The sequence below is a fragment of the Phaenicophaeus curvirostris genome, chromosome 1 (genome assembly GCF_032191515.1).
Source record: "Phaenicophaeus curvirostris isolate KB17595 chromosome 1, BPBGC_Pcur_1.0, whole genome shotgun sequence".
Taxonomy (NCBI): domain Eukaryota; kingdom Metazoa; phylum Chordata; class Aves; order Cuculiformes; family Cuculidae; genus Phaenicophaeus; species Phaenicophaeus curvirostris.
Window position 1 is genome coordinate 98662331 of NC_091392.1, and position 141195 is coordinate 98803525.

The 141195-nt window shown below is 46.3% G+C and overlaps 4 protein-coding genes across 13 annotated transcripts; 3 read left to right on the forward strand and 1 right to left on the reverse strand.

Annotated features, from left to right (window-relative positions):
• The first annotated feature begins 4383 nt into the window (after window positions 1-4383).
• ILDR2 (immunoglobulin like domain containing receptor 2) lies at window positions 4384-44773 on the forward strand. 4 transcript variants are annotated; one of them, XM_069869543.1, is made up of 10 exons: window positions 4384-4487; window positions 14380-14712; window positions 15783-15902; window positions 25941-25997; window positions 30871-31017; window positions 31765-31941; window positions 38054-38170; window positions 39959-40166; window positions 41080-41770; window positions 42758-44773. In XM_069869543.1, the coding sequence occupies exons 1-10, from the start codon at window positions 4442-4444 to the stop codon at window positions 42791-42793; spliced, it is 1932 nt and encodes a 643-aa protein (XP_069725644.1). In that variant the 5' UTR covers window positions 4384-4441; the 3' UTR covers window positions 42794-44773. The 4 variants fall into 4 exon arrangements, with proteins under 4 accessions (XP_069725644.1, XP_069725653.1, XP_069725661.1 ...); XM_069869552.1 differs by having other exon boundaries at window positions 38057-38170; XM_069869560.1 differs by lacking the exon at window positions 25941-25997.
• A 14523-nt stretch (window positions 44774-59296) lies between these two features.
• On the reverse strand, window positions 59297-65586 carry LOC138727279 (zinc finger protein 3-like). Of its 7 annotated transcripts, XM_069869607.1 has the most exons (5): window positions 65511-65586; window positions 63967-64187; window positions 62011-62085; window positions 61535-61624; window positions 59297-61079 (listed from the first exon to the last, which is right to left on the reverse strand). In XM_069869607.1, the coding sequence occupies exons 4-5, from the start codon at window positions 61584-61586 to the stop codon at window positions 60160-60162; spliced, it is 972 nt and encodes a 323-aa protein (XP_069725708.1). In that variant the 5' UTR covers window positions 61587-61624; window positions 62011-62085; window positions 63967-64187; window positions 65511-65586; the 3' UTR covers window positions 59297-60159. The 7 variants fall into 7 exon arrangements, with proteins under 7 accessions (XP_069725708.1, XP_069725718.1, XP_069725698.1 ...); XM_069869617.1 differs by lacking the exon at window positions 62011-62085 and having other exon boundaries at window positions 61535-61621; XM_069869597.1 differs by lacking the exon at window positions 62011-62085.
• A 31546-nt stretch (window positions 65587-97132) lies between these two features.
• Window positions 97133-108815, forward strand: LOC138727297 (uncharacterized). The gene is made up of 6 exons (XM_069869652.1): window positions 97133-97259; window positions 98055-98333; window positions 100305-100553; window positions 103762-103899; window positions 104509-104628; window positions 106521-108815. Exons 1-6 carry the CDS (start codon window positions 97199-97201, stop codon window positions 106679-106681), a joined length of 1008 nt encoding a protein of 335 aa, XP_069725753.1. The 5' UTR covers window positions 97133-97198; the 3' UTR covers window positions 106682-108815.
• An 11371-nt stretch (window positions 108816-120186) lies between these two features.
• On the forward strand, window positions 120187-133015 carry CD2 (CD2 molecule). The gene is made up of 5 exons (XM_069869665.1): window positions 120187-120373; window positions 123095-123394; window positions 125824-126066; window positions 129461-129580; window positions 131051-133015. The coding sequence occupies exons 1-5, from the start codon at window positions 120313-120315 to the stop codon at window positions 131257-131259; spliced, it is 933 nt and encodes a 310-aa protein (XP_069725766.1). The 5' UTR covers window positions 120187-120312; the 3' UTR covers window positions 131260-133015.
• Window positions 133016-141195: the final 8180 nt, after the last annotated feature.

Genomic DNA, 141195 nt, shown 5'->3' on the forward strand with positions numbered 1-141195 from the left:
AAATGAGGCTAACTGCAGACCAGCAGCTTTCTGTCTCCAAGAATTGACTAGAAAGAAAGACAACATCCCAACATTAACTATTAAGCCAGCTCTCATGTTGCAATACTCAGATCAAAGGTCTACAGAGATCTGGAACATCTATTCAGGGCTCGGGCATCCATCATACGTGCATGTATACAAACGACAGCCCACATTTAATACAAAAGAACCATGCAGTGTGTTTGAGTGTATGAAAATTTCAAAGCAGCTATAAATCCAACGTTACGTGCAAAACAATGGTGTTTCCTTGTATTGAAAATCTTTCCTTCCTATGCCGTGAGTCAAAAGTTTAGCAAAGCTGATGTATGCCAATTTTGTTTGCAAAAGCTGGAGTAGATAAAAGAACACCCCAAGCTAGGAGTAGCTAACAATGGTGACACATAAGGGACTGTACTGCTCCAAATGTTAAACATATGAGATAATATCAACATCAACATTGTCTCAGGAAACTCTGGATCAGTCTCCTGGCCAATTAAGTTACAGAAAGGCACAGCAGTAGGATTTCACTTGAAATTTGGAGGGTTATCAAGAAATATGGTTAAAGGAAGGAGAGAAAAAAATAGCTTTGAGTTCATCTTTTAGGAGTCTGAATTCAGACGTTGAGGTTGTTCAGCCTGGAGAAAAGATGGCTCCAAGGAGACCTTATAGTGACCTTCCAGTACCTGAAGGGGCTACAGGAAAGCTGGGGAAGGACTTTTTACAAAGATGTGTAGTGATAGGACAAGGCGGAATGGCTTTAAACTGAAGGGGGGAGATTTTGATTAGGCATTAGGAAGAAATTCTTTATAATGAGGACGGTGAGGTACTGGCATGGGTTGTCCAGGGAAGTTGTGGCTGCCCTATCCCTGGAAAGCCAGGCTGGATGGGGCCTTGGGCAGCCTGGTCTGGTGGGAGGTGCTCCAGCCCATGGCAGAAGCGTTGGAACTGGATATCTTTAAGGTCCCTTCCAACTCAAACCATTCTATGATTCTATGAAACCTTTGTGGATTATGTCTTACAGATATGTAACAATGGTGAAGCAGGCCCTCAGGTGATGCAAGGATGTACAGCTCCATATGAGTTTTCCAGAACTACCCTTGAGGCTGAAGTTGTGCCCTTAATGTGAGTTTCTACTTTGCCTTCCACCTGCAAAGAAGCACAAAGGCAGCGGGGTGTCAGATCGCTGCGTGCTGTTGTGTATGTACATTATTCAGCATAACAGGGTCTCAGCTCTTAACGGTGGCTCTTGGCTCCTACTGCAAAACTGTGATGTTCATAATGCATCGGGTCAGAGGAACACCAGGACTCTGATTGTGTGGGTGTGTGTATTTTTTTAAAGCAATGCTGAATAAAAATAACTTTCTATGAGAGATTTATTTTTAAATAACATTGAGTAGCTCCGAATAAAACACTTTAAGCCAGATTGGTTGCCTAGGAATTGTCTCCTTGCTTAATTCCACTTTAACTATGTTAAAAGAGGGACTACAACTGTTCGAAAACAACCAACATGTTTCAACACATCTTTTATCACGGCAAACACACCGTTTTGCTTTTTCACTCAGAAATTATTGATCTATTTTTATTCACGCTTTTGGAAGAAGCTTATCTTGCCTGTAGAGAAGTTCAGTCTGAAAGGCGAAATGGTAAGGAATATACAGGCAATTGGAAAAAAAAAACCTGGTAGAATGCAAATGGCTTGTACAGCTTTACTGCAGGCGTCTCTGTGCACCCTGCCTTCAGCAGCAGGACACACCTAGTGCAGGTCCCTTTGGGGGCCCAGAATCGTTTATGTTCTTTGGCAGATTCTGGATGAGAAGTTGTTGAAGACTCCTCCCATCTCTCATGTGGATCACTGACATCTACCAAGCCCCTGAAAGAAAAATGCCTGAAGATGAACAATGCACAAAGGAAGGCTGCGCTGGATGCTGTGAGTGGTGAGTGCTGTGTTGGAAGGTGCTTCTCTTCAGTGCTGAGCCACCAAGGAAAGCATGTTGGTCTCTATCCAGCTCTAGGTCCTGTGAATAATTCCAGTGACTCACTTGGTTTTCACAGAAAGTGTAGAAGCTTTAAGCACAGTACATATGTATATATGTGGGTCCACTGTGGCCAGGGCATTTGAAATGGTTCTTCACCCAGAGGGTGGTGGAGCACCGGAATGGGATCTCCAGGGGAGCAGTCATCGTGCCAAGCCTGACAATATCCAAGAAGCATTTGGATCACGCCCTTAGCCCCACAGTGTGCATGTTGAGGTTGGCCAATGCAGGGACAGGAGTTGGACTTGATCCTTGCGGGTCCCTTCCAACTCAAGACATTCTGTGATTTTATGAATTTCAGAGCAACGTCCACCTTTTTAGAAGTGATCTGGATGTCTATTCAGCTGTCCCCTTCTGGCCAGAAAACTCCTATCCCTTTCCAGTACTTTGTTGGCATGAAAACACCTCAAAACTCAGCTGCCCATCATTGAAATCCAGAACACCTCCCCTCATCTAAAGTTATATCCTCTCTCCGTCTAAAATGACAGTAATTAGTCGCAGTGCCCATGCTGGAAGTGGAAACCCCGGGGGAAATCAGAACTGGAGCAAACTACATTTGTTTGTACATTTGGGGGTGATGAAGAGCTCCCTCTCTTTGGTGTTGCAGCAGTAAGTGTCACGCTAGAAAGGAACAGAGGATGGGGTTGGTCATGGTCTGGTCTGGGGAGGGGTGGAAGAAGTGCCCAAGTCCTTCTAGAAAGAAATCCTTGCAGCTCCCCAGGGTGAGGTGGAACTGCATAGCTCACCTCCGCTGCTGAGAATGTGTCTCCTGGGTGTCCCAACTGCCTGAAGCTCACAGGGCCAGGGAAGATGTCTTGATGGCTGTGGTGTCGGGTACAGAGTCCTGTAAGGAGCTCTCGTGGCCCACTTGAAAAGAGAGTGAGTGCTTTTTCCTGGAGCAGTGTGAAGAGTAATTCAAAATCACTCGAGGTACAGATGTATGCTATTTCTTTTACTAAATAAGATCTGTGTCCTAAAAACACTGGATTCAAATGAACAAATAACCCACACAGGACATGGTGCTCACCTCAGCAGTGCTGTGGCCCCAGCACATGTATTTGGAGTTGCCACAATGTCATTTCTCCATCTGTTGTCTTCCGTATCTGTGTTTTCCCCAGGTATACATTTAGTTAATTTGGGGCCGATCGGAGTGGATATTTTCACTAGAGGAGCCATAAGGTGGGATGGTGGCCAGGGAAATGTGCTGGGATACCCGCAGGCTGGGAAGAGCTCTGGCACCCTCCTCCCAGTGGCACCCGGTAACTGAAATGCGGCTTTGCCGGAGGGAAGGCAGCAGCTTTAGGAAGCAGCTTCCAGAAGCAGTTTAGGAAAGCAACTTTAGGTAGCAGTTATGGAAGCAGCTTTGGAAGCAGCCTCAGGAAGCAGCTTTGGAAAGTAGCTTTGGAAGCAGCTTCAAGAAGCAGTTTTGGGAAGCAGCTTCAGGAAAGCAGTTTTGAGAAGCAGGTTTGGGAAGCAGGTTTGAAAAGAAGTTTTGAAAAGCAGATTTGGAAGCAGCTTTAAGCAGCAGTTTTGAGAAGCAGTTTTGGGAAGCAGCTTTAGGAAGCAGTTTGGGCAAGCAGTTTTGGGAAGCAGCTTTGGGAAGCAGCTTTGGGAAGTAGTTTTGGGAAGCAGCTTTGGGAAGCAGCTTTGGGAAGCAGCTTTGGGAAGTAGTTTTGGGAAGCAGCTTTGGGAAGCAGCTTTGGGAAGCAGCTTTGGGAAGTAGTTTTGGGAAGCAGCTTTGGGAAGCAGCTTTGGGAAGCAGTTTTGGCAAGCAGCTTTGGGAAGCAGCTTTGGGAAGCAGCTTTGGGAAGCAGTTTTGGCAAGCAGTTTTGGGAAGCAGTTTGGGGAAGTAGTTTTGGGAAGCAGCTTTGGGAAGCAGTTTTGGAAGCAGCTTTGAGAAGTGGTTTTGGAGGTGGTTTTGGGAAGTAGTTTCAGGAAGCACCCTTGGGAAGCAGTTTTGGGCAGCAGTTTTGGGAAGCAGTTTTGAAGTAGTTTTGGGAAGCAGCTTTGAGAAGTGATTTTGGGCAGTAGTTTTGGAAGCAGGTCCGAGAAGCAGCTTTGAGAATCAACTCTGAGAAGCAGTTTTGGGAAGCAGGTCCAAGAAGCAGTTTCAGAAACAGCTTCGAGAAGGAGCTTTGAGAGGCAGTTTGGGAAGAAGCTTTGGGAACAGCTTCGGGAAGCAGCTTCGAGAAACAGTTTCGGAAGCAGTTTCGGGAAGGAGCTTCGGGAAGGAGCTTCGAGAAGCAGCTTGGGAAACAGTTTCGGGCAGCAGTTTCGAGAGGCAGTTTCGGGAGGCAGCGCGGTGCCCCCGCCGCCCCGCCCGCCGCCGGGGGAGGAGAAGGGAAGGGGCCGCCCCCGACTCCCCCCGCGCCGCCGGGGCCAGCGCCGAGATGGATGGGCACGTCCTGGGCTGGATCGTCCTCCTGTGGCTCGCAGGTAGAGGGCTGCGGGCTCCCCGCCGCCTCCGGGTGCCCGTGCCCGTGCCCTCCTTGGGGGAGAAAACGGGATGCTTTGGGGAGATGCCCTGCTGGGATGCAGGAGGGAGCCAGTCTGGGATGGGGGGGGACTGGGATGCTTTGGGGAGATGCCCCGGTGGGATGCAGGAGGGAGCCAGCGTGGGCTGGGGGGGACTGGGATGCTTTGGGGAGATGCCCCGGTGGGATGCAGGAGGGAGCCAGTCTGGGGTGCTGGCCGAGGGTCCTTTCGCGGCCGTCCCACGGTGCGGTTTGCGGAGTCTTGGGAACGGGGGGAGGCATCCAGCGGCTCCCGCCTGCCCTTCCCGGCTGCGGGGGGCGCTCGGGACGGTGGCGGTGCCCGGGCAGGGAGTGCGGAGCGGGAGAAAGCCGAGTGTCCTTGGCCACCGTGCAGGGGGGGATGGCGACAACCTTCAGCCCCCTCCCGCCGGGCCGGGAACAATCGCAGGAACTTCTTCCCCGGTGTCCCGGCCGCGCACACCCGTTTAAAAGGTGTGGGAGGAGAGGGGCTTCCAGCGGGGCAGGATCCAGCCTTCCCGGTGATGGAGAGGGTGGTGGAGCACTGGCAAAGGTTGCCAGGGAAGTTGTGGGTGCCCCATGCCGGAGGTGTTCAAGCCCCATCCCTGGAGGTGTTCAAGGCCAGGTTGGATGGGGCTTGGAGCAGCCTGACCCAGTGGGAGGTGTCCCTGCCCATGGCTGGGGGGTTGGAACTGGATGAGCTTCAAGGTCCCTCCCAACCCAACCCGTTCCATGTTGCAGCTGTTCCCAGGCCTTTGTGAGTTTAGGATGGGGCTGCCTCCCCCAGCACAGCTTCACAGCCACCTCAAAGGAGGGCGTGCAAGCCCTCCCTAAGCAATGGGGAGGAGGGCAGAGAGGGCTTGGTGATGGGGAGACAGAGGGCAGGGAGCACGAGCTGGAAAGAGGCAGGAAAGGAGAGGGTAGGGATTTACAGTGGAATGAGAGCAGCAGGGCAGCCGGGAATCGGGGAGAAAGAGGGGTCCCTGTACAATCAGCGGCAGAATTTGCCTTCTCTGAGCCAGTGCAGCAGTCAGGAGGCTTTTGGAAAAGCTGCAGCAGGCTGACTTAGCCAGGCAGGCTGGTTACAGGCTGGAAGAAGGAACAGACACACTTGGATTAAGTGGCATATATTTCCCACCACTACCATCATATCCCACAAAAAAGACCTCAGGCTCTTCCTATTCAGACTTAGGATTCACAAGCAGTAAATTTGGCTTTTAGTCATAACACCTCTCTCCCACCACCCACCCACCCCTTTCCTTGCTTTTTCACTCTGAGTCATCTTCAACACCGGTGCCTGCCTACTGCTCCCTTCCAGGGTTTCACAGCCTCATCTGGGGCTTCTGCAGCTTCCAGCTCATCCTCCCTCCTTTCCTCCCTCCCAGCCTCTCTCCCTGCCATTTGGCTGCTTCCAAACATATCCCACTTCATAGAGTTGGTCTGGAGTGCCAGCGTACCCACACCTACCACTCCTTTCCTACTAGCCATAGTAGTGTGCTGATAAATAGCACCGAGAGACTGGTAAAGGAGTGCACTGCGTAGATAGACATGACATTACATTCCTCCCTACACGGCATTACATTCCTCCCTCTTTTAAAAGAGCTTCATTATCTGGACATGTCTGGCTGGATCAGGACTTTTCCATCAAGCTAAAAAGCTGGGCTGTTGACACCTTTCTCCTTCCATTAAAGATAGTTCATGATTGCTGGCAGCAACCGCCGTTTGAAGCATGCAAGGTCTATGCAGACAGAGAGAGAGATACTGCTGCAATAGGAAGACCTTCCAGTCTCCTCTAGTCCTGGGCTTTTGAGGCAGGACTGTCTGCTGCTGGTGCTGTTGACCGCGGCAGGCAACAGGTTAGCTGTAGCCGTGTGCTGAGAGATGGAGGCAGCCAGCGTCAGCTTGCTTCCCTCCAACCTCCCAGTCGCTGCCGCCAAGTGATAGAGTAGGCGCTGCTGTCCTTTTTCACGGATGAGGGAAAGCAAATAAGCCAAGGTTTGTGTATGAGTGAGAAAGTGCGTACGTGTGTGCACAGATAAAGGAGAGAGGCTAGCAAACATGGACTCAAGATTTGCCTCTCCCCAGTAGCTGAGCAAAGGAATGAAAGGTCTGCATCAAGGTAAGGAGCCCTAATCCAGTTAGAGTGCTGCCCTCCACTCTGGGAAAGAGAAGTGGGGGTTGGGAGGTGTAGGGGCCGGAGTTAAGAGACAGAATGCAAGATGGGTTGGAAGCAGGGAGACAAAAGGGAGCAAGAAAGAGCGAGAGGCTCTCGCCCCCTTCTCTCCCCTCCTCCCTTCTCGAGGTGGGCTGAGAAATTTCTAATCGGTGCTCGTAGTTCCTTTCCTCCCAGCAGTAATTTCTCTCTGTCCTTTGCCTTTTTTTTTCCTTTCCCCCCGTGCATTTATCTTTTGCTTGGTTTTGTGCATTGTGACTTTTTAGTGCAATTTCAAAAAATCCTACGTGAGCTGCAGTGGAATTTGTTTGGCTTCTCTTCCTCCTGCTCTGCTTTCCCACGTGCCTAAAGCCAGTGTTTTAATAACAACAGCAAAAAGAATGAAGAGGAGGTCATCCTTTATTCCTTCCTGTGAAGTGACACAAGTCAAGATATGTGTGGAACTGTGTTCTCATTTCAGAAAAAGAAGATACAGTTCTCCAAGGATTCTTGAGCCCCTATGTAAAGCTGTTTCTTGTAAACTACAAAATGCAGCTCGATTCTGGAATGAATCCTTCTCTCTTGTTTACCATTATTCGTAATGCTGTAATTCCTAATGTGTTTGAAACCAGAGAGAAGAGTTGCACTGGAGACGGAACTCCAGTTTTACCTATGGAACAAGCAAAGCGCATTTACTTCCACCTCACGAGTCAGGCTAAGCTTAGAAAGATTACAGTTAGAAGACTGCCCACATTAAAATGTGATCTTCTCTCTGTGTTAAGTAATTTTTCACCAATAATTTAGCAGTTGGTACCTGTTTACTCTCTTTGTGCAGAAGAGCCACTGCAATGCAATGGTGTAGTACAAAGGTGGTAGATTTACTACCTCTGCTTTCTCAGCCACGGTTTGCAAGAACAGTCAGAGAAGGCATGCTGGAAGCTTTGCTGTTTCCTGGCCAACTGTGCAGGTTTTCTTGGGAAGGCATGAAAATAGATAGATTGTTTTATCTGCCTTGATTTAACGTATTCATATAATCATAGTGTAGCTAGGAAGAAATCTCACATTTTTCATACTTTTTATTCCTATGAGTTCACCTCACTGGGACTGGCACCAGTGGAAATTGCAGTGCTGTCCCAAGGACAGTAGTTACAGCTTGGTGTTGTAGGGCTTGGAGAGACTCTTTCAGTTTCTTGTTTTCAGGCTTCTGGTGGTGACCAGTTGCTGAGTGATAGCGCTGGGAATGATTTCTGGAATGCTGAACCACGACTGTAAACCAGTGGACATATGACAATTGTAACAGCTTCCTGATAGTAGTAAGAAAGAGTGGATTTGATCTGGTAGCCAAAGCTGAAATAATTCACCTGAAAACAAACTTCCAGGGCGACTTTGGTGAATGTGTGAAAGGGGCAGGTTGTAAGAGATTGTAACAAATGCGGAAAGCTAGTAAAGAGAGATCAGCAACTAGAAAAGCCCATGAGATGTCCTGAACTCTTTTGAAAGTCCTTATGCAGACTTTTCAGGGCCGTGTACATCCATAGTGAAGTCAGGAGCATGGGGCATCTGTGGGGCAGCATCACAAAGAATTGGGAAGAGCAAGGAATATTCTGATGCCTACTGCAGTCAGTTTGCGGAGTCTGGGCTTTGTCCTACATGGAGTGGTTTTGTATTGAGGTTCTGTGCTGTGAGTGCTGGGTGTACAGGGCCATGCTTTTCTCTGACTGCTTTGGTTTTGCCTCTTTTCAGGTTAAGCAGTTAGTGAGCTGAAATTCTCAATTTTGCAGTGAAGCTATAGAAAGCAGTATCACTCTTTCAGTTCAGCTGCAGCTGACCTATTTAGGCATCGGTTTCTTGCTGACCAAAAAAGTTGACAATTAGTGGCCATGGAGGTAAGAACACAAGTGTGATAGGAACCAGACCAAGATATCCAATTCATTTCCCATCAACACAGTCTGATGGCTTTTGCTGATAAATTGCATGGATTGGATTTAGTCAGCATGAGCAGGTAAGAATCTGTACAACACAATCTCAGTGATCCCACTGGCTCTCTGTTCACCTATTTACACATCTCTTTATCATCTCTGACTTTTCAGTCTTGAAGCCCAGATCTTGCACTTTGTGCTTCAAGTCTTGATCCACATTTGCAGATGTGGATGGTGTGCCTGTATTCAGTGGAGGCGTTGGGAAAGAACTTGATGCATAGTAGCCAAGGCGCACAAAAAGAAAGACACAGCATCCTTTTGCCCAACAGTTTATTTTGTTTGGGGAAGTTATATAAACTACCCTAGGGCAGTCTCCTGCCAATGAACCTATGCTTTTCTGCCAAAGCCCTTAGGTATAGGTGAGGAGTAGTTTTCCTGAGGTGCCTGGTTCAGGACCCAAGGACTTAGGTCCTTCTGTGTGCACAACTGCCCCTTCTATCAATAAAGGTGTGTGAAACTGGGGGATGTAATTTTTGTAGTTTCATAGCATCAGCTGTGCTGCCTCAGGCAAGCGGCAGGGTGAGCCAGGTAATTGCAAAGAAAGATGTGATGCACGCACAGATAGGGAGACCCATGCTGACCTGAAGAACAGTGTGTGCTGCCTTCTTTTGGACTCAGATCTTATGTGCTAGGAGGATGCAGTCTGAGAACTATTACACTGAACTGCAGTATTTGGCTTTGCTGTTATACAGGCATTAGTGATTCAGATCAATGTTATTTGAATTAGATGATATTTAAGGCCCCTTCCAACCCAAACCATTCTATGATTCTATTCATAAAGGCTAACTTAAGGCTGTTTAGTGAAGCTAAATCTTCCTGGGATTCATCTAGCCTCAGGGAGGCACAGGCTTCTCCAGAGGGCAATGGAAAAGCAAGAGGCTATATTATCACCTCTCAGTTGCTTTCTCTCTTTTACTTATAAAAGGCGCTTATGAAGATCAGGCTCACAGAGCTCTAATGCGCCCTTACAAATATCCCCTTTATAATCACATCCTGGAATGTTCTTTAATCACCACTGAAATGTATTAGTGATAGCTTGTGTGTAATGTTGATTGCATAGTTTGGATGCATAATGTGAGGACAGTTTAGGAAAAAAGATGGAGAAAGGAGACAAATGCACATTGCTGATGAGAAACAGACAAACCTCATACAATTACATTTCTGAAAAGTGATTATTTTTAAGCTCTGTGAGTATGTATACACACATATTTCTCTCACACAACCATGGTTTCTCTTATTTTCTGAGAGTAAGGGTATCTGTGCTTTTAAGATGCAGTTAATTAATATTTGCAAACCCTTTTCTGGAGATTTAGGAGAAGAAGAAGGAAGGAAAGTAAAATTGTCACGTAGCCATGAGACTCCCACGAACTAGATTTTTTCTTGTGAAAGTTCTGAGATTGTGAAATTCACAATGAACAGGTTGCTTATCTAGAGTGCAGGAATTAAATTTCCCTGATGATTTTTTAAATAAAGGCTAATCTTGCTCTGTCTGCATTAGTCAAAACATAGCAGAGCATGCTTCAATTTCTTTTTAGTCCTACTTGTATTAAACTAGACAAAAAGCTGCCATGGTGCTGTCACTTAAGCTTGTCATCCTTTTTCATGCTTTTATACTCTTTTTTGCTTTGCTATATGATCAGCCCATAGTTTTGTCCTGTGATATATCTGAAGCTTTTCTTATCTTGGTTATCTCTTTGAAGAATTGAGGTCAGTAGTTTCTTCATGAGGTTGAGGAAGGCCTAAGCAGACCTATATAATACATGTGCATGGACATAACTGTCCATGACAGGCTGAGAGAGTTGGGGTTGTTCAGCCTGGAGAAGAGGATGCTCCAAAGAGACCTTATAGTGACCTTCTAGTACCTGAAAGAGGCTACAAGAAAGCTGGGGAGGGACTGTTTACAAAGGCTTGTAGTGATAGGACTAGGGGCAATGGGTATAAACTAGAGAGGGGAAGATTTAGACTAGACATAAGGAGGAATTTTTCCACGCTGAGAGTGGTGAGGCACTGGCACAGGTTGCCCAGGGAAGCTGTGGCTGCCCCATCCCTGGAGGTGTTCAAGGCCAGGTTGGATGGGGCCTTGGGCAGCCTGGGCTGGTGGGAGGTGTCCCTGCCCATGGCAGGGGGGTTAGAACTTGATAGGCGTGAGGGTCCCTTCCAACCCAAACTGTTCTATGATTCTGTGATAACTGATAAGGGTAGAGCCACCATCTTGCTTTCACACAGTCGAACATCCTTTTGGCCTTTTTGATGGACCCTGTTTCAGCAGTGACGCACTAAGTGAATCCAGTCTGAGCATTTTTTTTTGGCAGAGGAAATAACAGGTGTATAATTTTGCAGTTCAGCCATATATAATTATATATAATTTGACTTAAATAGATTTAGTTTCCACTCCTCCAGTCTCTCAGTCTAAGGTAGTGTGTTGCTCTTAAATGCTATTTCTAGAAAGGATCCTAAAATAATACTTCAAAAGTTAATAAAGAGCTTGGGATAGGATATGAAGATGCCAGATAATTTATTGCACATCTCCCAAATGCTTTTGAGTAGAAAGAGAATTTCTGTGTTTTCACAAAAGCTTCTTTTTCTTTTCTCTTTTCTTTTCTTTTCTTTTCTTTTCTTTTCTTTTCTTTTCTTTTCTTTTCTTTTCTTTTCTTTTCTTTTCTTTTCTTTTCTTTTCTTTTCTTTTCTTTTCTTTTCTTTTCTTTTCTTTTCTTTTCTTTTCTTTTCTTTTCTTTTCTTTTCTTTTCTTTTCTTTTCTTTTCTTTTCTTTTCTTTTCTTTTCTTTTCTTTTCTTTTCTTTTCTTTTCTCATGGGAGTAGAGGGAGGAAAGTTAGTCAGATGAGAATTTGCTAAAGCTCAGCTAATCATTTATTAAAGCAGTCCCTGGCTTGCCAAACTCATTAATCTCATTAACAGGAAAGGAGGGCTATGGTGCACGGTTAGCTGAAAGCACTGTGTTTACTAAGCAGTGTACTTCGTTCACAAGGGAAAGATTTAAATATTCACTGTGTCACTGTTTTATCCCTGAAGCTGAAGTAACGTGATGAGTCACTTGATCAGCTCATGTCACATGCTGGTTTTGCCCACAGAATGTGTGGGGTCAGGCGTAGTGTTGCCAGATGCAGGTCTGACCTGGACCAATTCATTTTTCAAGGCGTTCATCATGTCTTTGCATTCAGATGCAAGCAGGGAAACACGCGTCTCTGGATAAGAGACAATAACACAGCATCACCATTTGGTTTGCCTTGAGACACCAGTGGTGATGTTCTCCTAGTGCTACGCGACCCTCATGTTTCTGCCTCTCTAGTCCATGGGAAAAGGAGGTCTGGAAGGAACATCCCAGCTGCCACTTCTTGAGTTATATCTCTGCCTATGCCTCGGGAAGGTGGAGGAGGTGCTTTATGCTCTCTGTCTTTCCTGTGGGAGCATCCTGTTGGGACCTTGTCTGTGTTGTGTGGTGCTCTGGAGAACACCCATGCTTCAGCGTTTGCATTTAGGTCCAGGCAATTCTGGCAAAGCTAGTCACATCTCCTGTGCAACTTCCACATGGCACAAGTATGGTATGCATAATGTCACACATTTATTATATGCATAGTATATTGTTTCTTTGCCATTGTACCCTTGTGCACTGCAAGCCTTCACATAGTTCCCAGGGTCAAATCCTACCTAGATTGATAACTCTTTGTTAGCATCAGTGACTATCTTGCCTCTCTGAAAGATGCTTTCTCTGAGATTCTATCCATATTGTGGTTTTGTCCCGTAACTGGTATTTGTAGGCTTTGTTATGATTTATAGTTTGGACATTGATAACTTGTTGAAATGAATGTTCAGTGTTGGTCCAGCATCTTCAGTTCTGACTGAACTGGATTCTGATTCCTGATCATGAGGTCTCTGCTTCCTTTTGCTTTTAAGGTCTGCAGCTGTCTTCAACTTGACCTCGTCCTTTTATGCCTGCTGTTGTCATACTGTTGACGCATTTATTGCTCCCAGTCTGTTTTAAGCTCCAGTGCTTTAGTCTATGCCTTTTTTTCTCCATCCTAAAGATATCTCCTGTCATTTCACTTTCTTTTGCCAACTTCCATCTCCTTTTCATCTCTAGTTTCTGGAGTGGATGGTTTATTTTTGCTGTCTCCATTTCCTCTCTTCTCTACATCATTTCTTAATCTCCTGCAACCTGGCTCCAGCCCTTTGTAGTTATTTTGACCTAGGCTGAGACACCTTCAGCATCTTCTAGCCGACTGTAAGCTTCCTGGTTCCATGATTGTCATCCTACTTATCCTTGTAATTCCTATACTTACCCTGGTACTTTATCCTTACTCTCTCTTTTCATCTTTTTTAGCATTTGCCCTTCTCTCATATTGCTTCCTGACACCAGGAAGCCGTTCTTTGTTCTCAGTCTTTCATTCCTTCCTAAGAGTCTCCTAAGACCGTCCATGTTGTGTAAAGATCATCTGCTTTTTCCTCTTGGATGTTTCCTTGTGTCTTGTTCTCTTTTTCACTTTGCAGTGCACCGAGCCTTGGCTTTTATGGTAACTGGATGTAGGGAGCTGCCATCATCAGCATTTCCTATACTGAAACTGGTTCCCTTCTCTTGTATGAACCACCACTGCCAGGTTCTGCTGCTCCTCAGCTGCAGAGAATGCTCTGCTTACCAACTCCCTCTTTCTTAGATGCCTCATCCTTGCTTCTGGTCTGTTTCTGTGCCTCCACAGGCCAACACATCCCTGCTTGGGAAGGTGTCAGTGTATGTTTCCAGTGTTGTGTAAGCGATCTCAGTCATTGCTGCCTGCAGCACAAGGAGGATGGAAGCAATGAAGGGCATGCGTGGGAGACCTTGGTCATTCCCCTGCAGGTGGATGGAGTACCTCACTCTCTTGAGGGCTCTGTGCCGGCATTGCTCACTGACTCTCGGCTTCTCCCTAAGCTATACAAGGATGTGGCGGCAGTCCCATGCATCTTCTCTGGGACCTTAATAAACCAACTTCAGGTTGCAGCTCTCCTGTCAGCTGGTAGATAAACATTATGAGTTGAAATCTACCATATCTCTGAGAATGTGAAAAACTGGAGTGTTTGGGCCATTTTTCTCCACACCTCCTACATGGAGCAATTTCTCTCAGTGCTACATGCCAGCCCTGGCAGGAGCTGTGTGATTTGGATCCACTCCTTCATGCATCTCTAGAGTTTGGCAGAGCGAGCAGCACTAACTGGGCACCAGTGCACAACAGGCTGGGCCAGGCACTGTGTGCTGCCTGGCTTCCAAAGAGAAGGCATAATGCCACTGAAACTGGGAGGGGTGTGGCTTATTCTGCATCGGGATTGTTGTGAACTCAGAATCTGGCCCCTTGGCTGACCTGCTCTAGAAGTGGAGTATGGCAGTCCCTAAAATATCTCTTCCTTATCTGTGAACCTGCCACAGAAGCTGTGACTCATCACCCCGCTGTGTTATGGTCTCTACAGAACGTAAGGATGCTACGTCTGAGCATTCAGTGCTATGGTGCTGTGTTTTTCCTTGTGGCTGTGGGCTATGAGAAAAAGCAAACTTCTGCTGCCAGTATCTCTGCACTGAGGAGTATTGCACCCTAGCACCTGAAACAGATGGACATTTTAATTTTGTGTATGTGGGGAGAACGATGCTGTGATAAAGTGCAGTAGCTTCCTCCTCAAGCACTGCTAAAGCATTTGACACTCATGTTTTTGTCTTTTAGCTGAGGTGGAAGGGTTGCAGGTCACTGTGCCCGAGAAGAAGAAGGTGGCCATGTTGTTTCAGCCTGCTCTGCTTCGCTGCCATTTCTCTACATCTTCCACCCAACCGGCTGTGGTACAGTGGAGGTATAAATCTTACTGCCAGGACCGGATGGGAGAAGCTTTGGGTATGGTGACTTCTGGTTTACAAACGATGAGCAAGAGGAACCTGGACTGGGATCCCTACCTGGACTGTGTGGACAGCAGGCGGACAGTCCGTGTTGTGGCCTCCAAACAAGGATCTGCCGTCACTATAGGGGACTTCTATAAGGAAAGAGATGTCAGCATTGTCCATGGTAACTGTCTGCTCCAGTGGTGTTTGGTGGGGTTGGAATGGACCCTTAGCAATTTCTGATACTGGAAGTTGGCAGTAATTGTTCAGATAACTCCCGTAGTAAAAGCTGCTGGAAGGGGATTGTTGTATATCAGACATTTAGGATTCAACCACCAAACCTAGACCTTAAGGTCATTTCCTTTGGTAATTCCCTTCATCTGACTAAAAGTAAGTCTGCAACCCTGATATGGTATTCTTTTCCCTTTCATGGAGTGGAAGGGTTTTATTCTTGGCTTCTGCATACTGCACTTTATATAGATATTCCTTAACAAAGGGCTGCCAGCAAGGAAGGTATGAATTCAGTCTCTGTGGGCTATGTTTTTTTTCCTTCCAAACTCTACTGAATTTTTTTTCCCAGTTCTGAAATACCAAAATTATCTTACACCTCATGTTTGCTCAGCTGTGGACTTCACCAGCTTCACCGTTATGAACCTAAACCCACACAGCCTTGGGCAGCATGAAAGGAAGAGATTTCCATGGGGTAAAATCGAGTTGGGTGGAGATGGGCGGTGGCAGAGTCCTTAAACATTTGATCTGGAAGGCTGTGAGAAACACAGTCCCTCAAAAGTACAAGGCTTCAGCTTGACTCAGGAGACCACCTAGCCAAAAGTGGAGGCTCCTTGGTGAGGAGAGCACGTGCTGGGCCTTGGCAAGGGGTAGTGTTTTACTTTGTCTCCATGTAACCTCTCGTGGATGACTGATGTGCTGTAGAGGAGACACTAAGCCCTTCTTGCATGGCATGAACCGTTGGGACCCCAGGCCTTAGATGGTAGGAAGGACAGAGAGTGACATCAGTTAACCCTTCTGCTGTTGGCACTTCCAGAATGAATTGCCTCTGCAGCAGTACTTGTCTTCCCACTTACAGCCAGAGAGTCCTGAGCATGTTGTTTGTTTCCTGAGTGCTGTGATATTCATCTTCTTAGCAAGGAAATGAAATGGATTGGGACATGGAGATAGACCCAGTGCTTTCAACACTTCACTTTTCCCATACGTATTGGAGGTAAAGCCTGACTTTTCTTTTTTCCTTTTCAGATGCAGATCTTCAGATTGGGAAGCTGATGTGGGGAGACAGTGGGCTCTATTACTGCCTTATTATCACACCAGATGATGTGGAGGGCAAGAACGAAGAATCAGTGGAGCTGCTTGTACTTGGTGAGCCCTCTTGCCAGATTGCTTTTTCAGCAGATAGCTGATGTATCTTTCCTTCTGCTCCCTCGCTCTCTCTATATGCCCGTGCACCATATTACTATGGGTGTAAGGTCTATGTAAAACAGTCCCTGCGGTACCTTCGCCGTTGCGTTGCACCTTGTGCATCATTCACACCTAGGCAAAGTGGGTGGCAAATGCTACCAAACCAGAATAGTAATGTTTACACCCACACTGCTCACACGTTGCACAGGCATAAATGACTGCAGAAAGTGCAGGGCTGTGAAAAGTCAGAACCCTTGTTTTTAAGGCATAAAACAATAAACTTACAGTGAAGTGAACACTTGAGACAGAGCCTTTTAAAAATAAAACACCCAGAAGCCATAAAATTGTATGCTATGTGCAGTCTTTTAACGTTCCCTTCGTCCCACTCTTCTGACCTGTGAGGATGTCAAGAAGCAACTGTGTTTATCTGCCTGACTGTGTCAGTTAGGGAGATTTTTCTGTCTGCCTAATTATACTTGTCCAGTTAGAGGTGCAGTTTCACAGTCACCCTAATGAAGTTGAAGCTGGTGCTGCCACTAAAAGGACCTGTCCTCTCTGCGGTACGTATGCTTGACTCTGTGTTTCTGTTAAGCTCCCTTTAGTGGCGTGGTGAGCGGGATCAGTTTCTTTTGTATTTGCAGGGTCAGCTTTCAGTGCTGGCTTCCACAATCCAGCTCACTGTAAAGGTTAAGAAAGCACCCATCCCAGCTCGGGGAGAAAAGCAGAGTGAAATGGGCCTTTCAGAGAATTTTGTTGACGCTGCCTTGAGCCAGCAGTAGTACTTCACCCCTAGACTGCCCCAGGAGAGTGAGATGAGTTTTTCCCAACTTACCTTAAGACATGCTGATACCAGTATTTGTCTCGTCAGCATGTTTGCATGCTTTTTGGATGTGCAGATTCTGTACATCCTTCTGTGGAGGAAATGTTAAATGTCTTGGTTCTGTAGTGTTTAAGTGATACATAGAGGCATGGTAGAGCATGTCTGTCAAGTGCCCTTAGTCTAATGGCTAAGGTCAGAATTTAATTGGCATTTGTATTTGGAAATGTAGTTGTTGTCACAAAATAAACCAGATTGAATGGGTGAGTGACTTTAACAGTGCCATCACCTCCCCTCACTCCTTCAGAGACAGTCAAACAATGGACAACTGGAGGATGGGTCCCTCCAGAAAGCAGTGTCATACTCCAGTCTAAATCCACAGAGTGGCTGCGGATCAGATGCTGGTTAATAAGAGGCCCAAGACTGACCTCTTAGTTTGGGTGAGGTTACTGCCAGCTGGCAGTTGTAGCTGTTACGTAGCCTCTTCAGAGGCGCTGTCAGTGGCTGTTTGGTGACGGGCTGCTGAATTTTGTCCTTTCTTCAGCTTCCTGTCCAGGATTTGGTGTCTTGCTCTTATGTCCGTCTACAACTGTGCTTAGACACCAGTGAGGAAGCAGTGCCATGGTAACAGGAAGAATCTGTTTTTCCGTGTGTATAGAGACTATGTGAGGGAAAAAACAAAGAAATACCTTCCTCTGAAGCTGGCTTAATGATGTCCCGGGCCCCAGTTCATTGTGGTTACATTGGGACAAAACTCATAGCTTAGGCTGTGTTATCTTGACTGTTTCTGCTCTTCTATTCACTACAGCCTGTGGGTCTGACCTTGCACTTCATGCAGCACTCCACTAAGTTTGGCAGCAGCAGGAAAGCATACTTGTCGTGGGCATACTTTGTTCTGTCTCATGCTGTTTGGTGCAGCTTGTGCGTATTTCTTTTCCTGAGTATTGTGTACGGAGGCAACATTCCAGCTTTCGGAGCGATTCCAGGTTACCTACCCATTTTCCCTCTCTTCCTTCCTCCTTTTTTCCCTTTTCCTTTTCTTTTCCCCATTGATGGCTAAAGGAGGAATCAACCAGTGGGGAAAATACCATTTCTTAATATTTTGGCATCTTCTGGGACAATTTTTATTCCAACCCGCTGCTTGGAGAGAGGCGTGAGTACAGATGTAGATTGGAGCGATTCTGCAGTCCTAGGAGACATGCAGTAAAAGGGTTTGGTTTGCTGGTTTGCTGTTTGATGCTCTTTGGTCGGAAAACAGGTTCCTTCTTAGAGTGGTTCGAACACTGGAGGGATTGTGTCTGCAAGAGACACTGTGGTTCCTGCAATACGTTGCTGCTTGCTCACTGCTGGTGGTGGTCTTTCAAATATAATTAACATTGCTTATTTTGGGGCTGCTTCATGATTTAAGCACGGGTTAGAGCTTTGAATAGAGTACAGATTCTACCCACTCATGTTATCTGTGGGGAAAGAGATAAATCAGAATGGAATAGGAAAGAGGAAATATCCCTTCTAGTCCTTTGATATTATGCCAAGATGAAAGGTGTGTTTGGGTTTGAGAAAGGTAATGCTGGACAGGGCAGTCTAATGTCATGTAGAAACCTTGAAAGTTCTGAGAGGCAAAAATGGCAGGTATCTAATAGCATCGATAAATGGATGGACATTTGCTCAGCTCAAAGTGGAGGATCCTGCTTTTATACAGTGAATTACACTGTTAAAAATTGGTCAAAAGCTGCTTTATCACAACTTGGAGCAAAATCCAAAACCTGAGTGAAGTACTGTTCCTTCTTTCCTTAGGGAAGTAATCACAGAGACTTCCAGTGAATTCTAAGGAACCAGTCTGCCTGTGTCATGATTGGATTGCATGTTGAGTTTTGTCATCTGGATCGGCCACATTGACATCCAGAGCAGCTGGACAGCCCTAAGTTGCGCCAAAGAATCCCATGTGCTGTCTTCATTTCAGGCCTATTTCAGAAAAGCACGTAAGCACTTACTTATACCCATTTGTACTTGGCAAAGCTGATAGGATTTATAAGCATACCTGATGTTAAGCATGTGCTTATGTGCTTTGCTGAAAAGACCATTCAGTAGGTTTTGCTCAGTCAGGGACTTTAACCCTCTAATGGAATCAGTGCAGGCAAGGGAAACAGGGATAGTAACCTCTGTGCCTCAGAAACACAGAAGGAGGTTGGCTGGTGGTGAACCTCCTGTAGAGTAAGGAAAGAATTTAAATTAAAAAGTACTATTATGCTTTTATTAAGTATTTGTACTTTGGTGGCATTTGGAATCTCCAAACAGGTTCTGGCAGGCTGGAAATTGTATGAACTCTGCTTCTGTTGGAGCAGGACTAAGCTACTACAGAGCTTAGCAATTCCACAACAGGAGTCAAGTGGTGCTGTCTGCGCTCACGAGAAATGTAAACTCCTTTGGTGACCTTACAGGTGGGGTGGTGAATCCATTTATAACTTTATACATTTTAATTTTTTTAGAACTAACATGGTTGAATCAAAAAGGCTGAATCCTAAGTTTAAGAAAGCCTACTTAGCAGCTAGCAGCTGAACATCCTGCTTCTAGAAACACAGTCAGTGCTATTAATAAAATTATTATTCATAGCCCCTATGCACTGCTTTTTATACAAGAATGTCAATGGACTTCAGTAAAGTCATTCATTGCAGCCTTTGTCAAACTGCAGGTGCACCAGCGCAGTCGATGCAGGGTGCTTGGAGTAACCTTTGGTTCGGAAATGCAGGGCTTCATGTGACCCGGCACACATCAAGAAGCAGTCTAGCTTCATTGTGTGTGATTGCCTGTAACTCAGTAAACCTTTCTGAGAGCCAGAATGTACTAATTAGGTGCAGGGTCCTGTGGAAACAGCTCTACTGCTCCCTTCCTAAGCTGTACAGCTGTAGAGCAATGGCTGCAGGTATAGCTGGCACAGCTGGCTACCCTGAAAACCATAGGTCTGTGCAAGCTCGGCAATGTTTGCATGACAAGATTTTACATAGCTTAGACATGCTTCATTCGCAAGGACATATCAGGTTCCTGGAAGAGGCAGGGAAGTGATTCAGTAATCCTAGTTGCTGGTTTGATACTTTGGTTAGCGACTCGTGTGCTTTGCTAGACAGCTATTGCCTGCTTTTTCTTTTGTCCAATTTGGCAGCTAATGCTACATAAATTATAGATTAGTGAAATATTATTTTGTAATTAATCTTTTAGAAGCTTCAGCTTCTACCGTTGTTATGCTTTAGATGACAACAATTAGCACTTATTTTTTTGCTAATTTCTGAAGTGAGCAAGCACTTAACATTGGTAAACAGACATCTTTGGTAGTTTGTATTACCAGCTGGTGTCAATATAGGCTAAACTCGAAATTTATCAAGTCAAAAACCGATAGGTAGGAGAGAATGTAGATACTTATACACACACAGCACATTGCACAGTAATTAATGTAGTAATAGAGACATGCGTTGGCTTTCAGAGAGGATAAATCTACTGGGATATGTGTGTATGGTGTGCAATGCTAATAAGACGGTTCTTACTCAGCGAAGTGACTCAATAGCTGGTATAAATATAGCCAGGTTTGGAGTATCTTGTGTGCCGGGAGGGACTGTGTTATGAAAGTTGATGTGGTTTGAGGGACGGAAAAGTTTGTGGCAGAATTTTCCCTTACAAGGTGATGGTTAAAGGATTTCGTTCTGTTTTGCTGAAAAGCTGTCAGTAGCATCCGAGCCAGTATTTGGTCACAGCAGTTGGCAGAGATGGCAGCACTATTGGCCATGTGCTAGGGATTAGAGGGCCAGATCTTGCCCAGAGAGATGTCTGTAAGTAAATTCACAACGAGGGCTCTTGGACTTTGAGCTGTGCTTTCCTGCCGAAGGCTGGTAGTGTCCACAGGCAAAGGAAATGATCAGCACAGAAGCCCTCCACTTAAAAACCCAGGGAAGATGTTGATGCCCAGAAGGCTGCTGGTGTCTTCTCACCGTGTCCTCATGAGGTGCTACTGCCCTGCCCCAGACCACTTTGCTGCCACCTTTGCAATTGGGTCTGATCCCCCTTGTCCTAGCCTGGGCTACTCCTAGTCATTTATTTCTCACCATTTAGAAGTGCTACTTGTTGCCAAGGTTTTTTTACCCCTCTTTTCCTCCTTATTTGCCAGTGACAGCCACACGCTGCTCACGAGGAGACTGGCATGATTAAAAGACCTCCCTTACTAAGGTAGTCATGGCAACAGCCTCCTTGGAGGTCTTTGTTGCCTGCTAAAACTTTGATCTCCAAGAAGGGCTGCTGCTGTTTCTCCCTCCAATTGAAGGGAAGGACAGAAAGGAAGGATAAAGTTTACTCCAAGTGGAGGGAGCACGGAGGAACTCATTGCAGAGGCAAACTCTCCCAATAAATCTCACAGCAGCTTCTGTAGAAGAATATGTGATTTACAAGGGCCACACTTCCTCTCCTGTCCTTTCCAGCCTCCTCTCAGGGCAGTGTCCTGTGCCAGGGGCCTCTTGCCATGCTGTGGTTGGCGAATTTTTCATCCACAGAGGAAGAAATCGCTCCCCCTGTAGTTGCTGCCGGTTGGGCTGCAGAGGCAGCCCCCAACAGGGAAACCAGTTCAAATTCACATATTTACCCAATATTTGTCACGTTGATGCAACTGCCAGTATTTACCATGTTCCCGTGTTTACCCAATTGCCACGTTCCTGGCTGCATCTGCGCCTGTTTTGTTCGTGCCATCATTTCTTTTCAGCTGCACCACTTACCCTAATTATTTTTGTGTCTCTTCTCTGCAGACTCTCTGCTAATAGTCTGCTTGACTCCAGGTCCTCCCTGATCTGCTGCTATTTGCTCTCCTGCTCTATCACCTGCCCTCCTCCTGTCCTCGATTCACTTCTTCGATATCTCTGCACCCCTTCAGCTTTTCCCTCTCCCATTCCTCCTCCCTGCCCTCGCCTGCTGCCGACTCAGGGCACGGAGGCTCCATTGCAGGTTGGAGCTGGCTGGGGCCCAGGGTGCATGGCGAGAGGCTGCTGCAGGTGGGTGAAGCCCTGCAGCAGCACGGTGGGAGTAGAGACAGGAGCGTGTCCCAGATCCGTACTGGAACAAGGACGAGCTCCTACCTCCCCCAGAGTCACCTGGGACAACCCTGGTAAACGGGGCCATTGTCTATTCCCTCTTTCCCCCAGGGTTGTCTGCTGGGGCTGGGTGGTGAGAGCTTGCACAGAGGATGTGGAGCCCTTTGCAGGAGTGCAGAGCTGCAGCTCGGCGGCTGCGCCCAGCCGTGTCTCGGAGCGCCTGTGGTCCTGAGCCTCACAGCTGCCAGGCAGAGGTGGCATCATCAGATGGTCTCTTGGCAGGATGTTTTACCAGATTGTTTTCTCCCCACCAACTGTTTTGTAGCTCCAGCCCTCTGCCTTCAAGTTTCCATAACAAAAAACAAGTGAAGGGCAAAGTGAGGTGAGGTTTATGCCCGCAGAAGGAGCAGCGTGGTCACAGAGAGCCAGGAGGCTGCTGGCCGTGACCACTGTGACCTCCTCCTGGCTGGTGTTCCAGCTGCGGCTCCAAAGGGAGGTCCTGCTCTCAGAATCCCTGCGGTCTCTACCCTGGCTTCAGGCACCGTGCCGGCATGGTGTCCCCTCTGCCAGCTGCCACCTGGCTTTGGGACATGCCTGTGCCCTGGCCAGGCTCGCACGGGGCAGGCGGATGAGAGCTGGCAGCAGCCCCGAGAGCCGCCCTGTCCCTGTGCTGCTGGCTGGACGGGTGCTTTTGCTCCACTTGTTGCTGGTAGTGGCGATGGAGGAAAGTCTTCAATGAGGGCACTGCTGGGGAGCCTCCCGTCGCCTTGGGAACCACGGGTGACCATGGCAGCCGGCAGACCCGGCCTCTTGGCGTTGCCTGTGGAGTGGGAAGTTCGCATGGCGGTGGGGGAAGGGTTATCCATGAATTAATTCAGCCCAGAGTGGGAGGGAGGGGGGGCTGGGGTGCATTGAAAGCTGCTGGGGCCATGGCAGCCCAGAGGCGGGCTTTGTGCTTGCTGGTGGTCAGCTGGGCTAGTCAAGGCGGCAGAGTTCAGGCTGAGATGCGGTGGGCTTTGCCGCCTCCTCGAACCCTTCCAGGCTTTGTGCAAACCTCTGCCGGTGGTTCTGGGGCCCACGGGGCTGTGCAAGCCCCACTGGCAGGGCAAGGAGAGTAAATTCCCCAGGCAGACAAATGCACAGAGGATCTTCTTTGGCTGTTGTTGTAACAAGTTACCGAGTTCTCAAGGATGGTTATTTTTGAGTGATGCTTCTTCCCCCTTGAATATGTGGTTCCTCCTGTGGCTCAGGGGGCATCATAAGACCTAGCACTGGCAGGGACTGAGGCTCTTTAGGTAGGTTCAAAATAAAGCAGGTGCTTATTTGGACTTGTGTAATGGAGCTTCCGCTCTTTATAGGTGTCACGCCCTTACCTCTGGTACCATAAATCCCAGACCTAAATTAGCTATATAACTATAGCTATATATTAGCTATTTGTCCACTAGTGTCTGCTTTCAGACTAGGGGCTGCATGTGAGCTTGTGCAGAGATAATAAATGACACATGGGAGGCAAGCTGCATGCCTGTGTCTGCCAGCATGTTCTGTGTACACATCGTTCACATGTACATGGTTCACAAACACACAGACCTATGCAAGAATTGTGGGGGTTTTTTTGTGCATGCTGGGAAAATAAGGAATGTATTTAATATGCATGTGGAACATAATGTAAATCTAACATAATGTTACACAAGGCATACATTTGTTGCATGGGTTTCACAGAATCACAGAATCACTAGATTGGAAAAGACCACTAGGATCATCGAGTCCAACCATTCCTATCAACCACTAACCCATGTCCCTGGGCACCTCATCCACCTGTCTTTTAAACACCTCTAGGGATGGTGATTCAACCACCTCCCTGGACAGCCTATTCCAGTGCCTGAAGACCCTTTCTGTGAAAAATTTTCTTCTGATGTCCAGCCTGAACCTCCCCTGGTGGAGCTTGAGGCCATTTCCTCTTGTCCTGTCCCCTGTCACTTGGGAGAATAGGCCAGCAATCTCCTCTCTGCAACCTTCTTTTAGGCAGTTGTAGAGAGCAATAAGGTTTCCCCTCAGCCTCCTCTTCTCCAGGCTAAACAACCCCAGTTTCCTCAGCCGCTCCTCATAAGACCTGTGGGTTTGGAGCCCACTTGTAGCACCCAAGCCAAGCCACATGTATACGCGCCTATATCTTAGGGCTGGAGCACCTCCCATATGAGGACAGGCTGAGAGAGTTGGAGTTGTTCAGCCTGGAGAAGAGAAGGCTCTGAGGAGACTTTATATTGACCTTCCAGTATCTGAAGGTGCTACAAGAAAGCTGGGGAGGGATTTTTTACAAAGGCATGAAGTGACAGGGCTGGGGGAATGGCTTTAAATTGGAGAGGGGAGCATTTAGACTAGGCGTTGGGAGGAAATTCTTCACAAGGAGTGTGGTGAGGCTCTGGAACATAAAAGCTGTTGCCCATAAAAGCTGTGGATGCCCCATCCCTGGAAGTGTTCGAGGGCAGGTTGGATGGGGCCTTGAGCAGCCTTATCTGGTGGGAGGTGTCCCTGCCCATGCAAGAGGGATTGGAATTAGATAATCTTTAAGGTCCCTTCCAACTCAAACCATTCTATGATTTTCTGATTCTATATCTGGTGAGCAGAAAGCATACATGAGCATTTTCCTGTAACAAGCTAACTGTGTGCAGTTTGGACACCTGGTCCTTCCAGAAAATGGGCTGCAAAGAATGTCATCAAACTCTTTGTGTATGTAGATGAAAGTGTTGCAGTAGCCTGATGGCAAGAATCCTCCTTCAAAGCAGTAAATTATCTCAAGGATCAGCATTGTTTCTTTTGCTGAGGCTTCAGGAGCATCTCATCATGATGGCATCACTGTGAGTAGTAGACAGCTTTGATGAGTTGTGACTGGTTGCAAAGCACAGCCTGCATTCAGAGTATCTTTGTTATGGCTCCAGCAAGCATCCATGTGGATTTTTGGTCTCTACTGAACCTCTGCTGAAGCACTGAGAAGAAACGGACAGTGGGTATTTGACTGCAACACTTCAAGGACAGACTAGAGACCAGGAAACTAGGGGTCCAGTTCATACCTGCTTAGTACAGGACCTGAAAGGCATGTGGGGAGGTTGAAGGTGGCTCTCTACCACTTTTGTACTGGCTTACCCTCAGCTCCTTCTGTTATGTTATATCAACAATGTATGTCTCTCTTTGGAGTGCAATTTGCATGTCTTCAAAAACCCTAGCATGGTCCCGGTGCCATATAAAAGAATACGTAGCACAGCTGCACACAGGGCTGTTCTGCCGATGAACAGGTGTATGTAAATGACAGGTGAACTCTGTGCAGGGTGTTTGCTGTGCACTAGAAATATCTCAGGCATTCAGTGCCAAAACAAATAGGTACCAAGCTGCCTTTGGGCTTGGATTTTGTTTGTGTTTAGTTATAAATGAGAAAGGTTTTTTGCATGCTTTTTTTTTTTTTCTTTTGTAAAGTGATTCCACAAATTTCTACACAAATCTTTCCCTGGTTGGTTTGCTTCACTTGAGAGTTTGCCTTATGTCACAAGATCTCACAGATTTGCTTGTGCATCTTGAAATAAGTAGCATATACCCACTTCAAGACTCCTTTCCTGGAACTGCCTCTGCAGTTGCAGAGCCCCACATGGAGAGCACCATCTATGGGTGTTGGATGCACGTGGCTGACTTGCCAAGGGCCTTGGGTTAAAGATGTTTCACGTGCATCCAAACTACTTCAGTACATTTTTAAAGTAAACTAAATCCTTCCGTTTGAGGGCTGTTGTGTGCATTGCCAGGAGCTTTTGGCACGTGTAGAGCATAAGTCCAGAAAGATGTTACTGTCTAAGCATGCTTATGGGACCTCTCTCTTCTTGACATTTTGTGCCTAGATTGGAGAAGCTTTGTTCCATATTCTTGCCCCTGAGCTCTGCTGATAAAGATAAAATGCAAGGACAGAGAATTGATTGAGGTGCAGAGGCGGACACTGGGTGTCTATGGTTAATAGGAATTCACTTAATGGAGTGCAAGTGGGCTGATGAGGGGGACTGGAGGCTAAGGCAGGGTCTGGGAAGTGTGTTTTTCTTGCAGTAACCTCTTTCCTTGTTCTCCTCCTTCTGTCTTTTCTAGGCAGGACAGGGCTGCTTGCTGATCTCTTGCCCAGTTTTGCTGTGGAGATTATGCCAGGTATTCAGTCATTCCACCCTTCAATCACCCAGTCCTCTGTTGTCTTGTCTGTTTATCCTTCTACAGCATCTGTATGTGGTGTACGTTTCACTCTTGCCTGTGTTTTATCTGGGGATAAAAGTGGAAAAACCTATTGTTTACTGGGAAAGTATATTGGGTTGGGGTCTGAGAGAGCTGGTGCTGGGACTTGGGGGAGGAATGGCCATGTTAAGAGCCAACGTAATGGTGATTGAGGTCATGCCAGGATCAGTGTGAGAGCAGAAATGCCAGTGCTGTTCAGGGGAGGTTTTATATCAAGCTGTCTGCTCTCCGCCTGCTAGCACAAAGGCAATGCTGCTCTAGCCTGTGAGATCTCGGCAGCCTCGTGTGCCCGTGTGGCTTTGTACGTCAGCTGCTCTTGTACAGTAGTAACTTCCGCTCCCTGGACCCTATCCTGAGGGTACCCTTATAGCCATCACTGCAGATGGTAGCACAAGAGGTGCTAGAAATAGAGCCCTGGTTAGCAGCCCAGCAGTGGCACAGCTCCTCGCATGCGTCATGGCCAGGGCATTGTCTAGGTAACACCAGGTGGCTGGACCAGGCATGAAAGCTTTCTGCCCATGATAAACTCCCTTGCTAGCCAAACTAATGAGAGCCACCACTTCTGGCACTCCTTGCAGGGGAAACAGAGACTGTGCAACAGATTGTCCTTGAAAGGGAGAAGCTGTGAGAACATTTAGCCCTTGAGTCATCTGATCATCCCCTGACAGTGCCCAAGGAGTGTTTCTTTCACACGTTTGTGCAAAAATGCAACTGCACATAAATGTGTGAAGCTATTTTCAAATCTGTCCCAGAGATGCAAACGGAGAGAAGACAGACACTCGCCCGCCTCCAGTGTAAGCCAAAGCTCCCTGGAAGTTCAGCATGGCAGGAGAGGGATTGTTTTTTTCAGCATAGACAACAGTTGATTCTCTGTTGCCTATTTCCGCCCCCCTCCCCCAAATATTTACAGTTTTATTGAATGGAAATAAAATTCTTGTGTGTTGGCAGGTAGCTTTCTGTTACCCTCACTGCATGTGTGTAAATAGCAGGAAAACATTAAAGGCAGTGGAAAACCACACTTCAGCTCTTAGCATTGTCTGTTACCTGAATAAACAAAAGCAGACATTCCTGTAAGCACAGAACAGTAGTTTCCAGAGAGTGAGGACACACGGCGTTTCAGCTTAGTAGTCATTTGAATCTCAGGGTTACACAGTTGTATCTGGAAGGGCTATGACAGAGGAAAACGGTTGTACTGGAGGAAAGGTTATGGAATTGAAGGTGAAGTAGGGAATTGGAGGTGAAAGTGGTTGAATCCGAATTTTGTGCATAAAGGAGGAGCCAGCAGGCTGCTTTGCTGGTTTTTTTAACCTCATCAAGAACACAGTCTAACTTACTGTGGAGTGAAATCCTTCATCATTCATAGGTCCCTGTGAGTGGGACACTGATTTTAAACATCCACTTCCAATGCTGAGTATCTTGCAATGTGCAGTGTACAGACTCACGTGACCTTGTTTTATAGTCCTACAATGTTTTCAGAAAGACCACAGATATGTTCACAATGGACTCGCTGTTTGATTTTTTTCCTCTACCAGGCTTTTATTCTTTATGGAGTGACTGTGAGCTGGTCACTAATAGCTCTGGAGATCTGACACCTGAGCTTCATTGTGTAGCTGTGGCTGGCCGCTTCTGTCGTGCACGTGATACACCTCCTGTGTATCAGTGATGGTTGTAAAGAACAAGATGAGAACATGACAAAAGAAAAAGCCACTAAGCTGTTGCTCTGCTTGGATTGGCATAGATTAGGAAGTACAGGTCTGGAAAGGATAGTCTGGCTCTCTGTCTTCCTTGCTGTCCCTAGGGTTGTGTAATTTCATCGTTTCCATGAGCTTAGTGAGCTTAAGTCTGGATTTGGCCATTCTTTCTCCCATTGGAACGCTTTCTTTGATGTGCATCTTCTAGCTTCCGTCTACATTACTCACATAGGCCTGTTTATGCCCGTTTATGTAAGACTTTTAACTATAACACCTGCTTTTCTTCCTAGCATTCATCCTTCCTCCTAGCATATTGACAGGCAGCAACTATGTTGGCTTTCAGCTCTCAGCCTTCTTTTTAATAGACTAATGCAGCGAGCTTCACCTCTCCTGCTGCAAGGCAGGCCATCGAATGCCTTCATCTCCTCAAATCCCTGCTTTGCATCTGCTCTAACCTGAATTCATTTTCATTCAGATGAAGTTACCTGGAGGCCTTGTATGATGGCATTAGTATTTCCTTAACACTACTGGAAATTTCTCCTCTACTGGCCATGGAATTTGTATTTTTGTGGCTGTATGGCATAAGTGATTACAGTTGTCCTATGATGGCATAGTATGCTGGATCATTTATCTTGTTTTTCAGTTGTTTTCAACTACTGAAGTCCTGTTCAGAAGTGCCTGTAACTCTTTATTTATTTAACAAATTAAGTAAATAAACTGTGATCACCTTCAAAACAGTTCCCTGTTAAGTTGGCACACAGCTGCATATGGACAGAGAGCCAGGTCTGGTGTGTAGGGTGGGTGCTCAAGCAGTTTTAGCTGAAAACTGCTTCACAGACAAAGCATTGGTGCGTTGTCTTGATGTGAACTCCCTGTTCACTCTTACACACCAGCATTTTCCAGCTGAGGGTAAGAAAACCTCTATTTGAACATGTAACAGCTTGTACTGAGTGGAGTGATTGAGTTGAGCCTTGTCTCACTGTTACAAGGTAGAACATGTTCTATAACCATCTCTTTGTCTCCCTTCTCCCACTCTTGGTTCCTGAGCTATAGGGTTAGTCTCGTTCTTTTTTGTGTTGGACTGTGTAAATTGTTCTTAATCCTTGAATATGTGACCTTGAAAGTATTACTGTGCACCTTGAAATTCAATTTATTGCTGCATTTCATGTTTCTTATTGTAGTCCCAAGGATGACTGGCCCTTTCTTTAACCTATCCCAGTCTTCGTCTTTAGTGACAATGCTTCCCTAGCTTTTACCTTCAAGATACATTCACACATTCTTATTTTCTGTGTAAAGGTCATTTGTGAAAATAATAAATAAGATGGTTCCTAGAACCAGCACTTGAGGAGCTGTATTAGTAATTTCTTCTCAGCTCTTACTTTTCCATTCATGAACGCTTCCTTCCAGCCATTTCCTTATTCATCAGCTGAATTTTTCTCAGCATATAGTAACTTCACCAAAAAAAAAATATTCCACAAGGACCAAAATTATCTGCAAATTTAAATGAAAGTCATCTGTTTCAGCCGAAAAAGAAATAAAATATTCAAAATATATAAAACATTTTGCTTGACACTTCTGAAGTGAAGTGTTTTGATCTGTAAATGCCAAGATCTTTCACCGACTTTTTTTAAAGAAAATTGTAAGTTCTAAATTTAAAATGGCATTGAAAAAAGGGAAGAGTTAAGGAAAACTGCATCCAACAAAGCAGGGAATTTTACCTTTGTTCAGACAAAATGCGGGTAAATCAAAAATGACACTTCTTATTTTTGCATTTTATTAAAAACTAGTAAAAACTTCTGGTTTGATTGTTCCAAGCTGAACATTTTTCCTTGACTTTTCAGCTTAGCAACGCAAGTGAGATGTGCACTATTTTTCCAGTGTGATTCCGCAGTCACGTAACAATACTACTTCCTCCTAAGTAATAATGTACCAGGAGACCCCTTAGTGAACCCTGGAAACAGTGATCTGCTGGTTTTTTTCTCTCTGCAAAGCAGCCCCACCACTTTTTTCTTTTCTTTCTTACCACTTTTCTAGGGTGGTTGAATAACCACCTGGGTACACGTGGAGTCTTTGCCACCAGATTTTCCCTCGCCAGCGCTCTGATTTCTAGATAGGTTGATGCATCTCTCTTGACGCCAAGACAACTCCAGGCCTTCTGTACATTCAAAGTCTTGAAATGTCTTGATCCGGATGTGTTCACTGACCATTCCCTTAATATGGGGGATTGCGATGTGGCAGTAGGCACAGTCCTGTGCGTGCAACCCGCTGCAAAGTGCAGAGTGGCCAGATGCAGAGCTGAGAGCTGCCCCAGCACGGGCTGGTCACCTGCACCCACCACAACTGTTGCTGCTGCTGAAGTGTGAGAAAGCTTTTCTCACTCCCCTTCCCACTCATACCCCATCGTGGTTTTTGTGGACCAACTTTTCTGTGCTTTCACTTGTAGGGTGTTTTTCAGCCGTTCCCTTTCGCTGCCTGGCAGACATCATCTGAGGCTTCAGCGAGGGGGAAAAAAAAGGCGGTTGTTAGGTTTCCTGGCTGTCTGCAGCGCCTGAATAGGATGTTCGTTCGGCACATTCAAAAGAATAATTGCATGCGTGGGCCTAGCTGCGAAGGGGCAGGCCTGGCTCATTTACTGGTCTATTTATAGCGTACTTTTCACCATCGTTTGTCCCATTAAAACTAGCATGTGGGTAACGGAACAAACACACAAGCAGAGCATGAACATGGCTGGGAAGAATGAGTCTTTGATGAGATCCAAATACTAATAGAGTATGTCCTGCCGCATTTGTACGGGTCTGCTGTGGTGTGAAGGGTTTCTATGTGGGGGAATCAGAGCTCCTGCTGCCATGCTGCTTGCCTGTCATCCAGCCAGAGTCATTGCAGGAAGGGACTGTGTTTCTGTAGATGCATTTCTCACTGTCATGTTCCATTTGTGCTTTGACACAGAGAGGGATATGGTCCTAGACCAGCAGGAAGTCCAGTTCTATTATTCAGCTATCTATTTTGTCCTTGTGCTCTCCCCTGGGAGGATGTTGCTGACATTCCCTTCCACAGCAAGGTGCAATCCTGCAAGTATCTCTCTTTCTCCCTTTATTTTCCAGAGTGGGTCTTTGTGGGCCTAGTGATCCTAGGAGCATTCCTGTTCTTCCTCCTGGTGGGGATCTGCTGGTGCCAGTGCTGCCCACACAGCTGCTGCTGTTACGTCCGCTGCCCCTGCTGTCCCGAGTCCTGCTGCTGTCCCCGGGCACGTGAGTGACCTTGTGCAACCCTAATACAAACCTCCTCCTGCACTACTTCTGCTCCCTGGCAGAACAGGAGGAGAATCTGTTAATATCGTTTCCTTTGCCCTGAGCACTTTGCTTGACTAAGGAGCTGATTTTTTGGGAATGAAGCATCTGACCTATTGCTCAATGGTTGAGCGCTCAAAGTTAATTACAAATGTAATTCCCTGAGCCCTCCCTGCCTTGGCAGCTGTGCCTCCTCCAAAGTGTCATGCTCCCCTTCCAAAGTTGTTGTCGTGTCAGTGAATGTTGCGGGTCAGAGCTAAGAGCATCCTGCGAGCTTTCTTCCCGGCAATGCAAAGCAGCTGCCCTCTACAACAGTGCAAAATCCTTGCAACCCAGCAAGGTTCCTGATCAGGTTCAGACAGATCTGTCAAGTTTCATGAGCCTCATCCCTGCTGTTAGAGTCATCGGTTGTTTTTAAAGCTGAACTGCCTCTAAATCAAGGCAGTAGCAATGCCGGGTGTAACACTCTGAATGTCTTTCAGTTGCTGGGCATCTCACATGGCTCACATGACCTGCTGTATGCATTTTTTAAAGTCCCCTCAGTGCCCTTTGAGGCTCAGAGAAATTCAGATTGGTCCTTGCCATTTCATTTGTCCAGTTGTCTGCTGCTTGGTTGTCACTGGTGTTGGTTATGTGCAGGTTTTGGCCATGCGCCGTATGGGTCTGTGGGAGGCTGATGTGATGCTGACTGCTGTTCTTCTTTTTCAGTGTATGTAGCAGGCAAAGCAGCAAAAGCTGGGTACCCTCCTGCAGTCTCTTCCATGCCAGGTCCATACTACATCCCCAGTGTTCCTGTAACTGGTGTCCCGTCTCCTGCCGTGCTGATGGATAAGTCGCATCCCCCTCCCTTAGCCCCAAGTGATGCCAGCGGAGGAAGCCAAAACGGTAATTCAGTGTGCCAGGCACAACATTCAGTCCTCTTACTGGGAGCAGGGCTGGGAAAAGGAGGAATAATTGTCACTGGTAGAGCATCACGTACAGAAGAAATGCAGAGAAATTGCATTTTAATCCTGGTTCTGACAAGAGCATTTGCATCTCTTAGGGCCACATGGTCCAACTTTTCTAATGCTACGAGAACAGTGTTGGTTGGTGGGTACCTAATTAGTCAGCAGGGAACAAGAGGCCAAGTTCATGCCCTGGACTTCTGTCATTACTGCTGCAAGTGTTTACTTGTGGAGAGCAAAAGGATGAAGATGATTTCAGGGAAGCAGAGGCAGTGGCCACTTTCCCCTTAGAACTGATGCCTTGCAAGCTGGTCTGTCTTGGTGAACTGTTCTTCCTTTGGTCTGCAGGGCACTGCTTGCCCTCTGGCAGCAGTCTTTGCTGCAACATATTTTACTGTCCACATGGCATTTTGGGCACAGGGACATGCTCCTTTGCTGTTCCTGCCCAAGAGCCTTTGGGGCAGGACTCCCTCCCCTGCCTTACAGAAGTCAGTAGCTCGCTTTTTTTTCAGCCTTTGTGTTTGTGAAATGTGAGGAATAAAAGGCCGCTTACTAGAAAGGAGTTGTGGATCAATGTCAGACATAGAGTATCAGTATGATGAGTCTGTCTTGGTGAGGATCGTTTCTCCTGCTGCAAAGGAAGCAACCATCAAGGCAAAAGGGGGTAGCTATTTAGGCACATGCTATCATTTTAGGATCAGAGCAGCTGTCTAAATTCAAACATGCTGCAGCAGAAGTGGCCCTCACCAATATAGAGTCACCATACTGAAGCAGTGTGTTTGCCATTGATCCAGCCATGTATCTGACTTCAGAACACCACATTAATTATCAATTGTTAAATTTGCTTGTGAAATGTGTTCATAAGATCATAGAATCATAGAGTAGTTTGGGTTGGAAGGGACCTTAAAGATCATCCAATTCCAACCCCCTGGGATGGGCAGGGGCACCTCCCACTAGATCATGTTACCCAAGGCCCCATCCAACCTGGCCTTGAACACCTCTAGGGGTGGGGCAGCCACAGCTTCCCTGGGCAACCTGTGCCAGGACCTTGGCGCTCTCATTGTGAAGAAATTCCTCCTTATGTCTAGTCTAAATCTGCCTCTCTCCAGTTTATAACCATTGCCCCTAGTCCTGTCACCCAGATGCTTCTGAAAAGACAAGATCGAGTAGCATATTCAAATAATTAATCTTTTCCAGCAACCCTACACATCCTTCTGCTGCCCCAGTAAGTATATTAACTTTTCTGGAATTACAGAAAGTATTTTCCTCCAACAGTCATACTTCTCCCCCACCCAAAACCCAAACAGAGCTCTGGAATGGAGCTTTTTGAAATAGGAAATAAATCAATCACTGACCCAAAGCAGAACGTATCCAACTCAAAAACCTTTGTCAGAGAATGATGAATGACAGCCCAGTGCTTTTTTTTTTTCTCCTGTGAAGCATGTCACTGCATGTAGACTGTAGTCTTGGCTGTGGGAACTCCAGAGACTTTTTAAGAGTCAGATCACAGCCCCAGTCTCGTCTCTGCTATATATTACTCACAGAGCACAAACGCAGAATGAAAACTGTGGATTTGTTTGGTAACAAAATGGAGGCGCCCTTAGCATCACAGCTTCATTACACAGAAAGATGCTTTTATTGTACTGGCTGGACTTAATCTCTCAACTCGGGACTTGACAGGAAATACTACGTATTAAATAGGTGCAATTAAATATGTGTAAAACTCTGTAATAAAAACATTATTACAGAGTTTTAACTGTTGTGGCAAGACAACAGAAGTTCTTAAGCTTCTTTTTTCTTTTTAATTATTTTTTTTTTTGATAATATGTACAAACCCTTAATCTGGATCATGCACCTGCTGTTCAAGGTGTTCTTGAACTGTGGAGCTAAGGAAGGGCGATACCCTGCAACTTGTTCCTTTTCTCTTAAGGTTCTCCACAATGCCACAATATCCCCTAATTACAGGCTGTAGAAGAGAAAGTATTATGTGGCTGTTCCAAGCCAGGTATTTGCTTTTTGGACAGACATCAAGGTAAACAAAACAGGTAGTGGTTGAGTTTATGGTATATGTACTGTGTGTATATATAGTATATATAGTATATATAGCTCTTTTTCTCAGAAGGAGGACTGTTTGTGGTCTGTGTCCTCCACGCAGCCAGCAAGACCGCTCCTTGAATACTGTGTTCAGTTCTGGGCCCCTCACCACAAGAAGGATGTTGAGGCTCTGGAGCGAGTCCAGAGAAGAGCAACAAAGCTGGTGAAGGGGCTGGAGAACAGGCCTTACGAGGAGCGGCTGAGAGAGCTGGGGTTGTTTAGCCTGGAGAAGAGGAGGCTGAGGGGAGACCTCATTGCTCTCTACAGATACCTGAAAGGAGGTTGTGGAGAGGAGGGTGCTGGCCTCTTCTCTCAAGTGACAGGGGACAGGATGAGAGGGAATGGCCTCAAGCTCCGCCAGGGGAGGTTTAGGCTGGACATTAGGAAAAAATTTTTCAAAGAAGGGGTCATTGGGCACTGGCAGAGGCTGCCCAGGGAGGTGGTTGAGTCACCTTCCCTGGAGGCGTTTAAGACACGGGTAGACAAGGTGCTAAGGGGCATGGTTTAGTGATTGATAGGAATGGTTGGACTTGATGATCCGGTGGGTCTCTTCCAACCTGGTTATTCTATGATTCTATGATTCTATGATCTGAAACTTTGCAGCTTCAACATTTCTGTCAAGTTCTGGGATCAGAAGTGCTAGGAGACAGAGACTGGAGGGTACTATAATCCTGGATACCAGGATAAAACAGACAGCCTATGCCTTAGATAATTTCTGTGCTTACAACCGACCCCTGTGAAATGATCTAGTGAGCAAATTCAGGCATGAGGATATTTAGAAAGTTTGTCAGGGTTACATAAAAGCTATGTGACAAAGCTTCGGTGAAGTCTAGGAACTCCATCCTAAACTTAGGGCTGAACAGTGGGGAAAAAACCCAAACATTTCAACTCTCTTGCTTAGAAGAGTGTTGCAACACTTAAGTTAGGATGTATGCTCTATCTGTTTTCAATGCAGTAACTCCCTGAAGGCTCTTGCATAGATTCCTTAAACCATGCACACAGGGAAGCTTTTGATCTGAGAGCTGGACTCCAGATTTTTAATACGGAAGGTGTAAAAGGATGAGACATCATTTACTTCCTAACCCTGCTTGTCTGAAAAAAAATAGTAGTGCTGTCCTTTCTGGGGAGGGAAACAGCTTACAGTTTTGGCTGACTTGATTCCACCCACAAAGAAAAAAAGAGTGTCTAGTTAAATGCAAATTAAACATTAGAAATGTATTAACTGTTCAGGAGAAGAAAATGTGGTCTAACAGGGATGAATGTTCCATTCCCTTTGGCTTCAGTGAATGGTCCTGGACAAGTGGTTAACATCTCTGCATCTTTATTCCTTTATAATTAAGATCAACCTAAAAATATTCAGACCTTATTAAAGGGTTATGGCAATTTACAGATGAAGAAGGGTGTGAGGAGGAAGCAATAATATCTTTGGTTCTCACACAGAGGCATAATAAAGAGATTTAATAAGCTGAATGTTCAGTATCATTGCGGGAAGTGTTTAATAAATAAATGTAGAGACAAAATATGCTTTATCTGTAATGGAAAATACTTTTTATGAGCTGTTCGTGGTCATCTTTGCAGATTTAAATCCAAAGTCAATTTCTAGATTCTTAGAGAATTAATCAAGAAATTTATTTGCCTTTTGATACACAGCTGCAATAGCAAGCCTAGCGTGAAGCTAGCATGAAGTCTAGCTAATTCCTCATCAGTTCCAGGAGCTATAGATGTTGCCCAAGTAGATATTTGGCACTGCCTTAGGATGAGTAGTGGCTCTAGGGAGACAGAGTCTGGAAGCTGCCTGTTCAAGTTCCTCAGAGGTTGTGTGCAGGTCAGAGTAATTTCCAGCTGATGGTTGATTGCTGCCCTGCGTGTTAGTGGGGTGGCAGCTCAGCTGAGCTCCTGGTAGCCGCATTAGAAGAAAGAACAGCGAGACGCCTTTTTCCTGACAAGGTACCAGACAGGGATCAGTCACGATGGTGAGGAACAGTGGAGAACTGGTCTTGCTGTTGCTTGTGTAGTGCAGCAGGAGTCATCACTTCTGAGGCCAGTCAGTCCAGCCCCTTGTCATAGCAGCAACCTCACTTCAAGAGACGTGATGGTCTTCCACTTCGGAAGGCAGAGGCAGGGTTCCTTGTGTTCTGTAAATCACTGTGTGCATTTGTAGTCATTGTGCACCCATCTGTGGGGATAATAAAACACAGTGAAACTCCAGATTGCTGTCACCTATCTGGAGACACATTGAAAGCACCCTGATAAACCCATACTATGTTTTAACATCTAATACCTTTCCCAAGTGCAGGTACACAAGGTAATATTTCAAGATGTAGTTATTTGCCTTACACATGCACGCTCAAAAGCCATGGTAAATCACTTTCCTCTTGAAGGAATTTGCACGTTTATTACAGGAATCATTCTACCGATTTCTGTGGAGCAGCCATTTCTGAAGCAGAGCGTGGCTATTTAATAGCGCACAGACACAAACGCAGCACTTCAGGACAGAAGGTGCCTAGGAATACCTCTGCCAAGTCCTTGTTCAGCCCACACAGTGCATACTATGCAACCTACTACCAAACCCATATGTTAGTAGCTCGATGTATCAGGGTGTGGGATAAACCAGAAAGAACAGGTTGGCTCAAAACCACCGTCCAAGTGTTTAAATCATGCCATGATTGCAGCACTCATGCAACACTGCAGTATTTGCACAAGGGAAGATATTAACCCCATGCAAGGCAGAGAGGTTCCATTTTGCAGTGCTAAGTGAATTGTCCTCATGACAGTTCTCTAATGAGGCTCAGCTGGAGGGTTATAATTCTCTTTTGGGGTTAGACCTGTGTTTCTGTCCATATTGAAATAGCCCCAGGCTGAGACTTTTCTTAAATTATCTGTTATAAAAGCATTATTTTATTCAAAGCCCTGATAGGTAGAGTTCACAGAATCATAGAATGGTAGGAGTTGGGAGGGACCTCTGGAGATCACCTGGTCCAAACCCCCTGCTAAAGCAGGTTCGCCTACAGCAGGTTGCACAGGAGAACATCCAGGCAGGTTTTGAATTTGGAGATCTCTGCTTGCTGGCTATAGACATGCCTTGAGGTAGCCAGGCTGCTCATAGAGTTAGGAGGTGAAGTCTACATGGAGACAGTCTACCAGAATTAGAGCTGCTGTGGCTCCAGGTGTGTAGGGGCTTCTTTTTTATTCACAGGAATGTGGAAAAGCCAAAATTGTCATGTGTTCCCCTGCACATGGAACAATCCCAGGAGTCAAGCATTTCCTGTGTGTGTGAGGGGTATTTTTTCTGTAAAATAAAGCATGTAAAGAATGCCAGAGCAGGCAGTTATGCAGTTACCCAGTGACCTGATTGGCCCCATCATTGAATTTGGTATAGATCTCAAAGCAGTGTGATGTGCGTTGTGGGACTTCCTGTGTTTCCTTCTGTATTCTCTGGAATACCACATGCTCTTCAACCTGTGTGAGCAGAATTCATAGGGATGGGATGGTGGAGTGGTCCTGCAGAGTGACAGCTCCCAAATGCTCAGCCACCTGCTTCCCCTGCAAACTGGGAGCTTACAGCCTCTGCTGCATAGAAGCAGCCCGATCTTCTGGGACTGCTTCTTCCATACCATGACAAATCCTTTCAGTAGTGCTGAGGAAGGGGAAATGAGTGATACTTTTCTCTCTGCCATCCTCTGTGGGAGGTGGAATTACTCTGCAGCAATGACACCACTTGATGCATTTGGTTGTACAGATGGGGCATTTCCAAACCATTTTTTGCCGTTGCTGCTGTTACTTTGTAAATGGTGCAGCTGCTCACAACTTCACATCCCACATTGCAGACAATTTTTTTCTGAAGCAAGGACTGACTCACTCTGTTTTGGAAGACGCAGCCTACCTGCCTAAGAAATGTCGTCAGAAAGTCTCCTTGGACTTAAATGTGTTTTCCTCTAATGCTTTTCTTTTCTCCCTAGCAGTGCGCAAAGGGTACAGGATCCAGACTGACAAGGAAAGGGACTCCATGAAGGTGCTGTACTATGTTGAGAAAGAACTGGCTCAGTTTGATCCAGCTCGGAGGATGCGAGAACGATGTGAGTAGCAGGCACGGTTTGATTTTTTTTTTCCACTGACCTGAAAAATTCCCTGTATGTACATATTTAAAGGTCCGCTAGTTTCACCTTAAAGCCAGGCTCTGGGATATGATGTCCAGGATATGGTACTTGAGGCAGGTTAAGTCTAGGTTTTAGGCATCTACAAGTATGTTCTGATTTTAAAGATCTGCTGCTTACCTAATCGTCCTTCATTAAAACAAGCAAAGTGCAGGAGACTCAAATGCTCATGGAAATTGTTCATTGAGGTAATTAAACTTTTGGATCATCATCATCTGAAAAGCCAAGTCTGTACTCATGCCTTATATAGCTTGTGGTGTTGTAATAGCTGGGATGTTGTCCTCACAATTTCTATATGTCTTACAGCGTGGTGCCTGTGAATTCCCAGTATGGCAAAATAGGAGAGGGATGATTATACTGAAAGTGAGTTTTGTGGGGTACAATGACCACAGTGTGGTTTGAAGGATGCAGAAAAGTGGTTTAGGGTGGCTCTTGCCCTGCAGAAGGAGCAAGGACTTCAAGAAAGGTTTGAGAAACCAACGGCTTGTCATGTTGTTTGACACTAGTCAACGTAAGATCAGAGGTGGTGCGTGCATCATTATGGACAGCTTGGCATTCAGACAACTGCAGATGAAGGGGAGGATGGTGGTGAATAGGGAAATGATGCAAACTCAGAACTGAGCTTCGTGGAACTCCTCACTGTCTTCTGATGGCATCTTGCAAGCTTTATTTCCCTAAATAAAGGCTGAGGCTGCACTTAACAGGTGTCAGAATACAAACCCAAGCAAGGATTTTTCCACATTAGGTGGCAAAGGTGCAGTGGCAGGAGAGAGTGTGTGCATGAGGAGGGCTTCCAGTACTGCACTTTGTCCTCTGGCTGCTCTGTGCAGAGGACAGCAGCAGACTGGGGGCTCTGTTCCTCCAGGCGGCATCTGACTTGCACAGAGCTAACCCACATAGGGCACTGGTAGAGGCTCATTTAAAACAGACGTGTGAGATCCTGCAAATGAGTGAAGGTAAGGGCTTTAGGGAATGACACCTTATCAAAGCTCTGTACAGATTAGGCATAACTAACAAATTATATGTACTTCTAAAACAGTCATTGCTGAGCACACTGTCTTCTCCACCCACAAGATTTACTATAAAAAGACCTCTCCAGATTGGTATGTCAGGCCTCCAGATGTCAACGTGCTTCACGAGGTAGAGACTGACAGTGATTCAGTCTCTTACTTTTTTCTTAATGCTTTTTGAGGGGGTTGTTTTTGTTTTAGCTGGGCAAGTCAGGCCAAATCCAGAGCCAGTCTGTCTCACACCAGGAAAGGGGGAGGTGGCACAACTGCTGTGATGGTGTTTCACCAAGTGCAGTGCCCACCTCACAAGGACAGACATCTCACATGTGTTACTGAAGCAGGGCTGAGGGGGATTTCTGCACAAAGACTGAACTCAGTTATTGGGAACACAGGCATCTGATGCCATTTGTGGTACCTTTCAAATATCCCACCTGGCTACCAGCTACCAATTCAGAAGATCTGTAGGTCTAACAGCAGTTCTGTGTCTAAACTGAGCCCCAGGACTCCTGCGCAGGATTGGTCAAGGGTTTGGAGAAGGATCTTGGATTCCATTTTGATTTTTTTCTAACGGAGTGCAGCTCAGCTTGGTTCTGAAAAAGCTGCAGCTGGGCCCACCACAGCCTTCCTGTCCTTTCCTTCCCTCTCACACATGCTATCAGGTGATGCCTCTCTCATTTCTTTTCTGCAACTTCCCCTGCAGATAACAACATCTCTGAACTCAGCTCTTTGCATGATGACGACTTGAACTTCCGTCAACCCTACCGCCAGATGCGAAGGAAACCTCTGCCACCCTCGGGGGACCTGGATGACGATGCTGAATACTGGGCAGGAGTGATGGGTGGGGGCAGCACGTCAAGATCACAGGCTGCTTCTGATTATAGGGATGAACGGGACAGTTTCCGGCACAGGTAAGGAGTGCTGTGTCATTAGGCAGCTATAACTGGCAAAGCAGTAAGGAACGGAGAAGAGACAGATGGTCTGGTAGCTCTTCTCCATTTCCTGCTGCTCTGCTTCCACTCAGCAGGACAGAAGGGTTAGAAACGAGAAATCTGGAGATGTCATTAGATGAGGTCAGAATTAACCTGGTTCCCACAAGCCTGTTGAGGTCTGCCCAGCTGGGCACAGTTAAGTACCAGCCTCATTCCAGGTGGGGTTGGAAAAGTGAGATCAGTAGGAAACCGAGCCACCCTTCGCTAAGTGCCCTTTTGAGATTTGTACTCGCTTCCTCCAGCACTTGCACTTTATTAGGAATCACTCCCCAATGCTTTGGTGCAGCAAGAACTCTACTCCAGGCCTCAAAGACTGGCATTTTGGTGCCTAGAAGAGAAATACTGCGTCCTTCCCTTACACAGCAGCAGCCCAGTATCCCAAAAGCAATGCCAGAGATTTCCTTCCCTCAGTACTAGGCTATTGTGCTGGCTCACTCCATTTAAACCTTCTTTGAAATTGCCCTGCTGTGAGCTTCTGTAGCTGGGTTCTTGGGTTTTCCCAGCAGGACATAACACCTACAGGCTTTGGGGCCAAGGAAAAGTCAGTCCAACCCTGCCTACTGGAGGGCAAGGAAGGTGCGGTCTGAGGTTAATCTCAGGTAATGTTAGATGTTTAGAGTCCAAGATATCTGCACTGAGCTGCCTTTAGAGTCAGCAGAGAGAAGCAGGGATATCTAGGATGTGATACGTCTCTTCCTGCAGAAGATGATGAAAACAGGTCAGATGATTCATACCCCAGGAGTGCCTGTTCCCCTCCATTGTCTGTGAAGGCAGCTGAGGGGATAAGCACAGATGAATCCTGCCTTCTAACACTACCTCTTCCCTTCTCCAGCCAGCAGAGATCCAAGTCTGAGATGTTGTCCCGTAAGAGTTTCTCTGTGGGAGTGCCGGCTGTTTCTATGGATGAACTGGCAGCCTTTGCGGAGTCCTACAGCCAGCGGACCCGGCGGGCGGACAGCCAGGAAACACGGCGTTTTGAGCGGTCAGAGTCACATGGCGGCCGCATTGGTGGGCTGCCCCACCAGGATAGCTCCATGGATGAGTACTACACCAAACGCAGCAGAGGGAACCGAGAGCCGCTGACGGACTCGGATCGGGGTTGGTCATACAGCCCACCCCGGAGACGGGCCCATGAGGAGAAGCACTTGCCTAGGCTGGTGAGCCGGACGCCTGGAGGGAGCCAGAAATACGATCACTCCTACCTCAGCAGTGTCTTGGAGAGGAAATCCCGGAGCTATGATGAGAATGGTGACCATAGTGAAACCCCCTCAAAGCTGAGCTCACAGCCCAGCCAGAGAGGAGGGGGAACTTACTATGCCTGGTCACCACCCTCTGCCTACAAAGCTGAGAAGTCACAGCAGCAACCGCAGCAGCCACCACCGTCGTCTGATCAGGAGGAAGAGGAGGACACCCTGCCCCCGTACAGCGAGAGGGAGCTGAGCCGAGGCCCTTCGTACAGGGCTAGGGAGCAGGCTTACCTCAACGCCTCTGATAAGAAGAGGAAAAAGGACCCCAAGAAAACAGTGAGGCCATGTCTGTTGCTCCCGATTAGGAAAACATTTTTCATGGAAAGGGTCATTGGGCACTGGAACAGACTGCCCAGGGAGGTGGTTGATTCACCTTCCCTGGAGGTGTTTAAGGGATGGGTGGACGAGGCGCAGAGGGTCATGGTTTAGTGTTTGATAGGAATGGTTGGACTCGATGATCCGGTGGGTCTTTTCCAACCTGGTGATTCTATGATTCTGTGAAATAGGCTGAGTGAGGAGCCACCTGTCGGGGGTTACTGACCAGAATTTAGGGGCAAGGGGGCTCCCCAGGAGAGCGGAGCCTGGAGTGCGAGTGTGGGGAACCACAGATAAGGGGAGTCAGTGTGGGTGTAGGAAGGATGAAGAGAAATAGCTCCTACGTAGGACTGCGTGATGGAGGAGATGTGCCTGGAACTGGGGTAAGGGATCTTTTTAGCATCTGTGGCCTGGAGATCCAAGGAAGTGGGAGCTGTGCAAAGGTTTAGTAGGCTCGTGGTGGGGAAGAGAACTTGCTCAGGGCTTAAATTAATTACAGGGCATTGTTTGGCCTTGATTCTGGTTAAGGGAGTGTTGAGAGACTCTTGTTCTGGACTGGGACAGGGTTAGTAGCAGGGCACAGCGTAAGAGACCTCAGGTCTTTCTGTAAGCAGTGAGATGACGGACTCCTGCGGGCGCATGCCCATGGGCACGTGTACAGGCCAAAGGCGTTCGTCTCTCAGCATCCCAGCAGGTGCAAAGCAATTCTGCCACAGTTCCGGCTAGTGAGGACTGATGAGTTCATGGTTGATGGGAAAGGGAGCTGGCTGAAGTCTGCTCCATGAGGGAGAAGTTGTCACTGGAGCTTAAGTGGCATGTGTGAGAGAGGAGAGGGGTGTGACTGGACAAAGCTGTTGCTGTTTGGTTTTGTCTCTGTCAAAGCTGTGCCTGTCTCTTTGTCCATTCCACGGGTGCTTTCCTGTTGACTTTTCTTCTCTCTCTTCTTAGAATGATTTCCCGACGAGGATGTCCCTTGTGGTTTGAAGTTGTTCTGGACGTGTCATGCTGATGCACTGGATACCCTGAGGTGACTGCAGTGGAAAAGATACAGAGCAACAAGCAAGTGAGGCCTCTGTGAACCTTCGCAGCCACCAGCCGTGGACTCTTTGTTTCAACTGTTTGTTTCATCAGGGCAGCGGAGGCTTTTGTATGAGACAGGCTCCCATGAGCAGCATTGGATCTCAGAGGCTCTGGGAATCTGCCAGGAAAATGAGGCCAAGGCTTTCTCTGGCACCCTGCTTTCCAGTGCCCTTCGTTCTGTGCTGGAAGGCAGCCACGTCCCTACTGTCCCTGCAGCCCTGAACTACAAGCGAGGCTGCCTTTGTGCCTCTTACACTGTCCTGTGTGCAGGGAGTGGCCTGTGTGCATACCTCTTGGTCTCCTCAGTTCTCTGGATAAAAAATGTCTCCATACGTATGCTTAGGGCCTTTTCTGTGTCATCCTCATGCTGAGAGGAGGCCTTGTTCTTACAGCTGTGGACTGCCTCCAGCTGATCGGGCCCTGCGTCTTGAAAGAAAATCTGCATCCTCTCAGACACTGTAGAAAAGGACTGATGAGGTGTTACTTTGGCAAGGGCTGAACACAGACAATTATGGGCTGGTTTGTTCAATATATTTAGTTTTGTTCGTTGTGTGATGGAAGTTGCAGGTGAGATTGATGTATTGTTTTGAAAGTGGATCAAAGTATCTTTTATTGTGATGAGAGCATGATGTGTTTTTTCCCCATCCCCAACTGTGATTTGTTTTGATACACTTGCATTTTCTTGGAGCTGAGCTATGACCCCATAGAGCTTCAAGCTAGAACATCTACTCCACTGTATGATAAGCAGTGCTGCAGCCCTGCTGGCACTCTGCTTCCAGCACCACCTGACATTCTGCATAGTGAGAAGCCTTTTTGTTTTAAAGAAGCAAGGAGGGGAAAGTCTCAGTGAGAAGACAGCCGCAGATCTTATTCTGTGATACTGGTATTACTCCTTTCTGGGCATTGTTCCCAGACATTGAAGAGAGCAGTAACAGCAGTGGAAAACTGGATGAACACAAGCTTTGAAAGTCACCTTTTTCACTTAAAACCATTTAATTCTCTTCAGTTGTGACATGGTTTTAGTGGCAGTTGTCTCAGGAACAGCTGAATTTAGAAGTGAGTCCTTCACACCATCTGGAAGCCTGACATTCTGGTTTTCATAGGGTATAATGCAGCCATTTCTTTAATTTTTAGCTTCTTAAATCATAATGTGAAGGAAGATGATGGGAACATTTAAAGGTCCAGTATCTTGATCTCTGTTGCGCCAAGAAACAACCTAGTGCTGTATTGTTATGGACCTTGTCTGCCACTGAAATGCTGTCTCTGTTAAGTCTGGAAATTTGAGGAGCTGTCTGGCCTCAGGTGCTTACTCACTATACTGTTTCAAACACAAAATTTATTAACATCATTGCAGTTCTCCATAAAAAATGATAGATTAATTTCTGTATCACTCCTTTGGCAGATCAGTTCACCAGGAATGATCAGTAGAGGAAGAATAATCTCCATAGATTTGATGACATTGCAGTTTTCATGCTAGAAGGTGAATTGATGGCTTTCTTCTCCCACGCTCCTCTAGCAATAGCTAATCTTGGAAATCCTAGTCCTGGATCTTACTGTCCGGAGAAGGATTGGCCTGCAGGGGCATACAATCATGGAATCACAGAATGGTTTGTGCAGGAAAGAGTCTTTAAAAATCATCCAGTTCTAACCCTCATGCCATAGGCAGGGACACCTTCCACTAGGTCAGGTTGCTCAAAGCCCCATCCAACCTGGCCTTGAACACTTCCAGGGATGGGGCATCTACAACCTCTCTGGGCAACCTGCGCCAGTGCCTGACCACCCTCATAGTAAAGAAGTTCTTCCTTATACCTAAATCTAAATCTCCCCTCTTTCATCTTAAAACCATTGCCCCAGGTAAAAAGTGTCCTTGTCTTTCTTGTAAGACCCTTTAGGTATTGGAAAGGCCACAACAGGGTCTCCTCGGAGCCTTCTCTTCTCCAGGCTGAACAACTACAACTGTCTCAGCCTTTCCTCATAGGAGAGCTAGTCCAGCCCATTGACTGTTTTCACAGCTCTCCACTGGGCCTGCTCCAACAGATCCATGGCTTTCTTGTGCTGGGGACTCCAAAGCTGGATGCAGCGCTACAGGTGGGTCTCACCAGAGAAGGGCAGTGTGGCAGAATCACCTTCCTTGACCTGCTGGCTACAATCCTTCTGATGCAGCCCAGGATGCAGTTGGATTTATGGTTTGCAAGTGCACATGGCAGGCTTATGTCCAGCTTCTCATTCACCACTGTCCCCAAGTCCTTCTCTGCAGGGCTACTCTCAATCCATTCACTCCCCAGCCTGTATTCATATTGGAGATTGCCCCATTTCAGGTGTAGGGCTGTGTGCTTGGCCTTGTTGAACCTCGTAAGGTTCACATGGGTCCACTCCTCAAGCCCATCAGGTCCCTGTGGATGGCATCCTTTCCCTCTAGCAAATGAACTACGCTACTCAGCTTGATGTTGCCCACAGGCTTGCTCTGGGTGCACTTGGTCCCACTATCTATGTTGTTCATGAAGATATTGAACAGCACTAGTGTTAGTACAGACCCTTGATGAACACCACTTGTTACTGATGCCTATTTGGACACCAAGCAATTGATTGCAGCTTTCTGAAGTCCAGCCAGTTCCATATCCATGAAATAGTCCATCAGACCCATATCTCTCCAATTTAGTGACAAGGATGATGCGTAAGGCTGTGTCAAAGGCTTTACAGAAGCCAAGGTAGATGGCATAACTTGCTCTTCCCCTTATCCACCAATGCAGTCACTCTATTGTAGAAGGCACAATTTACCCTTTGTGAAGCCGTGCTGTCTGTCTCTAATCACCACCATGCTATCCATATGCATTGACATGGCTTCCAGGAGGATTTGTTCCATGATCTTAGTGGGCACAGAGGTGAGACTGAGAGGTCAGTAGTTCCCAGGGTCCTTCTTTTTACCCTTTTTAAAAACGAGTGTGATGTTTCCCTTTTTTTCCTAGTCACTGGGGACTTTGCCTGACTGCGATGACTTTTCAGATAGAGAGAGTAGCTTATCAACTATATTTGCCAGCTACATGCCAGCCACATCCACTTGTATCGTGTCTGGGGAAACGAAATTCTAAATATTTTCATCTTTTCTCATCTTTAATGTATATTCCTAGGAAAATCAGCACAGTTAACAAGAGGTAGGCAGGTACTTGCTATCTGAAGTCTCCATGGCCTTGAAAGGCATACAGAGCTACACTACACGTTATTTTAAATTTAACATTTCATCCCTGATGTATGATACTAGCAGCAAGAAATGTTGATGTTTTGTTAGTCTGAAAACCTTTGGAACCATATGCCAGGGATTTCAAGGGAGTTGAGCTTGCTGTCTCTTGCATCAGACAGCCAGCAGCCCCAGGAAGCATTTTACATGGAAATTTGAAAGTGCCTCTGCAACATAGACTATGTCGGAAAGGGGCCGAACAGTGATTTAACAGTCTCTGAATACCTTTATCTTTTAAATCATGTTGGAAGCTAAAGCGTCACAATCTCTTCCTCATTTCAGTTGTGTCTGTCCCTTGTCTCAGTCACTGGAGTTTATTTGATCAAGCCCTCAGGAATGAGTCGTGTGTGTTAAAAATACAAGCCTTCTCATTTATTTGAATCATTTCTATTTGCTTGATGCTGGTACTTTAAGGCACTTGTTCACTGTGCGTGGGAAGTTGCCATTTTATATATCTAGCTTATAAAGAAGTAGTTGTAAGCTAATTCTCTTAAGAAAACTAATTCAGTTGTAGAAACAATTGTTCATAATAGCTACCCAACATTTCTTTTAATCCAAATACCTGGAAAAGTATTGAAGATTTTACGAGTAGAGATTCAATGAGTTTTACCAGATGATAAAAATTTCAGCCTCAAAAAAAAGAACAGGTCTTAATTCCTTGAAGTCAGATCCGGGCAGCACCCATCAGTTGGCTCTGCCTTTGCTTTAAAATTTTAGACTTCATATCTCCTTATACAAACCTGAATGACTTTTCGGTTGCTGATAGTGTCTGTCCTCAGGCCATCTTTATTTTTTCCATTAGAAATGCGTCTGCAGCAGCACCAAATGGAACAAATTGAAAAGTCAGGAGCGATGTAGAGAAGGGCTTCCTTTCTCTACAGCTGCACAACCCTAGTGACCCATGACTCTTGCAACAGAGGGGAGTAGGGGGCCAGAAGCTGAAGGAGGGGCTGAGAAGGAACCGCTTATTTTAGAGAAGAAGCAGTGGTTTGTGTCTGTGCCATCTTTCAGAACACCTGCACTGGGAAATAATGAGCCTGATTACTATTGGGTCTCAAATTATAAATTCTCCAGTGATCTATTTTTATTGTTGGCATAAAATTAAAATCCTTTTCATAAAGGATATAGGTGTCTGGGTCATGTCAAGGACATGGATGGTTTTATGGCCTTAAAAATGAAGCATCACAGCAGTGACTTGCTAATAAGGTAACTGAGATGATGAGTGAATCCTGTAAAAAAAATAAAAACCCTTGGAACAACAGGAGGACCAAGCACCAGCGGTAAAGTTGGCTGTGCTGTCAAAAATGTCATCTCAGCTACTGAAAAAGTTTTGACATAACGGAACATGAGTATAACTACTAATCATAATGACTTCTCAATAATCCCATTATTCCTTCTTTAGAGTACACTGTAAAAATTCTAGGGGGAGGCTTCAGTGTGAACATCCCCAGACTGCTTCATTTCCACTGAAATGGAAATGTAACAAAAATAGCACTTTGAATACCTAAAAATTTTGAGAAACTCCAACATATGTCACCTGAGCCAGCCAGCCAGAATGTGCAGAGCTGGAAGGGACCCACAAGAATCATCGAGTCCAACTCCTGTCCCTGCACAGAACAATCCCAACATTCACACCGGGTGTCTGAGGGCGTTGAACAAATGCTTCTTGAGTATTGTCAGGCTTGGTGCTGTGACTACTTCCCTGGGGAGCTGTTCCAGTGCTCCACCACCCTCTGAGTGAAGAACCTTTGCCTATTATCCAGCCTAAACCTTCAGGTACCCCAGGACACGTTTGCCCCCTTGGCTGCCAGGGCTCACTGTTGGCTCATGTTCAACTTGCCATCAGCCAGAACCCCCGGATCCCTTTCTAGAGGGCTGCCCTCCAGCCTCTCCCTCCCCAGTCTGTATAGATATCTGGGGTAGCTGTGTCCCAGGTGCAAAAACGTGACACTTGCCCTCATAGAATCACAGAATAATAGAATCACCAGGTTGGAAAAGACCTCTTGGATCATTGAGTACAACTATTCCTATGTGCCACTAAACCATGTCCCTGAGCACCTTGTCTACCTCTCTTTTAAATACCTCCAGGGATGGTGACTCAACCACCTCCCTGGGCAGCCTCTGCCAGTGCCCAATGACCCTTTCTTTGAAAAATTTCTTTCTGATGTCTGTAGATATCTAATCTGAACCTCCCCTGGCGCAGCTTGAGGCCATTGCCCCCTATCCTGTCCCCTGTAACTTGGGAGAAGAGGCCAGCACCCTCCTCTCTACAACCTCCTTTCAGGTAGTTGCAGAGAGCAATAAAGTTGCCCCTCGGCCTTGTTAAAATTCATGTGGTTATTGATTGCCCAGCTCCCCAATTTGTCCAGATCCCTCTGCAGTGGAGGTCTTTGTGCTGGTGTATAATACGGGGACTGCAATTGCGAGCATCCCAGCCTTGGTTACTCTTACCAGTTCAGAGATGGCCATCAGCTGCGTGCCCCAGGCCCAACTCGCCTTCCCCACACCCAGCACTGGTAGCTCTGTGTGGTGAGTTTTCCCAAGAGGTCCCCGCTCCAGCTGCGATGTTTGGGTCCTGAATGAATTATGGTTTTCCTTTTGGTTTGCGACTCAGGGTACCTGCTGCTTGTGGATCAGCAGTTACATTGCTTTTCCAGCCTCTAGGCAGGCTGTACCAGTTCACCTGTAACATAAAACAAATGGTTTTGCCATTACCAAAGAGACTTTTACATGCTAGTCCTCTCCAGAGTTACCTTAAACTGGCTGGAGAAATTTGTGGAAGGGAATAAAAAAGAGAGTATTGAGCATTGTAACATGCACTGGCCTTTTGCAGGGAGGAGAGAAGGGACATTCTGAGTTCTGAGTGGTTTTTTTCAGGGGATTTGTCCACACGTGGATGCTGCCACTGAGCTGTGCCCAGCTTCCTCCAGTAACAGTCTTTTGACGTGGCACAAAAAAATCTTTGTTTGGTCAAGTTGCTGGCCTGCTCCTGTAGTTTCAGGTTATCTTGAGAAAGGTAACTTCTAACTTTCCATATACTTGAAAAGGACTATATCTTTTTGACCTGAGGTCCCTCCCAAAGTGGCTTCTCTGAAGAGATGCTCCAGGGCATACGAGTATAAATCCCTGAGAAAGAGCAATCACAAACAGTTTAGAAGGGAGTTGGAACTGGATAATCGTAGAATTATAAAATAGTTTGTGTTGGAAGGGACCTTAAAGATCATCCAGTTCCGACCCCCCTGCCATGGGCAGGGACACCTCCCACTAGATCAGGTTGCTCAAAGCCCCATCCAACCTGGCCTTGAACACCTCCACAACTTCCCTGGGCAACCTGTACCTCACCACTCTCATAGTGAAGGAATTCTTCCTTCTGTCTAGTCTAAATCTGCCCTTCTCCAGTTTATACCCATATAAATGATCTTCTAGGTCCCTTCCAACCCAAACTATTCTATAATTCTGTGAAGTCAAACTTTCACCACAGAATTTTACAGGTACATAAAGACAACACCACAGTGTTTATTGTGCCTGGGCTATTCTGAAAATAATTTTAATGTCATAGAGACTGTTTTGCTGAGAAACTGCTTGGAGCTATCTTCCTTTTTCTCCAGGGAGCTGTCACGTGAAGATATGGGTGAGGATCTGTTCTGTGTCACTAAGTACAGGGTTTGGGACATGTGAAAAGAGAAGCTAATGGGGCTTTAGCTCATTTCTTGTCTGGGTCCAGGAGAAAAGAGATCTTTGGCATAAGCCAGGTAGTGCAGCTCTGACTCTGTGACTCCATAAATCTCTGCAGTACGGCATCTCCATTGGGCTATATGCTGGCCATAGGTGCTTTCCACAACAGCTGTAGAGCCGAAACCACCCTTGTTGTCACCTGGGGCTCCTAAAGGCCTTTTCTCATTGCCTGGGGGATCAGAAAAGAGATTCATTACATAAAGTGACAGGGCAGCTATCATTTTGATGTCATCTTCAAAATGCCAGGTGGTTTACCAGCATTAGAAACAGAAAAATCTCAAGAACAAAGTTAGCTAACACTAAAGGAATGAATCTGCCATGATTCCCCTATGAACCCTCTTGTGACCTTCATAACTGCTTTTTGACATTCGTCCCTGCCTGCACGAGGAGGGGGAGCTTGGCCAGGAGAAACCTTCACCTCCTCTCCCTTTCTCCCTGTCGTTTTTGTCATGCTTCTAATCCCTTTCTGACCCTCTCTGCTTTCCTTGGCTATTTCCAGTTAACCTACGGCGTTGTGCCTAGGGGTTCCTGTCAATTTAGATGTAGAGTGAGTGACATTTTGTAAAAAGACATTTTTACCCCTATAAAAGCAAAAATTACAGAATACACAAAGCAAAACTCCAAGCCCTCCAGAAATTCTCTCAAGCCCACGCAGGGATGTTACTGGGAGCATTTTAAAAATTAAAGCTGAACATAATTTCAAAACGAGGAAGTATTGTTTTCAACCCCAGGGCAGCTGCAGTCAGCTCTGAAGTGCAAAACAACAGGAGTAAACACATTCAGCTTACATTGTCCTTGGCAGAGCAGTGGCAGAGAAAAGCAGCATTTCATGAGTCACGGAAAGCAAATGGGAATCCAAGATGCTATTAGTTACGTTTAGGATTAAAAATATAGATTAGAAGTTCACAAGCTCATTTTAAAAGCAAAATTCAATTAAATGGCAAGGTTTTAATCTCTAATGCCTGGTGCTGGCTTTCCACCACACTTGCTCACTTTATATAGAAAAACGTATTTTTTTTTTCTGCAAAGCCTCTACTAGTGCTCTGAGAACAACATGCCCTCTGTGCCCAGAGGTGAAAGGAGCCTCTTTTGAACCCCTGTCCCAGGCAGACAGTCTGCAGAGCAGCAATGCTGTCCCCATCCTGCATCCCAACAGACTCACCTTTAGTTCTGTTTGTACAAGCTACACAGTGCAGAGACTCGGCTGGGAGCTAGGTGCCTGCTCCTGCTGGCTTTTCCTAGACTCTTTTGAAAGCCCCAGTCGAGGGCTATAGCCCACTTGCTGTTAATCAATAATCTGGGTTGTTCTCTTTTTTTGCAGCTGTTACTCACCTAGAACAGCCATTTGCCTCCCACAATGCAGAGAGTGGCTTTCTTTACTCCTTATTTTACTTAGATTGTCCTCTCCTGTAGTGAGCCTGTTTTCAAACGAGGGGGTGTAGAAGGACATAATAATACTCTGTATAATGAAAAAACAACACTCTAATAGCTTTTTGGGATACATCCTCATCCCCAGTTACAAAGCATTATGCATTTGCCATGCCTGCAGTTTCAAAGTTGTTGCTTTTGAGTTGTCACCATGGAGAATAAAAGCAGGAAAAGCTACTGCCAATCTGCCTTTTTATTATCCTGCAGGCAAACAATTTGCCCACGGTTTGCTAAGAAATTAGCAGTTTACATGAGCATTTTTCAACCCCTTTTTTCTGATTAATGGATGACAAACCAAACATTTTCCAGTTGAGCCACAGATCCATTCATAAATTTCATCCCTAACTCACAAGATAACACATACAGACACATTCTGCCCAGCTTCCTTTCATACAAGAAACCCCTACAAGTACCCCATGGAGCCACACTACTTCACAGAAGTGGAGAAACTCTCCCCTGGCTTTGCAGACCTAAAAACTAACCCCCTCTGTGGATTTTATTGGGAAACTATCTCCTGCCCACAGGCACGTTCTTTCCTTTTGGCAGCGTAACCCCTTTGTGCTAATGTCTGAAGTACTCCAGACTGATGGTTTTTGTCTCTCATAAACAAGTAACCTCATTTAGATCCTGTCTCCATGTTATAAATAATGGATGTGGACTATCACACTGTTTGCAGATGTAATCTAAGCAGCATTTACATGTTCAGATCCATATCTGGTAGGTGTTATCAGCAGCCAGCTGCAAAAGAAGTGCATGCAGCTTCCAGCTCTGGTCTCTATTTCCCAGCAAGACGTCATTTCTTGGCTCTTCAGTTTGGTCCCGGTGGAAAGGGAAGCAGCCCAGGCCCACCTGTTTCCTAGGGCAATGCTGGTCAAGCCTCAGAGAGCTCAGACCCGTTCCAGAAACCTCTCCTCAATGCTGGGCTGCATCACAACACCATTTGAATTTCCTGGCTCTGCACTGAACAAATGCCACAGGTTTGTAGCCTTGGAAAATATGGATCCAGACACAAGCATTAACAATCATAGAATGTGCGGAGCTGGAAGTGACCCACAAGAATCATCGAGTCCAACTCCTGTCCCTGCACAGGACAACCCCAACATTCACACCACGTGTCTGAGGGCGTTGAACAAATGCTTCTTGAGTATTGTCAGGCTTGGTGCTGTGACTGCTTCCCTGGGGAGCTGTTCCAGTGCTCCATCGCCCTCTGGGTGAAGAACCTTTGCCTACTGTCCAACCTAAACCTCCCCTGGTGCATCTTCCTGCCATTCCCTTGGGACATATCATTGGTTGCCAGAGAGAAGAGATCAGCAACTGCTCCTTTTCCTCCCCTTGTGAGGAAGCAGTAAAATGTGATGAGGACGCCCCTTAGTCCCTTTTCTCCAGGCTGAACAGAGCAAGTGACTTTAGCTGCTCTTAATTGGACTTCCCCTCTAAATCCTTCACCACCTTTGTGGTCCTCCTGTGGTCACTCTCCAGTAGCCTGATATCTGTTTTATAGTGTAGTACCCAAAACTGCATAAAATACTCAAGGTGAGGCCACACCAACGTGGAGTAAAGCGGGACAGTCAAATCTCTCGACCGGCCAGCAATGCTGTTCTTGAGGTACCCCAGGATGCGTTTGCCCTCTTGGCTGCCAGGGCTCACTGCCGGCTCATGTTCAACTTGCCCTCAACCAGAACCCCCAGATCCCTTTCCACGGGGCTGCCCTCCAGCCTCTCACTCCCCGGTCTATATAGATAGCCAGGGTTGTTGTATCTCAGGTGCAAAACTGACACTTGCCCTCGTTAATCTTCATGCGATTGGTGATTGCCCAGCTCTCCAATCTGTATAGATCCATCTGCAGGGCCTCTTTGCCCTTAAGAGTGTCAACAGCCTCTCCCAGTTTCATGCTATCCACAAACTTAGTCACTTTGAGTCCTGCATCCAGGTTCATGAATTTATGAAGACATTAAAAGTACTGGTCCTACGATGGATCCCTGTGGAGACCCACTGCTCCAGCCTGATGCAGCCTCATTCACTGTGACCCTTTGAGCCCGACCCTTCAGGCAATTCCTCACCCATTGCATTCTGTGTTTATCTGGCTGGATAAATAGGAGGAGACTGTGAAAGCCAGGATCGAAGGCTTCACTGAAATCCAGACAGATCACATCAGCTGGCTTCTCTTGGTCGCCCGGATGGGTGACCTTGTCATAGAAAGAAATTAAGTTTGCTAGGCAGGACCTTCCCCTTATGAACCAGTGCTGGCTGGGACCAAGGACTGTGCAGGTTTTCAGGTGTTTTTTGATGGCTTCTAGAATAATGTCTTCCATAATCTTAATGCGGGCTTAATCCTTGCATTTGCACTGAACTATAACAACAGCCGTGGCCTCTGGCCCAAAACGCCCAGGTAAGCAAGCTCCTTCCTTGGACATGCCCACTCTGCTTGGAGCACAGAACTGAGGGGAAGCGCAGGGAGTTCCACTTGAACATGTAGAAAAGCTTCTTTACATCTAGAGGGACAAAGCATTGAAACGGGCAGCCCAGGGAGGTTGTGGAGTCTGCTTCTCTGGAGATACTAAAAAACCCACCTGGACATGTTCCTGTGCAACCTGCTGTAGGCGAACCTGCTTTAGCAGCCAGGTGATCTCCAGAGGTCCCTTCTGATAAATGGCAAATGTTTAAGCTTGTGGATTGATCAGTAGAATGGCCTAAGCTTGTATATCCCATGGTGGTATGTGCCTTGAGAAATTTTTTTCTAAAGGGTGACCCATTGTGCAAGGAACAGGCATCCTTCAAGATAAGATAAGGAAGCAGGGAAGCCATTCTGCTCTGCCAGCAGAAAAGGATCGTTTTTCTCAAAGTTTGGGCTGCATCCTCCTTAAGGTTGAAAGTTTATCAACAAGGAAGACTTTGAGCCTTCATTCTTTGACCCTAGGGGTGTCCTCAACCACCAGAAAGATTAACTGCATGTGCAAACAAGCCGTGAAGGTATGTTAGTGACTCATTGAAAAAAAAAATGAATATGTAATACCTTTTCAGGAAATTAATATGCATAGATCTGTAATGTAAAAGACACACAGTTTTCTCGCTTGGTGTGTGTGTTTTTGGAGGAGCAATCCCCCACGCACCCAGCGCTGCAAATAAAGGAATTCCTGCTTAATAACAACTATCCAGTTGTTATCCAGTTATTATCTCAGAATCCTTACCCAACTGCACTTAGCCTCCCACTTCAGTGAGGAGTGTTAGAAAGCAAGGGGGGTTGGAAACTCCATCCTTTGAATCACTTCCAACCCAGCTGTTCTGTGAAACACTGATCGACTGGGCTTTGTAGCATTAAAGATCTCTAAGCTTAACACTTGCCTCTGAAAATAGTCTTTAAACCCTTTTTTTCCTCCATGTGCTGAAGGGGCTTGGTGTTTCTTTGGACCTTTTTATTCCTCCTCCTTCCCTCGCCATTGCCCTCCCCCGGTGAAGAAATCTCCAAACCCGCAGGAAGAAGGAAAGGTGACCATACCTTGAAGACAAATGGGGATGAGGAAGATGCAGCAATAGAATCATAGAATCATTAAGGCTGGAAAAGACCTTTAAGATCACCAAGTCAAACCACCAGGCCAACACCACCGTGTCTACTATACTGTGTCCCAAAGTGCCGTATCTACATGGTTTTTCAATGCCTCCAGAGACAGTGACACCACCACTTCCCCGGGCAGCCTGTTCCAATGCTTTGCCACTCTTTCAGTAAAGAAATTTTTCTAATATCCAATCTAAACCTACCCAGGTGACTTAAGGCCATTTCCTTTCACCCTCTCACTTGTTATCTGCTAGAAGAGACCAGCACCCACCTCTCTACAACCTCCTCTCAGGGAGTTGTAGGCAGTGATAAGGTCTCTCTTCAGCCTCCTCTTCTCTAATCTAAACAACCCCAGTTCCCTCAGCCGCTACTCATAACGCTTCTTCCCACTAATAAAAATACTGAGACGTCACCCAGCTCCATGGGAAGTCACTTCTGGCTGGGGAAATGTTTACACTAGCAAGGTAGAAGCCAGAGGTACCACTACTGCTCCTGCAGTAACTTCTGGTTACCCTGCATACAGGTAAGGGTCTTCCATGTCAAGACCCTGTTGGTCCAGAGCTTTTGGCTGTAGATAGAGGTTTGTGATTCAGAGCCATTTCTGAATTAGAGAAATGAGCCAGCAAAAAGGACCACTTATTACAGGAGATGTAGTGCCTTCAATTAATCCTCACTGTGAAAGCATTCCTTTCTGGTTATATCTCAAATTTGTTCCTATCAGCCTCTCTGGAGCAGGTGCTGGTGACTTTCATGTTATCACATCTTCTCTTCAAGCAACAGATTAGTCAGCACAATTGCCTCTGAATAGGTACTTCGGGGTAGTGAGAGTCTGAGCTCCAAGGGGATGCATTTTGCACTCAAGAGCCTGCTAAATGATTAATTTATTTAATCTCTCAAAGTTCCCTGCTTCCTGGCAAAGCCAGAATGTGTGTTTCTACAGGCTACAATCCTGCTTGCCTTGGAACTACAAATTTTGGCAAGGACTGTAATGTCCAGTAAGGTGGAGAAGAGGTAAAACCATGTCATAAAGAGCTACAATCTTCACCTCTTACAGATACACTTCTGTGTCCTACCTAAGGACCACTGCATCTATTTGTCATCACTAAATCTACATAGGATCACAGAAAACACACTTGTGGTCCATGTAAATAGATCTCTGATGGGAGGATGTACAGTTAACTATGGATTAAAGCAAATCAGCCAAATAAGAACTGCCAGGGGGGCTCTGGCACTGTGGGACTGCCCTGCTGGGGAGGGCATAGCCCAGCTACCAGTGTGGCTTGCTGCTGTCGGCTGTAGGCTCCGTGTCTCCCTGTAGGGAGCAGCCCTGCTGCTTTCAGCAGCCTCCCATCAGCATCCCCAACAAGGGGAACCAAAACCCCCTCTTTCACCTTCTGATCAGTAAGATTCAACAGGAAGGGCAAGGTTATGAAAACAAAGACTGTCTTAGCTATATAAGCTCTTCCTGGGTTTCTCTTTCAAGTTTTTGGCAATCTTAGGCTTTGAAGGACAAGTCTACACAGTTAAAGTTTGAGGAATACCTGCCTAAAATGCACGTCCTACAAAACTCTCTGTATCTGCTTGGCTACTACTGTTAGTGCATGCAGAAAGGATGTGTGAGCTGGTACCTGGAACGTTTGTCTTTAAAATTCAGAGCCCCAGCACCCTGAGGTGAAACTATGAGCACAGTCAAGTGCTCAGGATTTCTGAAAAAGTAAAACTACTCAAACTAGCAAAACCCCACAGTCTGCACACATCCCAGTGCAGCCAATATGCATCACCAATGTGCACCCTCCAGCAGCCAGAACCAACTGATGCAACTTGGAACCTGCATCTTTGCTGAACGGAGCTGCCAAGACCAAGAGGAAAGACACTTGGTCCCATGCACAAACAGGCCTTAGCGTGACAGAACTTGTGTGGGTGGCAGACTTGAAGCCTAAGGTATCACCGGAGGAGAGAAATGGGTTTTGTTTGTTGGTTTGTTTTTTTAAATAGAAATATATATTTATTCATAGTGATTTTCGTCTTCACTTCTGAGAAGAGAGAACTGAGACTGCCTTCTGTTCAGGTCAGTATGGTTACTGAGTGGAAAATTTTACTCCCCAGTTTCAGTAAGATGCAAGTTAGGCTGGTTCTTCTAAATAGCTGTGAGAGGAAACTTACTGCAGCACCGCTCTCTAATCAAAAGGCCTCCGTGGACAGCCTGTCATCCTGATGAGAGACACTTCTTAATTAAGCATAGATGTCACAAGGTAGCTGAAACAATTCCTAAGTGTTCCAGCTTCCCTCATCGTATCGATGAACCTGGAGTTACTGAGCTTGTGGGAAAAGTGGGAAGCATCCAAGTCTTGCTGGGGCTACCAGAAATCCATGCACTTCTCTGAAAAGCTCAACTTTACTTGCAGGGAAATCAATTAAACAGCAGCTCTTGTAGCTAAGCTTAACTGAGCTCCTGTTTGAACCTCTAAATTACACTGAATTAATGATTAAATTTGTTCCAATTAATGGGAAAACCAGAAAGAATCCATGGCCAAAATATTGGACAAACTGTTTAAGCTAATGAAGGAGGACACCGGTGATTGTGAAGCAGCTGATACTGAGAGCCTGGAGGAGGGAAAGGAAACAGCTGCCTGTGGATAAGCACTAAATTCAAGCACAGGAGCAAAATGAAGAACACACTGGTGTGCATCAACACATCAAGTGGCAACAGAGGCAACTGAGAAATGCTGCATAAATATTGATCCTCTTACTTAGCTGATTAGTATACTTAGGTTACCTCTACAGAAGTGTGTAATACGGCCCTTGGGAGTGAACCTGGGTGATCAGTCCCTGATGGTCTGCTCTGCATAAGGTATTAGTGTGCTTCTATGCTATATTCTGCAGTAAAATTGTTTGCAGTATTCCACACCCAGCGACTGATTGCTCCTGAAGGACCACCAGTTGAACACAGCTGTTCTCTAGGGCACCCCACAAGAGCTACACGTGTAGAACACTAGGACACAAGTCCACCCAAACACACAGCCTGGGCCATGTCCAGCTATAAGACAACCTGGCATTTTCAGAAGATCACCTGGGCTAATATCACTTGGCTTCTGTCCCCCCGAGCAGCTCTTACCGTGTAGATGTAACCGTTCTGCTCATCACATCGCTTTGCTCCTTCCACAAATGAACACGATAGGCTGATACATTAACTCTGGGGCAAGACATGTTATCAGCCACTTTATGGGGGAGATGTACCATTCAGAATAAACACATATTTTGGTAACACCATGTGCAGCAAGGGAAGCACAGAACTGAATTGTAGTTTCCATCATACTGTAGCAATGGGCGTATGCGTCTTCCTGATGGGGCTGGGGTAATGCAGGAACTAGGAAGGAAGTGTGCCAGGCTTTCTTGGGAGCAAACAGCAATTGTGGCCACATTACTTATCTCCTTTTTGGCCCACCGGTCCTCCTCTGGCAGCAAGCCCCTCTCTCAGTGGGATGTCCCCTACTGCTTGTGAGGCCATAGTTTAGACTGGACTAATGCAGTTTAAAATGAACTCTCTCTGAAGTCTGTCATTTAAAAACCGTGGATCTTCTTATGGATCTGACTTAGGGCACAGCCACGGGAACAGTTAATCAAGCACAGCTACATTAATTCAGGCTCTGTGGGGGAAACTGGGAGTAGCATGAGACTAAATGTCTTAAACCAGATCTACTGCCCGTGGATCATGAAGCTGTGCCCTCTGTGATAGCAAATGGTGGCTAAAGGAGGTATAGACGCATCCGCATTACTCAGCCTGTAATTCCAGTCACACTGCTACTGCTCACAGCTTGCTTGTTCTCTCAGAATCCTGTGCTCTTCATGCTGGGCGTTCTCTTTGCCCTTAGTGATATCTTCCGTTAGGGAGCTTACCTCTCTACCAAAGCTCGTTGGCAGCATTAGGCCTTTAAGTGGTGCTGAAAATAAAAATTCTACAGTACAACAGATTTGATCACTTCATTTTCTTGCCTGAAGCACACTGTGATTTCTTCCCCTGTTTGGCTCCGTGGGTGGAACAGGCATTTCAGTATACACTGCCACGTTCATTACAAGGAGTTCTCCCATGCTAGAGATATTAACATCTTTGTTATTACTGCCAGTTCTCTCCTCCCCCGTACCAAGCGGTCGCCTGAACTAGAACTCCTTTTAAGGACAGCCTCCCAGTTGTAGTATTCTCCTCAAAATTATGACGATCAGAGGTCAATTCCTTCTGCTTTCTCAGAATCTTGCCTCCCCCATTTTCCTTGGAAAGTCATTATTAAAAATGTCAAAACCGCTGGCAAAAATATCACAGAAATGCTAGAAGTCAGTGTCATAATTACCTCTTTGTAATCATTAACAACTCAAAATCACAGCATTTAAGTTAAAGAGTTTAATGCAAGAAAAAATGTTTAACATTTAATACAAAACCAAAGTTTGACGTAGCTTATTTTTCAAACATCCTATTTCTGTTCATCAACTGACAATTAAAAGATCACAATTCAAAATTTAAAAAGTCATCCTAAATACTTTTAGAAGTCTTATAAAAGCATTCATAAAGTGCCACCCACAAAAGCAGCTAAACAAGAATCCGAGAGAAATACCTATTAGGATGTTGATTTACTTAATTGCTGCTGAAGACTAAGCTGTCAAGCAGCACTGTAATTTGTGGAACAGTCAGTTTAACGACCATGCAACCCAGCATAAATATTGCTCCACAGAACAAGTCCCAACAGAACATCATCTGGGCCCACAACACATACACTGAGGCACTCAGCACAGTCTTGTGGGGTTTTAAAATAAATAAGATGTCAACACAAGACCAAGAATATCGGCAACTGGGAGATGTGGATTCCAAGGGGAGTGATCATCCCAGACTGTGGCCTTACCATGGGGGAAAACCCAGGCAGCTTGTACAGAAAACAGGTACAGATTTTAGCTGGTTTTCACTTAAATAAAAATCACCCCCCACTAGAAATAACGGAAAAAGGCACTGATCCTTGGAGCATCTCTATGTTCGCCTCTCTGGCCTTGAATGTACCATACTGTAAGCACCTATCTTTTCGCCATCCCCAAAAGAGGGGTTCAGGACCATTGCACTGCAGTGAACATGCACTAGTTTGCTTGGCAGCAGCCTCCCATTTTGCTCGAGTGTCTAGGCAGTGCTCACGAACAGATTTACCCAGAAGAAAAGGGGACAGGCTCTGAGGGCTCCCTCTCCTAGAATTCACGCCTCATATTAGATATCCAGGGAGCAGCTGTAGGTCTTCCCAGCACCAGGTATCTGTTGTCGCGTGGCATCCTTCTCTTCGCCACCTACCCTGTATGATGCTTCTGGTGGCGCACCAGCTGGGGCTGGAACCGAAAGCTTTCCCCACACTGGGAGCAGTGGTACGGCTGTTCCCCTGTGTGAATGCGCGTGTGCTTGATGAGGTTGGAGTTACCGCTAAAGCCTCGGCCGCACTGGCTGCATTTGTAAGGCTTCTCGCCAGTGTGGGTACGAGCGTGGTTGATGAGGTCAGAGCTCTGCCCAAAACACTTGCCACACTGCCCACAGGCGTAAGGCCGGATGCCGTCGTGGGCTCGCTGGTGCTGAAGGAGGTGGGAGTGTTGGCTAAAGCTTTTCCCGCAGGCTGGGCACTTGTAGGGCCGCTCGCCTGTGTGCATGCGCTGGTGTTTGATGCAGGTGGAGCTGTCGCTGAAGATCTTCCCACACTCGCTGCACACATAGGGTTTGAGCCCCGTGTGGATGCGCTGGTGCTTGAGGAGGTTGGAGCTCTGGCTGAAGCTCTTCCCGCACTCAACACAGGTGTAGGGTTTCTGGCCTGTGTGGACCCGCCGGTGCTGGATGAGATGGGAGCTCTGGCTGAAGCCCTTGCCACACTCCCCGCAAAGGAACGGGCGCTCCCCAGTGTGCATTCGCTGGTGCTGGATGAGGTGGATGCTCCGACTGAAACCCTTGCCACACTCGGAGCAGATAGTCGGTCGCTCTGCACGAGGGGCTCGTCGAGAGGCTGCTGCCATCCTTCTCTCCTGTCTTTTCACCAGGCTGATACCAGAGCAAGGCAGCTTAGCCTCCTCTTCCTCCTCATAGTCACCTTGCTGTGCCTCTGGGAAACCATGCTGACTTCCATGGCTGTCCCCAAACTGTCCCTCTCCTCCTCTGGAACCTGCTGCAAACACGTCCTGCAGATCTGCGCTTGCAAGGTAATGTGGAAGGGGACCAAGCTCACCACCTGGAAAAAAAGTACAGCTCCAATTGTGATTCCTGGTGGGAAGTGGCACAGCGCAGAATGAGCAAGCTGTTCTCCAAGGGAGCCTGGTCTGCACCATGTAGGAGAAGAACTAAAGGGAAGACTGGGAGGAAATGGAAACCTAGCTGTGAGAGAGGCTGTACGGTGTCCTCATGTGACACAAGGCAGATGTGCCATGAAAAGCAGAGCCAAGGGCAATGCTACAGGTGTTTCCTTGCCCCTTAGAAATCTTCACGTTTTGTTTTCTTAATATTCAGTCTTATACATACTCTTAACAGCAGGCTGACAAAGGCAGGCTCTCTGCCTACCCTGAGTAGGGAGGAGCAGGTCTCAATATAAGCTGCGTGGAATAAGGTGGCTTAAACAGCACTGAGGCTGCTCAAAGAGCATTTTGTTTACCCTCTGTTACCCCTGCACTTATCTAGCTTATTCCTCACCCATGTGTGTCTCCTCCAAAGCCTCATGATCTTGTTCTTCTCCTTGGTCCATGCGGGCAATTACGTCAGGTTCAGCAATCAGGAATCCTTCTTACAAAAGCAAGCAAAAGTAATCTTAATTGAATTCAGCAAAAGCTTGTCGTATGTCCCCCCGCTGAATATGGGGAACAAGCAGAGCGTCGCATAAGAGGATACAATCAACTGAACAAGCATTTATGGACATCCTGATAACTACTGAAGTATCTGGTGTCAGATACCTTTTCTTTCCTTAAAGGCAATTCAAGGTTGTCCCTCCTCTGATAAGCAATATCCACTAGGACATACACCAGACGTGCTGGACTCAGAACTGGTTGACAGCAATCATAGATAAGCAAACAGCAAAACTCAGCTATATTTACATTTCTTTAATAATGACAGCCACAAGACTAATTACTCCCCTATGATTACTTTAAATGGAAAAATGATTCTCTACTCACCAGAACCCGATTTTCTTACTTGTTACCTCATCTCTTCTTTCTCCTCTGAGACTCTCAGGCTGAGGCAGCGAAAACCTGAAAAACAGGCATTTTGATGCCTTATCTACTGCAGTTGGATTCTGGTAGTTCCCATCCTCGCCTTCCCGCTGAGCTCCAACAACTGCCACGAATGCAACTGCTGGGCAGTGTGCCCTTACAAACACAATCAGCATCAATATCAAGAATTTTTCCTTCGGTATTTACTATTTTAAGACTAAACTCAGTTAAACAGTACAGAACAGCAGTTAGCATCAAGAGGGCAGGCATAGGCATTAGCAGTGGCTGCATAAAGAAGTGCAGAAGAACAGAGAAGATACAATGGTAAGGAAAATCCCACTTTATTTGGAAGAGTAAGAATCAAAGATGGCAGGGAAAGGATACCACGTGGATGAATCTAGGACCAGAAGTGGACATGCATCACAGCTAAAGCTGAGATCACATATGGGAATATTTTTAAAGCATTTAAGACATTACTTTTTTCTCCTATTTTAATCTTTATAGTTAACATAATACTAGTTTGCATCACTCAAGAGATACACTCCCTGAGCTCTGCTTCAAGCTGCCAGTCTCTCTGGACACTCAGTACCTCTGGACAACCACTCTAGCTCCAGATGGAATTGACTAACTAGACAGATGGGCTCCGGTGCAAACACTGTAAAAAGATGGGTGCCTAGTCCTGGACTGCTTTATCCACCACTGACAGCTATTTGATGGCAGGCAACGGGTAATAAGGGATTAGATAATGTCAGAATCAAGGCTGAAGGGAACAGCTTTGGACCTCAGTTTCAGATTATATAACTGGACCTCAGATTATATAACTACCAGTCTTGAAGTCTTTGACCCTAGGTGGCAAAGCTGGACAGAAAGAAAGGGAGCAAGCGAAAGAGAAAGACTGCAATCTCAAACTGTGAAACTGCAAAGAAAAAAACAATCAGATAAGCAAAAAAGAAGCCTTATCAAAAAAAAAAAAAAGTAGCTTTGGAAGTTAATAATCTAAGTTCCTACTTTAAATATCTGCTGAACGCTGAAGCGGACCACCTCTGCAAATGGATCATTTCCAGCAGCTCCAAGATGATATATGAAGGGAGGTTGCTTTCTGCAACCCTACAACTCTCAGGGCTTCGGCGCTACCGAGAATTTCTGCTGCAACAGTTTGGCTGTACAAGCCGCCCAAGCTATTTGTATGCTGCAATATGTACCAGATGGCCCACCCCCACTCTAGAGCAGGAGGAGTCAAAACCCTGTGCACACACAGACCTTTCCCCCAGGCAGCTAACCGCAAACAGCACTGTTTTTGTCTCTGAAAGCTGTCAACAAACAGGAACTCTGGAGGAGCAAATCCTTCAGCATTTCAGAGGCGGTACCAGCATCTGACAAATGTCCAACAATCACCCTCCACGGAAACATCTAAGCAAGCAGACCCTGTGAAAATATCCTAGCTTAGGTTGCCATCGACATGTTGCTGCCACGCTCAGATTTGCTGTGGCAGCTTAGCAGAAAGCAGACAGGCTTTACACAATTAACAGGCTAGTCTGGAGAAAGAAGCGTTTCTTCCTCTCCCACAAAGACAAGTCATATTTCTGTGAAAGGATGGGACAAAACTCATCAACAGAGGAAACGTTCCTTCAGGGATTTCATCTGTGACTGGCAGGAGCATATCCTTGGGCGTACTTGGCTTATTGCTTGAATGAAGAATAGAGTGAAGAAAATGAAACTCAAACAACATCTGTGTGTGGGTGTGTGGGGTTACTGTATATGGTATCCACAGCTTTACTAAAACAAGATATGAAGGGTATCTAATTTCGACCTCCAGCAGCGGCTCTGTAAACACACCATACTGTTCCTAGGGCTGTGGCTTTAGTATTGTGATAGCATATATAGATTTTGTAGCCTGGTCCTACAATTTATGCTCTTTACCTTAGCTATTTGCATACAGCTACTTATTTTCTCTTCTGACCACTCAACTCTGTGTTCCTCCTGTGGCTGTACCAGGCTGTGGAGGCTGTGGGACTCGTCGTAGCGCAGAACGCCATGGTTTCAGCTTCTGGTGCTCCTTGGGATCCTGCAGTCTGCTCCTCAAGTGCTGTCAGAGCCTAAAGCGCTCTCTGCAGGGTCACGCCAGGCACAACAGCACAAACCTGCAATTCAGAAGGTGGCGTTCAATATCTTCTACTCCCCAGTTATTATTTGGGATGGGTAAAGCTTGCAGTAAAATCAAGGTGAAGACATTTTTTATCACAAATAAAAAAAAGCTAATTATGCAGCTGCATAAGGGGAGGGGCTCTTTACTAGGGAGTGCAGGGATAGGATGAAGTGGAACAGTTTTAAGCTGAAAGAGGGGAGATTTAGATTAGACATTAGGAAGAAATTTTTTTCCTATGAGGGCGGTGAGGTGCTGGCACAGGTTGCCCGGGGAAGCTGTGGCTGCCCCATCCCTGGAGGTGTTCAAGGCCAAGTTGAATGGGGCTCTGATCAACCTGATCCAGCGGGAGGTAGGTGTCCCTGTCCATGGCAGGGGATTGGAACTGGATCATCTTTAAGGTCCCTTTCAACCCAAACCATTCCACGGTTCTATGATATCGGCCTTGTCTTGGGCATGATGAGAATCCCCTTCCCTGTCCCATCAGACTTGTTCATGAGCTATAGCACATGCCAGTGACTGCCCTCCTGTCCAGCTTGGGGTTCCAGGGAAGCCATAAGACAGACCTGGGAGGCAGAACAGGAACGGCACCGTGGACTGTGCTGCCAGAGCACCCGCGGGCGAGGTGTGCAGGGTGAACAAGCACCTTGCGGCCAGTGGGAACAAGGACTTTCCACAGCGGCAGGGCTCCAGCCTCCTGCAACCGCGGTCATGGGCACGGACAGACATCTGCTCTGTGACAGGTGGAAAGGGGTGAGCGGGGGAACCGCAGGTAAGGGATTCATGCAGACAGGGATGTCAGATGAGAGGGAATGGCCTCAAGCTGCGCCAGGGGAGGTTCCATTTGGACATTAGGAAAAATTTCTTCACTGAAAGGGTTATCAAGCACTGGAAGAGCTGCCCAGGGAGGTGGTGGAGTCACCATCACTGGAGGTGCTTAAAAGATGGGTAGATGAAGTGTTTAGGGATGTGATTCAGCAGGGACAGTCACGACTGGGCTTGATGATCTCAAAGGTGGTTTCCAGCCCGGAGACTCTGGTTCCACAGCTCCGGGGCCGGGGTGTGCCAGGGGCCCCCTCCCCGAGCCAAGCACACACAGAGGCTCCCAGAGCGGTCCGACCGCCGCCCCGAACCCGGGTCCCCACGGCGGGAGGCACGGAGACACGGCGAGCCGCGCCACGGCGAGCCGCGCCGCGCTGAGCCGCGCCGAGCCGCGCGGCGCCGAGCCGAGCCGAGCCGAGCCCAGCCCAGCCCAGCTGCGCCGAGCCGAGCCGAGCCGAGCCGAGCCGAGCCGAGCCGAGCCGAGCCGAGCCGAGCCTACCTGCAGCGCTCCCGCCACTTCCTGCTCCGCGGGCAAAGGGCGCTTCCTGGGCGGGGCGCACCGGGAGCGGGGCCGGGGAAGCGGGATAGGAATGGGATGGGAGCGGGAGTCCCGCTGGCCGCGGGGCCTGGCCGGAGCACGGAGGGCTACAGCCAAGTGCGAGGCGCTGTCCCCGGGTCGGGGCGCTGCCCGGTGCCGGCGCGGGGCGGGGGGCGCTGTGAGGGGGTGAAGGGCTCGGGGGCCGCTCGGTGAGCAGCTCGGCCTGAGCCGCAGGGAGCGCTCGCAGCCCGGAGGGAAACGTGTCCGGGGCTGCACCGAGGGGAGCGTGGGCAGCAGGGCGAGGGAGGGGATCCTGCCCCCACCCCGCTCCTCTTGGGAGACCTCGTCTGCAGCGCTGTGGCCGGTGCTGGGATCCTCAGCGTAAGAAGGAGATGGAGCTGTGGGAGCGGGCCCAGAGGAGGCTACAGGGATGGTCCGAGGGCTGGAGCAGCTCCCGTACGAGGACAGGCTGAGAGAGTTGGGCTTGTTCAGCCTGGAGAACAGAAGGCTCCAAGGAGACCTTATAGCGACCTTCCAGCGCATGAAGGGGCTGCAGGAAAGCTGGGGAGGGACTGTTCACAAAGGCTTGTAGGGATGGGACTGGGGGCAATGGAAATAAACTGGAGGGAGGCAGATTTAGACTAGACAGAAGGAGGGATTAATCTTCACTATAAGAGTGATGAGGCACTGGCACAGGTTGCCCAGGGAAGCTGTGGCTGCCCCATCCCTGGAGGTGTTCAAGGCCAGGTTGGATGGGGCCTTGGGCAGCCTGGGCTGGTGGGAGGTGTCCCTGCCCATGGCAGGGTGGGTGGAACTAGGTGATCTTTGAGGTCCCTTCCAACACAAACCATTCTATGATTCTGTGATTGTGCTGCCAGAGCACCCACAGGCGAGGTGTGCAGGGCGGGCAAGCGCTCTGTGGCCAGCAGGAATGAGGACTTTCCACAGGGGCAGGGCTCCGAACAGCCTCCTGCAACTGTCATCAGAGGCACAGGGTGGAAACTGGGGACGGACAGGCATTTGCTCCGTGACAGGTGGAAAGGGGTGGACGGGGGAAACTTTAAGTAAGGGATTCAAGCAGTACCGCTCAGGGGGCTGTTTCTCAAATCAGGTTTTCCTGCACCCCAGGGTTTGTAAACACCAGCTTTGTTTTACAGCCTGTATTCAAGGGTGGGTATTTGTTAAAGTGCTTTCCCTTAGAGCAGTCAGGTGCTTGGGCATCAAACTGTCCAGCTTAACTCGAGGGCGGAAGGGAAGCAGCTGAAGTGGGGTACATAGTGGTTGTCTGTGGTAGGGAATGGAACACAGCCTGGCAGCTCCATGTGAGGGCTGTGCAAGGTGGGAGAGGAGATGGGAAGTCACTTTGTTCTGGAATTATTGCCTCATTTGGAGAACTTGGCCATGGGAAGGAAATGTACATGTGGTTTTACAACAGTGCCTTCTCTCCTTCATTTCTCTGTGTTGTTTGTACCTGGAGAGGAAAAGGTACGTGACTATGCTGTGTTTTTTCATGAAATGCGGTAGGAAATCTGAGAGACCAGGTGAATAAATCAGTTCTTCATTCATGCTAGGGAAGTTCTCCCTACACAGTACAGGACACAGGAAAGGATTAATTTAGCCTGCTGCAGTTCTGAACTCAAGCCCTGCCTTGAAACTCCCTTCAGTGCACTGGGATACAACTGCCCTTGCGAGAGGGCTGTTGCATTGGGGCTGCACTAACTGTCTCTCTCCCCAGGCATTTCCCAGCATGGCTGTGCACTTGGAGCAGTCCCCACAGCTTTGCTGCTCGCCAGTACGCCCCAGGCCATTCCACTTTGATGCCACTCACTGTGGCACAAGCCTCCAGCACTATCCCTGCTGGCCGCTTTCCAGCGCAGCATGGGGATGTTTGTTCCCTCTGCCTTATACGGTCAGAAATCTGGTTCTAGGGGGCTGCACCTCCAGCCTGACAGGAACCAGCCATCTGAGAGATCACAGCTTTTCTTGCTACTGTGATCTGGATGTTTGTTGTTTTCTTGCCGTGGTAAATGTGGGTTATCCTGCCACCTTACCAGGGGACTCGGAGTGGGTTTGAACATGGAGGAAAGCACCCTGTGGCCACAGGCAGGAGATGGAAGATTTGCATCACTCCCCAAGGTCATAAAAAATAAGCAGCTTCTCACCTTGGTCCCTATATCCCAACCAATAAATACACTGCTTTTTTGGGTGGCAGTTTTTGTAAACAACTGCTTGCTCCAAGGTGATAATAGAGAATATTACCCAGCCATTCTAAGAGCTAAAATACCCAAATATGTAGGATGTGCTTAGCAGTGGTACAAAACAGGCTGGCCGTAAGATGAGGACTTGAGGGCAAGAAAGGAGTGGTTTTCCAGGCATCTGGAAATCTTTCCTGCTAACAAAGAGAAAAATAATCTCAAAGCCTCCAAACTCCCTTTCCACTTCAAGCTATTGTTAGCAGGACACAAGTGGTTTGAATTAGTTAGAAACCTTAGTGATTGTGTGCCCTGAACTGTATGGGAATGGAAATAAGAGGGATGAACCAGGTTCAATATTGTTATGCTGAGGCTGTGTTAGGTTTAAGCATCAATTTGCATTAAAGACTTCTTCAGTTGGAAAAGTGATGACTGATACGGCTCATAAGACTTGCAGTCTGTAATTTCGCTGGCTGTGGACAGGTGGAGAAATGTTTGTTAAAGAAATACGATGGGAATACAGAAGTAGAAAACTTAGCCCCATCAATTTACAAAGCAGTACAACTGACATTACTGTGTCCTTGTCGTGCTTGTAGCGTACAGCACATTTGCTGAGATATGTGGAGGCTTGAGGATCAATGTGTTTACAATCAAAGTACAAATATATGCAAAAGATTGAAAGGGGGAAGTAGTCGTGGTTGCTGGATCCCTGTCCTTGGAAGGTTTTTGAGACGTGGCTGGACAAAGCTATGGCTGACCTGATCTGGTGCTGGTGACAGTTCTGCTTTGAGCAGGAGGTTGTGGGAGCAGCACCAAGTATACGGAAGATTAATTGGGACTCAGATAAAGCATGAAACTGGTACCAAGCATATTAGAATAAACATTATTAAAAAGACCAGGTGTTCCGAGCTAGATGCAGGATAACAAATCTTGAGTGTGTGAGGCCAGGCTGGAAAAAAACGCCTGGGAATAAGTGAATTGGAGTTGTGACTGAAAACAGTCATGAGAGTGTAGAATAGACAAAACCAAAACCATCCAAGTTTGGAAACAAAAGAGCTGTATAAAGATATGCCTGAATGAGAGAAGCCATAGTACTTTCTTAATTTGACTCCTGTATGCTGTGCTGATTAAAAGTATATGCTTAGAGAAGACTACAAGGTCTGTGCCTCCTTCATCATTGCAGGAGGTTGGACTCCAGAGGTCTCTTCCAATCAACATTTCTGTGATTCTGTGAGCAAGACGCAGGCACTTACGGGTTAGCATAGATGTAGCATCCTGCAGACAATTCAGTAATCAAAAGTTGGTAATTTGGGAGAAATCTTCAGAAACGCGGTCTTAGAAATGCCTGAGGCAATAAAGTGCACAAAATGTGACTGTATTTCAAGGAAAAGGGAAAGAAGCAAAGTGTCTCCAGGCTGATAAAGACAGTGAGCCAGCATTTACTAGATCACTGTTAAAATACTACTGCCTGGATCTAGACAGATGCTATTGATAAAGTTCTTGCATTTCAAAATAGCTGTATTAGTTCAGAAACACCACCATGCCAAGCCTTGGCTCCATTTTTTACTACTTCAGAGTAATTTCAGTGTTTGATGACCTCGAATTTTGGCTGGCTAGTGATTTAGATGTCCCTCTCCCTTTTGTGGGTTTTTTTTTTTGTTTTGACAAAGTCGATATATCAGTTTTAAAAGTTTCTGTGCTTTTAGTGTTGAGAGTATTTGTCTTTAAAAAGCCCACAATGCTTAAATCATTGAAATGACCAAACCACCATGTCTAATGAAGAGCTTGGTTGAGAAAAGCAATGAAAGAGCCCCAGTGAGAATGACAGTAGATAAGGAGAAGTGCTACATATGGGAGTAATTGTTTTTCCATTTTGCAGTAAGCTCTAGCAAACTGTCAACTTTACCATTCTTTTGGTATCGTAGTGGAGAAAGGAATGCCATACCTACCCAACAGCCTTTACAGTAATTCATTTACACTCATCAAAAGTGCCACCTGAATAGAAGGAAGTAAGTTTACTAAAGACTTTTGAAAGATTGTGGCTGTCCACTGAAGATTGTTTATTAAACCTAAGTATTGATCAACCATTTTCACCTGAACTGAAAGAGCTTTTATTGCAGAGTGATACATTAATCACTCATATGTAGAGCACCGACACTCTGCACGGCTGATGAAAGAGAAATAAATGAGAGCTGTTTGCTGTCTTAGTCTTCTTCAACATCATTTGACAGAAAATGGTGTTCCAAGTATTTCAGCTCCATCAACACGTGCAGTTTTTCTATAGACTAGATCAGTTTGCTTTTTAACACTGCAAAAAGTTAAGTGCAGCGCTTTCCAGGAAGGTAACGACATCCCTTATTTGGGATTTGAAGTATTTAGGTTTGGTGAGGTTTTTTCCCTCCAAATAGTTTTTAATTTCAGAATTTCGGAATCACAGAGTGGTGAGGTTGTGAAGAACCTCAGAGATCACCTAGTCCAATACCCTGCTCAAGCAGGGTGCCAGAGCAGGGTGCCCAGGACCATGTCCGGTCAGGTTCTGAGTATCTCCATGTCTCCATTCAGGGAAAACAATGACAGAAAACAAAATACTGCTACATTGATTAAAAAATTGGAAAGCAAGCAGTTGCTATATCAATGCAAAAATGCAGCTGACCCAGTCTAAGCATGTGCTTATGGGAAAAACAAGTGACCAAGCAAACTTCCAAGCAGCTTAGCAACATCACTGTGTCATGTTCCAATTTTCAGTAGTTCAGGGCAGCTTAATTGTGTTTCAGGGATATACATGCTTCAGACTACAATATGTGCTAGTACTCCAGGAGGATTCCAGCTTAAGGTATTTGTGTTGTGTCTTGGCAGTAACTGTTGCTTTGTGCATCTTGCATTGAATCAAACCTGCCAGCAGCCTTAAAAATGGATGCATAAGGAAGAGCTTTCTGCCAGGAGATTCAGGGACACCTATGACTGACTGGGACTAAAATAGCCATCAAAGCTATTACATACACACGGTCACAGCAGCTCAGGAATAGCAAGTCTTTGTTGCCACAAACTTCTTGCTAAGTTTGATTCAAACTGACCCAGACTGGATAAATTACAGGTTTTATAAATAGAAATATAAAACCCCAATGGGTACATGTCCATGGATCTGCTATTTTTAATGCTATTTTGTTTACAAATGATGATACACACTCTCTCTTTGGCCAATTACATACGAGATGCAAAATCAAAGTTACATTTTTGCACCTGATTCACCGCTTTAGCAAGTAAAGTCCAGCTGGGGAGATTTACTCTATTTGATATTTAACCTCCCCTGTAAGACAAAGCAGTCATTTGGGGGTTGCCTAGGTGCACTCTTGTAGACCAGCAGTCTGTAGCGGACATGAATGAAGGTAAGTGACCTGTGACAGATCCTTCCTTCACCCGAAGTGGAGAGTAGCTGTCGTTGTATGAATTTTGAGATTCACTAGGCAAAACAAAAAGGCATAAGGAAAAAAGCCCTTGTAGAGATAAAAGAGTGTAATGGCTGGGAGAAGAAAATCAAACACTGAGTAAGCGGAGGCATTCCCAGAATTCACTATCTGGGAAAAAAAAGAAAACCTAAGAGAGGACTAAGCAAACACACCTGCATGAATTCATTGGAGACAACTCCCAGGCTCCCGAGACAGCTGGCCAATGGACTGCTACAAGTTTGTTTACAGAGGTTATGTTTTATGTACTTACATACGTGCCCAATAAAACTTGGCAGTTGGAGGAGTGACTGCCTTTAATTCAGTTGCTGATTGCTTAATTAGCCATTACCTAGGTTTATTGCTTTGGCTACAGCCTTACAAAACCAACTAAAGGCTAAGAACTGGAGAAACCCTGAGGACTGAAAAGTGACTGGGGACCTGCATTGAGGAGTCTTTCAACAGGTGTGGAATTTTATCACATTTTTAGAAGGGAGATAGGATTTAAATAGTTTGCTAGTCACTCTAAATCCTTTTACTTCCTGATGTAGCTTGTTTCCTCATACCACAGGAAAGGGAGACTGCCTTTCCTGAGATAGTGGCAGGTAGATGCTTCTCCATGCTAGCAGAGAGGTGCCCAAGGGCTCATTTGACCCTTCAGCCCTCCTTGATTCATGGCTGTGGCCAATTCTGAGCCCTTTTAGGTCTTTCCTTTATGCTTCTGTAATTTAAGGATTAGGAATAACTGGTGACCTCTCTGCCCCCTAGTAGTAAGGAATAACCAAGAGTTTTCAAGGAGCTGTTACAGGCAGGAGCTGATGTGGAGAAGGGTGGAGAAGATCTGGAAGGCAATTAGGCAATGCAGAGTGAGGAACAGTTCAGAGAGATGGAGAGGGCAGTGCAGAAAGGGTCTGGGAGGAGGTCGCTGGCTGAGGGAGCATGGCTGTAAGGAGTGTGTGAGTTGCTGCTGGTGTGCGTGAAGCTTCATGGAGTGATAGGGGAGAGGGCAAGTTATCTCTTGCATCTGAATGGCACCGATGCGAAAGGCAAAATGTAAGCCATGAACTCCAACCTTCCTTTTGGCCTACGCTGCCTGTTTCCATCAGCAAATGACATTTGTTCCCATGGTCAGTGAAGAAGGACCACCATACTGAGTCACACTGAAGATCCACCTAAAGGCCTGCCTCTGAGAGAGACAAGCACAGATGCTTCCTCTGTGAGACCCTTCCAAGCCAAACCTCTCCGTGTCCTGACTGCTTCACCTGAAAGTTGTGTCTGCAACATTGCATTTGCATGTTTGCAGCTGTGGTTATCTCTGATCCACTTATCTTAGGAGCATAACATATGTCATCATATACATCACAGTTTTACAGATTTTTTTTTTAGTATCATGTTATACTTGCAGATGTCTGAACATGATATTCTAGTAAATGTCTTACTCTCACTCTCTTGATCTCTCTGTGTCTGTCTACCTACTGATTTATCAGTTTTAATTAAGCTGAAAATGTAATCTTACAGGTTAACATATATAGGGGAAAGTACCTCTATGTGTGGCAGTTTTGTAGTAAAGCACTGTAGTTTGTTCCTCATGTTTTACAGCAAGGTGCTTCAGCCTGCTCAAAGTATAAGGCAGTCTCACTTAATTGATACTTCTGTCTGTGGGAAGAAAAAAGACTCACTTAAGCATTGTGGTTGAAACACTCTGCAGAAAAAGGCAAATGTCAGATCGTGCCCTGCAATAGCATTTTGAATCTGGCATTGTTGAAGCTTGCAGTTGTCTCCTAGTGTAATTTTAATATTTCAACATTGTACTTGGTGACTTGTGAGTCAGTATTCCCATTCTTTTATATTTGTGTCAGAGTGAACTGAGAGATCAGTTTCATTTGGGATGCAGAGACTGTGTCAGAGCACTGCTTAGGTATTTAGAAAACATGTAGAAAAAGCATGCTGAGCAGCAGAAGTTAAGCAAGAGGAACTGACAGGTATATATATACATTTTTCTAGCATTTCTGGGGGGAAGTAGCAAGGTTGTGCTGATGTAGCTCCGTCTATGGAGGGACATCAGGCAGCTAACAGCATTGGGAAGCGAACCAGAATGGGTGAAGTGTCTTGTGCCATTGTGGGAGAACTGGAAGGGAAATCACGAATGAGGTGCTTGTTATCTATATTCGAAAGCTTGTTTTTCATCAGAGGGAACTGGCAGCTCGTTGTTTGTATAGCTTTAACTAACTCTGCTTTGTTATTTTTGTCAATTAGATAAATATCCCAGGGTGTGCTCAAAAAGTTAGATTTTGTTCTCAGATATCTGGGGAATAGGATGTTTGTGTACTGAGGGGGGCAGTCTTTCTCCATTTCTTCCCTCAAGCAGGCCAGTGTTGAATTACTTCATTTTAGGTGATGGCTGATCCAGGAACTGAGCTGTGTTAATGTGGTTATTTGTTTATATATGTATCTTTTGGCCTCATCAGGGTAATTGTGTTGTGCAAAGTAAAAGGTAGCAGCCTCAGGTCCCTTTGCAGCTTCATTTGAATTGGAACCGATCAGCTGACAAGTTCTCAGTGAAATGGCATACCTGAAATTGTATGAACGAACATGCCTTATCTGCCCAAAGGTAATGATACATGCAGATTATCTGGGCTTCAGTGGTCTGCGGATGCTGAGAAGTGATTAACAAAGGAGGCTTTTTAAACAGCTCAGGTAATTATGAGAATACTGGAGGCTAGTACTCCATGAAGATTTTGCACGGCAAGCTATCAAAGGGAGGCTGGAGTCACTCAGCTGGTTTTCTCATGAGCTTTCTCTGATTATGACAACTGCCTGAGGGTCAAACAAGCAAGACAAAGCTTAAAACAAAAAGCTCAAGTAGAGCTGCACATAAATATGTGTATAGACACATATATACCTGCACCCACACTCACATCTTCATCATAGTGTTAGAATTATTAAGGGCACACTGGTGTTAGTAAGACCAACTTAAATGATTCTGTGATTCTGTAATGATGCAAGTCAACATCTTTCCACTTTGAATCCAGGATAAAGCAATAGCTAAAACACCAACTACCATTATTCGGCTATTTTGCTCCTGTTCTGGGCTGTGCACAGTCTTGCCTGCTACCTACCTAATAAATGTGCTGCTGTTTTTCCATGTAACAAGAAGCATCACCAGTTTAGTGGGGCAAGCAGGAAGGAAGAGGACCTGTGCCATCACCAGAAAATCTGCAGTAGGTTGAATGGATGCCTTTGGGGACCTGCACTTATAGTGGAGCTCATTAAATTAGTCTAGATGTAGACTACTGTGCATAGACTGATACAGGAGAGGGGGCATCTGAGGCAGTGTGCTGTCCATCTTTGTTACAGCAAAAGATGTTAATTATTGGTGCAGTTGCTCTTCTTCAGAGATCTTTTGAAGCTGAGTGATGTTTGCTGCCGATGGCACTGACAGAGATCCAGCTATTTATCTGGCTTCATTAAATTGCCCTATTCATTTAGATCTCTACATCGCTACAGGACAGCACATGGTTTAAAATTGTATTTGCTGGTTTTTGTGCTCGTTTCTTGCTATTAATTTGAATGGTTTTGTGTTGAAAGAAGCTAGTTTGCAGTTTTCCCTCCCTTTTTCTTTTGAATGTGCAACATAAGGTGTTTGGTTTTAGGGTGCTGTGGTTTTCAGTTTCCATGTTTGCTGAAAGAAGACAGTAAAGATGACTGACAAAACTGCATTTCACGGTCAAACACATACCCTGTGAAGGCAGCAAGGAAGGTAATGGAGGATCTCTGGTAAAGTCTGTACACAAGAAGCTCTTGACTTGTTGATTGTATGGCAACACGTAATTTTCGTCAGGCTGAGGTCTTTCAGATGGTCCCATTTGAGATATCTTTCTCATTTTTATATGCATGCAAACCACAGCAGACTATTATTTTGGATAGTAAGTGTCAGTTGGCTGACATTTGTTTCATTTAAAGGCGCTTTGATACATGCTCTTCTATGACCTTATACTTGCTGAGTTTGGGTCCAAGGCATTGCTTGAGAAGCAGAGAGACAGCCTGTTCTCCTCCCCAGAAGTTCTGTCCATTTTGTTGCTCATCCTAGGTGTCAGCTCTGCCCTACATGCAGTTTTCCTTGTTCATTGTTGAAGACGAGACAGTGATCTGGGGAAAACCAGGAGGCAGCAAACTGGGGTTCAAGCAATATTTTGCTGCTCAAGTTGCAGCCTTCGTATGGTTCATGTACTGCAAAGGGGAACTTCAGCCTAGTTTATGGGCTGTCTGTCAGGCTGGGAAATCAGATTCTGTGAACTCCAGAAAGAAATTTACTCAATGAGGTGACCACTCAGCTGACAGAGATGTGTTGGAGCCACAGGCTTGTGGGAATTTACCTTCTTCCCACATGATCCTTTGGCGCATCAAGAAGTGCTTTTTGCTGCCTCCTGTGGCTTCATTTAGTTAGTCATATACAGTGGGGCAAAACTGGCAGCTGAGCCGGATGCATGGCACTGCTTTGGGTTGCTGTATGGTGTTGCACTATCTTACGTAAATTTTGTTTCCTTGGGGAAAGCTTTGATACTGCAGGTAACTGCAGTGTGGTTCTTTGTTGTAGACATCCTTACACTTTTGATGATGAGGCCATGCACCTTACCAAATGCAAATAAGAGCTGTTGCAGTGCTGGGGTATTTTTGCAAAGGGCCAGAGGTGCAGTTGTACAGATATGGAAGTCCTCCTCCAGCAACGAATTCCTTTGACCTGCAGCTACACCTTTTCTCTCGACTTCTTTTTGCTGTGAAAAGCAGTCTGACAGTGCTAACCTTCACTATCGCAATTGTGGTGTGGCAAAAAGGGAAGTTTACCCACAAGTTCATAGCTGATACTGCTCTGACAGTGGTTGAAACCGCAGGATTTTTTTTTTTTAACGCGATAGCTATTCTATCTGAGAATTCTCTGTTCAAGTTCAGTAAGGAAATTATTAGCGTGCATGAATCCTTTAAATATTTCTCCTTGTGTTCTTACTTCAAGCCATATCATTCACTAGGGATGTAACCTGGCGGGATTTAAAGGTTTCCTGGTGAACAAGCCCATAAAGAAGTGTGTACATGATAGCAAAGAAAAGGTCACTTCTGAAATATTAGCTATTTTCACCATCCAGGATGCACTGTGTGCACTTGTTATTCTTGCAGGTAAGAGAATATAGCTAATTTTTAATATTTCCCTAGTAACAGCATGCTTTTATGCTAAACAAGGATGGAAAATGTGCTTTGGTGTGGATGTGTTCTGGGAGCTTTATGCTGCTCGGTTTATTAGCTGCTGGACCAGGGCAACCTTTGAGTGTTGGGCAGAAAGAAAATTATATTCCTGAAGTGTTTTAGCTTGCTGCACTTTCTGTTCTAAGTAGCTTCTGCTTTGAAATTAATTCCACTGGGAAATAAAAAACCACAGCTAATGGAATTACATCAGTATATTTGGAATGTGAAAAAGCCAAGCAAATAAAAATAGAATATTAAATAATTAAGCTTAAAGCTTCCTTTTAAAGATTTAATGTTTGAAGGAGTGCTCTAATAAACACTGGCAAGAAAATACTAATAAAACAAATATAATTTGACAGAGCTGGCTTGTTAGATATTATTAATTGAATATGAGTTGTGGGATGTGCCTTAATATTTTCAAAGAATAAAAAAAAGGCTGATGCATTAGCTGTCAGGAAACAAGTCTGTGATTCTATGATTCTGCACAGTTGGTTCCAGAAGCTTCCAAGGCTCTCTGTCAGCTGCCTTCGGATTATCCAGCTGGCAACTGTGACCTAGGTGTTCTGGAATGTGGTGAGACACCCCTCACTCCCATTTCCTTCACAGCCTCCTGCCCGGGGTCAGTGCAGCCCAGGGAAGGGAGTGGGGTTGGAGCCGTAGCAGCGCTTGGGGGCTGCTAGGGGAGCAGGGGCCACCAAGGGGCTGCAGAGCTCCAGTCCTCCTGTGCAGGATTCCTGGGAGTGTGACACCATGGGGACCTGCAGGGCTCAGACCTCAGGGAGCCTGAGAACGTCTGGCAGGAGGATGCTGTGGTCCTGTATCCTTTGTGCACTGTATCCTTTTTACTAGTACCCTTTAATCTGCCTTTTGGCAGCTCCTGATGCTGTTAGTGCTGATGGAAGACAGGTGGTGGTCTATGTCTGTGGCTGCCTGGCTGTGGTAAGTGGCATAGGACTGTGGCTAGTGGTGTAGGCAAGTGGCTAGTGGACTGGGGAAAATGGTGTTGGCTCTGGCTGGTGCAAATGGTGTAGGGCTCTGGCAGAAGACGTTTAGCCAGCTGCCCTGAGGGTAAGAACTTTGTGCTTTCTCTGCAGTTTGTGGAGAAGAGGAAGAAGTGGGAGGTAGGTGGGTTAGATGAGTTGTCTCTGCTCTGGAATGGGCTGTGGGGCAGTATGGGTGTCTGGCTGCCTTCTGCCACCTTTGCCAGGCAGCGGCTGCTGGGGCCTGAGACCTCCCCGCCAGCTCTTAGCAGTAGGGTGGAAGGAGCATAGAGAACATATGGCTCTGTTGGGGTGCTCGTAATCCATGCAGCTCAACTCAGTGGAGCCTACAGGGCACCTCTCCCCTGTTCCCTGGGCTGGTGTTGGGCAGAGCCTGCCCTGTGCTGGGGTTCTGCTTTGACCAGGTGGTTCTGCCTCATCCCACTGGGTGCCCAAGGGAGCTGTTAACCTCTCCATGCTGTACCGTGAGCTGAAGCTGTGGTCCTAAGGTGCGATGGAGCTGTCAGCCCTGCATCCTCATCTCTGTCCTGCCCCTCTGTCTCTTCCAGGGTTGAGGTGGAACATCCAAAGTACCAGTGCCTCCAGAATCTTTTCCTCCAGCTTCCAGAAGCCTGGCCTGCTCATTGCTGCCTTCCTGGAGCTTGCTGGTGTGCTGTCCTTGCCTCCCGAGCTATCTGCTTTCTGCTTGGGGCTGGGCAGCATGTGCGCCCCAAGTCTTGTGCTGTGGGACTGTGCCGAGGCTGTCCCCTCCAGTGCTTGCTGTGTGTCTTGTGTAAGTGATACAAGAAGTAGTTACTGTTACAAAAAGTGCAACATTTTGATTTAAGCTAAAGTAGTGTTAAGTTCATCCAAGTAACTGCATTTCTTGCAAGTTAGACAGGATGTCCCTCTGCCAGCACGCTTTTTATAGCATGTTTTTTTCAAGCAGCACTTTTCCAGACACTGTTACATCTTGTATTCAGTATGACCCTCTGGCCTGGACAGGCGCACACTCTCCTGGGTGGAAAACTGGTTGGATGGCCGGGCCCAGAGAGTGGTGGGAAATGGTGTGAAATCCAGCTGGAGGCCAGTGACAAGTGGGGTTCCCCAGGGCTCAGTGCTGGGTCCAGCCCTGTTCAATGTCTTTATCAATGACCTGGATGAAGGCATTGAGAGCACCCTTAGCAAGTTTGCAGATGACACTAAGCTGGGTGGAAGTGTGGATCTGCTGGAGGGTCGGGAGGCTCTGCAAAGGGATCTGAACAGGCTGGACCGCTGGGCAGAGTCCAATGGCATGAGGTTTAACAAGGCCAAATGCCGGGTCCTGCACTTGGGGCACAACAACCCTGTGCAGTGCTACAGACTAGGAGAAGTCTGTCTAGAGAGCTGCCTGGAGGAGAGGGACCTCGGGGTGTTGGTTAACAGTGACTGAACATGAGCCAGCAGTGTGCCCAGGTGGCCAAGAAGGCCAATGGCATCTTGGCTTGTATCAGAAACGGCGTGACCAGCAGGTCCAGGGAGGTTATTCTCCCTCTGTACTCGGCACTGGTGAGACCGCTTCTAGAATCCTGTGTTCATTTCTGGGCCCCTCACCACAAGAAGGATGTTGAGGCTCTGGAGTGAGTCCAGAGAAGAGCTGGTGAAGGGGCTGGAGAACAGGCCTTATGAGGAGCGGCTGAGAGAACTGGGGTTGTTTAGCCTGGAGAAGAGGAGACTGAGGGGAGACCTCATTGCTCTCTACACCTACCTGAAAAGAGGTTGTAGAGAGGAGGGAGCTGACAGCGGACAGGACAAGAGGGAATGGCCTCAAGCTCCACCAGGGGAGGTTTAGGCTGGACATTAGGAAAAAATTTTTCACGGAAAGGGTCATTGGGCACTGGAAGAGGCTGCCCAGGGAGGTGGTTGATTCACCTTCCCTGGAGGTGTTTTAAGGCACGGGTGGACGAGGTGCTGAGGGGCATGGTTTAGTGTTTGATAGGAATGGTTGGACCCAATGATCTGGTGGGTCTTTTCCAACCTGGTTATTCTATGATTCTATGATCTGTGCTGAACAGATGTGCTTTTTTCTATGATCACCTTTGTTTGCAGCCATTCTCTATCTCAAATGCAAGGTCAGGCAGAACTGCCTCCAGAGCTCCAAATTAGCAAGAGTTTTGACTGTTGTGAAGTTCATAATAACATTAAAATTAGACCTTTGAAAGTAATAGAATATGCATAAGATTTCTGGGAATATTTATCCATCTGCATGTGAGTGGCTCCGCACACGATGGATGGAGATCGCTTCCTTGTGTTTCCCAGGCCTGATAAGGGGTGCTTGCTTTCTAAAACTCCAAAATGAGTCTTAGAGAGTTTATTTTCTGGAGTTTTCAGTATCATAAGCGTTGTAGCTGTAACCAAACCACATTCAATTGGCATGACTGCCCACATGTGTGGGCAGAGGGAAGGTGCCTGGGTTGAGCTCAGAGCAACTGGGAGCCAGAGCGCCTTCTCCCACCCAGCAGGCCAGCGAGTTCTCTTGGGGTTACTCCCAGTTGAAGATGTTTAGTGTAGGACCCTTTTGGGGTGGGCAGCAGGCAGCCCCTGTGAAGCCCCAGGTCCTATTAGCAACTTGGGCTCTTTGGGGACAACCATCCCAGATGGGTGACCTGTGCCCAGGTGGGCTGGGAAGAAATGGGAGCCTTGGTTGGGGTAGAGGGAAAGGAATGGTGTGGAGGACTCCTGCCAATCATCACATGCAAAACAAGGAGGCAGGGCCATGTAAAACAGTGCCCCGACATGGCCCCAGCCCGGTGCCTCACCACGCTAGCCACCTGCATCCACAAGCCATCCACCCACTGCCCCAGGAGCAGCAGCCGAGCCCTGGTGCCTTCAGCACTGCCCAGGCATCTGCACCTGTAGCCACAGCTGGAGCCCTGGTGTCTCCAAAGCCAGCCAGCAGCTTGGGGTCAGCCCAAGGGGCTTGGAGGACACCAGATGGCTTACAATCATAGAATGGGTTGGGTTGGAAGGGACCTTAAAGCTGATCCAGTTCCAACCCCCCTGCCATGGGCAGGGACACCTCCCACCAGACCAGGCTGCTCAAGACCCCATCCAACCTGGCCTTGAACACCTCCAGGGATGGGGCAGCCTCAGCTTCCTTGGGCAACCTGTGCCAGTGTCTCATCACCCTCATCCTGAAGAATTTCTTCCTAATCTATATCTTCCCCCTTACAAAATAAAGCCATTCCCCCTCAGCCTATCACTACATGCCTTTGTAAAAAGTCCCTTCCCAGCTTTAAAATGTCCCTTCCCGGCTTTCCTGTAGCCCCTTCTGGCACTGGATGTCTGCTCTAAGGTCTCCCAAGAGCTTTCTCTTCTCCAGGCTGAACAACGCCAAGTGTCTCAGCCTGTCCTCATAGCAGAGGTGCTATAGCCCTTACATCATCTCTGAGGCCTCTTCTGGACTCATTCCAACAGTTCCATATCCTTCCTATGTTGGGGATGACAAGCATCTTGAGTGGCTCCCTCTTTTCTTGCCAGCAGAGCTGGGGGTTGTCCTGTAAGGCTGAGGTGGCCCTCAGCACCCCAGGGATTGCTGTTGCTGGATGGCAGTGCAGAGGGTGGCTCTGTCTGGCTGTTCATGAGAAACTATCTTGCTGGCTGGTTGCAGGGTTTCAGGCTCTTGCTTGCTGAATGTCCAGGTGTGGGGTGGTTCGAGACACTTGCCTGAGTAGAGACAATCTGGCTGTTTGGCTGGGGAGAGATGCTTTTGCAGGCATTTGTTTATAGGGGTAGCTGCTGAGCTTAACGTGCCAGATGACAATTGAGAGAAGGAACGTCAACAAGTTGCCCTAAAGAGAAGAATAGTAATAAATCGTGTTCGGCAATTGAAGGGGAACATCTGGACCTCAGGAGGTCCTGTGTTAACCACCAGGTGGCAGAGGCAGCAAAATGCTGGGTGGCTGAGAATACATCAAATGTCCTGAATATGATGGGAGAGGGCAAAAGCGTGTCTGTGCTGTTGGATGACTGTGCTTAGCTTTTCTCCATGAAAAATACCCGTGGATAACTTCTCTTACTGAGGAGGGCTCTCACAGTCATGAAATAAACTTTTAGTAGTTCTTCCTGTGTGTCCCTTTCTTCCTCAGCTGACAAACATCCCAAATCACTTACTTTTGCAACAGAATTTGTAGCCCAGATAGGACCCTCTTGCCCACTGCTTGATTCTGGCGCTTCTTGGGGAGTGTACGATATGTGGACTGGGTGAGTTCATCTATTTCTTTCTGATGCAGGGAGTGCACTGGGACCAGCCAGTGAGAAGCGAGGCAGCAGTGAGTTGAATTTCTGTAATTCTACGTAATCCCTTTAATTTGGAAATGGGGCAAGGCGTAGTGATAGGCACTTCATTATTGGATATCTGGAGTATTTGGAGCAAAGTTGCTGGGTACTGCAACTTTGTCAAGAAAAAGTTTTGTGAAAATCTGTCAAGATTCCTGGCTGGCTACAACTGCTTTTGTACTGGAGAGCAAAAGTGATGGTCAGCAGGCAGCTTCAACTTTGATTGCCTAAAGTTTCTAAAGCTGGTATTGGAAGTCCATTTCCTAGTTCAAATTGATTATTGGTATGTTTGGGATAATCGGCAACATGATGGATCTAATGGTGGTTATACAAGCCAATCCTAGAAAAATAAAATAAATAATAATAACAAAACCAAGGTTTCTCCTTAGTCACTACTTTTTATGCAAGCTCAGGCAGCTGTTATATCTATCTCCTTTGCCTCCTATCAATCCTGTCACTCCTCCTGTTCCTCCTTCTGCACCTCCTGCTATCTCTCAACAGCTATGCAAGCTTTGCTGAAGAAGGTAGTTATTCTTCCTCCAGCGGCAGCTACAACCATAACAAGAGACTATGATGTAGTTGCCATCATGGAAATGTGGTGGGACAACTCATATAACTGGAGTGCAGATATGGTGGGGTATAAACTCTTCAGGTGGGACAGGAAAGGGAGGAGAGGTGGTGGAGTAGCCCTCTATATCAGAGAGTGCTTTGATACTCTCGAGCTTGATTATGGTGATGACAGGGTTGAGTGTCTGTGGGTAAAAATCAGAGGAGCCCACATCAAGGCAGATGTTGTGATGGGAGTCTGTTATAGATCACCTAGCCAAGAAGAAGCTGATGAGCTGTTCTACAAACAACTGGGAAAAGTCTCAAGATTGCTACCTCTTGTCCTTGTGGGAGATTTTAATCTACCAGAAGTCTGCTGGAAGTACAATACAGCAGAGAGAAAGCAGTCTGGGAGGTTCCTGGAGTGTGTGGAGGACAACTTCCTCACACAACTGATGAGTGAGCAGACAAGGGAAGACACCCTCCTGGACTTGCTGTTTGTGAACAAAGAAGGCCATGGCGGTGGAAGGGTGCCTGGGGCAAAGCAACCATGAAATGGTAGAATTCTCAGTTCTAGGTGAGGTGAGGAGGGAGGTTAGCAGAACGGCCACCTTGAACTTTCAGAGGGCAGACTTTGAACTGTTCAGAAGGCTGGTTGATAAAGTCCCATGGGAGACAGTCCTTAAGGGCAAAGGAGCCCAAGGGGGCTGGGAGCTCTTCAAGAAGGAAATCCTGTCATTGCAGGAGCAAACTGTCCCCATGTGCCAGAAAATGAGCCAGTGGGGACAAAAACCATGTTGAGCAGAGAGACCTGGGTGGATATCAAAACGAAGAGGAATGTCTATGAACTTTGGAAGAAGGGACAGGTGTCTTGGGTGGACTACAGGGAGGAAGTGAGATCATGCAGGGGAAAAATCAGGAGGGCTAAGGCTCAACTAGAAATCAGATTGGCCAATTCAGTGAAAAATAATAAAAAATCTTTCTATAAATACATCAGTGGTAAAAGGAGGACCAGGGAGAATATTCAGTCTTTACTGGATGCAAGGGGAACAACTGAGACAAAGGAAGAGGACAAGGATGAGGTACTAAATGCCTTCTTTGCCTCAGTCTTTAATAGTAAGGAAAGTTGTTCCCTGTTTGTACATACCCAGGAGCCAGAGGAGCAGAACAAAACTCCCATGATCCAAGAGGAGGTGTTTAGAGGCTTGCTGGGCCAATTAGACATTCAACAAGTCTATGGGGCCAAATGGGATCCAACCGAGGGTATTGAAGGAGCTGGCGGATGTGCTGGCCAAACCCCTTTCCATCATCTTCCAACAGTCCTGGCTGACTGGGGAAGTTCCACTGGACTGGAGACTGGCTGATGTTGTGCCCATCTACAAGAAGAATCACAGGAAGGATGCAGGAAACAACAGGCCTGTCAGTCTGACCTCAGTGCCAGGAAAAGTCATAGAACAGGTGATTTTTAGTGCTATCATGAAGCACATGCAAGAGAACCGGGTGATCAGGCCCAGTCAACATGGGTTCACAAAAGGCAGGTCCTGCCAAACTAACCTGATTGCCTTCTATGACAAAGTGACTTAGCTGCTAGATGAGGGGAAGGCTGTGGATGTGGTCTTCTTGGACTTCAGTAAAGCCTTTGACACAGTTTCTCACAGCATTCTGCTTTGGAAACTGTCAGCCTCTGGCCTGGACAGGCGCACACTCTCCTGGGTGGAAAACTGGTTGGATGGCCGGGCCCAGAGAGTGGTGGGAAATGGTGTGAAATCCAGCTGGAGGCCAGTGACAAGTGGGGTTCCCCAGGGCTCAGTGCTGGGTCCAGCCCTGTTCAATGTCTTTATCAATGACCTGGATGAAGGCATCGAGTGCACCCTTAGCAAGTTTGCGGACGACACTAAGCTGGGTGGAAGTGTTGATCTGCTGGAGGGTAGGGAGGCTCTGCAAAGGGATCTGAACAGGCTGGACCGCTGGGCAGAGTCCAATGGCATGAGGTTTAACAAGGCCAAATGCCGGGTCCTGCTCTTGGGGCACAACAACCCTGTGCAGTGCTACAGACTGGGAGAAGTCTGTCTAGAAAGCTGCCTGGAGGAGAGGGACCTGGGGGTGTTGGTTGACAGTGACTGAACATGAGCCAGCAGTGTGCCCAGGTGGCCAAGGCGGCCAATGGCATCTTGGCTTGTATCAGAAACTGCGTGACCAGCAGGTCCAGGGAGGTTATTCTCCCTCTGTACTCAGCACTGGTGAGACCGCTCCTCGAATCCTGTGTTCATTTCTGGGCCCCTCACCACAAGAAGGATGTTGAGGCTCTGGAGTGAGTCCAGAGAAGAGCAATGAAGCTGGTGAAGGGGCTGGAGAACAGGCCTTATGAGGAACGGCTCAGAGAGCTGGGGTTGTTTAGCCTGGAGAGACCTTATTGCTCTCTATAACTACCTGAAAGGAGGTTGTGGAGAGGAGGGAGCTGGCTTCTTCTCCCAAGTGACAGGGGACAGGATAAGGGACAATGACCTCAAGGTCTGCCAGAGGAGGTTCAGACTAGATATCAGAAAGGAATTTTTCACGGAAAGGGTCATTGGGCACTGGCAGAGGCTGCCCAGGGAAATGGTTGAGTCACCATCCCTGGAGGTATTTAAAAGACGGGTAGACGGGGTGCTGGGGATGCTGAGGGGCATGGTTTAGTGGCAGATAGGAATGGTTGGACTCGATGATCCAAGAGGTCTTTTCCAACCTGGTTATTCTATGATTCTAGGAGTACATGTGCCATTTGGTGCGGCAGAGTTGTTTGTGTGGCAGCAACAAATGTCCTGACTCCAGGAAGACCTGGAAAAATTTCAGCAGATTATTAGGGGAACTTTTAGAGCATATGGCCCTGTTTGGTCTCATGTTTGTTGGTTCCTGGAAACTATATTTCCTCCTTAAGAGTGAATGTTGATTTTGCAGAAAAATAGAGTACAGGCTGCTGCTCCGGACGGTAGGACTGCATGGCTGGATGCAGAGCCAGATAAGAATTATTTTCAGACCAAGGAAGGTTTAGATGCATTAAGGTTATGTTGAAAACGCTTAGAAGAATGGTTAATTGGGTAAAGGAAAAATAATACTGACAAGGCATTAACTAGGTGAGGAAACAATTCCAGATGTTTGGACAAATTTACCCTGCAAGAGGTTCTTTGCTTTCTCCTTATTTGTAGATCAAGCAGCCCCAGATATCAAGGAGTATTATAACCAACATTCTCTGGGTTGGCAAAGGAAGCTGATAGGGGAGGTACTATTGCAATGTTTGTGTGCAGTGGAAAGGACAAGGCTAAGGCTAGGCAGAGGAGAAAACAGCAGGAGGAGAAGGCTAGCTTGTTAGCAGCTGCTTGTAAGGTAGGAGTTTTAGAGGGCAAAGAGGTAATAAAAACTGAAAGAGAAAGAAATCTGTATCGGACAAGTCCAAAGGATTACTGCACTAAAACAAGATACTTGAAGACAGAATGCCATTTAATCTTGAGAAGAGGACGACGACAGCAACAAAGGGAAAATTAAATCAATCAGGAGCTGAACAAAAGTAATGAACAATGATGTTACCAGATCCCTAAGCCCTAAAAGTGGAAGGAGATACAAAAGTAATCCTCTCAGGGGACTCTAAGGAACCAATTATAGAGTTGAAAACTGGAGGTGAAACTTAACCACGTCTGATAGATGCTGGCCCAACTTATTCAACATTAACAAACCCTCACAGAGGATCAAGAATTAAGGGTAAAGTAAATGTTGTAGGAAGAGAAGTGAATCTATGTTTGTACCCGAGACAGAGGAAATGGTGATACAGATAGACCTATGACCTGCTACACGTACTTTTCTGCTGTTGGGATCAGCACTGGCAAATTCAGTGGGGAGATATTTGTTATACAAACTACAGAATTGCAGAGTACACCACATGGAATTACATTCTGACTACTGATGGTTAATGTACCAAAAGATCATGGTGACTGTGTGAGCTGAATGCAAGCAAAGACACAGATAAAATGAAAAGAATAAATTTATTTCCATTACCTCATGGTTTGGGGCATCTCCACAAAACAGCATCTGGACAGAAGGAATGCAAGTAGTAATGCAGGCACCAAGGATATCAGTCCTTTCTAGAAAGAGTGTGCATCTAAACTGCTGCTTTACCCATATTTATCAGGCAAAAGCAGTGTCTTTGAGTCTTTCTCTCTGCAGGACTGGAGTCACAAGCATGTTGTATGGCCCTGAGTTTCACAGCCTAGGTTATCTAAACACAAAGGTTCTATTTGTCAAGCACACAAGGCTAAGCAACAATTAGCATGATACTTGTGTTTTTCTTAACCCCAGCTGCAAGTCACTGGAGCGTGTTTGTAATCCTGCTTCCCAATCTTCTGTTATATTCCCACATTGGCTATAGCAACTCCAGGAGGGATAGAAATATTCCAGGAACTCAAAGATGTACTTGGGATTTTACTAGCCCAATGTTTTGCAGTGCTAGGGTTATTAAGGTCAGCTAATACAGTAGAGATAGAAATGAAGGGAGGTAAACCTCCTTCCTTAGGACAGTTCCTATTGTCTCAGGAAGCAGGGGAAAAATATAAGACCAGTAGCTGAATATTTTCTGCCAAGAGGGATTTCGACTCCTTGAGTGTCTTCCTGTAAGACTCGTGTCTTACTAGTTCAAGAACCTAAACTAGGCTTAAATGGAAAATCAGTTTACAGATTTGTCCAAGACTTATGAACAATAAACAAATGGGTAACTGTACTGCATCCAGTAGTTTCTGATCCTTCAGCAATTAAAACCATAGTACCAGCTAACACGAAATGATTTGCTTTGTTCTAGTGGTGCATTCAGAATCTCAGTATATTTTTGCTTTAATCTGGGAAGAGAAACAGTAAATGTGGACTAGAATTCTTTAAGGGTTTGCAGGACCATCAGCTTTGTTTTTGAAAATTCTAGTGACAGATTTATAGGACATCGAGTTAACCTTTAACACTGCATTAATACAGTACGTGGATGATGTGCTAATAAGTCAAGTAGGGAAAATTATGTTGAAGACACAAGGAATGCTGCTTGCTTTGGCTGATAAAGATCATCAAGTCTACCCAACAAAATAACAATTCTATACAGAAAAGTTAGGGTACCTTTTTGTCAGGAGAGGGCAGGAAGATACCAGATGACTGAACAAAATCTATCCAAGATATGACTAGGCCTACAATCAAGAAACAGGAATAGACCAACAGTTGCATACTATACCACCCTCAATCACCAGAGAAAATAGAATGAGTCAAAGCCTTAAAGTTGTATCAAAGATTTGCACAGAGACTAAAATGGCCAGCTGCTATACGTGTTGATTTAATGCACATAAGGTGAAGGCCAAATAAATTGCAGTTGACCCAGCAGATGTATTATTTGACAGGAGTATTGGACCTTTGAACACATGCATGGCTGCAAAAACTAGTCATTCCAGTCTGTTGCCTTTTTTTCATCACTTCAGCTCCTGGAGAGATCCCCAGCTCCAAACCTCTGGTCAATTCAGTCTCTGAGGAGATGAAAAGAAGTGTTCATGAAGAAGGGCTCTAGAGGAAAGAACCAAGGGTGAGCTTGATCTCAGTGTCCAGGGAGTACTGTAAGGTAATTGTTGGCACTTCCAGAAACTGGCTTTCTGGGTTATGTTCCTCCACTGCAGTAACCGTCCATGCTTGCAAGCGGTTAGGAGTGCTGCTGCAGATGACTGGCTGATGTTTTGCCCATCTACAAGAAGGGTCGCAGGGAGGACCCAGAAAACTACAGGCCTGTCAGTCTGACCTCAGTGCCAGGGAAAGTCATGGAGCAGGTGATCTTGAGTGCTATCATGAAGCACATGCAAGAGAACCGGGTGATCAGGCCCAGTCAACATGGGTTCACAAGAGGCAGGTCTTGCCAAACTAACCTGATCACCTTCTATGACAAAGTGACTCGGCTGCTGGATGAGGGAAAGGCTGTGGATGTGGTCTGCCTGGACTTCAGTAAAGCCTTTGACACAGTTTCTCACAGCATTCTGCTTGAGAAACTGTCAGCCTCTGGCCTGGACAGGCGCACACTCTCCTGGGTGGAAAACTGGTTGGATGGCCAGGCCCAGAGAGTGGTGGGAAATGGTGTGAAATCCAGCTGGAGGCCAGTGACGAGTGGGGTTCCCCAGGGCTCAGTGCTGGGTCCAGCCCTGTTTAGTGTCTTTATCAATGACCTGGATGAAGGCATCGAGTGCACCCTTAGCAAGTTTGCGGACGACACTAAGCTGGGTGGAAGTGTGGATCTGCTGGAGGGTCGGGAGGCTCTGCAAAGGGATCTGAACAGGCTGGACCGCTGGGCAGAGTCCAATGGCATGAGGTTTAACAAGGCCAAATGCCGGGTCCTGCACTTGGGGCACAACAACCCTGTGCAGTGCTACAGACTAGGAGAAGTCTGTCTAGAAAGATGCCTGGAGGAGAGGGACCTGCGGCTGTTGGTTGACAGCCAGCTGAACATGAGCCAGCAGTGTGCCCAGGTGGCCAAGAAGGCCAATGGCATCTTGGCTTGGATCAGAAATGGCGTGACCAGCAGGTCCAGGGAGGTTATTTTCTCTCTGTACCCGGCACTGGTGAGACCACTCCTCGAATCCTGTGTTCATTTCTGGGCCCCTCACCACAAGAAGGATGTTGAGGCTCTGGAGTGAGTCCAGAGAAGAGCAACGAAGCTGGTGAAGGGGCTGGAGAACAGGCCTTATGAGGAACGGCTGAGAGAGCTGGGGTTGTTTAGCCTGGAGAAGAGGAGGCTGAGGGGAGACCTCATTGCTCTCTACAACTACCTGAAAGGAGGTTGTGGAGAGGAGAGTGCTGGCCTCTTCTCCCAAGTGACAGGGGACAGGACAAGAGGAAATGGCCTCAAGCTCCGCCAGAGGAGATTTGGGCTGGACATTAGGAAAAAATTTTTCACAGAAAGGTTCATTGGGCACTGGCAGAGGCTGCCCAGGGAGGTGGTTGATTCACCTAGCCTGGAGGTGTTTAAGGCATGGGAGGACGAAGTGCTGAGGGGCATGATTTAGTGTTTGATAGGAATGGTTGGACTCGATGATCCAATGGGTCTCTTCCGACCTGGTCATTCTATGATTCTATATAATGTAGAAATCCCTACATATACTTACGTTTTCAAGATGTAAAAGTCAGTCTTGCTTTAGCCTTCCTCAGTTTCCAAAGGCTTGAGTCTGACAGTATTTTGGTTTCGTTTCCAAGGAGCTGAATTGCTTTGTTGCAGTATGGCTTGGACCTGTGTAGGAACTGCTCCATCAGCAGCTAGCTGGGCATTATGCTGTTTCACGCTCCCTGCCGTGCAGATCTGACCCAGTCCTCCCTGTCACAAAAGAAGACGTTGGGCCAGGAGACCACATCTGGTTCCACTGAGCGTGGGAGAAACACATATCAACCTTCTGGCATTGCCAAATACACAGAACAAACACTTGCAGTTTCTGAAAATCTTAATTGCTTCAGATTTTCAGGGTATGTAAGAATTTATTCTAGTCTGAGAAGGACATAGTTAATTGCTATCTTGGCCTCAGCCATAGCTACCTCATTAGAGTGTCGTGACCAAGGACTTTTCAACTTCCCTTTAAGTTCTAGTTGGCATGCTGAAGCTGTGTTTCCAGCTTTGATCCTATAAAACTCTACTTTTCAGCCTCTTCCAATCTGAGGAACCCTAGTTTTGGAGTTTCTTTTCCAGTGGAAAATTCTAGTCCCTGTACAGTGAATTTCAGCCTGCTGACAAGACAAAAATTTTTCTAAATACCTCAGTCTGTGTTTGCTAAGTGCTTCCAGTAGGCAATACAAAGTTAGATGAGCTGTTTTTTTTCTTTCGTTCATTATTTTTGAACAGAAAGTATGTCTGTACTTTTTAAAAGAAGCCCTTTAAAGCTCTTGAATGCTCTAATTTGCTGTAATACCAGTGATTGTGATATCTTGTGTCTGGTGGCAAAGCTTCAGCCAAAAGCACGCAGTGTTTTTTGCTGCTTCCTCAAGTCTTTTGACTGTCACAGTAGCTTATCCATGGTGGTAGAGTGTGACGGGGTGGGGAATCCCTGTCATAACCACCTTTGATCTTGTGGTTGTAAAGCTGTTTGGGTGGCTTTTGTCTCCATTCTGTACTGTGTTGAAAGATTTTCAACCTTTTCACAATCTTAGCAGCCCGCAGCAAATGTAAGGCTAAGACATTGTTAATTGACTCGTGCAGGGAAATTTTAACCTCTGAATCTCTTTGGCTTTCTAAATAGTGTTTATATGATTAATTTGAAGATGGCCACATTAGTGAAATCTCCCAAGTTCATCTTCCAAGCTGGGATTTTGCCAAGTCAATTTTCCCTCACTGAAATGAGGCAAGGCAAAGCAAGGAGAAACAGGAAAAGATGAACAAAATGGTGTGGTACTTGAGGAGTGGGTGGCTGCAGAAAAATCCTGGCTGGCAGGAGCAGAGAATCTCTGCTGGAGAAAATGTTGGTTGTTCCCTCAAGAGCAGGCTAGGCCAAGGACAGTGAGCTGTGGGCACTGATGCTAGAGCTGCACAACAGCATCCTCTGAGCAAGGCCCAGGTGAAACTGTCTGGAGCTTGAAATTCATCTGAGTCTTCCTTGTTATACTAGAAATGAAAGAAAAGAACCACAGTTTACCTTCACCAGGCTGTGGCACCTTGGATCCTAACTTGACTTCTACTGTTGTTCACTCACAGAAACAGATTTTCCCCTGACTCTAGCGAAACTGGGCAGAGCATATAGATCATGGGCTCTGTGCCTGCTGTCCTTGATGGGGTCCTCAAGTTCCCTTCATGTAGCAGCATGATTGAACCCATAAGTCTGAATAGCTCTGTAATAAGAAGTTTGGTTGTGGGTTTTTTTTTTTTCAAAGCAAATGCAAAGCATTTCATCCTGCATGCAGTGGTGCTAAATATAAATTGTGCAGTTTCTAGTGGTTATTCCATATATGGAGTCTTCTTTTGTCATTGTGAGCCAGACTAGTAGAGCTATGTCAGAGAGTGGTATGCTTGACCTGAACAACTGAGATCCTCATTTTCTTGTTCATCTTACCTGGCAGAGAGGCAATAGTTGAGCATCAAGGTCAGGTGCCAGTTGGTAGGTGGTGCTAGGATCTACAGCAATGGAACTGATGCCTTCACCAGGTGCATACTGAGCCTGTGCCCCAAGCAGGGTGTGTGGGTAGGGTTAGGATATGTGGCAGAAGTGTTGAGACAAGATGATATCTGGTGTCAGACTGTGTTCATGGAGCTCAGCACTCACTGTACTCCAACACCCCAAAAAGCAGTGTGGCACAGTGCCTCTTCCATGTGTTTGCTTTTTGGTGGGTGCACGCCCCAACCCCCTCCCCCATAGCTGCTTAGCAGCAGTGGAGTTAGAAGTGAATGCATGATGTTCATCCTGAGCTGTCTGCAGCCCTGATCAGTCTCATTCAGCATCTGAGAGAGAGCTGGGAGGGAGCAGCTTGTGTATGAAATGCAGGATCTGTGACAAGTGCTTGGATTTTAACTTGTCAGAAAATGGGAGCTGGAGAAGATCTCTCTCCAGCTTGTTATTTCCATATTCTGAAGGCATGGGACTGCTTTGCTGTGCACTACAGGGCAGCTCTTCCAGAGTGTGAGGCAGGTGGGCACTGTGCATGTGAAATCAAAGTGCTACTGTGAGCTTTTCTACTTGGGTTACTTTGAGCAGATGGATTATGCAGACTAGACCCTTCATTTGCTCTTGGATACTATGCAAAGTCTCATCTTTCTTACCTTTCCAGGATCCTCCCTGCCATGCACTGTTACCTGAATTATACGCTTTAGACGGAACAGCAACACCTGGTTTGGCGGGTCCCAGATAGCTCCAGCATCTCATTGCAAAATCAAAGGCTGTGGCAGGAAGTGTTAAACAAGGACCAGTGATGTGTGTCTCATGGAGAGGTGTCTGAGGTGTGGCAGGCCTGCTGCTGGGAGATCTCCCAGGTACCTCTTTGTGGCTCAGAGAGGGTATCCATACAGGTTTTCACTTTATCAGCCCTGCCGCTAAACACTCAACACAACAAAGTCCTCATCCATGTTTGCAGGCTCTGGGATGTTCCTTCCATCCCATGGTAAGAGAAAGCTGAAAATATCCACATGAAAAGTGGATATGTGCAAAGTGAGAGCATTCCTGTGGACCCCTGTCACTGGAGTCCCCATAGCGGCATCCCGGGAGCTCCAGAAATCTTGACCCTGACTCTCGCAATTGTTGGACTATCCTTCCCCCAGAGGTACTACAGGCTGAAGAAACCATGTGTACCTTGTCTATAATTAGGCCAAGAGCCTTCCTGTAGCAGTTCCTGATCTCAGCATGTTTTTGCAATGAGCTTTTTGCAATTTGTGGGTCACTTTGAGTGGCCCTGTCACAGAGACAGCATCTCTAGTTAAGGCTCTAATATCAGCTGTGATTGGAGAGGCCTAATGGCTGAAGCAAACTTTCAATCTGACTCAGAACAGTCTTTTTTTATGGTCTCTTTGTGCTGGAAGCTGGAAAAATAGTGCAACAATGTGTCTCCTTCACTGTCTTTTCTCCTCACAGTGGCCTCTGATTAAACCTCAAGTTGTGCTGCCAAGTGGTGGCTATGGGGTGCCACTCAGGGCTGGGTGTTGCCAGAGGGTGAGAACCAGCCTGGTGGAAGCTGGATGGATTGAGCTGAAAGGGGGACCACCTGCAGGTTGTTCCTGAGGCAGAGATAGGAGGAATGAGAACAGAAGTCCAGTTTCCTTCTCTTCTCCCGATTTTCCTTATCCAGGATGCAGGTGAGAGCTGGTCAGGAGACATTCTCCAGGTGCAACTTTCTGTGGAAGTTGTGGCAAATGGGAGATTTCAGGTGGTAGGCAGAAACGTTAGAGTCATAGCTGGTCTGCCTGCTTTCCTAAGACTCGACACATGAGACCTCTCTGCTCTGGTCCATGTGGTGGGGAATAGCCTCTCGTCTGTGAGACATGCTGGCAGACAGCGTGATGTGCACCCACTGAGGTGAATGGCACGTGTATGTAGGTGTGGATCAGCTCTAAGAACAGTAAAATGCTGTCTTGTCCACAGCTGCAACACAGCCTCTTGGTTTCTCTGCACCTCCAGGACCATGCAAACCAGCTGCAGCTGGCTGGACTTTGCAGATCAGGCTGACGAGCTGTCTCTGTATCATGAACATGTGTATTGTGAGTGCTGCACAACACTGTGTGGGACAAGGGTCAGTGGAGCAGGATTCACACAGAGCATAGAGTATTTGGCAGGGTGTGCTTTGGGGCTGTCTGGGAAATCCTATGTAGGTCCGTGTTCCTGGCTGGCTGTATCTGCAGTCTATGAGTCTGCAGGTTTATTTCCATTTTACAGCTCCGTATAGAGCTCTGGAGTCCCTGACACAAGAAAGCTTCCATCTACGACCAGAGGTCCTGGTCATTCTTCTTGCTATGCCAGTATATTTTGTCCAAAAGTCACTTGCCCTGGACACAATCTGCAAGAATACCCTGATTATGCATGAACAATTCATAAATAAGTTGTCGACTAACTCTAATTTCACAGCTCTGCTGTTAGAGAAACAAATTGAGTAACTCTATCTTTATCACCATGTAAGGATACACCTTTCTGTGTTTATCTTTGCTATTTTTTGCTTGCTATTGCTATTTCTTTGATCACGAAATTTCAGAGTTCAAGCATAGCTCTCTGACTAGTTTCATTTTTCAAAGAAAAAATTCATATTCTTGTGAATACAAATCTTCGTAAATCCTGTATCTTCATCCGTCCCTTGGGTCCAGCTGCCCCCACACAGAAGCATCTCTCAAGCTTGCTCCCTCTTCCTGCCTTGTGGATGTACAGTTAAACTCTTGTAAGAGCTGCTCAAAGCGTGTTTTAAAAAAACCAAGCAACCTCTCATGTCTGAATAGTTGTAGGTGTGGACTGGCCAGGGAAGCCAACACGGCTGCAGGCTTCTCCCCCATCCCAGTGCTGCACAGTCCAGGTTGTAGCTTCCCTGACAGTGTGTAGTGCAGCTGTGGCTGTGCTGCTCTACCATAGGAGGAAGAATGGATGGATGGATGGATGGATGGATGGATGGATGGATGGACGGACGGACGGACGGACGGATGGACCACACACAGCCAGCAGTGTTTCCTGGCCTGGGGCTGGTGCTGGGGCAGGGAGACCACATCAGGCTGCAGAGCCAGCCTTGTGCATTGCCGGAGATGTGGGCTTATTTTCTGTTTCCACATGTTGAGTTACTGACATTTAGCTGGGCCACCTCCCTCTGTGTAAATCTAGGCCTGTGTCTTTCCCCAGCTAACACTGATGTGCACTAACAACAGTTAAAATAGGCGCACAGCTTACATTTACCAGCCTATTAGAAAGAAGATGAGCAGAGTTAGTACGTACAAATTCCTTTGTATTACTTCATAGCTTATTTCCTGCTTCACATACGAGCTCAGATTTTCCAAACCTCTGTGCTCCATCAATGGGCCATGTTATATATGGGATGAATCTCCATTCATGATGCCATCAGTGGCTGAAAGGACAAAATGTCCCTGTGAGCTTGCAGCTCACCAAGTAAAAAATGATTTTAGTTCACCACCTAACTACAAGTTCTTATCTTTTTTTTTCTTGTTCTCCTTCTTCTGCTTCTGGTTTCTGTTAAGCCTCCCAAGGTGTTTTTTGTCTACAATAATCACAGAAAACTTTATATAAAAAGGGGAAGTGAATTCTATGGCTAGCCAAGGGTGTAGTGAATATTCATTAGCTGATGTTAGAAATTAGTGTCTAATCTCATGTAAATAAATCATTATATATGAAATTTGAGAGGGTTGTTCTTAAGAGGAGGCTGCTGATTGATGACAACACAACTTGTGCATATGCTGTCATCTTGATCCTGGGTGTGATGTCTTTTTTTTTTTTTTAAGCTAGTGAGGATGTAAGGGACAGAAGGAGCCTAATGGGACTTCATGTACTGCGTGATATATGGAGCACTTACAGTCAGAAATATTGAACTCATAAATGTACTCATTTGCCCTGGAGTCACTGAGAGGGAGACTGAATACAGGACACTGCAATGTCACGGTCATGCAGAGTCACTTCTGCAACCACAGAGCTAAGGTAGAAAGGCTGTATTTTTCTTTGATTTTACTGCAAATCTGTAAATGAGCTCTGTAAAGCTGCTCTCATTGGCTGGAGAAGGTGAACTTTTGCTGGATTTGGCTGTATGCAGACCCCTTTTGCATTTTGTTGTTTTTCTGATATTCTGAACATTTTGGGGTGTTATTTTGATGCAACCTTTGCACGTGCTGTCCGTTCTGTCGGGTGTCCCCACCACAGCACTGCAACTCTAAGCTCCATCAGGTTGCCCTTCAAGCATGAAGGTGAAATGATGTTGAATCTGCACATCTGAGGCAGATGGTTAGCCCCAGTCTAGCAGTGGTATTTGAGAGAGATTTTCTTCATGTCATTTCAGCAGCACAGAAGGAAATGAAAGTGTTTCTTACTGTAAATACTTTTCTCTCTTGCCCTTCGTCTGCACTGCTGTGAGTCTGAAGACTCACTTCACTGCTTTTCTCAGAGAAGGCTATTTCTGTCACATCTTAGATCAATTTAGGCCTGTCCTATGCACATATGATAAAGGCAGTATGGTCCTAGGGTAGCCTTGAGTAAAGCTGTAAATTTTGCACACTGGGAGCAGGAGGTGAGTTGTAATTGTCATTGCTAAGAAGTCAGAGAGGCCAAACCATTGGCCGAAATGTGGAATTCTAAAGCAGAGCCAAATTGCTTGGACAATAGTGCAGACAGCAACACGAGGGGTTTAACCATTTTGCAGAAATGTGTGTATACGAGTAATTCCACCATGTGGAGCTTCTTTAACAGGCTGTGCCCACGTGTTTGGAGAAACAGCTTGAAAATACAAGATTTCCAGCCACATCCTGGGAATTCCCCCTGCACATCTGCTAAGTACATATAAAAAAATTTAGATGTTGGGTGTAATGCTATGGAGGTTTAGTTCCTCTGGTGAGAGAGACAGTTTCTGCTGCGTTGCTTGTGTAATCCACTTTGGCACTCAGTGCAAAATGCCAGTGTGCTTTAAGCCATTTCAATATTTTTGAGCAAATTACCTGGCCTTGTGTGGCCCTGTAGATAATGGATTCACAGTGGTTCTTTAAGACTGTATTTTCAGTCTCTTCTCTGGGATCTGCACTCCAAACAGAGCTGAGGTAGTTTTTGGGTTGCATTCAGTCTAGTTTTGCAAAGCAACTTAACTTCCCGCAACCTTTATTCTTTGTCTGGGACAGCTGTATGGAGCCCTTTCCTGCATGGCAAGTACCATTCAGTCACTAGAAGAGTCCATCAAGGTTCAGGCAGGCAGCACAGCCTTTGCACACAGAGGGGAGAGCCTTCTCCCACACCTCCTGTTGGTGTGACTCTCCATGATTGATTGTGGTTGGTATTTCAGAAAATCAGCTGGTCTGCATGTGCAGTGCTTCATCTGACTGGACTGCTTTCTGTTCCCTGGGTGGGGATGCTGTACTTCCATAGAGTGCGAAAGGATGAAAGAAATAGATGTTTTACCTTTACCCAGTCTCATTGTTAGCATCTTCTTAAATGAGGTGAGCTGAGCAGGAGATATTTTTGTCTCTCCTCACCTCTCAGCCCTATTCTCACACTTGCAGCTAGCTTCGAGGTGCACGACTTTGCAGAGTCCATTGTGGCTTGTGTTGGTTCAGCCTGAGTTCAATCACCCAAAACCTTGCAGGTCTATTTTGAAACATTATTCAACCTGTCCACTATGGAGTTTCTTTTTTTTTTTTTTTTTTTTTTTCACTCTTGCTTCTGACATCATTTCCTGAATGCTATATTCACTGAGCTCTGTAGCCAGATCGTCTTCTCAGCATATGATGCAAGGAGCTCTTTAAAATGGATTTCAGCTCTCCTTTTACTCTGCAGTACTTGCTGGTGATGATAACTGTTACTCATGGTAAGTGGGATTTTTCTTTATGAAGTTGGCACAGATTTTCCTAGGTGAGCGGACACCTTAATTTTGCTCCAAGATCTTTTAAGGACTCTACCAGGTTTGGGGATAGCGTAACTGCTAATGCATGAAAGGGGCAGTCAGACCAAAGTAAGACAGATTATTTTTTTAGTAAACTAACAATACAGTAATTTCTCATACTGCATCTTGGAGAATATAAGGTTCTTGTATGCAGAACGCTGTCTGGAGTGGCTGGAGAGCGATGTGGTCCTGCTCCTAATGCTTGGTGTGACCTTGGGTTAGTCCCCGTGCTGCTGTCACCCTGCCATTTAGCCATCTTGGGTTTATGTGCAAGGATACTGAGAGACCTGTTTGAGTTAAGACTGTGACCTTACTCGTTAGGTTAAAACAGCTGTTCAGGCAGCAGTTTTTGCTACGCTCTGTACACGATTGATACCATTGACACCCTGAGGATCTTTCTTTGCACAGTCTCTCAGCTCTGAGGGAGGGTGGTAGATGGTTGCATCAAATTTAGGGAAAGAAAAGACCAGCTGCTCAGCCTTCCACTGCCCCATTTGTATGGTGTGCGCACCACTCCCATATTATCAGGGGGAAAAGTTGGCCTTTATGGAAGGCTTCCCACTCCTCTGTTTTTCAATTACTGGTCTCCCCAGCCTGTGACTAGGCGTGGGTCTGTCCCTCTTACATCTCCCCTGGGTGTTTGCCTTTCTGAGAGGCAGCTGAGAAGGGATGGATGGACATGACAATCCCTCTGCCCAAACTCTATGCTTCTCCTTTCAGGCTCTGTCACCCGGACTGGTGTGCTCAGCGGTGGCTCAGCAGTCTTTTCTGTGGGAATTCAGAATCTGCAGAACCTCTCCAAAATGAGCAAGAAGGATGCGAAATGCTTGACAGCCGTCTTAAACGATACTTTGTTCGCCGAGTGCGGCACTTCTGCTGGCAGATGCCTGAACTTGCGGAATGGGTCTCTAGTGCTGAGGAGTGTGGACAAAGAGGATGAAGGAAACTATGAGTTCGTTTTTAACAACACCACCAGACTTTTTACACTGCAAGTATTTGGTAAGTAGCCTTCTTAGCAACAAATAGCTTTTAAACTTGGGAGACTGGCTGCAAGCCATTGCCTTGAATTCTTCCTAAGGGACTGCTTGAGCTTGCAGGGGCTACAGGTGCCTCTGGAGTAGCTTTATAAGCCTCTAGCACCTCAGGGAGCAGTAATGGTTAGTATAAACTAAGGGACGCTTTTTGTATCCACATTGTCAGTCTCTCTGGTTTGTTGAGCCTCCCTTGAAGTAGCCAGTCAGTTAACTACATGCTATTTTTCCCTGATGTAACTGACAGCAGCATGAAGTGTTTGTAAAGTTGAGCCTATGGTATGTAGACATGTAGCTGGAGATTTCAGTCCATTTCCAGAGTACTCTTCCTATTGCCTCTTGTAAGAGCTCTCACTGAACGACAGCATTTTGTTGGCTGTGGATACACTTCCTTAAGGAGTTAAACTTACCTGGCTCAGCTCTGGAAACTGAGCTGGACTTCTATGCAGATCTGGGTTGCGGTATGCTGGGTTTTTTCCCCTGCTTCATACAGGCAAGGAAAGGTACTAAAGGAATCTGGGTGTGATTTTCTGATTCTTGGCTGCCCTCAAGCATCTTGGAGTTCAGCATCTTCCAGGTGTGTTCAGGGACTTCCGAGTCCCAGTCTCCCTGCTGTCCTCCTTGCAGCCTCAGAATTTCTGCTCCCCTTTGTGTGTCTGCTCGTCCGTCTACAGGGTGAGAACACAGAAACCATCACTTCTATACAGGATCCAGCTCACTGCTTGGGTTAATACGGAGAAGGCTTAAATGGGTTTGCCCCTTGCTGAATAGCATTCCAGCCAGCCAGCAACCATTGCTCCGGCCCTCATCTCCACTATTCCTTTTGCAGGAAGCTAACACAAGCTGCTAAGAGAAATTTAATTGTGTGAAGTTGTAATGAAAATGTCTGAGCAAATTGGTCTCAGTGAAGACAAAGGAATCCTTGCATATTTGATGTGCAAACAGGCAGAACTGCTGCGGAGAGTAGGTCAAAAATGTGACTCCTTGGCATGAAGATCAGGGGCTTTTACTGGAAGTAGGCAAAGACTACAGAAGTGTCCTGGGTTTAACCTCCATTTCAGTGGATTTACTTTTGGAACTTTTACCTCCTACTTTTGTTCTGTTGCCACATCCAAGTCAGGGAAACAGTTTCACAGCAAAGGTATTCCTGGAGGCAGTGAATTTTGGCTGAAGATGATGTCCTAGATGAAGAAAGTGATTTCTAAACTGATTTACATAGAACTTTGCACAGACATTCTCAATGTGACTCTTACTGTCCTAAAACCATACCACTTCTCTGTCTAGTCTGCCTTTGCAAAGTGGCAAATGTAGGAAATAGGCTGTCTCCTCGCAGTAGACTGAAAGAGAGAAATTCAGAAAAATGTAATAAGATCAATGATTTGTTGCTTCATTTTCAATTGTCCTAGTCGAGGTCATCCTAACTGCGGGTGTCTGGTGTTGGTGCCTATGTTGGGCATGATTTGTACTAGTTCCTCTCTAACATGGAAGAAGAAGCAGAGAGACAGTGAAAATACAAACCTGTGGTGGAGAAGAAGTCTGAGTCTCCTCTGAAGCTACAGTTATCTGTTAGTTACAGAGGAAGCATCTGGCTGGCAGATGCTTTTGGTGTTTCCACTGTCCTGTCAGTCTAGAGATTTTTGTTTTCTGCTTTTTCAGTTTAAACAAGGAAAATGAAGATACATCAGATTTTTGTGCCACCCCAAAAATAGGGACAAAGAGTCACTAGTAGGGTTGGGTGGGCATTGCTAAGCATTTCAGAGCTGGGGGCAGGCATTGAAGAGTCTGGTTGCTCATTTGCGCTCCCTGGCTACCAGTAAATGAGGTGGTAGTAAGACTGCTGGTAAGGGAAGCTCCTGTCCAGCTCATGTTCACTGCTGAGTCCACTCCTCATCTCTCTCCTTCCTCTCTGTTCCTGCTGACCTGTGCTTTGTGTGACCAGAGCCAACCATTGGTATCCAGTGCTTTCCTAATGGGACCGGAAAGTTGTCCTGCGATGTGATGAGCAACGAGAGCCTCAGCTTTCACTGGCTGCTGAATGGCAGTGCGCTGAGTGCCCCTGAGGCTTGCGTTAAGGATGGTGGGAAGAAGGTTCTTCTGGAAAAAAACGTGCCTGGGGAATTCGTATGTGAAGTTAAACATGGGAACAGTGTCATGAGGACCAGGCCTGTTGTGCTGTCTTGCAGTTATGGTGAGTAACGAAGTCTCCAGAAAATCTCCCTTCTGGTCTCTTGCAGCAGAAAACTAAGGAGTTGTTGCTGTCTGTATAATGCCAAACTCTTCTGCCCTGTGACAGCTGCCTTCCAGACTTACCACATCCTCCCTTTAGAAAGTGTCCCCTTGACTTCCTTCTCCCTCTTGTGTCTCAGACCGACACTGCCTACAACCACAAAAGGGATGGAAGTTTGTTCAGGAGATCCTTTTACCCAACTCTGCAGCAGAGATGGATCCCTGTCTGTCTGTTTTCCTACTTCACGGTGATGCTGCTTCCTACTCTGATCTTTGTCCATTACCCAGACAGTCTTCCAGTTTCTGCAACATCCCTGTAAAAACACCTCTGCTAGTTCAGCCCTGTTGCTGCTGGGGTCAGCTGAGGTGTTTTGCCTTGTGCCTTTTCTCCTTATCTAGGCCAGCTGCACAAAGATTTACCAGTCTACAAAGCTGTCTCTCCATGAGCCCTGCCATCAGAGGTGGAGTAAAGACACAAGTCAGTACTTACAAAATATAGGGTTTTTTCCCTCCATGTCCCTGCTCGGATATGTAGTTCTGTGAGAAGGCTGTGACTTCACCCATTTGCAAGCTACCCATAAATGCAGAGTACTCCTCCTGAATGAGGCCACAGTTTACTGAGGCAAAAAATCTGGGTATCTGGGTCCTAGGACTGATCAAAACTGGTGAGCCTCATGATGCAATGCACTGGCCCATGTTGCAAGCTCACATGTATTAAAAATAAAAATATATAACTTTGGCTGTGGTTTCACTTGTGTCTCTGGTAGTGAAGGTTTTTCTCTTCTCTGGCAGTGAAGATGGTCATCAAAAATATATCAGGGTGGCATAATTTAACCATAAGGCTTTTGGCTAATTTAGCTGTAATTAATTTAATCACCTTGCTACTAGATGTAGTGTACTGTGCAGTAGCACCTAGCAATTTAGAAATTGTCTGAGACACTCTTAAGTCCACAGCAGGTACTGTTTTTCCTTCTACTGCTGGCTTACAGTTGGTTTAAAAGCCAAATTGCTGATAGAATTACTGTATCATGTGTGCTGGTGTTCAACAGAAATGCCACGGGCTGGTCTGATCGTGTTGGCACCACTGGCCAATCTGTAGAAGTCTGGCATTTGTGTTTGTGGAGCACTAGTCTTAATTTTGTCTAGCTACATCGCTCAGAGTCTGTTCAGCATAGCCAGACCCAAGTTGGCTGAGGCACCGGGGAATGAGGATGCAAACACTGATCAGCTGTTTGGTCAAGCCCTGTGATAAATCACGCGAGTGCTGACAACTACCACTGTTAATTCTGAGGGGCTGCCCAGTCCCCTGGGTGCGATAGTGGTTCCCCATTTCTTCTTGAAAAGCACATGGGGGAATTTAGTGGTAGCTCTGCTGGGATGGACATGTGCATGAACATGTATTTGGAAGGATCTGAGAACAAAAAGTAGGAGCGATTCTACTTCTTAGTCACTGATTGCAACCACACTTGTAAAATGTAAACTAAAGCAATTTTGAGTACTAGTAAAATGAAGGTAAGAGAGAAATGAATTAAATTAAATTAATTAAAGACTAATTCATTATTTTTGTTGGTTATTATTTGCTCCAGGCAAGGGGCTGAACATAATTTTTCCACTGTAGGTACAAGATCTTTGTAAAAGCACCTATTTGGACAACCTCTTGGCTGATCTTGAGTAGTTGTTAGCATAAAACAATTTGGCAAAAATACTGTAAACTTCCCGAGTGCCAAAGAGCTCTGAGCTCTGATCACGCAGGACCTAAAGCAGAGGATTCAGAAGTTAACAAGTGAACATATATAAAAGGCTTATATTCACTCACTGCTTGTTTTGTTACTTGTTTATTACCAATTTGTAACATAAATATTTTATCTGAAAATTTTATCTTTTTAACAAATAGCAAAAAATATTTCCAACATGTATTTATGCCTTTGGCAATATTCTCTAAGCTTTCATCCAAAAGGAAATAAAATTATTAGGGAAATGATTTCTCATTTGCTGAAAGTTTAGTTTTTAGTATAGATTTTTTGAACTTGGTAACTGTCCCCAAAGAGACTGGAGGAAGCACTCTGAAAATACTTGAACGATGTGTGATTTCACACACAGACGCACCAGTTGTTTCTACCGTTCTGGTGGGTATGTGGACTATGACAGTGTGTAGTGTGTCCTGGAATGTTTGCCTCTGGGAATATGCAGAAAGTAGTGCATTTGGAGTCCTGAAAACAAGTTCCAAATGAGCCTGCTGGTCTCCCTTGTTTGGCACTGTGCAGGCATGCGCACAGAAATAAAGAAGCCAAATGATTAATGAAAGGGATGGCTTCTAAGGAATTTGTATCATAGTGATAGTTGACCTCTATGGGGTTTTTTCATATTGGGAAGTTTTCCTACTGGCTACCAGAGTTTGGAGCAAACTGTCTTAGCAAAGGCGCAATCTCTTTTCTGCAAGTCTGTGATGCCCTCTACCAGCTTCCCTGCTCAGCAACGTCTGACCGGTCAAAGCAGCCCTGAGCTGGGTCTGAGCTGGGTAATAATTCTGCCCAGCTATCTGTAGCTGTTGCCTCCTGCTCCTGCCTCCTCCCAGCTGGGAAGGGCAATAAAGAGAAAACCTTCCCCGAGCAGCAGCGAAGCCAGTTTCCTACAGCTCTGACCTTAGTGGCTGGAGCCTCTGGCCCCTGAGGAAGTGCAGGCTCTGATCAGACTTGCTTTGAGCTTGGAGTAGTTATGCAGCTTTCTCTGGGGCCTCATACGAGCTCTGGGGGTAGACTGCAGCTTCTCTTTCAGCAGGAGATGCTGGCTTATGTCTCCCTCCTCTTCTCAGCTGCCTGTTTTCACAAAACTCATTGCAATGCAGTATCTTTCAAGCCACTACCTTCCCTGGTAAATTTGCTTAAGCCTTACAAGTTATCTAAGATGTTACTGGTCAGAGTAGGCAGAAACAAAAAAGCACGGCACAGTCACACAAGCCTCTCCTCTCAACAAAAGAGTCCACACCATAATTAAACGATATGACATAAATTACAATGTGTCACAGTTCATTTCAGGTTCCCTGATCCAAAGAAAAGGAAAGCAAAGCAATAATAATGCCCACATGCTGTAAACTGTCTGCAAGGTTACTCCCATTTGGAGAAAGCAGCTTTTCTACCCTGGTAACTAACAGTGCTCTGTCCTTCTTGTAGGAGACCTGCTGCAGTACCCATGGTTTATTTACATCCTGGCAGGATGCGCAGGGGGTGCAGTTATCCTGGTGGTGGTTGTGTCCTCAGTCATATGTTGTTGCATGAAAAGGAAACACAAGTTCATCGCACTGCCTTCAGGTGAGTGGAGAACACTGGAGTTCCCTGGGATGGGTCTTACAGAAGACTCTGTTTGTGCAGGCTGGGGCTGGAACAGCCTAAACTGGTCTCAGCTTGGTGGTTGCTCATCTTCCAGCCAGCCCTCCCCTGACTTAGTGAAGTGGAAAGCTACTTGCTGACAGGCAACTGTTAGAACTAGTAGGGGCTTGAATTAAGCCTTGCTTTTCCCTTTTTCAGCTCATGGTTTCTACCATGTGCTCCTGGCCAGAAAGAAGTGCAGAAAAATCTTTTCTATGGGAAAGAAAACTGAGCTTCATCCAAGTCTGATACTGAAAGGACCTGAAGGCTTCTGATCACTGCCCTGTGTCAGCACCAGACCCTGAGTACAATCTGCCCATGCCCATTGAGGTCACCCCAAGCTGTGATCCTGCCAGCATGGCCAAGCTGGTCTCTGACAGGTTGGCAGAGGCCCCTCTGTACTCAGCATCTGCCTGCTCTGGGAATGGAGCCAGTGACACATGAGGAGGAGACATATGCATGTGTTGGTGGTCTGGCCTTCCAATGAATGTGTCAAGGCTGCTAGGATATGGGGGAACTCTTACCTTCACGTTTCTTATTTTGATTTTACAGAGGAGGAGAAGGATGATGGACTAACGATGTCCGTGGTCTGCAGTGAAGTTGTGAAGAGCCCCCCCAATGGAGACCATGTTGAGGCTCAAGCTGCCCAAGTCGACTGCCCTCCAAAGCCTGGTGGGTTCTGTGATGTGGTTTAAGTTGGGCAAATAGCCAGCTTAGAAGGGTGAGGGACAAAATAGATGTGTGTGACTGGCGGGCGTGGAGCTGACTGTAGAGAGGGGCCTGGGACTCACCAGCAGAAGGAAGGTGCTGCTTACAAAAGAAGTTGTGGCAGGTCATTAATCAGTACCTTACTCGTGCTCTGCTTCTGCGAAGGAGTGGGTCTTGCCCTCACACAGCCATGAGATGTAGCAGCAGCCATCTCGTAAGCATCCTACAGAGGGTACTGCCAGCAGACTGCAGACTATCTGTTCCAGTATCCCCTGTGCTAAAATGCATATCTCAAAACCAGCTACTCCCCCAATTTAGCAGCTTTCCTGAGATTTTATCACACATCCTTCTCATAAAGAGCATTTTATTAGACTTGGCATTGTTTTTGTAAGCAGTCAACTTCAGGACAGCATCCATCAATATGCTGAACACAGCTAAAATCCCATCAAAGTCAGAGGCTTGTGTATTTCCTGAAATGGGCTAAAGTGGGAATACTGTCACATTTTAAATCCTTCTGAGAAACTGAGAATAAACCACCACAGCTTTAGCATTTTATGGCCAAGAGAGTGCAGAGATAAAAACCTTTCAGAAATGTCCTGTGAGTGCTTGATGTTAGTACTTCACTTTTTGCATTGTGTTTCCTTCAATTTTGTTTCACGAACAGAAATTCTGGCAACACCTTCCTTAGTAATGCACCATCAGTAACTGAAGTAGGTCTAGCAGGCATCGTGAATTGGAGCAACATGACATAGGTCATAGCCTGGCCTCAGCACTGCTGTCTCCAATTCTGCCGTCCCTCACTGGACCATGCACAGCTTTCAGCAGCTCAGCTATGCTTTACGTCTAACCTCAGATGCTGTTTTATCCTGCCCTCAAAATATTAAGTGCTACTCATGAACACAGTGCAAGAAAGAAAAAAAATTAAGTCAATCAAGTCGTTGTTTAATATTAATATACTTAAAGTGTAGAACTTTTTTTTTAAGTTAAAAATTTACACACTGTCAATTTGACTAACAAAGCATCCCATGTTTAATTTTTCTACAAATAGAAAAGCAGAGGTGTGTGTGGAAAGTTTTTCAGTGAGAACATATTAAATGTGTGCTGTTAGCCAGCTTTAATTACTCAAATATAGCTGAATAGAAAAGTGGAATATTAGAATACTTTGGGTTGGAAGGGACTTTTACAAGTTCTTCTGTCTAACTCCCCTGTAGGAGCAGGGATATCTTTAACTACATCAGGTTGCTCATCCAAGCTGACCTTCAGTTTTCCAGGGTTGGGGCCTCCACTACTTCCCTGGGCAACATGTTCCAGTGTTTCACTACCCTCATTGTGAAGATTTTCCTCCTTATATCCAGCCTAAATCTACCCTCACTTAATTTAAAACCATTACTCCTTGTCCTGTCACGATAAAAGTGACAGGACAAAAAAGTTGTGAAAAAGTCTGCCCCCATCTTTCCTGTAGCCCACCTTAAGTACTGGAAGGTCGCTATAAGGTCTCCTCAGAGCTTTCTCTTCTCCAGGATGAACAACCCCAACTCTCTTAGCCTGTCTTCATGGGTGAGGTTCTCCAGCCCTTGGATCACTTTTGTGGTGCTTATGAATAGATTTGGCTTTGGTATTTTGGTATATTTCGGGCAGTTGAGCCCAGAGAGCTTCAGCACTGAAGTATCTAAAGCTACAATGAACAGCCGAATAAATGAGTAGTTACAAAGAAAACTGGAATTTGACTTGCAGATGCCAGGGGAAGGAGGACTGAGTTGGTTAGGCAGCATGCTGTATCAGGGCCTGGGGCGAAGGTTTCCATGAGACTGAGCATGGTGTGGGTACTCATAAACCATTACTCCTTTCTTTTCCAGATGCTGCTCAGACTGCTCAAAGTGTTGAGCCCCAGCCACCAGTGGAAGAAAACTTGCCAGTGGAGATGGAGCCTGAGGAAATGCCAATACCAGAGGTCATAGTTGATGTAGAAAGCCAGGAAAATGCCTTGGACTGTTCACCCGATCCAGCTGATGACTGATCTGACGTGCTTGCTGTTCCACCCTATCTTGAAGCCTACAACATCTGTCCTTTGCAACTCATAGTCCTATTGTGTGTAAGAATTAAGAACTGGTCTGGAAAAACATGGCAGGGGAAAGCTGTGAGGTGTCAGGCCTGCTAACCTAATTTAAAAAAGAAAATAGAAAATGTAGGAAAAAGCACATGCTGCCATGCACTGATGGGTTTACTAACAAACAAAACCGGGCAGCTCTTTGATGCTTTGCCAGTTAATAGATCTGCAATTAAGCCGTGGAGCCCTAGAGGACAGCCTGAAATGAGACAGCAGTTCCTCCAGCTCTTTGCACACCACATGCCTTGCCTCATCTTTGCCAGCCAGTGCTTCCTTTGAGAGTCGTGGCCTGACAGGCGGCTCGAAGTAGCCTGCCAGTCCCAGATGGAAACAAGGATGTGCCACAAATTTCCTAAGAAAGCCTCTTCTCAGGAGATTTCAAGGCATTTCTCACAGACCCTGCAAAAAAGAACATGATGGAGGTTTCAGCTAAGTACCTGCTGTGTTGGGTGTTTATCTGAATTGCTTCTCTGAGCTCCAGGCCCTTTGTGATTTGGCCCTCACTGCTTGCTGCATGGGGCCAGGGGTGGTGATAGGGGCTGCTATGTGCAGAACCTGGGAGGTGATGCTGGCTTGCTCATTTTTTGATTCCCTGTAACGGCAGGGGGCTACTGGTTACCTTTCACCAGAACCAAACCACTTGGGTTGCCAGTGAGTTAAAACAGCACTATCACTAGCTTGCTTGCTTGCTTGCTTGCGGCAGGAGGGTGCCCTGGGGCTTGGGTGTGTAATTTTGGCAGAAAAGTTGATTAAAATGCTGCGATCGTTCATAAGTGCAAGCATTAGTGCCTTTAGTGTAATGGTTTAGCTACTGCAAAGTGATTAAACTGGCCATCTGCCTGTGCATGTAGGCTTTTTCAGTGCTGTGTTATTTGCACAGACAGCAGCAATTTATAGAATCGCTTAGGCAAGACTTGCTGCTACTCATGTCCTGTTCTGCAGGGGAGGTTTGCAAACAGAGCAGCTGGCGTAGACCTACAGGGTGGAAGGACAAAGTGATGAGATGGCAAGGACTCGGTCCTTGGTAAAGTCCATGGCAAAGCTGCTGGGGGCTGCAGGGCTGTCAGACCACAGAGGGTGCTGCGGGCTGTGCTGCCAGAGCAAGGTGTTTGCTGTATAAGTGCATTTTGGTAGCTGGGAGGGAGACATGTTTGAGTTAAATTAGCCCGATGGTCTAGAAAGGCATGGTAGAGCAAAAGCAGAGATGGTATAGAGCAGGGACGAAAGGGATGGGGAGGTCTGTACTGCATTCCTCTCTTCCCTTGTTATTCTGTCCCTGTTTTATATTGTGCTGACAGTGCCGTGAATCCCTTGGAAACAAATTTACTGTATGCCTTGTAAATGCCACCCGACGAGGTCTGCACACACCCCAGCAAAATCAAATCTAAGCTAAACGCTTCTCTCCCAAGCCGGGGAGCCGGTGGGATGGCTCTATGCTTTCCTAAAAGTCCTTCACGTCTGTCTACATGGCAAGCTGTGCAGCAGTGACGCCCAGCCATAGGTGGTTGTTCTTGTTGTTTCCTTGTCCTGTGACTCTTTTTAGAAGATTTTTGGATCTTGTGTGCTGTGTTGTTGGTGATTCAGCCCGTCTCTGCTTTTTAAGGCTGCTGTAGGACTCAGATTTGCCACAGTAAGAGGGAGACAATAATTCTTTTTCTCATGGTGCTGCACCATCTCCTTTCAGTACAAACATTCCTCAAAGGCTGTGAGTTGAATGACAAAAATGTGACGCCAAGCGCTTGGGATGGCAGTTGCCTGTGGGCAGCACAGCGGCAGCCACGGTGGGTGAACTGGGACCAGTGTCACTGAACTGGGAGGGTGTAGTCAGTTTTGCTTCTCCTCTGCACTTTCTGGCAGGAGCAGGCAGGGGACGTTCGAGTCCAGCACATGCTTAACCTAGAGGGCTGAGCAATGCTCTGAGCTGCGCTGGAGAAGGTGCCAGCATTTTGGGTGCTGAGGGTGACAGAGCTGGGCCAGGCTGTCCTGCTGGGCTGGTGTGTCCCAGCTCCAGCTTGCCCTAGCGCTGCCTTGCTGCTGTCAGCCCTGGGAGCTGTTAGTGCTGCCACTGGTGTAACCCCAGGCTGGGAAGGATATTTCACATTGAGATGGGAATCTGAGACTTGAGACATCTTTATGAGGAAGATAGGACACAGCTGTTTTTTCGTCCTTCCCTGCTGAAGATACCATCCAGCAACAGGGCAAAGATTTCTGTTACTGTGAGGTCAGGAGAGAAGTTGCGCAGCCTGTGGTGTTCATTTAATTATCTGTGTTCACACCCAGCTATTCTTTTTTTGGTGGTTTTTTTTTTCCTTTTCCCTGCAATGATTTTGTTCCTAATAAAAAGATCAGTTTTCTAACCTGTTTTGGAAGTGTTTAAGTTCTGTTATTTAATAGTTGTTTCTTTATAATTTTCACTGAAAATACAGGTGGGATGCCAAATGTTCACCTGGCCAAATAAAGGAAAGGTGATAATAAGCTACTGCTGACTAGAGCTGACTTGCATAGTCTGGGGAACAGAGATCGCAAGGGTGTTCATTCGTAAGTCAGTCCAGAAGAGCCTGTAGGACAGTGGCATATAAGTTGTCCCCATCCGAGTATGTGTGCTAATGTGCCTGCACATCCATGTGCACTCACTAAACCCTGCTCTGGTGCCTTGCCTGAGCTGTGAGGTGCAGGAAAGAGACACAGGAAGGTGGTCTTGTTTTACCCATCTTTATCCATCTGTATTTTCTTTTTTTCTCAGCCAGCTTAGCAGAGAGAAGTAGAGCTTCTTTTCAAAGAGATGACTCTCTCATGCTCACCCTTAAGACAAGTGGGCCCAGGCGGTGGGTGAAACCAATGTTCTGATGGTTTGTGATCGTATAAAATACCTTCACTTTACCACTACAAGATTCACCCTGGAACAGTGGTGTGACTGGGTATGGATGATCCTGTCCCGCAGCCTGTGAAGCAGCACTGTGTGAGAAACATTTACGATTCAAACAGGTAATCTAGGGAACGCATATTTTGAAGCAGTATTATTTATTTATTTATTCGTGCTTACAATTATGGGAGCATCTTCTTCTGGAAAGAAGGAAAGCACCCAGCCCTTGCCAAAAATCACATGACTTCTATACTGTTTCTTTCAAGACAAGACCACCCTCTCCCAAAATTTACAACTTATTCCAAAGCTAATAGTTCAGTATTAAATTTCTTAACCAACCTGCTGTTTATGTTTATCCTTACATTCCTAAGCACATCTTGTACTGTATCAAAAGGGTACCAGAAGATAATATTTGTTACATTATCTTATCTATTCTCTTTTCTCCAAACTACTTGTTCAGCCATTTCTTAGTGAAATGCAGCTTATGCAATCATATTTTGCAAGAACATTTTAAGTTCAGTTCAGCAAGGCTCTCCATCTTCATGCTAGAACTCCCACTTTGTAAAAACAAAAGTAGCCTGGTGGCCTTGGTGAGGCTGTGCCATTCTAGCCCTACCTGCTCCAGGCTGCTGAGGGAGCCTTGGCACCAAGGTGCCTCTAGGTTCTGAGCTAGCTCTGAGGAGCTGGTGCTTTCCAGAGGAGGGGAGCCACATGGAGAGCTGCAGTCACGCTGTCCTCTCCAGCTGCTGGTCCCAGCTGGGGAAGGCTGGGCCTAGGGCAGCATCCATCCGTTTGCTTATCAAGTGCTGGCAGGACATGGGTGGGCTGCTGTGTGGGAAATGCAGAAGTGGTTGAAGAATGTGGTTTCTTCTCAGTGGAGGTGAACCACTTGTGGTTTATAGTACTGCACAGAATGGACATTTAGATTTGTATCCGTGTCAGTGCTTTGTGGTGGGAAGAGAAAAACATCCCTCTAACTGTGACATTTGCTAAGCCACAAATAACATGAAATATAACGTGTAGTCTTTTCATCATATAAGTCATGCAATTTATGAATATGAAAGGACAACAGAGAACGATCTTATTTGACTTATGATACAGGTGAAAGCAAAAGCAAAAGTAGAAAAAAACCTGCTGTGTAACAGTGAGCAGAGAGAGGGGAATGAACCCTTTAGATTTTTTTAGCGTTCAGGATGAGTTAATCCCCACACATTTCTCATGTCAGCGAAGCTCCTTATCCTAGTTATTAAATGGTTTATGCTTTGCTTTCCAACCTCTATGCCAGGCAGCTGTACCTGATGTCCCAGTGGCTGTGTAAGTAGCCCCTGGGGCCCTGCCTTGGAACCCAGCATGGGGGCAGAGGCACCAGGACAAGAGCTACTAGTTTGTGGGGAGCTGGAGAACCAGCCCTCCCCACCACCATCAGCTCTACAGAAACAACAGAGTAGAAGCTGCTGAGTCTGACAGCAGACAGACAAAACTGATAAAGGGCCAGGTTACAATAGTGAACGAAACACTTGTAGATACTGAGAAGGCATGTGAACAGTGATTGTGTTAACTTCTGATGAAAATCTCATTGTAGTTGAAATAAAAAAACTCCGGAATTTAGGCATGTCCATAATAAGTTTGTTACACTTTTTACGAATTATTGCAATTCATTTCAAAAAAAGCAAACAAGAAGAGTTCATGTGTAACAGCTGAAGGATCCAGTGTCACTGGTAGATATCTTCAAAATTAGTGCCTTAACGTTAGCCAACAAATTCTCGTAATGCTATAAGATCCAGACGTGTAGATATTACTACCACCAGGCAGAATGGAGTGAGATGCCCCATGAACTTTCATATGTAAACACACAGAATTGGTAACAGAAGTGGTCAAGAAGATCAGCATCACCCATTTTTGTATGAGATGGAAGTAGAATTCAGTAATGTGTCATCACAGAGGCTTGGATTAGCATTTGGTTACCGCTTGGGCTTTTGGCCAGGCTGTTCAAAGTCTGGGTGGAATAATATTCTTCTTGTATGAGACTAGTTGTAGGGAAGTCCCTCCTGAGCATATGCAATGCTCCCCCCTTGTCCACTGGTGTAAAACAGACCGGGAACCTGGTCATGCAGTGGGGACTCGATGACCTTTGACAACCAGTGACTGCATCCTGTAGTGGTTTAGTTCACAATGAGTGCTGTGTTTCCTTTCTGATAAGATTATGTGACATCTCTCAGGCAGGGGGTGTGGCTGGAGGCAGCAAGAGAGTCTTTTCTGAGAATCTAGAAGACCATTACGTGATGCCCTTCTATATATTTGTGTTTTTCCAGTGACCAGATGATGGCAGATGTTGTGTTAATGACATCAAGATTAATGTAACTTGGATACAATCAGTTAATAGACATCTCTGGGTTGTGCAATAGCAATGGGATGTGTGGCATCTTTCTGTCTGATCTCCTTCCAGTGCCACTTGTGTGGCTCCAGGCCAGCTGATGGACCGAAGTGGAGTTCTTGGCCAGCTCTGGAGCTGAGAGACTCTTACCCCTAGTCCTTTTGATCACCAGCAAGCAATGTGGCTGAATCACGTTGTTGTCCACTATTGATAGGCACTAAATAAACTTTTCCCTGTCTGTACCAAAGCAGACTCCCTGGAGGGCAAAGGAAGTTTAATAATAAGGAAGATTTGTGGGGGAATGTATGGGGTGTGGTGGTTAAGACCCTCAGGAGCTGAGTAGTAATTATATTCAAGTAGTATGTGAAGAGCCCAGAATAGTTCAGCTTATGCATGCCGATGGCATCTTCATAGAGGTATTTCTCACTTCAGCCAGGAGGTGGGATTTCGGTCCCAAACAGCTCCTTGTCCTTGGGGTTTCTCCCACCCTCCTGTCAACCATGAGGCCATAAAGAGCTGGACTTCATCAAACTGTTCATTATGCTTGCAAGTTTAGGCACCTGACTATACTCCTCACCTCTCAATCTTCTTCAGTCTGCACTTCTTGTTGCCTTTGAGATCTGCTCAGAGAAGGGTCCATCCACCAGCACCATGCCTCCCCTTCACTCAGGGAGCTGCATTTGGAACCTGCTGGGCTGTGACAAGGAATGCCTTACATCCCAGCCAGGGCTGGCTGCGAATCTGCAGGCAGTGAGTGGAGTGATCCATGGGTTTTCCCTTCGCTTTTCATGTGTTCCCGTGGAGCTGGAGAGGAAGCTGTTGTGAATCTCCATCTTCTGGGAAATGAGGATACTTGGCTTATGCCCATTTGGTTGACGGGCATTTGAGAGTGGGGGCTGGTCCTGAAAGGGGAGATGTGTAGTTTGCTCATTGTGCCATTGTGCTAGGCACTAACAATAAGGAAAGTTTCCCATCTGCAGAGGCAGCGAACACAGGTGGCTAATGTCAGCTTATTTTTAAGTGATTTATTTTTCTGGTTAGCATATCCCCTGTCACACTTAGCCAAAATCCATGATTAAATAATGGATGGGGCTACAGTATGAAGTGTACACTTTATAGTTAATATTGGAAATAAGGGAAAAAGAAAACTTGGAATCTGAATACTATGCAGAACTTTTAAAACTCATCTAAACAGATGACAGCTACTGATAGTTCTATTATTGTCTAACACTGTAGGAACTAGATGTATTGCAAACCAAAAATTACTCTGAGATAATTTTTAGTGAATCTTTCGGAATTACAAATACAGTAGGTTTAAGAGAATTATTATCAGCTCCCATATCATCTGAAAATGGGATAAAGAAATACAGTTTAGTGTCCATCCTCTTGACAGCATTGCTGTCTCAGCTTTGGTTTATACAAGTTCCTCTTAGGTGGCAAAACATATTTTCCCAAAACGGAAGAGTGAAGCAGTTTTAAAAGGGTTTTCTTGATACTAAGTCATTTAATAAGATATCTTCAAACAAACAAAAAAATAAAAGAAAAAGATCATGTGATGGTGTTTTTGTCTATGTGAGAAGAATTGCAATTAGGGCTTGGAATGCATGACTTGATGCAAAGAGCATTAAGAGTTTACGTTGCACTCCTGTGAAAGCTTTCCGTCACAGAGCAATAGTCCTCAGAGATTTCTCCTCTGAAACAACAGACAAGCCTATAGGTAAGGGACTCAGGACAGCAGGGATGGGATTCAGTGACATGTGTGAACGGGTATTCAACTACCTGGCAGTCAGTCTCAATTCACCTTGAGCCAACTACAGAAGCTGGAGTAGGTGGAGGCTTTTCCAAGGTGGCGCATAGCCTTGAGCAGGAGCTACCTGCTAGGTGGGACAGCTCCTGCTGCTGATGTTGTCACAGGATGAACTATCGCAGGACCAAAGGAGGAGGAGGATGCAGAGTGACAGATGCAGGTGATCCAAGAGGGAAAAAGGACACAGGCTGTGTGACTGAGCGTACAGAAGCGATCGTGAGTAATGGCAGTCATGGATGCTGCTTCTTCCCTCAAATGGGTGGGGGGCAGCAGGGGTCTCAAGCAAGGTCTGTCTTCCATCATCCTGCAAAATCTTTAGGTAATGTAAAATTCAAGAAAGCAGTAGTTGCCACTGCTTCCTCCTCACACTTACTCTCCCTGACATTTGGCATGAATCGTGTTCTCCAGACAGATGCACTTCTCTGAGAAGCTCCCCTGAGTCCCTCTGGTGATGCTTAGCCTGGGGCACCTGGGACTCCTTACTTCTCCCTGGCCTTTCTCATAAGCCATTTGTAGGGAATGTGCTGTGCTAGTTTTAATAAGCCCGAGAAAGGGGAAGAAACACAAATCTTCCCATGGCAGCAAATGGGAAATACCTTTTCTCCCCTCTCCAATCCCCCATCCCTCCCCTGACTTCACCTTCTGGTATGGGATTTGCCAGAGGAGATGGGAGGAGAGTAGTGAGAAGGCAGTACCCCAGCCAGTCTTTTAGGTATCCTGAATACAGATAAGAACGTGTCTATTCTCTTTCCTTCCTGTGCACAAACTGGGTCAAAACTTCTCTTGCTGGTGTAGGAAGCCACAATGAAAGATGTGCAACTTAAGCTTCTGTTTGTACACATTCCTGCTCAGCTGGTGAGCGCTTTGGGCTCTTCTTCAGGTCATTGTGTTTCTGATAAGGGGTTCTGCTTCCTTACCATTTGTTTAGAGTTTAAAGCTTTGTTATTTGGCAAATACAAACGTCTGTTTATAGCTTTCTCTGGAGAACCAGCTCTAGATGGAGAGGTCCTTCTTTGCTGGAGAGAAGACCAGTGGGAGTCAACACCATCATGAATTTGGTATCATCTATCTTAAAAAAACCCAATGGTTAAACAGCCTCAGAGAGAAAGTATTATAGATGCCTGTGTTTGTATTGAATTACTGATGCTGCAGAACTCAAAGGAGCTTCCAAGCTAACAAAAATAACCACTGCAGCTGTAGTTCCAAACAAACACATCTTACCTGTCTGGGCACAGAGGATGCACAATAACTTTCTATTGAGGCTGCAGAATAAACTTGCAGCTCGGCCACTAAGGTTCAGCAAATTTTTACTGAGTTTCTGAAAGCAGTAATGAACATGAGAGAAACGTAGTCAACAAAAAGAGTGCTCTTCCATGGATGAACAAAAAGGGATAGCTGAAAATAATGGTGACACTATCCAGAACCTAAGCACTGAGACTTTGCTCATGACAATAGATGCTCCTGAATGGAAGATGTTTTTAAATGGTGTTTTGTAGACCAGTGTTTGGGATCCAGCAGTTCAGTCACAGGAGCATCAGGTTCCATTTGTTGTCGCTCCCCTCTTTGGAATGGCTGGCTGATCTTAGCAAGTAATTTCATCCTGCTCTGCCTCATTTCCCCATATGTAATACTAGGGTGATGCCATACGCCTCCTATGTAAAATGGGTTTAAGCCTTGCCAATGCACAGTAGCACTTCACACCTGTGTGTTGGTGTGGCTGACAGCTGTTAATCCCCGTGCGGATGCTGCGTGTGAAGGTCTATCCAGGCTGCAGTGAGCGCTGTGGTCCAGCTGCCACAGGATGTCTGACTGCCCAGAATGTGAGGAAGTGAGTTTACCAAAGCAGTTGTAGTGGATGGCAACTTTCTTGTTAACCTTGCTAACTTGTGAGATGCTGGTTTCCTTCTGACTCTCAGAAGTGTGACAGGGGGAGTTGGGCCTCATATACTGCCTTGGAAGGAATAATGTGAAAAGCCACAGCTTGCCTCCAGTCCCCCAGCGCTCAGACACGCTATGCAGAACAACCCCTGCCTGCTTTATTGAGATCTTAAACCCCAGAAATTCTCAGAAATGCAATGGCGCAGCCCTTTAGCCATCACTCTTCTTGGTTGACTACAGAAGCTGTGGGCTGTAAATGTTTGGAAACACGGGGGACCTGGTGCTGGCATGCCACCCATGCTTCTTTGTGGCTTCCAGAGAGAGCAGGGCATGCTGCCATACTGACTAGGCAAGACCTTGCTGACTTGCTATAGCAAGGGGTTCAGATCCTGTTTTCTGTCCCACTTTCTGCTGTCACAGCTTACTAGCTGGCAGGACTAGATGAAATGACTCTATGCAGGAACAGGCAGACATCAGAAAGGCCAAAAGCAGGTTCATAGAGTACAGCAAACTTGTGGGACCAGAGAAGAAACAGGGGAAGCTGAGCTGCTAAGTCAGGATCTACACTGAGCAGCAAAGTAGCTTATATGCTGCGCTGGACCTCATGGCCTTAGATGTAGATGGTGCAAAGAGCAGCTGGATAATGGATGTGGAAGACACCAGGACCCTCTTTTTCTTGCTTCAGTATGCAGCAGCAGCAAGTCTGTTCTGACAGGCCACTCAGATGTTTCTGAGAAGTATATCTTTTAATTTCTTGGTGATAAGGGCCAAACTTCCTTATGTGTATGTACTGGGCCACTTAAGGGGCTTTTGTTTGCTATCAAAGGTCTACCATCTAATACATGAATTACAATCGCAGATGGCAGCAGTTTTGTGATCCACAGTAATGCTTCAGGGAGGTTTATACAAGGTCTTCAAGGAGAAGGGACATTTTCTGCCTGCATACATGCATCCCAGGGGCTGCACTGACAAGACAAATCCTTACAGTGACTCTGCAGCTTATCAAGAGAGTTGTGCTGATGGTTTGCATTTGAGTTTAAGACCTTCCTTTGTGCGGTGGAACTGTATAAAGAGAATTCAGGGTCCCTCCTAGGAATCAATGCCTTTAGTATTGAAATGTATTGCCCAGTTGCTTGTACTTGGTCTCCTGGATCACTTCTCATCCTCCCACCTGCCTGTTTTGGACTGTCTCTTGCTCCTCTCTGGAGTTATGATAGTAAGACATCAGTTATTTGTGCATTTGTTAAGCTGGTGATTTCTGGAGATCATCAGATCTTGACCGAAAGATTATTTAGTGGTAGTAACAAGTTATCTTGAATATACTTCTAAGAGCAACTGTTATTCTAGTATCTTCTTTCCATAGCTAGTCCATCCCCTCTTTGGTGGTGAAGGGGCATTTTGCAGTTAATATAGGACTTCATGTAATTTTCACTGCTAAGATTGGAAGAGGCTGTTCCATTCAACTATCTGGCTTCTCGTGTAAGACAGATTGATTGCATGATGCCAGCAAACTTTTGCTGGGGCTGCAACATGTTTTGCAGTAGTAGTAATGTCACTGAAATTACTAGAATAAGATGCTGAAAGTTAGATCCTCAATCTATGATCATTATAGATGATGGAAAGCAGCGTCAGACAAGCAAGACTGAAATGCACCATCTGCAAGAATAACTGATGGGATGCTGACACCTACTTTAGCCTCAGTTGTTGTGAACCACAGCTTGTCAGACTTCTCTCTCTAAGAAAGTGACTTTCCTTCAGACCAGACTTAAACTGGGCATCTTTTGTGCAGTTTGGCTGTTGACACATGCTTACAGGTGCCAAAGAAGAAAATGAGTCTGAGAAAGAGACCACCTGGGCCTGATGATGTGGTATTATGGATGTCACAAGGGAACCATTTCTCTTCAAGTAACCAGCTGAGGACTATTCTGTATGAGTCATGGTTCAAAAGGTTCCATTTATGTTTTTTTAGAGAAGGATAAAAAGGTTTCTGCAGGCAGCCGTTTCAACCTGACAGCGTGTGCAACTACTTTGGGAATATTTCCACTGGGTTCAGGCAAAGCAGTGCTTTTGGTTGGCATGTAACAGGCTCCAAGACACCGGGGCAGCAGCCCTGCCAAACCCTTGGCCAAAACTTTGAGTTCATGATCATCACATTAGCGTGACTTCATTCAAGCTGAACTATTCCTTTCTTGGCTCTGCAGAAGGCAGAAGTGAAGAGGAGGTGACATGTGGCCTTGATCAGCCAAACGGCTGAAGCTGTATGTGGGAGCCAGCATTTCCTCTGCATTTCACAGTGCAGGGGCAGCTGTCCCTGACAGGGTGACTTTACATTTTCCCCACTCCAGCCACCACCCACCATTCACCCCATGCTGCAAAAAGCTACAGTAATGGGGAAGGGAATGTGCCATCCTGAAACCCTCAGCTGCCATCCAGGGCAATCCATGTGGAGCCCAGCTGTTAATCTTGCAGGCTAGGGTGAAAACCCCAGAGAGGTCCCAAGAATAAGGTTAGCCTTATTCAAAGCTTCCCCTCCACATTTTATTATCTATCTGGTATTTCAATCAAGATCATATTTGCTCTTCTTCCCACAAACTGTTCCTCACCAAAGGCCTGTCTTTGTGAGAAATTTAGAGATATGAAATTGCATTACTGTTGTCACCTTTCATAGTGAAGGTTTCAGGTGGTGGTGGGTGCAGAGCGTCTGACTGTTCTTTCAGGGAATACCATTTAACAGGACCTAAACTACATACCAGAGGAGATGATGCATTAGCAGATGGGCTACAAATCCACGCTGGCTTCTTGCATGCTGACTACCCTGAGAACATGCTAAGTGTATTTGTGCTCTTCCTTTTCTAGAAGATCTAATAAGTTGGTTTTTTTTTCTTTTTATGAGCCTCAAGGAAGAATGTTTATTGGCTCATCACTAAGTTGAATACTTAGAGCTAGGAACAGCTACATACTCTCTCTTGAGATGTTTCCTTCAGATTTGTGGAAGCTTGTCACCTTTACATGGAAATGTATGATACTTGTATTCCCTGTGAGGAAACAGCTTAGTGTATTACAAAGAACAGAAGAGTAAAAGACAGACCATGCAACAAAAGCAAATGCATATGATAAGTGCCTTGTGGCTTTTGCAGTGGAAACAAAACCACAGAGATAGTAATGACTGCAAAGAACTACTCCATTGTCATGGCTCCATTCTGCCTTCTGCTCTACTGCATGCCAGGCAGTGGAAGTATCTAGCTAATCAGAGGCCAAGCATCCTCAGCCATGGGCTGACAGGCCCAACTGAAGGTCCAGCACCACTGTACAGGGAGATACGTCCCTTTCTGCCAGTGCCCTGCTTTTGTAGCTGGCTTGTGTTAGCTCCACGGAGGGTAAAGATCAGGCACAGAAATGTCAGCTTGCTGCTGTTGTTTCCTCTCTCCTTTTGTAAGAGCCGCCCTTATGTGTTCTTTGTAACAGAACAATAACAAAAAGTAGGAAGAAAAGATAGGTTCTCCTGCAATGTGCAGAGGCAGCAATTGTGTGACCTAAGTGCATTTTACCTCAGTTGACTTTTTCTTCTTTTGTGAAAACCAGGTAGTTTTTACCGACATTAGTACCAGTTAAAAGATGACAAAGTCAGAGAAGGAGAGGTGTCTTGCAAGACCAACCTATAGCTTCAAGGAAGAAGAACGATATGAAAGAATGAGAAAGATTTCTCTAATATTGTACATCTCCTGTGTGAGAGCTTTTCTTCTGTCTTCTTTCTTGGTCTTTTTCAGTGGTAAAACGCTGGAAGATTTCAGTGGCCCCTGTAGCAGAGGGACCATGTTGAGGATGATACAATTCAAAACCCTCACCACCCCATTGGTTTCATATTGGAATCAGGAATAAAGGTTCTATTAGATTCTCATGGGACTCTGGCCTGAGCTCCCATGCCTCCTCCTCTTGGCTTCTTTCCTCACCATCTTTTCCACACCAACCAGCTTTAGAGCTGGTTTCTGGCTAGGCAAAGGCAGTCTTTTCATCCCCTTCCACACTCATCCCTGTTTCTCAGATTGCTCAAGTGGTCAGCTGTGCCTGCAGGACACCTTTGTGAGGCAAAAGCCGATCCTGATGGTTTCCAAGGGAAGCGTGTCTCCTTTCCATATGCTGTCCAACAGCCATCAGTTTACCTGCTTCCCACAGGGGCCCTGGGCTTGCTGCCCCCTCACTGCTGATGAGGCTATAGAGGAGCAGAAGGATTCACATCATTCTTCCACCACAAAATTGCATCCATCCCACTAGGATTTGAAGGCTGAAGTTGAACTCTTCAGGTGAACATTGAAGGGAATGAGCCTGGCCCTCCAGCTGGGTAGGCAGACCTCAGGGGCATTCCTGCATTTTGGTGCTTTTTCCTTGTCACTGCCTATTGTCCCCATCCTGATAAAACACCCTGTCAAGAAGGGTTTCTTGCGCATGGTTTTTATGTCTCTGCTAGAAACAAGAAGTGCTAGGGTGAGAGCTGGAGGAGGGGAGGAGGGCACAAGGGCTGTACTGACACATGCCACAACAACTTACTCACAGCAGAAAATCCTTCCACCTGTCAGAAGCTATCATTAGACAAGGCAACATTGGATTTTTTGAACCTGAAAATGAACTTTTGGAGGATTTTCCTAGTCAAGTCCTTTCTGCTTTTATTTCCCAGTGTAAAATGTGAGTTTATCTTACCACTTTTTTCTCTTTTGGGTTAGCACTGTTAAAACTGCATTTTAAACCATTTACAACTTGGTGGGATGTTGCTGATAAGAAACTGGTTCCACTTTCCCAATAAGTGAAGACATTTGGGTTATTGCTATTATTATTTAATTTTCAGCTGGGGGGGGGGGAGGTCAGGACCTGAGTTTCCTATTCCAGTTCTAATAATAAGCTGTAAACAGTTTGGATTTTGAGATAATGAGCCTTAATTTGACACATGTATAACGAGAAATGTCAGCATGCAGTTTTCTCTCTGCCCTCAAGGTAGCTTGTACTACATTAGAGATCCAGTTCACGGTGTATTATCGCATGTAATTTCCTTTTCTTATCAAAGACGAGCAAATCTTCTGAAAGTGCAATTATATTCTTCCATAAATATTAACAGAAAGAGTGATATATCTCAGTGTCTTCAGTGGAGCCGAAATAGTCTAGGATGTTAAAACATCTTTTACATTTTGCGTATTATTGCTCTCATTATTTTTTAAAATATTAATCTAAAAACTTAATTAAGGTGTTAACTCACAGATTAGAGAAGGCTATAAGAGAAGGAAACAATACAATCATGCATGGATTCCCCTCCCACCCCTGTTCATTCTCCTATAGATTGTATGTATGGCTGTTTAATGCTCTTCTTTTCCCCTAGAAAGAAATTAATAGATAAATAAAGATTTTTTTAATGCGAGATATAAAACTTCTTCCCCAGCAGAAGTTAAGATTATTCCCTCGAATGGAAAACTTTTGTCAGAGACTTCCTTGCATCTCTCAATTTAATATTGGAGCTTTCCCTTTTAAACCTTTCTTGTGGCTACAAGTGAGCTCTGTGCTGCCAGTTCAGATCTTCTTGCCCCTTGGAGAGCATTTCGGTTGGTGCTAGGAGAAATGCTATTCCATTAACTAATCAGATTTTTAGTATCATATGTGTGGCATATTCAACTTCCCGTTAGCAAGACAGGTATCCAGATAAACATTCAGAGATGTGTCTAGGTGGTCTGGCCATACATATGTAATTGAATTATCCTTTAAAACTTAGATTTACCTCCAAAGAGGTGAGAAAAAATTATAGTCTCTGTTATGCAAATAAATCCTACTACTAGCTCTAAATACCTGAGCGTGACTAAGCAGAAACAAGTATCAGAATTCAAATACTTGGTTATAATCTGGAGTGTCATTTGCGTGGAGGATAGCTGTTTCCAAGGCCCCTTGTTTGATAGCTTGATTTGAGAATATTTCATCAGATATGTCAAATACTGGAAGCGCTGCAGTATTCATTTTCTTGTTGCAGAGTCATGCTATTTTAATCCTTTGATTAGCTCTAATATTGCTATTTTCATGAAATGGCAACTGGATTTCAGTCTCCCCTCTGTGATATAGTTTATCTTTGTCCTAGATACCAGGGAGAAAGGACTGTAATAAAAAAGTGCATAAATGTAGTTTTTCTGTCTGTAGGGAACAAATGCTTAAAATCTATAAAATTAGAGCAGAATCAGCTTTATCTGGTGATGTGAAGAGAAATGCACTCCTGGTGATTGGCTTTATCCTAGAAATTGAAGAGGAATGAACGTAAGAAAATGACAAATGAAATAAGCCATGGCTCTGACTGCACATTCAATTATCAGTGGGCTCATCCCGCCTGACACTTGTGAGCACTCTTCTACCTCCTCCTGCAAATTTTCCACCCGCCATGGGGGTGGAGAGGGTACCTAACTTGAAGTGAACTTCTGACAAACTTTGTACTCTGAAGTTCTGGTTTACTGGAGATGGACCTTGCAAAGGTCACCCAGGCACCGCCCAGAGAGTGCATCATCCCCACTGGTAGTAACGTGACTGATGTTTAGCAGCCTTGGCTTTCCTGAATGTCTCCTTCAGCAACCCCACACTAAGGTCCTGGTAGCACCTTTGGGAAGCATCTTCTCTTACCTCTTACCTGTTCTGGAGAGGAGAACTGTCATCAAAGAAGGCATGCAAAAAGGAGGTATATTTTTGGCCTTTGCTTATCTCCTAACATCTCCAGTGCCCGATCAGTTCTTAGAATGTGGTTAGCTGTTTGTTTCTTCCCACCTTACTTGCTCCACTGTGACCCTGTGCTGGAAAAATCAAGTTAATATATTCCAGCAGGGGAGGTCAGGGGGGAGCACTGCAAGCTGGCAGCACTGGGTCTGCCTCCAGCTAAGTGCCTTACACTTACTGCGTGGCGCGGGACATAGTAGTTATTATTATTGCCATTTATTGCTGAACTGATCCTGTGCAGGGACACTACTAGCTTGTGTTCTTGCTGTCCACAGTAATGTTTGCAGTGGGTGCTCTGAGTACCAGCCTGTGCCGTGTTGAAAACACACCTTATTCTGACCTTATTTTCTGGAAGGGTTAAGTTCATGGGCAGCCATGAATCTTGTCATCCAAAATCAATCCAAATAAGTCAGCCAGAGCATAAAGCCAGATTTTGAAAGCTGGACTCTTATCTTTCTCCTGGTTCAAAATTAAATTGGGTGCTGACGTTGCTCTAATGAACAATCAAGAAGTGCTTTGGAGCTGGGGAAGAAGACAGCATCAGTCATGCAGAGGGGCTTAGGCAACTCAGCAGGGTAGCAAAGAGCAGGGTTTTGGGTCACTGCTGTGGCTGCTGAGCATGGCACGGGGGGTGCTGGAGACATGCTGATGGGCTGGTTGTCCTGTTTACAGGCTCTGTCAGCAAATGGATTTACATGGCTGTGAATGAGTCGGCTCTTCTCAACATCACTGCTGTGACTGGGAGCATATACGATGCAACATGGCTGAGAGACAGAAAAAGGTTTCTTCAGATAAAAGATAGGAAAGTTAAGTACTACGTGAATAAAGAGCAGTGCAGGTGTAAGATATTCCTAAATGGGACCATGCAAATAGAGCAGGTGAGGAAAGAGGACAGTGGAAAGTACACTGTGACTGTCTATCAGCAGGATGGAAGACTGAAGGCAGAAGAAGATTTAATGTTCATCGTTCAGGGTGAGTTGTCAGTCTTTTTGTTACATTCCAAGCACAGCCAAGTAAGTCTTTGTATTCCCACTCCCTCTGACAGCCTTTCGTGCTCATTGCCTCCCTTTCTGTTCAGGAGGGACTTCTGTGAAATGTACCTCTTCCTCCTGCTGCTGACAGCAGTCTAACACTCTTCTCCCTTTTCTTGCTCCTATTGATGCGCTCTGGTCCCCTGCTTCTTTCTGGCTCCCCTCTCTGTCAGCTACCAGGTTTCTATGTGTGCCCAAGAAAGCAGCTGTGAGCATGTCCATGTTGAGAGCAGGGTGAGTGCAGATGACCCTACTGCAGCATCACAGGTGGTGCTGGGAGCCCTTGCGCCCTGAGCCCTGAGCTGGGGCAGCACCACGTGAGTGGGGCTATGCTCCCAACAGCATCCTGCTTCTGGAAACCTCTTGTGGGGTCACAGCAACCTACGTGAGGTACACCTGTGGCTGATGTGCTGTGCACTTCTGGTACTTCTGGTGCTACTTTATGAGCACCGAATTGTGATTTTTGGTCTATAGCTACTGTTGCAGCAAGGTGAGCACCTTGTGTTGCATCTGCCAACTTGCTGAGTAGTGTTTGGGAGCCCAGGTGGCATTAAATACCGGCATTTAGCCAATCCAATTCCACTCCATTTTTACTCTAGCATAAAAAATAGCCAGCAGTCATGTCACCTGAGGTACACCACAATAGGAGTTGAATTTGCAGGGGAAGAAGACCACTGCACCCTCTCCTTGCACAGTGTAACACCACAAATACACAGATTGTGCTGTTCAAAGCTTGAGCAGCGCATACCTGGGGATTTCATTTACATGGATTTAGAGCATGAAGGCAGCCTCCATTCCTGTCTTTGAGAGATCAGATTGGTAGCAGCCTAATGCTTTGGGGATGAGTAGGGAAGATGGGAATAGCTATTCTGCTTCCTTACTGCTGCTGCCACCTCTCCAGACCTCTGACCTGTAGGGCAGCAGTGGGTTTTTCTCCCAGCAAAAGGATGATTTTGCTCTGTCCTCCTTCAGCCAGCATGCACACCTCTGCCAGCTTCTTGAGTCTGTGGGCACCAGCTTGCACTACAGAAGTGATGACTCGATAAGGCAGCAGCAACAGCTGGAATGGTTCCTGTGTGGCTAACTTACTGCTGAGCAATGAGGGCATCTCACTGCTTCAGGAATTATTATTGCAAACTCTCTACAGATCCAGGAAGTCATCAAGGCCTGATGCTACTTACTCATACTTTAAGCCACTGAGCTGTCACTGGGGAGTTGTGGGTTCAATTTCAGGTTGAGGTTGCAAGTGAGCTATGTGCTGCATCATTTAATCTACTGTGCAACAGAGAGGTTGCCTTACTTGTGAGAGCAGTTTTGCAAGTCAAGTCCCTTAGTAACTGTCAGGTTCTAGAGTAATATTTTCAGCCAGATTATACTTTGGTACCAAGGCTGGACAGACAGTTGTACAAAAAAATATTGTTTAGATGGTATCATCACACAAATCCACCATTGGTATCTGGCCTCTAGTGTTTCACACTCGGGTGCTCCTGTGAAGGATAGGTGACGGCTTGCAGAAGATGAGTAGGCTTAATGAGGAAAGGGTGGCTGAAGGTGTCACAGTGTGAACCTAGACTGCATTTGCTATGAGCAGCCCTTACTGGCTTTAAAATTTATGTTCTCTATAATTTACACTGCCTACAAATGGAGGTGGCTCTGGCATGTTTTTGTCTAGCCGATCTGAAAGGTAGAATTTTTTTTTTTCCTGTTATCCCTGCCTGTTACCACTAGCTGGGGAAAACCCAGCAGGCTTTTTTGGCTCTTCCAGTGTCACCAGTTATGGAAAATACAGCTAGCAGTTTGCAGGACACAAGAAGAGATGGAAATCTCTGTCCTAACCTCATTGAGAGCTAAAAAGCACCTGTTTTGTGTTTTCTATTCTGTTATGATCGATTTTCATGCTGTAGCTGTCATGCTAGCTAAGTGCCTTTGGTTATACATAAGGATATTAAGTAGCTGTTTGCCCTGTCTTAGAGAAAATCCCTCCTGATGGCCACAGGCAGATCAGAAGCTGATTTCATTTGCATCAAAAGACTGGGGCTAGACTTGGAGGTGTCCATGGCTCCAAGTCCCTCCCATCTGCTGCCTTCCCCTAAAACCACAATTTCCTCCCCTCACCTGCTCATGTGGTCCAACCATTTTGGTGCAGCTCTGTTTTTTTCTAGGCCAGATTATGTAGGCTAATTTTCTTTATTAATCCCATGTTACTTCTGCGGTAGAGGTGTGACTTACTTGTTGTTCTTCTCTGGCCTCATTAGCTGGTGTTACTCCCTTACAGCTTATCTGAGGGTAATTCTCTGTTCTGCTTAATAACAGAGGCTTTCAAAAGGAAAAGCCATCTGAGATGTGCCTGTCCTTTCTCTTCTTTTTCAGAGCCTGTCCCTCAGCCAATCCTGACTGCTGAATGCAGGAATAAAACCGTATCTGTCAAGTGTGAAGCAAAGCAGAAGACTGAACATGAAACATTTATAATCGAACTGACTCAGGGGAAAAGCAAAATAATCCAAAATAATGCAACAAGTTTGGAATTGATCACACAGTATTCTGGGATGTTCAGATGTGTTTTTAAGAACCAAGTCAGCAAAAAAATGTCTGAAAAAGTAATTAAATGTTCAGGTAAAGCATCTGCTTTTGCCAGAATCTGCTAAGCAGGACCCATAGAACCTGATGCAGTTGGTTTTATCTGTAGAACTGGTTCAGGTGCCAGAAGCATTGATGGTTCTTGGTACCCAGCATTGCAAGTCTAATGCCGCTGCAGTTATTGGGCCTCAGTGCTGCTGTGATAGCCACAAGTTGTGCTTTCTCTTAGTAATTTCCAGTCTTGTCACATCACCAGCCTCTCCACCCTGCCTGCCCCATGGCTACCCTTATAGCATCCCTGCTCTAACAGGAGGAAGGCCAAGCCAGGGACAGTGGGATGTGAGATGGGCCATGTTCCTCCTCTTCTCCAGCAGCTGGTGGTTTTCCTCTGTGCTCAGTGAGACCTGGGGGTCTTTGGGAGAGGGGGAGAAGTCTTTCTGGGGTCAAGTGTCTTGTGAGGGGCAGAGGCGCCCCTGGAACACATTGTAATCCTGCCTCTGCTGGAGGTAAAGTCTCTTGGGGGAAACTGCAGCCTGCTAGCAAGATCAGGCAGGCAGAGGGGTGAATAAATGACAGGTTGTTGCTAATCCCATCATTTTCTTGCTCCCCTCCATCACTGTTGACTCTTCTTCTAAGAACTGTCAGGGCTATCCTGAAAGACTTTTTGGTGTCAGCATTGTGACAGACTCAAGTGATGTTAACCATCACTTGTGGGGGACCAAGGAGGTAAAGCAGAAAGTGGGGAGGTAGGCCTGAAAGTCTTTTAATCACTAGCAACCATCTGCAAAAGACAAAAAAGCACTTGCCCCCTCCTTTTTTTCCTCCTTTATTCTTTTAAAACTAATGGTACTTCCCAAAGGTTTAACTCAGTCAACCAATACAAAGCCAGAGAGTTGACCTCAATAGGAGAGTATAAAACTACTCAAGCTACCACAACATAAATTAACAGCTTAATTTTTTGGAAAATATATCTTGGGATCTTCTCTTATGTGTATGAAGCTATGGCATTGATTTCAGGGAATTCGTTCTTGATTTACATCCTCATGGTAGGGAAATGAGTTGCACACTATTTTTCTCCTTTTCATGATCATACTTAAAAAGATGGTGGTACCTGCTGCCTCTGGATGTGGAAGGGTGCTCTCACAAGAGGAAAAATAAGCTACGTGGACTCTCCAGCTTGGCCTAGAAACCAGGAGGGAGAATTTAGCTGAGCTTTGTTGTGGAATGACTCAGGTGAGCATTGCTCAAATGTACCTTGGATTTTCTTACTCACTTGAAGAAGCATCATCTTTCTAAGCCACAGATGCAGCTGCAGAACCGACGGATCTCAATTTTAAATGGGCAGTGTCATGCTTAAGTGATTAGATAGGCAAAGGAAGTCATTGTTCCTCTCCTAAAAGTTTTGAAAGTTAGGACAAAACCAAGGGATAAATCATACTGGTATGACACTGGATGTGGTGTTCAGTTCAAAGTTCATATTTCCAGTGCAGTGTGGGGGTTCATCCCACCTAACTGCAAGCACTTCATTTAAAGCACTCTCTTGCTCTAAATTCCTGCTAGAGCTAGTGGAGAGTGGGGGGCTCATGGGAGCTGCCTCACTATTTCCAGCTGTTTGTGCCATTATGAATTTAAGGAAAGTCCAAGTCCAAAGACTAGCCCACAGCGTGAGAAGGGAAAGAACAAGCTTTAAGGTACAGAGGCCTTACTGAAGCAATACAAGGTTTGCTGAGGTCAACTGAAGGGCTAAGATCTGAGGGGCAGGGTGGCCTCTGCTTTCTTGTGCAGCCCTTGCCTCCTGAAGGATCCCCCTAATGCCCAAAATAGCCAAAAAAGGTTCTTCTCTGCTGCACAAGTGCCTGACCTGATGGGCTGCCCAGTCCTACTGGTGCTAGCTTGGGATGCAAGGGAGCAGGATGTGGTGTGGACTTCCCAACCAGGTGTGAAAACATGCTCCTGGATGCAAACACATCCAAACTAGCCCAAACATGTTGTCTCAATGAGGAAATACTGACTGAAGCTGACCATCCCAGGGCACTTGGCAGGCAAGCATGGGCCTGCCTTTATTACTGGTACAGGCAGACCTTAGCTATCAGCTAGACAGTTTCACTTCTTCTCAGTCCTTGAGAAAGGACTCTTTCACAGGGGGAGTTGAATGGGAGAGATTGTTTTTACTCAGATTAACAGAGAAAGAAAAGGTTTTCCACATTGATCTTTAAGGTAGAAATATAGCATTTCTCAGACACAAAAAAACCACTAAAACTATGTGGCTCTACCTTTCCTACCTGAACTAGATATCCCTCAACCCTTTCCGTGAGGCAGCAGGAGTCTACCAGCTCCCTAGCAGACTAAAAATCCCTCATCTTGTAGCCAAACGGCCTTCCAACCCTGCTGCCCTCCATGAACATCTGGTCATGCATTTGAGGGCTACTGCCTTGAATTTTGACCTTTAGCATTCAAGGCACACTTGAACAGGCTTCAGCTCAGCTAACTTTTCATATAAGCGTAACGATGCATGAACCTGCCTGGGCTCACCTCCTAGTCAGCTGGGAGAAACAGGCACAGAAAAGGTAAAATACACCTCAGTGTAAGGCTGGTGGCTAAAACAGGTGCAAAGAACCACATCACTGAGGGTACTTATCTTTTCTCCCACTGCGGCAGCCCAGGCTGATACTATATACAGTAGACATCTTGGCTTTGGTGTCATCACTCTTTGCCTTCCACGTGCATTCCCAGTAAATGTTAAGGGTGGTACCAGTGGTCGCATCCCCTTTGGATCTTCATCCCCGGAGAAGCTAAGGAAGGCGCGCTTCTGCTGGGCTCAGCTCCACAGTGCGGTGCTCAAGCGTGAAAGCTGTGTGCCAGGAGGAGAGCCCAAGAAGGAGGTGGCAAAGGAAGGCTAGTGTCCTGCAGACTTTATCTGGCCAAAATAAGGAACACTCATAAAAATTTTGCTCACCAGGCATACCAAACTCGCATTTTGAGGCTGTGGGATGTTTGGTTGTCTCTTTCATTCACTGTTTTTAAAAAATAGCCAAAAATGGAAGAGGAAGTATCAAAATACTATGAAGCAAGCTAGTTTCAGTGTTTCCAGCTGAGTAGGAAGTAGTAAAAAAGCACTGCCTGGATGCTTGTCCCTAAAAGGGTCCATTGCTAGCAAAACCAGGGCATTTATGGTAGCTGAAATATGATGAGCTGGCACATATGAATACTCTGGTTTCAGTTTTATGCAGAACTTAAATCCATCAGGGAGCGATCAAAATTCTCCACCATGACGACCAGCAGCTTTCTGCTGTGTACAGAGAAAAAGCAAAGCGTGGGCTTTGTCACTGGGACTGCCTTTACAGTCAACGGAAGAAAACACAGAATTCTAGGTAGATGTTGTGAAAGTTATTTCTTTCCCTCTAACATACTCTTTCATTCCCTTAACTAGGACAGCTGGACTTTTATCTCATCTTAAGCATTGCAGGAGGCGCAATCTTCTTTGTCATCTTTATGATTTTGGTTATTTATTGTATCAGGAAGAAGAAAGCAGAAAGCCTTGAAAATGAGGGTAAGTGTTTAAGGGGCTTGAGGTTGCCATCCACCCACTTATAATCTTAGAGCTTCCTGCTGACAGCACGCCTGTGGGCAAGAGCATGCCCTCTGCCTTGACATGAGCAAGAACTCGTTTTTTGCATATGGTAAATTTCAGCAGATTGGCTGGCACTGCTAGTCTTTGTTTCTGATATAAGCTTTGAACAAAAGAATTCTTGTTCTCAACCCTTTTTATTTGTTCATGGGGGGAAGAGTCGCTCCTCTAAAGCTTGTCTAAGGCCACCATGACTGTCCATGAGGCTAAAATACATAATTAGACCCCCAATCATCAGAATTTTTTTTTATTAAATTTATATGGTGTAAAGCGTTTGGAAACACTGTAGAAAGTGAGAAGGGGCATGAAGGGCTCATCTTTCCTGTGTTTCCTCAGGCATCTCACAGAGCTTGTCATTTCTACAAAACAATGTCCTTGAAAGCCTGTCAACACTGGAGGTCCAACTTGCAGCACTTTAAAGAGCTGAGGTTTTAAGAGTTAGCAGACATTTCATCTGTGTCCAAAATTCATACCTCTTTAAGACCACAGGAATTAAACCTCCAAAGCCTTCCTAAGAGTGGGCTCCAGTCTTCATGGAGGGGTTGCCTTGAATTACAACAAGGGCATTTCTGCTAGTTTGGGTGGACAGAGGACATTAAGCTGCCACTCAGGAAGCGTTATCTGGCCCACCTGGAGGGGAAGACTAAAGCAGGAGGGAGCTTGCCCTGGCAGGGATGTCACCCTACAGCCAAGGAAGCACCTCCAGATTAAAGGCTTGTTTTTGAGTCCTGTCTCCTCACACTGCGTCAGGCTTCCTGTATGGTCTCAAATAACAGCTAGTCTCTGTGTGAGTCAATTCTTGAGTTACAAAATGGGTGTTAAAGCTGCTTTGTACACCACAACAGTCTATGTCAAGATAAAGAGGACAATGACTGAAGGAAACCTCAGGTGATACCTCAAATGTTCCAGTGGTTTGGCTGACACAAGGGTTAGCACGACTGGTCCTCTGGCCCTCTGGCTTCCATGTGCCTGGAAATCCCAGCATGGTAGAGTGCTTTGATGTTGTTTTCTGGGGTTACTAGCCTTTCAGTAGCCCACTTCCAAAACGGGACAGAAATACTCATGGTGGTGTATGGGGTGTCTATTGGTGACCATCAGGGACTCCCTGACAAAGTCAGTTCCCCCAGCACGGAGAGGGCACAGCTGCCCCAAACGCCCTCAGGTACCTTAACCTCAACCAGGCAGCCAAAAAGCTTTTGGGCATGCCCTGGGGTATGCAAGCAGAAGGGGTTTTGGTTCTGGAATAGCAGGAACACCTCAGAGTGGCAGTGGCCTTCCAGGTAAGACAACACTTGACTTTTTCTTGCTTGGGCCAAGTGCTTTTCCCTGGCTGTTCAACTTCTGTTTAGGCTTGAGTACATGCCTGATTGCTGTGTCCTTCTGTTGTTGCAGACGAGGAGCAAATGATGCAGGCTCGCCAGCTGGAACCTGAAATGGTGGTGCGGGAGCTCCCTCAGCCACCATGCAACCCTACCCCAAAGCAGCTGCGTGTGCAGCAGCGGCCACTGCCACAGCCCCAGATGCAGCAGCAAGCGCTGCCCCCACAGCCCAGGCCTCGCACTCCGCAGCGGACTCCAAACCACCCAAGAGGAAGACCTTGAATGTCTCCCCTGGGAGGGATGGTGGTCTCTCTGCTCCACCGTTCACTGGGAAAAGAAAATTTCCAATAGTCAGGAACCCCTCCTGCCCAGCCTTGCGTAACGCTCAGCTAAGAAACGACAGCTTTCACTGCAGAAAATGAGAGAGAGAGCATCAAATGGAGATGAAAAGACCCAGTGGAGGAGATTCAAGGTGATGGGCATTCATCCTTGTGGCCATTTTTCTTCAAATATCTCCATATTAGAGTATGGAGCATTGAGCCTTGAAACCTGTGTCTTTCTGTGGTTCACTTGTTTTTACTGCACCTTGTTGTTTTCATGCTTTTTGGATGGATTATATCAAGAAGAAGCTAAAGCTCTAGTAATGCAACATGGGCCTAAGGATCTTACAGTGATGTGTCCCGTATCTTTTCTTCTGCTACACTTGAGGACAGCCCTCTGGCTTTAGCATCAAATGCATAACCTCCTGGATCAAAAAACAGTTGTATATAATTAAGTGCTTGTCTGAAGTCAAAAGAATTGGTGTCATCTAATGCAGAGAAGAGAATTCTGAAAGGAGACGTGAGACCCTTGAAGCATGTATGTGGGAAAAATGCAAGTGGAAGATGACTAAACTTTTTACTTTCTCTACCATATTTAAGTCAGAAACCATTGGCTTAAATTGCAGCAAGGGAGAGTTAGGTCAAGACATTTTTTCTTTTTTTTTTTTTCAAATGAAGCACTGAAATAGATCTCTAGGAAAGGATATCCAAAACCGTGGGTTTCAAAGTGCAGATGAGATGAGGCAGCCATCTGTGAGGCATCCTCATCCTGCTGAGGACTGAGGCAATGTGCTACACAGCTTCTTCAAGGACTATTTCAGCTCATTTTTCTGTGACTCCTTGCTGGCAAATAAAATGAAACTTTATTCTCAGTACAGGTCTGTTTGTCTATCCAGGCAATTTTTTTTTTTTTTGTCACAGAAGAGGTCTGATATCCATTGGCTCGTGAAACAAGTGTTACAAACTGCCAAGCAGTCTAATTACTAGTGGCATTGTCTGAATTATCATGGCTTTTCATCACAGGGCCTCCTGATGATGGTGAGGGAGCATGTCCATTGATTGGTAGGCACCCCATGTGTTACCAGGTGAAGAGATAGAACTGCTGAGAGATCTCCTTCTCAAAGGGAGAGGCTGGATTGCACTAACTGCCTGCATCACCCTCTATGTGCTGGACAAACACTGCTTGCTCCTATGGTCCTTGGGGATAGTCACAACTGCCTCTATGGGACAGCTGAAGGTCTGAAAGAGGTTACCTTTTTAGAGCAATGTCTGACTGAGTACACTGGCTGATGTGGTGTAAGAGGCAGCACAGGTGGAGGAGGAGAGAACTGCAAGAGCCACAGAGGATGAGACATCCTGCTAGCTTGTTTTTGCATGAGGCAGAAGAACATGTTGTACCTCTTTCAGGCTTGACTATCCTACACATGTCAGGGGAGTTAAACCAGCCATCCTTTGTTTCTCTTCAGAAATGTGACTATTTTTATCTTCTGGTACAAGGGCAGGGAAGTAAATTATCAGGGAGGAGATTTCTGTCTCCTCCAGAGCTCAGTCACTTTGCTTGAACTTCGATGGCAGACACAGCCCTGGGAGCGTCACTTGCTCTCACCTTAACTTTTTGCAGCTTGTTTAGGGCTTTCACTGTTTAAAGTTGCATTTGTTAAACATTTCATTTGTAACATATGCTATTATCCCTGTAGTGAACGAATAAAGATTAGAGTGAGCGGAGAGGATCTTAGTTCACACCTGTGCTGGTACTTCAGTATCTGGATCTCACTTTGGGACAAAGAAAAATATTTTGGTCCCTGGGCCATGAAAACACAGACACAGGAGGTTTCACACCAGTCCCTGGGAGGCAGCAGCTGCCATCCAGGTGCCAGCAGCTGGTGGGTTTGTGTGGGTGTGGGTGAGCACAGACACCTGGTGTGGCAGCACACGCTGCCTGTCCTGCATGGCTGCAGCTTTATTGGCACTCTCTCCAGAGCAAGCAGCTGAGCTGGGAGTCCTCTGTGGTTGCAGAAGCACTAGTCCTTCCTGGGCGAGAGAGATGGTTACTGGGACCTGTGGAGGAGCGCAAACTCCTCCTGGGATCCCTTGCCACTGGATAGAGCTCTTTGTGCCCCAAGCTTAACAGAGCTACAGAAATGCTTTGGAAATGCTCCTTCCCTGCCACAGAGGCTTGGCGAGCTTCTTGTCATACCTCTGAGAGACCCCCTGGGCTTCCCACCAGCTTCTGCCCTGGGCCCTCCTCTGCCTGGGGCTGGGGCTAGTGGGGTGGCACTTGTCAAAGGACCTTGCAGGGGGACACCAGTGCATATGTGAGGTGGTGCCAGGTTGAGTCCGGCCCAGAACAAAGGTGTGCTTGCTCTTCTGGTAAGAAACTGCAGCACACACTAAGTCATGCCCAATATAGGAATGGGTAGCAAGAAGCTTCTCCACTGTTGGACACAAACTGGGTCCAAAACTGCCCTCAAGACCAGGCTTGAGACCACCCTGTGAACTGTGGAAACCTCTGTTGTCTCATCTTAAAGCATGTGAGGGCTGAGCACACCCAAAAACTGTCCTTGGTTCCCTCTCCTGGGAAGCAGGGCTGCCAGTGAGCATCCTGAGTAGAGGGCAGGCCAAAGGCCATGACAGTGGGGATGAATAAAGTGTGAAGGTGCGTATTATAATACTGCCTTCCACCTGGCTGTTCTAACTGTCGGCTGAGGGAAACACTCTCAGCCACTGTGCAACTCACCACAAGGTCTTCTCTGGTTTACTAGACTCTTGCCCTGTTGCGCTCCAGCTAAATGACTCACAACTGGGTGCTGAGAGGCACAAAGCTAAGTGAAAAGAACTGGATTTAGCCTTATTGGGTGGATTTGTACCCAAACACAGTCCTCTGTCAGGTAGGCAAGAAAATACTGTTAGCACAGAGTCTCATTGGGGTAATATTTTTGATTGACGTCTTTGATTTTGATAGTCACTATTGGTTTTGAGACGCCTCCTGTTTGTTCTGATGCACCCCAATGGACGATACTTGTATGGCCTTGAGTTCTACTTGGTGCCTACTTGAAAATTCAGCAACTTTTCTGAATTTGTGTCATGGAGCACTCCAATCTTGTATTTTTATGCTGTAGGGGATTTTTCAGTTTGGAAAATGAGCTGACAGAAAGACCTAAGAAATAACAGGAAATGCTCAGCTCTGGTGATACTTGCTGCAACGTTTCTTGGTTCTTCTTTTGTAGACACATCTAGCAGTGAGTCAGACAAGATTAAATGTTTTTTTTTCACAACTGACATGCTGAGCTGTGCTCTGTAAGGGTGCTGCCTTGTCTTCCCCAATTTGGACGACACAGCTGATGCTACCTGGGTGTTAGCAGGGATCAGTTTTGCTTGGTGATGTGCTGTTGAGTCAGAGCCGAAGGAAACCCAAACCATTCTATGATTCTATGATTCCGTGAAAGTGTAGCCCTGTGATCAAGCAACTCTTCACTTGTCCTGTGATCCTGCAGCAGTTTTGCAGTCTGAGCAGGCAACCAAAAGATCAATAATCGGTGGTACAGAAGATACAAATCTTCTACCCCAGTCTTAATCTGCCTGACATCAGTAGTGCTTGTTGCCTAAACTTGACCTTTCTAGTAAAGTATAAAAGACCTGCTTGTATCTCAGCTGGACTTTAGCCAGTCCAGAGGGAGGCTTTCTTGCTTCTAGCACAGGCAGTTCTGGAGCCAGTTAGATAATTTAATTTCTAAAATAAAACCTTCAGTCTGTAAAAGGTCAAGTAGGAGACCATGGCTCATTCAAATATCTTCCTTGGAATGCTTGCCACAATGATGTAATGGGGGAAAAGCCACCAAAGACACTGATTTTGTTCTTATTCTGCAACAAATCTTCAGGCTGTGATGCAGAGAAAGACCCCAGCTGGGATTGTGTTGCCCATCAGCTCCCTTCTCCATTCTGGCAGACAGGGCATCAGCTCCCTGAGCATGCTGAAACCTTGCAAAAGGCTTAAGAAATGCTGGGTTTGTCTTTCAAACTGTAGTGCTCCAGGAGATGGGCAATAGGCAAAAGCAGAGCTCAGCCGGGTGGGCGAGGTGCTCCACCAACGCTCCGTGCACGTGCTGGCCATGCAGCGAGTGGGCTGGCATGACTCTCACCTTCTGATCCCCAAACTGGCCAATGGTCACCCTGGGCTCAGAGGGACTGAGAGGCTTGTTCATGTCCTGCAAGTGATAATGTAAGAGGTCTGGCCTTGGATTTTCAGATAAGATCAATTCCACGTAGCTATCAAGCTTCCCACCTATTTCATGGTGTGGGAACAAAGATAAAAGTTAACTGACAGAGAGCACGATAAGAGGTCCCATGACAGTGAAGTGGCCTTCTGACATCCTCTACCACTGTCATCTCAGAGGAGGGATGTCAAATGCAGCCTTCTCCATACCTTCTCCCCCAACAAAGTTCTCCTTCCTGCAGGTGGGAGTTTACAAAAGAGCCTTTCCCCATCCTTGCAGCAGCCCAGCTGCTGCCTTGAGCCACAGATCAGCAGAGGCGGTGGGAGCGCTTCCCTCCCTCAGGGGCACAGCTTTAGCCTTTACACTTGCAGAGTGTTGCCAGAGCAGCAGCTCCAGTGGCTTCTGGTGCTCATCCAAAGCTGCAATTCCCCTCTGCTCTGCTGCTGGGGAGGGGGAGAACTGCAGCTCCACAGGACGGTGAAGTTGCCGTCTCTGGGTGAAGTTGTCCCAGCAAAGCAGCTGGGGCTGATTTGCTATAGCTGGGCTCCAAGCACCTCCTGCCAAGAAGGAAGCCGTCCTTCCTGAAAGGTCAGAAAGGAGTCAACACCCTAACTGCCTCCCAGCTCCATTTCAGAAGGGAGGTTGGCAGTGAAAGTAGAAAACTTGGCAAAATTTCTTACGCTTTGTGGATTTCTGCGGGCAAGGCAAAGGCAAACAACCCCAGGCTGGTGGGGATGCAAACCTACAGCCCCCTCACCAAAATTGTCCATGGTGAAGGGGGAGCTGCTCTCTCCCCAAGAACAGCAGCGGCATGGGTAAAGGGGCCTTCCCAAAGCCCACAGCAGAGCAGCACAACACGGCTGCCGCTCTCCTTGACTTTCTGCTGGAACTGAGAAGGTGCAAAGTGGAGCTGTGGGTAGAGAGGAGCCTGCGCAGCAGAAGGTAACTTCACAGTAGGATCAGTAAAGGGCATCTGCCAATTGCTGCCCAGGGCTTTCTGGGCGGGATTTGGGGCAGACAAGGAGGGCAGGGAGCAGCTGAGCTGGCCCAGGGAGATTAAGCCAGGTTTGGTGCATATAGCACACTGAACAGCGGGGAAGGTGGAGAGGGATGAGCAGGCACAGAAATGGCTGCTTGAATCATAGTAGATGAACTGGATAACCAGGAAGCAGAATTTGAGTCACATCGCTTTCTTACGCTCACAGTCCTGGGTTGGGTCTTCTCTTTGCCTTCAGACCTCTCATCTGAACTGCTAATTGCCCTTTGGGCTCAGGCATGTCTTGCTGGGCCTCATGCCTCCCCCCTCTTTTTTAATCCCAGGACCAGATGCCTTGTTCTCCCCTCCTGTGACATTTCCCCAGGCAGCACTGCTGCAGCGTTACTTTCTTTTCTAGCTTTCATTTCCTACAAAACACCCACTCTGGGCAGTTTATTTTTCCACTTTGAACAACTCCTCAGCACACACCTATGCACACATCAGCCTACGAACAGCCTGCCTGCTGACAGGGAGGAGAGGGGATGTCCAAGGTGCCCTCACGGCTTTGGAACACAGTTCCTTTTCACCATGCCTGCTCTAGGAAGCCTTGCTCCAGAAAGTCACTTTACCATTGTTGGTCTTTGCCAATCTCGTTGGCTCCAAAAGGATCAAAGAGGGTTATGCCTCTTTGCTGTCTCCTGCAGTGGGAGGTGCACAGCTGATGCTGACTCCCCCTTTTCCAAGTCTTGCTGGGCACACTGTGAGCCCTGTCTGCCCAGAGTCTGTGGTGTGGTCCTTCCCTCAGCACATGCATCACCAGTGTAAGTCGCTGGTTTGATCAAAGTACACGCAGAGGTAAGGAGAGGGCAAGGACTAGGGCAAACAAGTGACTGAGGCAACATTTGATCCTGCCCACCTTGCTCTCGGCAGCATCAACCTCAATACAGTGCTGGTGCTTTGCTTTTTTTGGTTGAAATTGTTAGACAGTTTCTGCCTTCAGTGCCTCTGAAATATAGTTTTTGAGATAACAGGAAGAGATAAACACACAACTGAGATGCTGGCTGCATAGTAGTGCTCATTTTTTGCATTTCCCATGTGCTTTCTCCACCTACATAACAACAGCAGGCAAGCGTTTCAGGTTGCTGCCTGGCCTCCCACACAAATAACCGCTTTCATTTCCAGCCCTTCTGGGTGGCATGCGGCAGGTGAGCAAGCGCGGTGAAAAGGCAGGGGGTCTGTGAGTAGAGATGTGCAGGGCATGGGCACTGCTGGCAGCTGGAGGGGAACAGCTCTGAAACAAAACTGTCTGCAGGCATCTCAAAACTGCATTTCTGTGCTTTACTGCTCCCTGGCTAAGCACCAGTGAAATGGGGACAGGAGGTAAGGCTGGCGCATTCGGACAAGTAGCCCTGGAAGAGGCTCACGATGAAATGTCATGCTGCTGTTAGCAGCCAGAGTCAGACAAACCCCTTTTCCTCTCTCAAGAGCAAGGTGAGCTTTCCCATGAAGAATGGGAATGAAATAAAGGGATGCTTGTTTGCCCATGAGTTCCTGTGTAGGGGTTTTCCAGTTTTTCTTTCACAAAACATGCATGCACCTCACTTGCTTCCATGATGGGCTCTTCCCAAAGCCTGCTTCAGCCCCCTCCCCGTTTGGCTGGGTGCCCCAGAACCCCCCGTGTTTGCAGGTAGGTTCTCTGGAGGGTCCTGCTGGGCAGAAGCTCACTAAGCTCCCTGCCTGGAAAGCAGCTCTGTGTCAGAGGCCAGTGGGCTGGGGGCTTGTCCTGCTGTGCTCTCACTCCTGACCCCTCATCTCACACTTAATGATGTGTCCTGTCCCTTAGTGGCTGTCCCTGCCCTGAGCACTAGGCAGATGGCAAACTTGGGAGAGCAAGGATGGGCTGTAGGCTTGGGATATTTCTGTGATGCTTCTGTTCATATTCCTGCTGGGGACAGGGTCCTGATTCCTCCTCTTGGCTAAGAAGGGAGTATTGTAGGTATTGGCTTATGCTGGCATCACTGTTTTATTCCATTTCTACTTTCCTGGAGGTTTTACACCTGTTAAATGCACCACCTGAGGGAGAAGCGTCTCTAGCAATGGCTGTAGAATTCCTGGCTGTGTGAACGGGTGTAGAGCCAACAGACTGTACAACACAAAGGTGATCGCAGGGCCTATGTGCTGCAGGCGCAATGGTCACTGTAACTAGCCAAAACTTCAATTTTAGTTGGCTTCAGTGCGATTTCAGTAGCCAGGGCCAGTGTGAGTGAGTGAATGTGAATGAGGATGTGGTTCCTGTTGCAGGGGAAACGCCTGTATCTCAAAGCCCAAACTCAACCAGCAATACCTCCAGCATGCTTTTGCTGAGCTTCCAGTTTCTATAGACTTTATTTTTCTTTTAGCCATTTAAAAAAAGACAAGCTTAGCCAAAAGCTAACCACTGCAAAAGAGGAACCGCGTGACATCGTTTTTTTAAAAAAGCAGGAAGGAAGCATGTCTGCACAGCAAGTGACTTGTAGGAACCTTCATCCCTCTAGTGGAAATCAAATACTGAGAGTTGGCAGAGTTTCTGAGAGTCTTCCAAAGAAAGGTCTGTTTAATAAGCAAAATAAACAAAAATATGAAATGAAAGAAAAAGTGGAAATAAATGGTGTTCCCACCCTCTTTCTTTATCAGACATCTCATCTTGCCTAGAAGTCCAGGCTGCACATGGGCTGCCTAGTCTCATGCTGCTGAGAACAGCAAATGTGTCCCTGTCTATTGCTGCCAAAGCACACTCTCATTATCTCTTTCTTGTCCATCTCACCCTTCCTCCTTGGCATCCCTGTACCACAAGGTCAGCTTGTCTGGGATATGTTCTAGGGAAAAGAGGCTGGGTATGTTTGCCTCTGAATATCAAATGTTACCTGCGGCATACCTCTCTGTTGATGTTGGAAATACCACATCAAGAAAATTGGGCCAGCTTTAGGAAAAACAACAAACCGCAGCTCAGAAGAGTCACAGATGGTGTCAGGGTTAAAGGGGATGTTGACCAGTGTGGAGAGGCATTTCAAGATGGCAACTGCAGAAGAAGTAGCTGTAAACCTCCTTTCTCTCAAAGCATCTGTGCTAGAGAACAACATCTGTGACAGAGCACCTAAGGCAAATGCAGGCGTGATGTCTTATCTAGAGATGAAAAACTGCACCACTACTGGAGGGCACCAAAGCAGCTGTCTCAACATATGTACACATACGTTAAGCAGTGAGAACTGTTGGTCCTCTTCCTCTCCTGAAGCTTTGAAGGACACGTGCTTCCGAAGCTTTAATAAGAAAAAGTGCAGAAGAATAGTTTACAGGCCTAGATTAATCAGGTGGGAAGCAAAAGCTCTGCTTTTCCTAGGTATAAAATGAAGATGCTTCATCCTTTTGGGGGAAAAAAAATGTTGTAGGAAGGTAGGATGAAGGAAATGATACGGACAATACTTCTCCGTGGGACAGGTGAGGCTTAGCCCAGGACTGCAGACTGGACTGCAGGCACTAACCCCCTGCAGGCTAGGCCTGGGGACACTGCTGCCTGGCCATGACACACTTGGTTCCTCTGTCACGTGAGACCTGGCTGCTCTGCTCCTTCTCCCAGCTCAGTGTCATGTAGGTGTGTGAAAAGCAAGCAGATGATGTCATTGGGCAGTTGTGCCTTGGAAGCAGAAACTTGTCAGCTAGTGGCGTGGCTCCGAGATCTCTGCCATGGCAAGCTGGACACATAGTTACTGCCACTTCAGGGTCCAGAGTGGGCCAGGATGCCCCACCTAAGAAATGCCACTGAAGATGTTTCCTGCAGGGACTTGTGTGCATGAAACAAGTGAATTTTGTGCTGTGCCTGCGTTATAGCCAGAGCTGGTCCTTTTCAGTGATCCTGGGCTAAAGTCTCTACCTTGGGTGGTGACCAGCATGGCTGGAGGAAGGGATACAAAGCTGGACCCATGCTTGAGGGGCAGCTCACCCATTACTGCCCAGGGATCTGACGGCTGCTTGATCTCACTGGCTGAGAAAGGAAATTTGTGTGCTGGCCCTACAATGATAGCAACAGTTATGGATGCTTTATTGTGTTCCCAGATGGCCAAGAAGGCCAATGGCATCTTGGCTTGTATCAGAAATGGCGTGACCAGCAGGTCCAGGGAGGTTATTCTCCCTCTGTACTCGGCACTGGTGAGACCGCTCCTCGAATCCTGTGTTCAGTTCTGGGCCCCTCACCACAAGAAGGATGTTGAGGCTCTGGAGTGAGTCCAGAGAAGAGCAACAAAGCTGGAGAAGGGGCTGGAGAACAGGCCTTATGAGGAACGACTGAGAGAGCTGGGGTTGTTTAGCCTGGAGAAGAGGAGGCTGAGGGGAGACCTCATTGCTCTCTACAACTACCTGAAAGGAGGTTGTAGAGAGGAGGGTGCTGGCCTCTTTCTCCCAAGTGACAGGGGACAGGACAAGAGGGAATGGCCTCAGGCTCCGCCAGGGGAGGTTTAGGCTGGACATTAGGAAAAAATTTTTCACAGAAAGGGTCATTGGGCACTGGAAGAGGCTGCCCAGGGAGGTGGTTGAGTCACCTTCCCTGGTGGTGTTTAAGGGACGGGTGGATGAGGTGCTGAGGGGCATGGTTTGGTATTTGATAGGAATGGTTGGACTCGATGATCGGGTGGGTCTTTTCCAACCTAGTTATTCTATGATTCTATGAAGCACAGCA

Bases quoted from the DNA above. Each gene is read 5' to 3' on its own strand.
- ILDR2 (XM_069869543.1), top strand. From the start codon at position 4,442: ATGGATGGGCACGTCCTGGGCTGGATCGTCCTCCTGTGGCTCGCAG. The intron at 4,488-14,379 runs GTAGAGGGCTGC...TTTGTCTTTTAG, and splicing joins CGTCCTCCTGTGGCTCGCAG to CTGAGGTGGAAGGGTTGCAG. The intron at 15,903-25,940 runs GTGAGCCCTCTT...TGTCTTTTCTAG, and splicing joins AGTGGAGCTGCTTGTACTTG to GCAGGACAGGGCTGCTTGCT.
- LOC138727279 (XM_069869617.1), bottom strand. From the start codon at position 61,586: ATGGACCAAGGAGAAGAACAAGATCATGAGGCTTTGGAGGAGACACAC. The intron at 61,080-61,534 runs GTGAGGAATAAG...CTTTTTTTCCAG, and splicing joins TTTGGAGGAGACACACATGG to GTGGTGAGCTTGGTCCCCTT.
- LOC138727297 (XM_069869652.1), top strand. From the start codon at position 97,199: ATGGATTTCAGCTCTCCTTTTACTCTGCAGTACTTGCTGGTGATGATA. The intron at 97,260-98,054 runs GTAAGTGGGATT...TTCTCCTTTCAG, and splicing joins GATGATAACTGTTACTCATG to GCTCTGTCACCCGGACTGGT. The intron at 103,900-104,508 runs GTGAGTGGAGAA...TTGATTTTACAG, and splicing joins GTTCATCGCACTGCCTTCAG to AGGAGGAGAAGGATGATGGA.
- CD2 (XM_069869665.1), top strand. From the start codon at position 120,313: ATGAACTTTTGGAGGATTTTCCTAGTCAAGTCCTTTCTGCTTTTATTT. The intron at 120,374-123,094 runs GTGAGTTTATCT...TCCTGTTTACAG, and splicing joins TTTATTTCCCAGTGTAAAAT to GCTCTGTCAGCAAATGGATT. The intron at 129,581-131,050 runs GTAAGTGTTTAA...CTGTTGTTGCAG, and splicing joins AGAAAGCCTTGAAAATGAGG to ACGAGGAGCAAATGATGCAG.